This window comes from Mercenaria mercenaria, chromosome 16 (assembly GCF_021730395.1).
Source record: "Mercenaria mercenaria strain notata chromosome 16, MADL_Memer_1, whole genome shotgun sequence".
Lineage (NCBI taxonomy): Eukaryota > Metazoa > Mollusca > Bivalvia > Venerida > Veneridae > Mercenaria > Mercenaria mercenaria.
Genome location: NC_069376.1, coordinates 4,685,320 through 4,829,498, shown reverse-complemented (window position 1 = coordinate 4,829,498; position 144,179 = coordinate 4,685,320). Strand labels below are relative to the sequence as shown.

Sequence of the window (144,179 nt, the reverse complement as noted above, 5' to 3'; positions counted from 1 at the left end):
TATGTTAGACATTCACCAGGCAATGCTACATTACAAATAGACAAGAAGATCTTTCTTTTTTTTCTTTCATAAACATGTATATGTCAATGTTAACACTTGGTACCCGCAGGCAGGGCATATTTTCACCCTAGGGGGACATTAACTTGAATAAATCTTGTTAGAGAAACACTAGGAAAGCAACATACTTCATACTAAAAGCTAGCCTTTTTTAGGCAAGGACGATTTTTTAAAGTTATTTTCCTATCTTAGTCTATGTAAAACCTGGAAACCCGACGGTCGATCAGTTGAATAATACTGCCTTTTTACTTACACAAGGTTTGTTCTTGATTTGACTAGTCGACACCTAGTTTTTGGACAATAAAATGACCCATTTCAAACTTAGCCTAGATTTCACCAGGGTTAACATTCTGACCAAAAATATCATGAAGATCAATTGTAAAAATACATTCTTTTTCTCATAACAAGTTTTTCTTTGACTTGAGCTAGTGACCTAGATTTCTACCCTAGATGGGCCCATTTTCGAACCTGGGCCTGGATTTTAAATGGCCAGAGCTCCAGATTAAGGGCGTTTTTTTTGTAATTACGAATTTGTAGGGGTCGGATACGAATTTATTTTAAAATGTGCGTATCAATACGAATTTATTTTAAAATCGTGGTCTGTATCAGTACGGCTTGTAAACAGTATTACAATTTTCAAAGGAAGATCGAGCCGAATTGCATGTCTGCACCAAGTTGTGCTAATCAACTCTATCCCGACTGTTGACAATTTGCACGGTGTCAAATGAGTGTGGAATACATGAAACCAGTAGCATAATGTAAGATCCGCCTAATTCAGGTACTTGCGAGATTTTTCCGAGAAGTGTGAAGCGAATCAAATTATCCGATACACTGCAGTCAATTGTGTTCAGCCAACTGGCGCCGCGGTTACGTATCTGACACTTTGTTTAGTTGTCAGCATGTCCTAGAACAAAAAAAACAAACAATGTTTTATAACCGTGCGATTAATTAGAATATTGTACACAGTTTTTGTCATATATGGTAAAAGAACGACATGTAATGTATTATTATGTTAACTCCGACTTCTATCAATGAATTGATTTGAATATATGTAATTTTAGTTTACACAGTTTTACTTTCAGTTTTTATTCGAGTAGATACTTTTCACCAATGATATGACTTATTCTTATTTTTGTCTGTTATCTGGAACTACCATTACTAATTTCCCAAAATATCAGGTAGTACCGTTACTACTTAGAAAAAATATCAGGTAGTACCGTTACGAATTTCACAGAAAGTCTGGTAGTACCGTTACTAATTGCACAAAACCTTATCTGGAGCTCTGACAAGGTATTTATTCTGACAAAATGTCATGAAGATCAGTTGAAAAATACTGCCTCTATTGCATTCACAAGCTAAATGTTGACAGACAGACTGACAACGGATGCTGGACATTGAGCGATCACAAAAACTCACCTGAGCAACAGGTGAGTTAAAAAAATTATACAGTCAAACCTGTCTATAAAGACCATCCTTGGGAGAGCCAAAATGTGGTCTTTATTGGGAGGTGGTCTTTATTCACAGGTTAAAATACACTGTAAATGTTAAACTGGGAATCAATACATGCGGTCTTTAGAGCCAGGTGGTCTCTGTTCAGAGGTGGTGTTTAACACAGGTTTGACTGTACATCCATATAAGGTTTATGTGTAATTTTATTATTGTTTTATATGAACTAATATACCTGTCACCAATCAGCTTATCCCCTTTGCACAACGGGTACATTTTTCTATCAGAAGGTTACCGCATCGAATCCTGGGGAAGATGTTTGGCTATCTGTAAGGCAAAACATCAAGGTTAAGTTTACTCTCTAGAGCATGTAAAGAAATTATCAGTTACCTGTAGAAAACAACAAAAATTTGTAGCAGAGGTCCCTGGCTAAGGGACATTTTTCACAAAACATATTGCATGCAATCACAATGTATTCTTCTATACTATAGATGTACATAAATCAGAAAATTCACACAGACGTTATGTAGTTTGAAAATGTCTGGATGCTCATATATGCATTGTAATGGTTTACTGTATTTTTATCTTTAAATAAGAAAAGAAATTAATTAAAATAAAATGAAATATTTTGTCGTATTAAAGGGAGATAATTAATAAACAAGTGAAATACATGATGTTTATATAGTACTAAACAGTCTCTCAATACAAATTATCATTTTTAAATTACTGGGAAAACTGCTAGAAATACATATGTATTGTACTTTATCATAAAAAGGGAAGTAATTTCATGTACAAACAGAAAAAAGAAATTAACTGGGGTGCCTGTGACCTCAAATTTGTATATGACACCATGTCTTGTAATGGTGAATATTTATACCAACACCACTGCATCAAAAAGTTACAGAGCAGACAAAAATTACCAAAAATCCCAATAGGTGACATTGACCTTGCATTAGATGTCTGAGTCTCCATGCAACAAAATAATTTGTTTTTGTGACTGTTTAAGTCAAGTTAACATCTAACTGTGACCTTGACCGTTGAAACAGGGGCCTGGTCTTGCACATGACACATTGCCTCTTAATGAGGTATATTTGTGCTAAGTGATTTTAAAATTCCTTGACAAATGGCAGAGCAATGGATAGGACAAGAAGCAAGACCATGTTAACCTTTGACCTCTATGTGTGAACTTGACCTTTGAGCTAGAAGTCTGGATCTTGCATATGATATATCAACGACATGATAGGGAAAATTTGTACCAAATAACTTTAAAATCCCTTTATAAATGGCAGAGCTATAGACTGGACAAGAAAAGGACCAAGTTAACCTTTGACCTCTATCTGTGACATTGACCTTTGAGCTAGGGATGTTGGTCTACAGAGTGACACATCAACTTATTAAATGGAACATTTGTGCCAGGTAATTTGAAAATCCCTAATGGATGACTGGACTAGAAACATGCAATGAGAACACTGAACCTCTAAGTGTGACCTTGTCCTTGGTGCTTGAGGTCTGAGTCTTGCACATGACTCACTGCCCCATTACGGTTAAAAAAAGGTTTGCCAATCAATTTAAAAATCCCTAGAAGAATGGCAGTTATGGATCGGACATGAATCAGACACTATTTACCTCTTCTTAATCTTAAAAGCTACATGTACATGTAGATGTTTGGTTATCCATATAATTCATAAACAGGAACAATCACACGGCACTTCAAAGCATTATTCATGCGAAAAAAAATTATCAAAACTTCAACCCGAAAATTTATTTAATTGAGGGCATGACTGAGGAAAGACTGGTACGAAATTTATGGTCTTAGTTTCATATGATGCAAGTGTTATAAGGAATTAAGCCATCAAGTAATAATACAGACGAAGTAGAAGTTCAGGAAACTTTTAGCATTAAACTGAAGACATGAAAGCCGGTGCCAGAGAGACAAGAATAACTATTTTCAGTAAATAAAGCCATCAAGTAATAATACAGACGAAGCAGAAGTTCAGGAAACTTATAGCATTTAAACTGAAGACATGAAAGCCGGTGCCAGAGAGACAAGAATAACTATTTTCAGTGAATAAAGCCATCAAGTAAAAATACAGACGAAGTAGAAGTTCAGGAAACTTTTAGCATTTAAACTGAAGACGGGAAAGCCGGTGCCAGAGAGACAAGAATAATTCTCCATATACTTTGTACAGTCAAACCTATAATATTAATTCGTTTACATATCTTTTTTTCAGCAGGAACATACCATATCCTTACATTCTGTACACCTTTCCTATAACAATTCCTTCAACTCTGTGCAACAAATGTAAACTTCTTGTGTTTATGGAAAACTGCAGAGCCCTACCTCATATATTTCTCTACAAAAGAAGAATATTTCCTCACATGATGTACATACAAGATAATTATATTTTTAATGCAAAGAATATATTAAGACATATCTCAGTGTTATATCAGAACTGTGCATTGTAGCAACTAGTTCCATTGTGTGATGTGATGTTGTGTTAAAACATTTAATGTTCAAAAAGTTGCTTTCCCAGTTTTCAATTTTGTTCTGTCTGTGACTGATAGCAGAGCTGGACTAAGTGAAACAAGTGATGTCAAAGACTTAGTGATCTGCAATAAATAAATCCCTGCTGTTAAGGTGAAATTACACAAAACCAGACAGCCATAATGTCCATTCACAATGAACAAAATCTTCAATTGTGTATCACAGCTGAGCTTTCTGGCAAAAAAAACCCCAACAGCTCTGATCTATATGTCGAGGGCTGAGCGCGAAACTATTGTATCTTGTTCTTTATTTATATACAGTTACAATAGTTTCTCGCTCAGCCCTGATCTATATCAAGAATGGTTTTAATGTACATCACTGCCTGCTGAATTTTCCAAACTGGCTAAATTTCTGCAAATACTTTAATAAATTTCAACCTGAGAATCTACAACTGGTTCTCCAAATTTTTCCGGTGACTACTATCAATTGTGTGATTGGAAAGCCTGCAGCCGAACCACATTTGAAATATGAATCAAGCTAGTCATAATATCTCAAATTGAAAACTTATTCAGTTTAAATGATTGCATGTATGTGCAAAATATATTTCAAAACAATATGACTGCAAAGAAAGTGTGAAATGTAGAAAAGTGTCCCTCTAAGCAACTTTTCTATGAAAATTTACATCACAATCTCCTTTCCCCATACTGAAACTGTCAAAATGTATAAAACCTAAAAATCAAGTCTTACATATGTAAAATGTGTCATAACAAACACTTTGAATAACGAATGTATCAATCACAATGTCTGTTCAAATTGCTTTACTGACTTCCAGATCTGAAGCAACGTTAACTGTTTTCAGGTAAAATTTAGTACAGTAAGCTGTATTCCAAGTGAGAATTATTAGGTCAGATTGTAGCTAAACATTGCTGCAATCTGACCTAATAATTCTCACCTGGAATGCAGCTTACTGTACCAATTATTATGAACAAAGTCCTGTCCAATTTCAAAGTAACAGATTACTAATGTAATCTCACTAACACACATGCTTCAGAATGTAGTCATTATGGTAAAACTGGCTGAAATAATGTTATTCCACTATAATTCTAATTTCTACCTGTCTTTCAATTGTCGTTGCAATTTAAACGAAGTCTATTAAATTTTACAGTATCATGGAAAAGTACCTGATTCTTATCAAAAATATTTACAAAGGAATTATTTACCTATTCACAACACCAAACAATTGTCTTCAGTCAAATCTGAGAAGTTGTAGACTTATATACACAAAGGCGGTCAATCCCCGTCTATGCGACAAACTTCACATTGTCCAAGCGCTCTCATTTCAGGGTTTTGGGTACTGAAAATATAAGAAATCAAACAGAATAAGTAAACATACAATTCAGGACTGCAAATATGAAGACTTATGCTCAATTTAGCATTTAAGAAAACCAATATTCAAGTCTAGTGTGTGAAAATCTGCCTGTTTTCCTTCAAAATCAATTAAAATATGCCAATTTTAGGCCTGATCTGTTCAATTTCAAGTCCTTTCACTGATTATAATTACACATATTTCTCTATTCAGACTGTGTGAACTGTGTAAATTCAAGTATCCAAAAGAGCAATTTAATGTAGGAAGAATAGAAATATATATATAATATCTGACTCTAGGTCAGATTTCCTCGGCTGCAGCTCCAATTTCTAAAAATCTATGGTGGCATCTGTAATACACCATTTTGTTTTCCGCAAACGGTTTCAAACATAGAACTTATACAAATGCATTTTATGCATGAAAACCTGCAAAATTAGTAAAATTTCCAGAAATATGTAAACTGAAAGTAGGATTTTCAAGTGCATGTATAGTTTTATTCAAACTGAAGCATTTTCAGCAATTGTAATAATTAATTCAAGTAATTTCCAGATTTCTATGCCTACGAGCCATTCAGCATCAAAATTTCAGCCATGCAGATTGCAAAATAACAAATATATTGGCAATTTACTTTCTGAATTTTTCCATTATATCAGGCCTAAGACCACAGTTATTTTTACTATATGTTCTATATAGGCAATGGACACTAATGCATTTTGCATGCATTCCAACCCACCAAAATACCTGAACTCAACAAAACTATTCAAGAGAAAAAAATCCAGCCACAATAAACATGGGGTTTGAATGGCACTTTTTACAACCATTTTGAACCAAATCACATCCATCCAAAAACAAAATATGCCGAAAAACTTTAACCACCTCCTAGCAGTCATGAGCTTTAATGAAAAAAATTATCTGAAGGAATTAGGTGAATGGCCATACAAGGAACATTGCTTTGAAATTATTTTCAAATCAAGCCAGATGTTTCAAAGCTGAAGATTTTCAAAGTTTTCTATACATCAATACTGGGAAAACTAACCTACCCCCTTCCCCACTCTACATTTTTTAATGCAAAACTGCTGTGTAATTACTTTAAAACTGGACAAGCAATTTCAGAAAAGATCTTCCAAAGTTTTCCATATAACTACACTAAGAACATTAGCCTGGACCAACTTTTTTTTTTTTTTTTAGGTCACCCAAGGAACATTTCTGGGATAGTATTTCAAAATGTCTTCTGGGAAGAATATTATAATGTTTCTCCTTTTAGTTGCCATCACAAGAAGAATTCGGAGTACTAATTTTCGTGCTATTCACGGGATCGGGCATGCGCTAGTTCATGTCTAGTGCTGATATTAGACTGAAATGATAGGCTTTCCTTAAAAAAGCGATATTTGTAGTACTGAAATACTGTAATTACAATGAAACAGAGAACAGTGGAATATCTATTTATTGTGTAAATATGACAATAACTGCATTCCTAACTAATATTCTGAAGAAAGCTTTGAATAGAATAATTTAACCTGTTTGAATGTTAGTATAAAAATAACCCCTTTTGTAAATTAAGTTGCTTTTTTTTCTTCTTGCCGGTAAACATTGTATATAACACCTTCGGAATAGTTACAGTGAGTATGTTGGGTTTTATGGCGAATCGACACAGAATGGTCATATATCGCCGTGGGAATAGTTACAAGTGTCAGCATAACATTTTACTGCTTTGAAAACCAGGTGTAAATTTGAAAACAAACAATTATTGCAATTCTGCACTGTATACATGTACAAATTCACAGTATACAGATTAACACTGATCTAAACGAATGTAGATTTTATGCCATACTGTAGACCTATGCATGTTTATTTGCGTGCCTGGTCGTTTTTATTACGAATAGCATTCAGCAGTCAGGGGTGTAACTGTTTTAGGTTATGTAACCTATTTCAGTTACTTTTTCAAGAATTTTATAACCTGTATTAGTTATAAAATAAGGATAACCCAGGTAAGTTATTCAAAAAAAGCCTTTTTACTGTTCTCACAAAGTGAGCTTTAAAATGCAATTAGTAGCAAACTGTGGTTAATCAAATTCTCTTTTAGTCTGATAATGACCTGATGAGCATAATGGGATGTTAAGAGTTTTATAGCTTAAAAACCATTTGCGTAAGACTTTATCAGCCTTGTGTAAAAAAATTTACTGCACAGCTGGAAAGATAAAAGGCCAAGGATTCAGGAAATGATTGCATTAGTCACATTCAAAATGAGGAATTGACACAGGAGGGCTTTGTAATATTTTATCATAACTGAAACAAGTTATGAAAGTAAACGCAGTAACTCAAATGGGTTATAAAATGTGATAACTTGAAACAGTTACACCCCTGACTGTTCAGCCACCAATTGGCTATATTAGCACCGGTGATACTGCGCTAATACAAGTATGCGTTAAAAAGTCAAACTACTGAATTTAAGGCATTTGCACTAAAATTTAGCCGTGCTAATATAAAATACACTTACAGTAGTTTACTGGATTTAAGTGCGTAATCCAATCTTTTCGTAAATCAAGCACATTATTTTTGTAATCGAGTACAACAAACATAAATGCCGTCTCGTAAGGTGTCGGCCCAGTACAATTTCTTCTTCTTTGCGGTATAGTAAAACACGCACCTTCTGAAATGGATTGTGACTTTCACAACAAAATTGCAGCATTGACAGCTCTGTATTTGTAAAGAACAACCCTGTTCCAGTCAATATAGCTTAGAAAATCACTATCATCAACGATGAACTTTTTTGCTACACATCAAAGTTTTAAGTCCATGTTCATATTTCCAATAAACATAATTCATGTCTACCAGTCTGGAGTAGTTTTTTTAATCCATCCGCACAGGAATATAGTCCTGAAAAACACAGACAAAACAACTGTTAAAGACATCAGAAATGGCACAAAATGTACACAGTGTCAGTAAATACATTTAGAATTTAACATGTCAAAGTAGTGATGGTTTTAAACTAAGAACTTCAAAATTTCAAAGAACTACTTCCTAGGATACAACGACCCGGAAGTACTTCAATACTGGGGTGACACTTGAATCTAACCAAATTTTTTACGCATTCTGGTAAATTAGGCAAACTAAATTCTGTACAAACATGGAGCTTACTTTGCAGACAAATTGGCTAGGAAACCGGTATTTCAAGTGAAAATATACAAATTAGGAAAATTGTCATATCTTGAAAAAAATTTGATGGATTTTTATGAAATAAAGTTTGGTGTCACCGGCTGGTCTCGTAAAATCTTTTATATAACAGTATGCCTTATTTTTTCTGTAAACTGGTATATCAAATAAGAAATTACAAAAAAAAGAAAGATATTTTTATTAAAAAAATACAGTTTGCTATCTGAAATAAAAATAAATTGATATTTTAAAGATTTAAAGGACAAAATTCCATGACAAAGACCAATAGGGTTACTGCAACTAATATCTGAAAGTAAAACACACCCGTACACCACACTATTTACTAACAAGAGCTCGTCGAACACGAAATGCCCCCCATGATGCATTCAGTAATTGCACAAGGAACAGAAATTATATGCTCACTGTAAACAAAAGTTCTACATTTCTGGTTTAATCTGACCTTGACCTTTAACCTATTAACCTAACAAGAGATTACAGAGAGATCTTGGCGCCATCCACTGAGCCATTTTTGAATGTTCCAAATTTCAAGACTAGCTCAAGGTCAAAATCAATGTCAAATTTCATTTCGGTACAAAACAATGTGTATGTGGTCCAAATTTGAAAGCTGTGGCTTGAGAAATGTGAAAGCCGGTCACTAGATCAATTTCAAGGTCAAAGTTCATTTCGGTAGAAAGAACTATGCACGTGCTTCAAATTTGAAGGCTGTAGCTTGAGAAATGTGAAACTAGGTCAAAATCAAGGTCAAATTTTATTTCGGAACACAAAAATATGCATGCGGTCCAAATTTGAAGCCTGTACCTTCAGAAATGTGAAAGTAGGTCACTAGGTCAATCTCAAGGTCAAGATTCATTTCGGTACACAAAACTATGCATGTGGTCCAAATTTGAAGGCTGTAGCTTGAGAAATGTGAAAGTAGGTCACTAGGTCAAAATCAAGGTCAAATTTTATTTTGGAACAAAAACTATGCATGTGGTCCAAATTTTGAAGCCTGTACCTTCAGAAATGTGAAAGTAGGTCACTAGGTCAATAACAAAGTCAAAGTTTTTTTCGGTACACAAACCTATGCATGTGGTCCAAATTTGAAGGCTGTAGCTACAGAAATGTGAAAGTAGGTCACTAGGTCAAGATCAAGGTCAACTCATGTCAAGGTTCATATTGCCACTCAAAACTATACATGTGGTCCAAATTTGAATGATGTAAGTTATGGACATGAAGGTTCTAAGTTTTTCCCTATTTAAGTCTATATGAACCATATGACCCTTGGGGCGGGGCCATATTTGACCCTAGAGGGATAATTTGAACAAACTTGTAGAGAACCACTAAATGATGCTACATTACAAAATATCAAAGCCTTAGTCTTTGTGGTTTGGATAGGGTTGGATACCGGTTCCCGGTATCGGTACAATACCTAATAATCACTTCGAAAAGTACCGGTATATACCGTTTCGTAAAAGAACCGGTTCCTATTTCGGTATTTCCATAAAAGTAAAAACAAAATTCTTACAAAATCTGCGGCAAAATAAAGCAGAAATTTAAGCAAATAGCGTAATAACACGATCGACATTGTTTACTGTGATACCGCTCCGAGTAACCTCCCTTGACATAGAGAGTTAACCGTGCGAATAGTTTCGTATGCTAAATATTACCTGAAATACTTCTTTTCCCGTCGTTTCAAACAACGTAAACCAATACTTCATTTCAAAATATATGACACTATTTTTCTTTATAGTATTCTTTTAAAACTAATGAAAAAAATTATGTAAATAAAAAGTTACGAGACTAAGCTGTAACCTACGTAAACAAATAATCGGTTTTCGCGAACCATTAGAAATAATGTTATTGTTGGAATGTTGGTTGTTTCAAGTGTTATGAAGGTTATTGTTCAATTTAAAATGTGTTGCAAAGTGTTTCACATTAAAAACATTACTAGTCAACCTAGTCGAAGATTATCATGAGTGAAAATGAGTCTGACTTGTTACAGGGGTAATTTGAAAGCTAATAAGTGTTCAGTTTAACAGTTCTAGAAAGCACTGAGCTTTAAAAGCATTACTACAGTGAGTGTATTCATAGATTTAAATTGCATAGTGAGCGAGGTATCTACTCTAGATTTTTATTTTGGAAAACTAGTCTGTAAGATATGTTTATATTTTACTCTTTCATAACCTAATAATACAACATTCCATTAACAGACTTAAAATGTTTATTTATCACAGCAAATTTTCATGTATATCTACTTACATAGGTGTATATAATACTAAGCAAATCACTGCTTATGTGATGTACTGCAAAGCATGGTATCGGTATCGTTGAAAATACCGTATCGTTTCGTTGGTATCGGTATCAGACCGCTTCGTCCTTAACGATATCCAACCCTAGGTTTGGACAAGATTTTCAAAGTTTTTCCCTATATAAGTCTATGTAAACCATGTGATCCCCAGGGCGGAGCCATATTTGACCCTAGGGGAATAATTTGAATAATCTTAGTAGAGGACCACTAGATGATGTCATATACAAAATATCAAAGCCCTAGGCCCTGTGGTTTTGGACAAGAGGTTTTTCAAAGTTTTTTTCCTATATAAGTCTATATAAACCATGTGACCCCCGGGGTGGGGCCATATTTGACCCCAAGGAAATAATCTGAACAATCTTGGTAGAGGACCACTAGATTTTGCTACATACCAAATATCAAAGCCCTAGGCCCTATGGTTTTGGACAAGAAGATCAGAAACCGTTTTAACTGTTCCTGGCCAATGTGACCTTGACCTTTGACCTAATGACCTCAAAATCAATAGGGGTCATCTGCTGGTCATGGCCAACCTAACTATCAATTTTCCTGACACTAGGCCCAAGCGTTCTACAGTTATTGCCTGGAAACCATTTTACTGTTCCTGGTCACTGTGACCTTGACCTTTGACATACTGACCTCAAAATCGATAGGGGTCATCTGCTGGTCATGAACAACCTCCCTATCAACTTTCGTGACCCTAGGCCTAAGCGTTCTTGAGTTATCATCCAGAAACCGTTTTACTGTTCAGGGTCACTGTGACCTTGACCTTTAACATACTGACCTCAAAATCAATAGGGGTCATCTGCTGGTCATTACCTACCTCCCTATCAACTTTCATAATCCTAGGCCCAAGTGTTCTTGAGTTATCATCCGGAAACCGTTTTACTATTCAGGGTCACTGTGACCTTGACCTTTGACATACAGACCTCAAAATCAATAGGGGTCATCTGCTGGTGATGACCAACCTCCCTATCAACTTTCATGATCCTAGGCCCAAGAGTTCTTGAGTTATCATCCGGAAACGGATTGGTCGACATTCCGACCGACCGTCCGACCGACCTACCGACCAACATCTGCAAAACAATATACCCCTCCTTCTTAGAAGGGGGGCATAAAAAGAGAAAGAGCACCATCACATTCATCGCAGAATGTCTGATGATGGCCTGATGCCGGCCCAAACGGAAAGAGCTCTTGAACATATACTGAAACTAAAAGAATACATAAACAACAACAACAACAACCAAAACAACAGGCATAACTTATATCCATCTTATATTCATTGTCATACAGACATTTCCCTGTAAATTAAAGAAAAAATAACAGAAAAATAAAACTATGGTAAATGTGTTGATAAATGCACTAGACAGTCTGCTAAGCGGTGCCCTGCCACATCAAAATGCCCATAACACCTAGAATGAGAAAAACAATTTTTCCTTAAATTATTTGTACTGTTTCCCTCAAAAACAAGGTGTTCAACATTTATGCACAGTTTATTATTGCAAAAATGTGATGCCTGTTGACTGGCTGAAATATCAAAATCTCTATAATGAACCATTAATGCAACACAGTGACTGGTTCGTGTTCTATAACCGGCAGACAGTGGGTCTCTTGGATCTCTGTAACGAAACTGGCCGTAGCCAAATTTGTTAATACAACCGGTCCAAAATATACATTCTCCATTTTCATGCAAGACACTGTTGATCTGCAGTTTGTTGCGGCAATGTTCCAGAACGTCATCCATCCTAAAAAAAACTGTTCGAAAAAGCAATACACAAAAATAGTGTTTTTTTTAAATAAACAAATTAATTTTCTTTTTTTTTTTTTAAATTATTAAAAATCTGTACGATTTTCTCTTATATATCCCAGTTAATAGTCTTTTTCTTGTTCAGTCTTTGCGCTATTGCAGACGACTGAATAATCAAGGGGAGATGACTGTTACTTAATTTAAATGAAAAATTAACTATTCAATTTTTAAAAATTCAATAAAATTAAAATTTCACGAACCTTGATAAAATCCTTTTAGCCACTGGTTTCTATTGTTATTAGCTACTAGTGTGTTAAGTTCCATTGCTGTAAACCCTTTGGTTGCTGAGATATTCAAAATTAACTATTTCCCATATAGGTGTCGGCCCAGTACAATTTCTTCGTCTTTGCTGTATAGTAAAACAAGCACCTTCTGAAATGGATTGTGACTTTCACAACAAAATTGCAGCATTGACAGCTCTGTATTTCTTAAAAATAACCCTGTTCCAGTCAATATAGCTTAGAAAATCACTATCATCAACAATGAATTTTTTTGCTACACATCAAAGTTTTAAGTCCATGTTCATATTTCCAATAAATATCTGTCATGTCTACCAGTCTGGAGTAGTTTTTTTAATCCATCCCCACAGGAATATAGTCCTGAAAAACACAGACAAAACAACTGTTAAAGACATCAGAAATGGCACAAAATGTACACAGTGTCAGTAAATGCATTTAGAAATTAACATGTCGAAGTAGGGATGGCTTTAAACTAAGAACTTCAAAATTTCAAAGAACTACTTCCTAGAATACAATGACCCGGAAGTACTTCAATACCGGGGTGACCCCATAAAGTAACTGAAATTAAGATGTAGTATAAGATGTAATGTATGCAGTTAACAAAATGTTAAAACTATTTGAATGAAGGCTCAAGAATATTCAGGAAAACAGCATTGGTTGACAAAGGCACATCAGCGGAGCACATGAATTTCAGAAAATGATACAAACAGTTATTATTATTACCCTGTAATGATTTCAAGTACTTAAAAATCATTTAGAAAATCTAAAATACGCTTTTGAAAAAATATCTAGGAATAAAATACCCTTTTGAAAAAAAAAAACTAGGGGATAAAATACCCTTTAACCTTAAATCTTATCTGGAGCTCTGAGAGCATCAAAACTTTAAATCTGAAATTCTAAATAAAAAGGGGGATAACTCATGAAACATTGTGGCAAGTGTTATGGCCCTTGTGTAACATGATATAAGTGATGATGTTGAATAACTATTTTAAGTCTGAATCAAATCCATTTAGTAATACCTGAGATAGAGTAAAAGTGCACCAAAACGTTCTAAGTAAAAGGGGGCATAATTCAGGAAATATTGGTACCAGAGTTATGGACCTTGTGTCATATGATATGGTTGATTAGGTAGAATAATATTTTAAATTTGAATCAAATCTATTTAGTAATATCTGAGAAAGAGTGAAAGCGCATCAAAACGTTCTAAGTAAAAGGGGGATTATTCATGAAATATTGGTGTGAGAGTTAGAGTTATGGCCCTTGTGATTTGAGTGGTGATGAGCAATAACCATTTAAAAATTGAAATAAATCCATCAAGTAATTATAGTGATAAAGAGAAAGTGCATCAAAACTTTAACCAAAGTGCATACACAGAAGGACACCGATGCCGGGTCGAGCAGGACAGCTCTCTACACTTTGTATAGTCGACTAAAACTTACCAAAAATCTTTTGCAATCTGTCTTAGTAACTGTGAAAACTCTGCCAAATTATTTGAGAATCTACGCATCTATTGCGAATTTGTCGACTGGACAGACAGGTAAAAGTCTGACAGACTGGTACACACATCACTTTCCTACAGACCTGTAGAAATAATATTATACGGTATGGTAGTGGTTAATTGGTATGAAAATATAATGCTGCATTTACTGTAATTATGGAAGCATCCATCAATTCTTAAAATACCAGTGTAGTCATACTCAATCCAAAACTAGAAACCTGATAAGATTCTGTAAGTGAAAATTTCTATGAAAGCAAGGGCATTTCAATATGTATTTTTTTAATTAAGTTAGCTCCCTTCAATTGTAAAATCTGTTTTATAGAAGATTGGACATTTGTTGCTGCTTTTTAAAGTATTGGTATCTGTTCAGCTCTTATGTAACTCTAAATGCAGTTTTTAAGTGGTAAATTATTCTTAACAAAAATTATCTGGTTACTTATTAGATATTTCTATGACTGCCATGAAATCCAAATTTCCACCATGGTTCCCTCATACACCATATAGAACAAAGACCTGCATCTCTTCTTCAATTCTGAACTGATTGTCTGTAGCCATTCTGCTTTACTGTTACTTCACACTACAAAACAAGAGACATTTTCAGAGTGTTTAGAAAAAAATATATTATGAGAAGCAATTTTACAATTTAATGATAATCATCTAAAACTCCTAACTTGTAACTTGAAACTATAAAAAGTTTCCTTTTATGAAATTTCATGCAATGATATTCGTAAGTGAATCTATGTCAAGGGGCCTCCGTGGCTGAGTGGTTAAGGTTGCTGACTTTAAATCACTTGCCCCTCATCGATGTGGGTTCGAGCCTCACTCGGGGCATTGAATTCTTCATAACAGGAAGCCATCCAGCTGGCTTACGGAAGGTCGGTGGTTCTACCCAGGTGCCTGCTCGTGATGACATAATGCATGAAGGGGCACTTGGGATCTTCCTCCACCATCAAAGCTAGAAAGTCTCCATATGACCTAAACTTGTGTTGGTGCGACGTTGAACCCAACCAAAAAAAAACAAAAACAAACAAATAAAAAGAATTTGTCAGTAAGTAAAAGGTTTAGACTAAACAAGAAAACAATACCCAAAATAACTGCCGTTCAAAATTTTTGTCACTTTAGATTTTCCTTGAAATTAATTTCCCCTGTTATTTTGCATATCTGAATAATTACAAAATCAATGCATGTAATGCAAATTTGTTGAACAGAAAGGAAAAAGGAATATATTTACGGATACTCTTAAATTATTTTTACCCTGCTAAATTTTTATCATGCACTTGTCTATCTTTCAATTTGGACAGTACCATTAACTGTCAAAAGGGGTGTTTACTAAACAGATACTGGCTGAATGGCGAACAGAGCAGATCTTGATCAAACTGCAAGGACGGCTTATGCTGATCATGATTTACAATGGTCACAAAGGCAGAATCAATTGTGTCCAGCATTGTAAGGGTTAAGGGACCAATGATAGAACGAGGAAGAACAGAACAGAAAATATCTGGTATGAATCAAATCTCGGCCATCAAATATTTTTACCAGGCTGCTGGTGTAGCATGTCATTATACCTGAACAGAAACCTAAAACCTTGATTTGTTTCTTAACTGTTTTAGTAAAAATTTCTGTGAAAACAAACCCTGTAATTTACCAAAATAGAATTAAGCAAGGGCATTTGTGTGTATGTGTTTTTTTTCAAATTTGAGTTACCTCCCTTCAACTGTAAAGTTAAAAAAAAATCTGGCTTCAGAAGTGCAGTTGGATTTACAGGAAAATAATTCTAAATACAAATTTATGGTGTGTTTACTTACCAAATCATTTCATGTCTGTGACCCACAATGTTTCCCATATACACCACGCTGAACAGAGGTCTGTGACCCACAATGTTTCCCATATACACCATGCTGAACAGAGGTCTGTAACCCACAATGTTTCCCATATACACCATGCTGAACAGAGACATGCATCTCTTCATTTCTAAATTTCATGGTCTGTAGCTATTCTGCTTTTCTGCAACTGCACACCTACATGTACAAAAGAAGTGGAATTTCTTGAAAACATTTTGTAAATCCATCAAAGTTCTAAAGATGCACATTCAAACAGCACAAATTTAATGAAAATCATCTACACTTCAGTTAGACAGACTGACAGACATTCCATCAGCAAACATGTGTGTAAAAGATTATTAAGCACTAAATCTGACATTACAGACATAAATTTTAAAAGTACCTTCAATAAATGTAAGGTTATATTACAACTATAAAATCATTCAAGTAGATTTAAACAGTTTTTTGCATCTGAGCACACAATAGATTTTAGTATGTGAAAAGGTGTCAGGAAAAAAAAACTAACTGTATATCAAGAGAGGCTGCAAAAGTTAGTGTCCTTAGTCAATGTTGCTCTTATGGTTACATGGAAAACATGTATCAATGATCTACCTTATCAATTCAAAACTGCACCATGGTTCCATCAATCACCATATAGAACAATAGACTGCATCTCTTCAGTTCTTAAGTTAATGGTCTCCAGCCATTCTGTGTTACTGTTACTTCACACTGCAAAAAGAAATATAAAGTGCACAGACATATTAGATGCACAAATACCACAATAAAATCAAGCTGGACAATTTTAGCTATATACATGTAGCTGTAATTTGGTAAAAAGGTGCCAAATAAATAGATCCTATTTTTTTCCATTTTTGGCACAACTGAATATAACAGAGAACCAAATGGACATTATTTTACTTTTCATAAAATAAGACACTTCACCTTTATATTTGCATGTTTTCACGCTAGTAAGTATGCTATTTATTCTGTAGACTGCTATCTGGAATGGTGCAATAAGATGGTCCCTGACTTCAGATGACTTGCACTCACTGCATACCATTCAACACCACCTTTTCTTTTCATTTTCTTAAAGCAAATGTATGAATATGAATATGTTGTGATAAATAGATCTCCGACGGCATGAATATCTAGAAACTGTATCAAAATTGATCTGAAGTAGCTCAATTTTATATGAAACAAGGATTGTAATGTAATACCTAGGTTTATAATCGGATAATTAAGATTTTAACTGTACATTTCAGAAGTCAGACAAAACTTGTCAACTCTACAGTAGCTTCAGGGAGTAAAACATCTGTGAATTAATTACTAAGTTTAAAAAAACATGTCTGCAATGTTTTCCTGTATTATCCTATATATATACTCAATATATTCTGTGGTCGAGGGGAGCTGCCAAGGTGATGGGCAAAGGACATGGTCGTCCCACTCCCGCTAAAACTCAATTATCATTGTTAAAAGCTAGGCTGAAGTACATTTATAATAAGAAATGTTGTCAATAGTGTAGTATACAGAACTGTTTCAAAAGGCTAATTGAACATTGATTATATCTGTGAAATTAGATCGAACATTTTTAACTTACTGTGCATTGCTCTTTGTAGTATATAAAAATGTTAGAACTGTCATAATCATGTTGTGTTTTAAGATAAACTTCAGGTGCACAAGTGTTACGTTACTGAATCAACTTCTTTTATTGGTATATAACCTTTTAGTGTTCTTTTTCTGAAACTGAGTTACCTCCCTTTCACTGTAAAATTTGTTTTATTTTTAGAAGAAAATTCAGCTTTTCTATAACTCAGAGTGCAGCTGGATTAGAGGAAAATGGCTCTAAATGTAAATGATCCTCTTACTTGTCACATGCTTTCTGTCCACTATGTTTCCCACACACACCATGTTGAACAATTTAGCGCTGTATCTCTTGATTTCTCTTCAAGGTCTGTAGGTATTCTGCATTACTGTCACTTCTAACATTGCACTGCAAAAGATTTGTTTGTTTTTTGTTTTAGGTTTAATGCTATTTTTCAACAATATTTCAGTTGTGTTCCGGCCAGCTGGTTCCGGCAGACATTTAACCTTTCCTGTGAGTGTTTCTGGATTCTGTACCAGTACAAACTTGTTCTCTGCAACTGGCAATTCCGCATATGAAACAGATTTTGAATACAAATAATGTCACAGAGAACAACATGCGCCTCACGTCACACGTGGCCCTAACTCACGGATGTGCAGGCTGATCTTGGTCTGCACTGTACACTATGCTATCAATAAATTTTCAGTGAACACCCCTTTGAATTATAAATGTTACTGCCCAGATTGAATGACAGACCAGTCCATTTTAGAAATTTAGGAGGGTAAAGGTTTATTGTTGACAAAGTCTAGAAAATATCTTACAGTCAATATTGACTTCAAGTTAACTGATTAGTAGTATTCATTTACCAACAGACATTATGGACTGGTTGCAAAGGCAGAATCACTTGCCGACACTGGCAACAGCAGACTAAAGGTTAAATAACAACAGTTTAGGGCATTTTGGGCCTGATTAAGGTGAATTCAGGCATTATTAATTATGATTACTTAGACAATTACATGTGAAACTATCGCAACAAGGTAACATTTAAAATGTATATAGCAACAACCACCACTTTTGGTTAGTTTTATTTATTTATTTATTTGGGTTTAACGCCGTTTTCAACTGTATTTCAGTCATGTAATGGCGGGCAGTTAACCTTAGACCAGTGTTCCTGGATCTGTACCAGTACAAACCTGTTCTCCGCAAGTAACTGCCAACTTCCCCACATGAATCAGAGGTAGATGACTAATGATTTCAGACACAATGTCGTTTATCAAATAGTCACGGAGAACATACGCCCCGCCCGAGGATCGAACTCGCGACCCCGAGAACCGTAGACCAATCATGTCCAATGCTCTTACCTACTGAGCTAAGCGGGCGGGCTTTTGTTAGTTTTAATTACAGGAATGAAATTATGTTTTTTGACTCTAATATGTGTGTATAAATGACAAATCAATTGTGTAATTGAGAATAAATATTACTGATAAAGTTTTATGAGGTGCTAAAGGGTTGTATGTGTTGGAGGGCAAATGTCCGGATCCTGTGTTAAAGTCTTGTCCTAGCTTTGACAGGTAACAACTTTTTCAGGCTTTTTGTACAAAAGTGACCACAGTTAATTGCATATTTTCTGCTACATGTATTTGATTTATTTCAGTATGACTAGTCACTTATTCATCCATTATATTTATTTCAATATGACTAGTCACTTATTCATCCATTATATTTATTTCAGTATGACTAGTCACTTATTCATCCATTATATTTATTTCAGTATGACTAGTCACTTATTCATCCATTATATTTATTTCAGTATAAGTGACTAGGTATCCATTATATTTATTTCAGTATGACTAGTCACTTTTTCATCCATTATATTTATTTCAGTATGACTAGTCACTTATCCATCCATTATAAAGGAAAATTTCTCTAGTTTCTTTAGGGAGACTACAAAGCCATCGAATGATTCAATAAAAACAAGAGCTGTCACTAATGGTGACAAATGCCCCCGCAGCACCTTGACCTTTGACTTGGTGACCTTGACCTTTGACCTGGTGACCTAAAAGTCAGTAGGGGTTGTGTACTCAATAAGTACTATCAGCATGTGAAGTTTGAAGGTCCTGGGTGCAGTGGTTCGCAAGTAAAGTGCCTTCATGCAAAAAGTTATTACGTTGTGACTAACGAACTAACTAACTAACGAACGGACGGACAGTTGAAAACTAATATGCCTCCCTTCGGGGGCATAAAAATATATGTGCAGACAACAGAAGGATAAAAATTTGTGCTGTGAAAAAAAAAATATTTGCCTTGGACGTCTAGTACGCAGGCTAGGTGTCCGGTTGCCGGACGGCTAGACACTTCCTGTTTATTATAATGTGCTGACCTAGTCAAAATAATTTGATGTTCAGATTGTTTTATATTTGTGACAGGCAATCTAAACATCAAAACTTTGAAGGAACACAGTATACAGTCAGGTAAATGTATTGGTTTTATCGCTTGCGCACCAGAAAATTTGTAATTTTGGATATTATTTGATAATTTCTACATAAATCAAAGTGGAACTGAAACCCTTTTGATATATGTAAGTTTTATTTAAATTTACAGCCAATTCGTAAAATAATCAGCATTTTGAAGCATGTAAAGTGTTGACAGCTATGAAAATTTCATCGGAAATTACTTCAACTATTTTGGTGTTTTGAATACTTGACGCTAGTGGAGACAATGAAAAAAAAATTATAATGTCAATCAAGGGCTGACCGGGAAACTATTTTATTCTGTCACTTGCAGTATTTTCGACCCGATATCAGGGTGCCGTATATCTTTCTTGATATACGGTCAGTTGATCATGTGATCAGTGATATACGGTCAGTTGATCATGTGACCTTATGATTGATATTGTTGTCATAAGAAATTTTGCAACGAAACCATCATCATTGTGTTGGAAATGTCCAAACTAAGAAAATGAGTGGTCAAATAATGAGTTTTTATTCAAAAACGAAGAAGTTATTGCGATTTTGCCGGTAATCACGTCATCATATAAGTGACGTCATTACGAATATGACGTCATTAAAGCGGTTGTCGCGCATTTATTTTTGCAAAATAAATTGCCAAATATCCGAAAATGAAGTAATGACAAGATAAATAGAATAATAGGTTAGTGCCTAAGATGGAGAAAGTTTATCTGGCTCGGCTCCGGACGTTATCAGGTTCGCCTTCGGCTCACCCGATAACCTCCTCCACCTCGCCAGATAAACTTTCTCATCTACAGCACTATTCTATTATTCTCTATGTATCTGCATTTTTGTAAATTTTACAGGAGAAAGAAAAAACTGAATATTTCTTAAAAAACACAGCTTAGTATTACCATTCTTAGTAAATCATTATCAAGTGAAATAAGAAATAATATGTTGGCTTTTAAAATGCACTCAAATAATTTATTTTTAAGATTTAGCAAAAAGTGTCACATACAATAGTTTCACGTTTAAAATGACGCTATTGAATTTAAAAAATTATTGTGAAACTATTGTATCTGCGTTATTCATTAAATATTATTTATAAAATTCATATTGCTTTAAGCATAGAATTATTGTTTTACTTATAAATAACATAAATTACAAATATACAATGAAAATAGTGTTAGATACAGTATTTTCTTTCTGATGACCGGGAAACTACTGTATCTGCACTTGAATTATTATTTCATTTTTTATTATTATCTCATTGAATTATCGCTTATCTGTATTTATATTTTTGAATTTCCATTGATAAATGGTAAATGAATTAAACTAAACAATACCTTAAAGACAGTAACTGATTTGAAGGTTACTATCTTCACAAACATTTTACTTTTATGCTGTTAACTTACTCATATTTATGAAGGGATACAATAGAAATATGATATTTGATGTCTGTGAGGTTCATTTCTTAAGTAATGACATAAAACATACATTGTGAGGTGAACTTATAGATATGCAACTAGAGTAACGGATTATCCGATTATATCCGATTAATCAAATCGATTGGCTTGTCCGATTATACCGATTAATCGGTTGGCAAATCGAACCAATTTGCCCATCACTACGCAGCATACTGTCCACCATATTAGAATGATAAAATAAACTAGTACGAAAGAATGTGGAAACAGGCAGCATTGGAGCAATCCGAAATAAACTTGAAATGTAAAATTAAAAGGTATAAAACAATAAAAGAAACAGTTAAAACAAATTAACTAGTATTGATCACATTATCTTTGAACTTGAATTAAAGTGTTACAAACTGATCAAAGAATCCACATGAAGTTTTAATCATTAATAATGGCAATTAAATTACCCATGCAGAAATAAATCCTGGAGGCCAGGATATCCCAGGTAAATCCTGAGATATCCTGGGATATCCTATGTGGTATTTTAAGAGCTCAGCTTAAGACAGGAAAAGCCAGGACCAGAATAAAAGAAGACAGGATACGGCAAGACAATCCAGGACTTATATAAATTGATTGAGGAACAGGCAGGACAAGCCAGGACTTCTTCAAATAAGATTCAATAAGCTGTAACAAATGTAAATCATAATTTTCTTTATGCAGGAAATCCCAGGATATCCTGAGAAATCCTGCATCAAGAAAGGAACCAATGAAAATGAAGGCTTCTGACGCTGTTATACATGTGCCAAAAAAATATTCCCCCTTTTTCTGTTTGTTTTTCTGTGATTATTGCAAATTCTGTTGGCTAAAGAATGGTCAAATTCACTCTTGTACTGTATATATTTATATCAATAACATTCTAGATATTCCCTTCAGTAACTATATTGTACTCAAGAAAATTGCTCATGAATACCAAAAATTTGAATGTAAACAGGAAGTGCTTTGTTCATGTTGTTGCTGGCACATGGAATGGAGCAAAATATTTTAACTGGAATCTCTAAAAATGCTTAAGTTTAGGAAGGATATCAGGTAAGAACATTAAACTTTTTAATTTTAAATGTAATTCAAACCTGTAATGTCACAGGACCAGAAAAAAATTATAGACTAAAATACCATCTTTATTCCCCTCAGTGGCTTAATTAAACTTTTACCTGGTCACAGGTATTTTTTGTTCAGGTGTATGTGAAGGATAGATAATTATGCTTCTGTAACAAGAGTTTATCTAATACTTGTATATATTTTAGGTGATTGTTAGATAAATAAATTTGAACCACTGACTTAATTACATGGGTGCCTAAATATAATGAGGGACAGGCTGAAGCTGGTCAGGCAAAGGCTAATTACATTCAGCAGTTGATGAAATGAAATGGAGAATGAAAAGAGATGTTGAATTATGTTAATTTGAAAAAAAAAAACAAAAAAAAAAACAATAGATTCTACAACCTGTCAAATATGATCATATTTAAGTATAAAAATAACATTTAACATTTGACATTTTTTATTACATTAATTTTTGTTTATACAGTTGTCAGTGTTTGTGAGATACCTATTATATGAATTCCCCCAAAAAGGAAGAAAAGCTTACAACTTGTGTTTGTCTTTAGGGTCTCATTTCAGTCTAATAATAATCTTAAAGCTACAAAAAGTTAATTCTTTCCAAATGAGACACAATGATTGATTATTTCTAACAATTATTTTAAGGTAAAGTCCTGCACCCAGGATAACCTTGGATGTCCTGGCCCCAGGATTCATTCTACTTGCCAAGAAATCCCAGGATATCCTGACCCCAGGACACTACCATCCTGGCTTCCTGGTACTCCATCTACATCCCAGGAAATTCCAGGATATCCTGGCCCCAGGACACTTTTTTCAATCTTGGCTTCCCAGGATATCCTGGGATTTCCTGGACCTCAAAATGTTATTTTCTACACCCTGGCATTTCCTGCTTATACAGGATTGTCCAGGAATGTGCAGGAATAAATCCTGTTCCAATTACCGGCGTGAAAAATCTTGAGATATCCCAGGATATCCCAGGAAAATGGCAGGAATTTCTCCTGAGATAACCTGAGATATCCCAGGATAATCCCAGGATTTCCTGGCCTGTTTTCGCACGGGTAGTTTGTACATCTATAAACATGTAATGATACAAATAAAAATCAGTATTATTTTATATCTAAATAATTTCAACATAGTACATGTTGAACATGTTGAAAGCAAATAACATTTAACAAGAGGGCCATGATGACCCTATATCGCTCACCTGTTATCATTGCACTTGAGGACAAGAAGGTCCTCAGAAAAAGTATTTAAGTCCAAAGGACTGGAACAACAAAAGGAAGAAATTTAACGGTAACCAAAAAGAAAAAAATATCTTACAAGGTATAGATATGTTAAAATACACCTAAAAATTGGAGGTACCATCCATGTTGTACCACAGAAAACTTGTCTCGTGTTTTCTCAATGGCCAATAATAAAAAAGTTACTAAAAATAAGCTATTTATAGTAACATAAAAGGGAAGTAATGAAAAAAATAAATACTGTAAGTTGACAAAAGAAGGATCTGCCAAATAAATCTGTTGACATAAATGAAATTTCAGATCAGTATCTTCATTAGTTATGGAGATATAACAATTTTAATTTGAAATTAAGGGAGGTAATTTGACATAAAATCAGTCCATAGTTATATACCCTGATTGTCTCAGTCCAACTAATAACAATAATGAAATTTCAACTAAGTACTTATTAAGTACTTACTGATATAAATCCATTTTGATTACAATCAGGGGAGGTAATCAGATATAAAATAACTCTGGAACCTATGATTGGATCTGATTTGTCATGGAATCCAAGATTTATTGTTGTTCAAGATATTTTGGAAGTTTGTATCAAATAAAACCATAAATGAAGTCTTTATATGGCTGCAAAAGCCAAAATAGCCAATTTTGGACTTTTAAGGGGCCATACCTCTGGAACCAATAACGGAATCTGGCCAGTTGAAGAAAGGAAGCAAGATCTTGTGGTGATACAAGTTGTGTGCAAGTTTGGTTAAAATAAAATCATAAATGAAGCTGCTATTGTGCAGACAAGGTCAAAATAGCTAATTCTGGCCCTTTCAGGGGCCATAACTCTGGAACCTATAAAGGAATCTGGCCAGTTCAAGAAAGGAATCAAGATCTTATGGTGATACAAGTTGTGTTCCAGTTTGGTAAAAATCAAATCACAAATAAAGCTGCTTTTGTGCAGACAAGGTCAAAATAACTAATTTTGGCCCTTTCAGGGGCCATTACTCTGGAACCCATAATGGGATCTGGCCAGTTCAAGAAAGGAACCATGATCTTATGGTGATACAAGTTGTGTGCAAGTTTGGTTAAAATATAATCATAAATGAAACCAATATCGTGCAGACAAGAATTTGTTGATGGACGGACGAAGGGTGATCACAAAAGCTCACCTTGTCTCTATGTGACAGGTGAGCTAAAAATGGGAAAGTGAGTTTTCAAGTGTTTATTCTAGGACTGTAACAGGTATCCTAGTACTCAGATATCCACAAGTTTGACCAAAAGTTTGAGTACGGATATTCGTCATTGTCAAGATCATTGGATCGCGATCTTTTTCATTAATACATGCAATATGTAAAATTCTGTCAATAAAACTAAATTAAAGCCACATTAAACGTCTTCAATGAATTTTCTTGCACATCTAAGACGATTACGCGTTGTCAGATTCTAAACCGGATGTAAACAAATGTCTTAGGTAGAGTTAGCATTGGTCTTATATTCAAACTAAAATTAATATGAAATCTGTCACATTTATCATTAAAATATAAACTCTTAACATTCCATTATGCTCATCAGGTCATTATCAGACTAAAAGAGAATTTGATTAACCACAGTTTGCTACTAATTACACTTTAAAGGTCACTTTGTGAGAACAGTAAAATGGCTTTTTTTGAATAACTTACCTGGGTTATCCCTTTTTTGTAACTAATACAGGTTATAAAATGCTTGAAAAAGTAACTGGAATAGGTTACATAACTTAAAACAGTTACACCCCTGACTGGTAAACGCAGATAAATGCAAGGGCACGGTAAAATTAATTAAGAGAACAATATGCATGACATTTACCAAAAAAACAAAAGTGGATTTTGGCAGCATTATGCATAGAAATAAAATTCTGTTTATTTGGTTATAGAAGCGGTTCCGGACGAATACATACGCTCTCTAGGGAATCTGCCAAACCATAAAAAAAGGGCTGCTCTATCACTAAAATTATCTATATAGCCTGTTATGCTGTAGTTTCGATCCCCTTAACACTTCATTCTGCGCATGCGCATTAACAAAGACATGTGCGAGGGTCAAAATTAGGTCAAAGTATATTTTGGGCATTCCTCCAAAGATATAAACTGCTTAAAACACAAAGAAATATAAAATATATAAATTATGCATACATAAAACCAACCATGTCATCGGTCTGAATCACTAAAAAGCTTTCTTGTTAATTTGCACCCTCTGAATGGGGTCACACATTAAACCGGAATCCACGTAAAAACCGGAATACACTTTCTATAACCGGAATACACCTGTATTTTTTTAATTAAAGGTGTTTTTGAAGGTTTTTTGATATAATTCAATCATATATATCATAAATAATCAACATACCAAAGGTTTATGACTGAATTCAAAAATATATATCATAAATAATTAATTTTCAAAATGAAATTAAAATACTTTTGCGCATTACGTTTTGTACATGATTGAAAATCGGCGAAGGCACTGGAAATTTGCGTATTCGTAAATGAATTTCCATGCCCTAAAATTCTCTAATGTACACCCGTATTTCTTAAATAAATGTATTTTTAGGGTTTATGATAGAAATCAATTAATTTACAAAAATATACATGTACAAAGATGCATTTAAATCCGCAATGACATCGTATTGCTTTATTTAAAACCACATTTCTATTTACGTTCACGAGTTCACAAGTTCACGTACACCAACAGAAATCTGTTTGCCAAAAAGCGTTTTACTCCATTTACTCCATTTATTAAATTGCTGCCGCTTTTTCATTATTTAAGATTTTTTTATTCTGTTCTTTGTACTTTCTGGTCAAAAGTCTGAATTTTATGGCCATTATGCAGTATGTATCCTTTATTTACTTTTAGAAAGAAATAAGTAATTAAGATCGCACTGTTTGAAGTTTTACAAATAATTATGTGAAAATTCGACCGTTTTTATAGAATTTTCCCTACATAACTGTCGATATCTTATTAAAATCGTTATAGAATTCAAACTGTATTACTTCTTAAGCGGTGTTGAAAACTTGAAGCGATAATATTAAAAAATGAATACACTACGCGCGTTTTTTTGTACGTGTTGATTAACAAAAGTAACGTCAAGCGATGTAAATTAGATATTACGATAGGTCGCACGTGCTCGTGGAATGGAAAATTACCGGCATGATTTTTTGTATCTTTACGATTCCCAGGTAAATTCCAGTCAATCCAAATAATAAGTTTGTTGACGTTTTTCACGATGTAATTTCTGAATTTTGGTAAAGTTACGACGTAAAAACACTTTTCCAAAATTTCCGAGTGGACTGGAATTAATAAAACTGATTTTAACAAAATAAGAAATTCTGTAAATGAAACACTGAAAAAGTATTTAAAGGAAGACTATGTTGATACAGGAAAACGACTACGATACCCGAGAAATTATGATCGAGATTTAGTACATCCTGGAGAGAAGGAAGGAGGAATGAAAATGTTTAAATCTACAATACATCGGTGTTTTAGCAAAACATTGAATTAGTATTGATAAGTTAAAGTACATGAAAAATGAAAAAAATATACTGAGTGTACCTGTTTTTCTTAAATTTTTCAATTTGCAATTATAACGACAAGTATGAAATTAAACAAAAGCTTATCATATTTAACTGCACTTACCTTGTTTTCCGGTTTAATGTGTGACCGTCTGAATGCATATGTGTAGAAAGTCTTGTTTAATGTGAAAAATTAGTATTTAACGCACAGTTCACTTTGTTCATTCCACCCTAAAGCCACTTGTATGTAGAATTGTAAAATAACAATGTACAAACTGGAAAGTGTAACTTTTTAAAAACACATGTCAATTGGATGATTAGTTTCTGGATGAAGAAATTAGTTTTAGGCACTGCAGCCTTATTTCGTTTGACCCTCTATAAGACACCAATTAGTTTGTTGAAAAATAAAAAATACTGGCATTATATGCAACAAACATTACAAAATGTATTATTAAATAAGATTCAAAGCAAAATCAAGAAATTTAGAGTCAAAAGAGCAGGTACGCGGACAATTGCATGGCCCAACAACCCGCGAAATCGTCAGCCGCTCGCCTCATTTTGCATTAAAAATGGCGGACCAGTAAGTATGAATTAAACGGTAAAATACAGGGTTTTTGAAAGGGGAGCAACTACTGGCTGAAAAATCAATACACACCTGCAAGAGTCCGGTTGTATGGAAGAAAGTTTAGCGAAAATTAAATGAAAACTACAACAATTAAATGGCAAATAATCGGGAATTTAGATGAAATTAAGGTCGAATATATACTGTGGCAACCATTTGTTTGATGATTTATCTGCTTTTTGCGCATGTTGAGCGATAAATTTGCGTTTTACGCTTAGGTGAATCTTCGACGTATGGAACGTAACTGGTACTTGGCTGATGTCAGATGCATCTTGTGAGTTATTTGGAAAATGCTAAGGGATCGAAACCACAGGAAGGGTCAAATTGACAAGAAGTAGGCATACTGATGAACAACGTCTACGTCACCGAAAGGGGTTCGGCGGTTACAGAAAATAGATGATACTGTTGCATGGTGGTAAAGTGTCTGACTTCAATTCACGTGTTACAATCATATTGTGGTATCCAGACATTTGTTGAAATTGTTCCTTGTAGTAATTTTTTATCTTGCCTGACACTGGGTACGAAAGTTCTATGTACGAACATCGAAGGCTGATTGCTTCATAAATAACTTCATTAAAGTTCTATTATTACGTTAAATCGATAGCACTTATCCGTAAATAGTTTTACAATTCATTATTAGTTGCTGTCATACCCTTATTTACATGTAAATATGCTTAAAAGTTGACTTAGAGCAGCAGCCAGCGAATGTCAGACATTTTGAAATTATGACGTCATATTTGGGTTAGTATAAATACTGGGCGTTCCGTATCGCTGTAGTCACACAGTCTCACTCCCGATAAGCATCAACACAGTTGTGTTGAAAACAGAAAAGCTAAATCTCTCTTATCCGATAATAGAATATGGATCGTAATAATACTTGTTACATTTGCCTGTTCTCTCATTCCAGTGTAGATCAGCTGATTGTTAACTTTGTTATAACCAAAGATTTTGCCAAATCTGGTACACTACCAAATCTGGTAGATCTATCCGCTAGATCTGTTACCGTCGTCTGCTAAGTCAACTCTAGATAGGTCTTTTCCTTATTATACCGTAGAAGTGGGTGGATATATCTTTGAGCTAGAGATTCAATCCGTAAAAGTGCGCAGATGCTTTAGAAATACAACCGTAGGCCTAAATGTGGGCAGACTAATAACAGTACCAGAAACAAATTTAAGGAATCTGCCCATATAGGCCCTATCAGTGTCAACGTTTTCTTTGTTTGAATACTGAAATTACTACAGTGTATGTATAAAAATTTTACCCGTGCATTGACCTTACTAACTATTGAATCTACTATTTTCTCCCCATTTAAAAACATGTCGATACGTAAACCAAGATATTTGAAAATACTTTGAGAAGGTATTACATGACCGTTACACACAACTTTAAATAAAGAAATTTTCTTGAGCTTCCTAAGAGAACCAAACAACATAGACTCCGTTTTACCACGATGTAGGGACAATCTATTATCATAATGGAGCAATTAACCATGTAGAACAATTTTCCATAACTCTGCTTATTTTTTCTGAAATAATGTGGGGATCTTTATAGGCAAACAATATTGTACTTTCATCGGCATATAAGATTGTAGTCTGAATCTATACACATTGGCATGTCATTTAGGTAACAAGAAAGAGTAAAGGCCCAAGGATACTTCCTTGGGGGACTCCACAAGTGACATCGGCAGATTCGGATGAAACTTTGTTAATATTAACCTTCTGAGTTCGTTCAGTAAGATAAGATTTAAACCAATTTATTGACTGAACACCCATAGCCGTAAGCTTGTTACAAAGGATAGTATGATCGACGGTATCAAACGCATTTTGAAGATCAAGTAAAATCATGCCAGTATATTGACCTTCAGAATTATTCTGTTTAATATAGTCTAACAGATGTATAAGGCAGGTATCGGTAGAGTATTTAGATCTGAAACCTGAATGAAACTGGTATAAAAGGGAATTCTTATGTAAATATTCAGAAAACTGATTATATACAGAACGCTCCAGAATTTTAGAAACAACACTGAAAATATTTACAGGTCTATAGTTACCTACTTCAAAAGGGGAAGACTTTTATTAATAGGTCAAACCCTAGCTGTTTTCATGCCGTCAGGAACAATTCCGGAATAAATAGACACATTTACAATGAAAGTAATAGGAATCCTAAGGAATCTGCCCTATTTTTAATAATCTTATAGACGGAATACCATTTTAACCAGTGCTCTTCAAGGCATTAAGCTTAGTTATTATGGACAAATTTTTCTGAGACATGGTTTATTCTAAAACAAGTAGATTCATCTGTATTTCCATAAAATGATCTAAAAATTTTCGAATTACTTTGCTTAGAAGACCTATGACATGTTCCAACAACAGTTGGTTTTGTTTTCGGTAAAAACAGTTCTATGAATAAAAATTCATCAGACTGTTCACATAGGCCTACATCGTTTCGAACATTAAATGCATAATCATTTCGGATATACATGCATACCCCGCCTCCACTGCGGTTCCTGTCATTCCGAACAATGCAGTAACCGTCTATAGCAACCTCTCCATCAGAAATAATAATAATAATAATAATAATAATAATATCTTTATTTTACGAAGGTAAACTCATTATGCAATCACATAAGCAGATACAAATGAAATCATATATTTACAATGAGGCCTTCAACAAAGTACAAAGTATTTTTTTTTAAAAATGCATATTAAAACAATACAATATAAAAAGAAAGTAAAAACACATTTGATCTGAGCACCTGCAGCATTATGATTATGCAGTGCAGACTTCATCAAATAAAAATTTTTTGTAACTGTATTTGAAAGAGTTCACATTCACTGCATTTCAGATAATAACTGGTATAGAATTCCACACTTTCATTGATAAAAATTTGAAAGATTGTTTCATATAATCTGAATTGAGTCTGAAATGAGTAATTAAACCTTTGGAATTAGATCTTAGGTTGTATAATTAATAATTTTGTTGTCGGAAACAGTTATCAACTGAGTAATATATTCCGGGGTTGAACCATATAGAGCTTTAAACGTCATTACAGCTATATTTTATGTCTGTTTTCAACAGAAAGCCATTTCAGTTCTTTGAACATAGCAACAGAAGAAGATAATAAAGGTTTTGCTAATATCCGTCTAGCAATACTTTTCTGAAACACCGATACTCTTGAAAAGAATGTTTTGGGAGCATTACACCAAATTATCGCACCGTAGTCAATAACCGGAATGGTGTAGCCATTATAAAACATTTGTTTGATTTCTAGTTTAAAATTTTCGCAGAAGTGTAAATTTGTTAGATAATTTGTTGCAGACATTTTCTATGTGAACATCCCTCTTTAAATGCTGATCGATATGTACACCTAAAACTTTTTTATTTGTGACAAAATTTATACGACAGTTATTCACTGTTAGATTCAGAGAGGCAGAATGTCTTATTTTATACTGGAAACCTATCAGCATCGAAGTAGTTTTTACAGGATTAAGTACCATATTGTTTGCAGCGCACCATTTATCTATAATATGTAAGTCAGACTGTAATTTTGTCTCAATAAAAGAAACATGCCAGCTCACTGATAGATATATTAATCCTTTGGAAAACATATTGATTTAACATTTGGTCTTTACCAATGTCAAACAAGTAGATTATAAAAATGAACAGAGAGTTTTTTTTCTTACCCCCAATGTCATATTGCAATACTTTAAAGCAAGCAATAACAATTCGTATTTTATTGTTTGTAAAACATTGTTGAATAGAAGTTACAGTAATGTATAAAGCGGGAATTTAAATGACTTCATGATCTTTACATGTTGGTTTGTATGTAAGTTTATTTATATTCACCGGCGGTACCGGTAACCCATATTGGCGACTTTTCCAAGGCGTTGTCAGCAATTTAAGAGAGGAAGTTGTGCACGATACAGAAAAGGTTCCAGTTCCAGACAAAAACTCTGAAGCGCATCTCTCCCTAGTATAACCCCATTGTTAATCATTCTAGGGTCTGAGTCAGATAGTGTTATATTACTATATTGCCTATATTGCTATATTTCGATCTTCTCAGATCGTTCAGCACGACTTTTATATCGTGTTATTGGTATGTTTAGTTTCTCAACATGACCATTTCGGCCTGGGTGGTTCCAATACTCGCACTTTCAAAGCCTTGGGTATTGTATAATCACCCCTTGGATATAGTGACTGCTTTTTAATTTTGTTTTTTTGTCAGTTCCTGTGATACCCAGGCTCCATAACCTCAGATCCCCTTCCTGAATTCCAGTTTGTTTAGTTCTGCCCATTGTTTTCTCATTTAGGGCAAACCCTTTACTTTATCTGAGGACCAAACGCCGCTCTTCATGGAATTACACGCTTAAACACGTGTATCATTGTAGGTTCCATGTTCACCGCCGTTTGAATACATCTTTGGATGTCTCTAAATTGCTTTTTGTACTTTTAGCATGTGTAATTTTTGAGTTCTTCTCAACCCGGGGCCAGAGGGCGTAAACGGTAGTATGCATTTCCACTACCGTCCATGAACAGGCTCAATCAAACCGAGCCTGCAACATTTTTATTTTTGTCGTGTTGAGCGACCTGTGAAGTTTCCACTTTTCTCTATTTTACCATGCGATCCTTACTTGAAATCCCAAGTTGAGTTTTTGCAACAGTCATTTTTAATGTGACAAAGTCATTGCCCTTTATTTGTTTGATTCTTCATTGTTGCCTTATATTTTCACATGATCATTCTATGTTGTTTAAGAAATAATATATCTCATCCAGTGATTTGTCGTTGAACAAATCATTGTTTGGAGTTCAGATGCGAAGGAATCATATCACGAGGGCGCAGCCCGAATGATATAATAATACGCATCTAAACGACAAACAATGATTTATTCAAAAGCAAATCACTAAAAGATATATATTATTTCGATTCTATGGTGGCATATTTCTGCACACGATAACCAGATAAGTTTCGCGAAAATGTATTGAGATTTCACGAAAAACAGAAAATTTTCGCGAAAACATAAAAGCTTTTCACGAAAAGAACTGCAAATATTAAATGGAAAAAGATTGCGTTAGTGCCCACTGTTGCATAGGGAAACCAGATACGTTTCGCGAAAATGGACTAAACTTTCATGAAAAAGGTTTTCGTGAAAATAAAATGTTTTTGCGAAAATAATATTTAATTTTCACGAAAATTTTACCGTTTTTCATGAAAATTTGGTCCATTTTCGCGAAACTTGTCTGATTTTCTTATGCAGAAGTGGGCACTAACACAAATTTATCCGCTTTATATTTGCAGTTCCTTTTGAGAAAAGCTTTAAGTTTTCGCGGAAAGCTTATATGTTTTCGCGAAATTTGTCATGTTTTTCTTGAAACTTCAATATATTTTCGCGAAACTTATCTGGTTATCGTATGCAGTAATATGCCACGATAAGTTTCGCGAAAATGTATTGAGATTTCACGAAAAACAGAAAAAAATTCGCGAAAACATAAAAGCTTTTCACGAAAAGAACTGCAAACATTGAATGGAAAAAAGATTGCGTTAGTGCCCACTACTGCATAGGGAAACCATATAGGTTTCGCGAAAATGGACTAAACTTTCAGGAAAAACGGTAAAGTTTTCGTGAAAATAAAATGTTTTCGCGAATATAATATTTTATTTTCACGAAAACTTTACCGTTTTTCATGAAAATTTGGTTCATTTTCGCGAAACTAATCTGGTTTTCTTATGCAGAAGTGGGCACTAGCACAGATTTATCCACTTAATATTTGCATTTCCTTTCGAGAAAAGCTTTTATGTTTTCGAGGAAAGCTTATATGTTTTCGCGAATTTTTTAATGTTTTTTTTTGAACATTTGATACATTTTCGCGAAACTTATCTGGTTATCATATGCAGAAATATGCCACCATATGCCACCATACGATTCTAACACGTTACCAAGGAATATTGAGTACATTCTTGATGACATTCATGAAATATTTGCCCGTTTTCAATCGGTTTATTTCCAGTGCGCCGCTATGACGTTTGGCGCTTTGACGAAAAAACTGTGACGTCAGAACAGTGATTTGTTGTATAATAATTCACCGTTTTCTGCAGTCTTTGTTTAACAGGGAAATATATCGGATCCTGTTAGATTTTTGTGTTAATAGAATCATTTTTACATCCATGCAAACACCGAGTTATGCTTTCATTTTAATTGAACATGGATATTACTTGGATCTATGTCCTATGTTTTCTTATATCTATATAGGCCTATTATATTTAGAATATGTTCTTTCTAATATTGTAAACAACTTCATTAACACGTTTTGCTCTTGCATATTCTGAAATACGTTACAAATATTGTAAAATGTAAGGAAAATGGGACAATAGGGAAGTCCCGTTCTAATGATGCGCCCGCTCATACAGCAATTTACGTTTAAATGTATTGTTTCAATTAGTAATGGTAATCTAAGTTAAACTGAAACTATTATGTCTTTTTCCATACTGACATTCGTATGTCAGAGCTATAGATATAATCACACCTCCCTTCTCAAACACGTCCCCGTCCGTTTGTCCTTACTTAAAGAATACACACACGGTTAATGTATAAAAATAATAGTTAATGTATGTGGTTTAAGGACGTTTGTGAAGGAAATCAGCTGTTGATTATCAGTTTATAAATTCGTGTATAGTACATTAAATGTGTGAAAAGGTATGTTGCTGCTTTTGGGTAGACCATGTTAGGAATATTGCCTTAATTTTCAAACAAATTCTAGCGGTCATTAATGTTGAGGATAAACCAGCAGGAGCGGTCATCAATGTTGAAGAAAAATCTGCAGGTGCGGTCATCAATGTTGAGGAAAAACCTACAGGAGCTAAGGTAATCAGTATGCAATTGTTTCAAATCGAGTTACGAATGTACCTGTATGCATATGTCAGTCAATATTATGTAATATCATTGTTTAAACTAGTATGTGTAATCTTACCGCGACAAAATATGGTACCAAAATTGATCAAGGAAGACGTTTACTTATGATGATTGTTTTCTAAATACAAGGAACACATTCCATTTACTCTAACAAAATTAGGATGTGACGAAATGCTCTTTAAAATAAAGGAATAGTATTTTAAAAAAATGTGGCAGCATTATGATATAGGCCACATCAAAGTGGTTACTTGGATAACGGATTTCCCGCTCCATTTTTTTCCCGAATGAATAAAAAAGATTATTGTTTATTTTTAAAAATCAGCTTTCGCTCGCTTCAGTTTTTGCTGACTAATTTCAAAATTTCAAAGCGGACCCTTTTCACTGTTTCTGTGCCCCTTTTCATTCCATTCTTCACTCACGGATGCAGTAAAAGTTACCAAAATGTATTAAACGCCGGTAAGTTGTCAGCCACTCGAATTGTATATCTACCAGCTACTATAACATATATTATACCCCTAACAGATAATGCTTAAGGTTTATATAGAAATCATTTTGTCCTTCCGTGGGTACGTCTGTCATTCCTTAAACAAGGATGAAATTTCTCTAGGTAGCTGTACAATGTCAAAACAACTCTGGTTCTTGACGACACACATCGTGTTAAGTCTTAAGAAATAAAATGAAATTTCCATAATGAAATATTTCAAACAGCAGAAAGTTTTTGTCGTGTTGACCTGTGAAGTTTCTACTTTTTTCTATTTTATTATCACAGCAGCGTTGTTTGTGCCGTGTGGCGGCCGTAAAAAGTCTCCACGTACATTCAATCAGGGCTGTTATATTTGGATCTTCTCAGATTGTTCAGCACGACTTTTATGTCGTGTTATTAGTACTGTTTAGTTTCTCAACATGACCATTTCGGCCTGGGTGGTTCCAATACTCGCACTTTCATAACCTTATGTATTGTATAATCACGCCTTGGATATGGTGCCTGCTTTTTAATTTTGTCTTTTAACAATTCCTGTGATACGCAAGCTCCATAACCTCAGATCCCCTTCCTGAATTCCAGTTTGTTTAGTTCTGCCCATTGTTTTCTCGTTTAGGGCAAACCCATTATTTTATCTGGGGACCAAACGCCGCTCTTCATGGAATTACACGCCTCAACGCGTGTATTATTGAAGGTTCCATGTTCACCGCCGTTTGAATACATCTGCGGATGTCTCTAAATAGCTTTTTGTACTTTTAGCATGTGTAATTTTTGAGTTCTGCTCAACCCGGGGCTAGAGGGCGTGGACGGTAGCATGCATTTCCACTACCGTCCATGAACAGGCTCAATCAAACCGAGCCTGCAACATTTTCGTTTTTGTCGTGTTGAGCGACCTGTGAAGTTTCTACTTTTTTCTATTTTACTATAAAAGTGTCTTATTATCTGATTCATGTATTTCATTTAACCTTATTTTGCTCTATCTCCTTAAATGCACTTTAAGAGTAATTCTTTTCTTGCAAAATAATTGGCCTTTATGCTCTGTCTCTAACTGATTTTTGTTAATTTCTTAACATCGCTTTTCAAAGGGCAAAGTGAAGACCATTTGTACAATTTTATCACCCATCTTTACCAGCGTTTAAAATTTCGTTTTAGACTATATGGAAAAAATTATGATCAGCTTAATCTTTAAACTCAATTTTTACGGAAACAACAAATTGATGGACTATTTAAGAGTAAGGCGACGTACTGATTTGACAGACACGATGTCGTCCATCAAATAGTCACGGAGAACATACGCCCTGCCCGAGGATCGAACTCACGACCCCGCGATTCGTAGATCAACGACGTAACGTCAAAAGTTGCGACCCATTCTAAAATTCTTTGAAGTGATATATATAAATGTAAAGTTTTTAATGACTATTCATCCTATTTTCTTGAAAAAAAAGTATCAAAATATACTGCAATAATTAGGGTGTAGTAAAGTATTAAAACAGTTATTGTTTAATCACAGTTATATGGAAAAACAACAACAATTGTGTGAAACAACTGACGAAAAAGTGTATGTAATTTGTAACATTTTTTTTAAAACAAACAGTGCCTTTAGGGAAATTATTCTTTTTTTACGTGACTGAAATTGCGGGAAATTTTGCATGCTTTGTCACTGAACGTGATAACGTTTGTGAAGTAATTTTGACGGTTGTAAATACGTTAAAAAACAAGATGGATGTGTTTTCCGCGGCCGTTGAGCTAAAAATTGTAATGTTCAATTAAAATAATACAAAATTAAGACATGTTGAGCTATAAAATGCTGAGAAAAATTCATTATCTGATAAAATGTAACTATTTTCAGATTATTTTACTTCGCTGTTTTCACAGTATCTGTATAAGCAACGCTAAGCTAAAAATTAGCATTTTCTTTATTTGCAGTTACAGGAATACAAGTTCTTAAAATTGTCACGTTTTCAATTATTAAACATATAAAAAATAACCATGTTTTGTAAACTGCGATAACAAAAAATACTGTTTTCTTTTTTTGTATTTTAACAAGTTTGATCAATTTCGCTTACTTTTCTCTGTAAAATGATAGTCTAATTTTGAAAATGCTTTTAAAGATGATATTTTTATCTACAGATATGAATAAGTTCAAAAAATTGTCACACTTTGAAAACACTAACGTCAAAAGAAAATAACGTCAATATACGTTTTATTCTGTCTTCTTTTTTATTCAGTAACGGCAAAATACAATGAATATACCTACAATGATAGATAGATCTGCCATTTGTTTAAAAAAGTGGATTTTCAAAGAGAACCATAAAATTGATATGTATATTTCAGATTGTTGCCGCGGTCTTTACTATCCAAAACAGGATCTCTGTCATACAAGATGATAATGAAAAAAAAGCGCACTAATTCAAGTTTGATAATGTGTGTTGTTAAAGAAATTGATTGCAAACACTTTATTTCGTTACCGGTTTATTTACACGAAATAACAATACTTGACATTGTTGGTGAAATCTCACAGTTATGAAGAAACACAAAAACTTACGAGACAGAAAAATGTTCTTTAATATTCAGATGTTATAGAATGTATAAATTGTACTGTTAAAATGTTTTTATTACATTTAAATGTACATTTTAATATAAATATGCATTGTTTTTTATAATATAACATAAAACAAATATATGCCTGAAATAAAATAATAGCATTTAGACGTCCCGTTTTTATTATGTGTAAACTAATGATTTTTCTTGATTTTGACGTCGTTTTTATGTTACACTAATGGGTTGCAACTTTTGACGTTACGTCAACGTTGCTCTACCTACTGAGCTAACCGGGCGGGCATCTTTCATTGCAAATGAAAACACAATCCTAAAAGGAAAATATGTTGCATGAAATGATCTGATTGTGTCTGCAGTCTACACGACAACCAAAATTACATGAAATGGCACAGAAACAAAGCCTGGTAAAATAAATTACTATGTCGGCAAAACATCAAATCGAGATATATAACGCACAACAAAAAGGCATACCGATCTGCTTCTTCTGTCATAAGGTACTAATATGGTATATTAGTATTCTTAATTGATAAAGCACAGAGATCACAATAATGCTTACACCATCGGAGCTCATTACATCCTCCATTCCTGTATATGAAATAAATTGTAACATTTGTCCTGCCTTACTCTGAATTAGAATACAGTGGCTGGTAAGTGACTTTGTCCACGAATCGACAAATGATAACTCCTGGACGGTTGCAATATGAATTATCTTTACTCAGTTTTCAGTCTGAAATGTTTACCATTGTTTGATAAGATGTTATTGAATGTACAATGTCAGTTCAAACTGACTAATAACGAATACGTAACAACATATTTATATTGAAAACACAAATGTTCTGCTTCTTAAACCTCCCCTTGCAAATATATACGGGTACAAGCATTATATACACAATATTTATGTTGTTTGATTGTTCTACCGAGATGTCTTTTGGAAGTCTACAAAGCATGACACCTGGTAGTAAGAACTTTTAAAAGTGTTGTATATTAAATATAAGTCAGGTATGGCAATTAACGATAGTGAAGGCAGCACCATTGATTCTTTATGCTTTAACACATTCTTACTAGTTTCGATTTTTTTCTCTTCGTCAGAAATAACAACATTAAATCTAGCAAACATTCTAACAAAGTTGCATTTAGATTAAGTCACAACTGTTGCCTTTAGAGTGTTCACAAACTTTTCATTTGATTTGACCATGTGACCTAGTTTTTGACCCCAAATGACCCAGATTAAAGCTGGACTTAGAGATCATTAAGACAAACATTCTGACCAAGTTTGACACTTGAAAGTTTGTCATTTTTAACATTTCCGCAGCACTATTTTCTTTTCTTTTAAAAAAACCCATAAGATTGAGACAAATTGCTCAAGCCACTGAACTTTTTTTATAAAATCAATACGCCTTAAGTATATATAAATAGAATTGATTTACCGTGTTTTTAAACATTGGCGTGCTTAAATCGAGAGCCAAAAAGCGTTCTTTTCGACGCTAGAAATATTCAACAGATATTAAATTTACGAATTAAAATTATGAACACTAAAATTGTGTTTGTAATTGTCATTATTTTTCTCATATGATTTAAATACTGGTGTTGAAAGTAAATGAACTTCTACAATGTGCGTTAAAACGAGGAAAATTTTGTTGTGAATACGTGAAAATCTGAAAACAGTAACTGAACAAATCGACAATGGATTTGGACATTTCGAGGCAAATTCAAAGGAATAGAGAAATACAACTTACTAGGTAATTATTGTTGAAATTAATTAATTAGTTAAGTATTTCATTCCAAGTGTATACTATGGCTAACCCCATTAGTTAGGTTTCAGTGTGATTGTGTGACTGAACTGTCTATGTGCCTATGCACATAGCTCAGTAGGGAGAGCGTTGGTCTACAGATCGCGGGGTCGCGAGTTCGATCCCCGGGCGGGGCGTATGTTCTCCGTGTCGATTTGATAAAAGACATTGTGTCTCAAAATATTCGTCCTCCACCTCCGATAATTCATGTGGAGAAGTTGGCAGTTGCTTGTGGAGAACAGGTTTGTTCTGGTACAGAATCTAGTCACACTGATTAAGTTAACTGCCCACAGTTACATAACTGAAATATAGTTGGAAAACGGCATTAAACCCCAAAAAGTAAATGTACTGTCTATTTCCTTTTTGTTGATTAAGGATCATTTTAACTGTAAATAGGTTCGCCTTATTTACACAATTATTGTAAATTGAATGCTAGTATTAAAATATGTAAAATGAATTGCGCAATATATAATTTCTATAGACGTATCCTGTAGCGACAGGCTTGATAAACAACTAAATACACTGTACGTGTAAATTATGTCTAGTTTATATTCTGTTTCTAATCGTATAAATGCATATTCAGAGCTTAAGTATTACCCATTTATAGCTATCAAAGTAGACAGTATGCAAATGTAACTGTGTTTACATGTGATATGTTTGCAGAAAGAATAAGGTAAACATAAGCTCCAACTAGAAGATATGGTTAAAAGTTATTTCGCGACACTTTTTTTGAGGAAAATTGACGCAGTGGCATGACTGTCTGAAAATGCCATGAAACATCGAACAACTATTTTATCAAGCTGGAACTTGGTATTTTCCATGTTAACATATTGAATGAAACTTCCATTATTACAAAAAGCCACTTTTTCTGATCATGCCTTCAACTGACCATCATACACGTACCTAAATGATTTATTGAAATATGTTTCCTTCAGATACGAAATTAAAATATTTTAATTGCATTGGAATTCATGTGTTTGATTTTTAACTGATGGGGCTGCTTAGTTGATGTTATAGAAATGCTACAAGTGCCTGACAGGAATACTGTTTTACTTGCGTAATGAATCATGGCTTTTTAACGAAATTTATTACAATACAAAACATTTTTTGTCACAGGCGATCATTCCATGTTCGAGTTCTAAAGCTTTGATATATAGCACACTGATAAAAACTTACGGTAACACATAAGCCAGATTTTGAAGAAAAAAATATTTAAAATAATATTCCCTGTTATGTCAAATATCTTAAAATAAATTTCATTTCCTTATGTCAACGAAAACATTTTTTTAATACCCGTAAAGGTATAACATTATTATCATTTTTTACATGATTTCCTGTCTGAAACGTGATTAAGACTCAAGCGTGTAAAGGGGTAGTGTTATTAAAATGTGCGTTGGTGAATTTGTTGTCATACATGTACTGATCAAACTTATACAGTTAGTGAAATTACGCAGTGATACAAGATTTAATACCAGTTTGATTTAGTACAACACTGATATTATCTATATGGAAAAAACACCAGTTTTAGTGAAAAGAGCTAATTATTGATACAGTACACAATTTTTAAAATCGTTCTATGTCACGGATAACAGTTTTTGTATGCTATTTTTGTAATTTCATATTCATAAGATAATATCAGTACTTTAGTCTCCATTCATGAAAAAAAAAAACAATATGATATAAAATGTAGCTTTTAAAAATGCATTCAAATAAAGACTTAAAGATATTGGCAAAACAGCAAAACATCTGTTTTTATGTACTAAATCTGTCAATATCGATTCATGTTTTGATCATTGCAAACATTATATTAATATATAACTTTTTTTGTACCGTTAAAACCGATAAATGAATTCATTATTTTTTGAAATGTAGACATTTTAGTAATAGCAAACCAAAGCATTGAACAATACAACAGATATTTAATTACTACAGAAGATCGTTCCTCACGAGTTATCAAAACTGTTTATTATAGTTAAACAATAGAAATTCACACACGTCGCGCCGCGTGGTCTCAAATGTCGGTGATTTTGATCATTATATCAGAAATTGATAACCTCCAAATAACAATTGTAAGAAATAACTGACCCTAGCGTAATTACACCTGATTTGTCTCCTGGGAAGGTATTCATTTTTTTACAATCGACGTATTTGCCATGTGCAATCATAATTTTAAAAAGAAAAAAAAAGAAAAAAAAGAAAAAAACAGCTGTGAACATTGTCTTCAGTAATTGTTCTTTAATAGCTTGTTAAGGCTAGAGCTTGCAAATAGTTTGTTAATTTTACCTATGGCAGATATTCATATATGGGTGAAAGGTATTATTGATTCTATAACTAAAGGTGAGCATGATCAATGATTCGTCGAAACTAATTACTTCAAATTCTGCAGTTAAAATAGTACTTATAGACATGAAAGAATGAATATTAGACCACATTATTGCGGGTGTAGACTCTGATATCGTCATTTAAATCAGTAACAGTGAGATATTTCGTCATATTCTCAAACATTGAATCTATAAAATAGAACAATACAATGAATATCAAGATGACATTCTACACTGACTTCGTCAGATTAAACAAGAAGGACTCATGAGAATTGTTTGAAGTACACCTGATATCTGAGAGTTACAAAATACACGAAAATTGAAACTGAATATTAATCAAACCACTGGAGAGTACATTTTTTTTTGCAATTGCATTAACATGATAGTCTCTATTTCTACGTAAGATGATATATTAAGCAGTATGAACAGTTTGTTGCCTTTTAAAGTCATGATGCGAAGGTGGTCTTGCTTTAGTTTCTAACTGCACTATCCAATACTGAGGATAATTGAAAAGTCGAGTTCACATAGAATTTGAAACATTTTAAAATACTTTATTCATATTTATTTTGCTGATTTCTTATTCAATCTTAATGTCAAAAGTTATTGCAATATTTCGAATATTGGTCACGGGTTCTACATGCAAGATCACGGAAATCAAGGTTCCAAAGGTCTCTGGGATTTGACTCAGTCGACTCTTACTCGTACTAACTTTATCTTGTGCCTAAAATGGCAATTTCTTTGTCAATATGGCATTCACGTCATCATATATGATGACTTTTTTGAAGATTAAAACCAATCTCTGTCAACTGCGTCAGGGGGTCGACTCTTTCGCTTAGTGGTTAGAGCATTGATCTTCCACCCGAGCGGCCGGGGTGTGAATTCCCTCCTCAGGCATATGGGATTTTTCATGATGAAATTCTTTCCTCTTTATTTTCTGCTACGCTCTTACGTAGGAAGAATGGTTTCAAAAAGGTGTAAAAATAATGTTTGTTTCCGGTATTTCGACCTACCCTAAATTTTTTGTCCCACCTTAAATGTTTTTATGGCCTTGGAAAATATCTTTTTTTTTTCAACATTTGAACAAAAAGTTGCAAGACTGCAATTTTTATGCCGTAAACTTGATCAGTGATGTTAGAAATCAACTTACTAATGCATTAAAGGCACAACCCCCTTATTTGTATTCATTTTTTTAACAAAATAATATCCGAAAAGTCTTATTTAAATCTAAAGTCTTTATCAACATTTCTAGCCTTTCCCACCTGCGAGACTACTCTAGTCTTGGAGGTCTGAATTTAGGCAATCAAAAGATACCAAAAATATTGGGTTGAATATAATGCAGTGAAACCATGGTCACGTGACTGAGATACATGATGAAAAGGCTAATATTGCGTAGGTAAGAAATCAGGAAATACCTACTTTCACTTTCATTTTACAAGACAGCTTCGTTTTAACTTTTAGCTTAAAATCATCCGTAGACATTCCTCTTTGCAATGAAGCACCAATAAAGCTTACATCTGACATGAAAATGGCCTTTAGTATGCGCAGAGTTGGCCTTGGGGTCCAAGACAAATTCAATTCGTTGTTGACTCGGCTTGATGTCTTATATCATCCACCATAAATAAAATGTCAATACCTTCAAAATATCTATAGTATGAAGACTAAAGCGTAAAGGAAAAATATCAGTGTCAATAATAACCAATACGCTCCTTATACGTATGTCATCAGTTTTCTGATCCGAATAGCGATATCATGGAAATTTATTTGAGTCTTCAGGCTTTGTCGTAAATGTCATTTAAATCTTTATATAATGTAATGAAATACCGTGTTAAATTGCAATATACTAACAAACATAATGATCTTATAACGCCATGGTTGTATCTGTATAAAGTTTAACGTTATACATTTCTTTGTCAACGCGACAATTAGTAGTAATATATTATGCTTATTATCTAACATAATTGTAAATGTTGAGGTAAGCAGATCCTTTACAGCATAAGCACGAGTTTCGTACCTAGATAGAAAATATATGACCAGACTGATACATTCCTGTATACATTGAAATGTGTTCAAAATAAAACCAATGTACTAAAATATGAGCCCGATTCATGTGATATGTATAATCGTTTGAATGCCGGAATCCATAGATTCGAGCCTGCAAGTAAATGTCCTTCCTAGGCAGTTGAAAAATAAATCTTTCAGAAAATTACACAAACTGTTCATCACTATTTCATCTCTGATTTAGTTAGAAAAGACCGATTCCAAGTCTCTAGCCCTTCCTGCTAATGAAATGGCTATCAGGAAACGAGTGCCTTTCTGCTGCAAGTCCAGGCTGATAAAATATTGAAACGGTACGAAAACATCGACTAAATATGGTAAGCTCGTCCGCTTAGGTCAGTAGGGAGATCGTTGGAGAGCGTTGGATCGTGAGCTCGATCCACGTGCGGGGCGAATGTTCTCCGGGACTATTTGGTTAAAGATATTGTGTCTGAAATCATTCATCTTGATCAACCTCTGATTTATGTGAGGAAGTTGGCAGTCACTTGCAGAGAACTCTTTCGATTAACTGGCTGCCGTTACATAACAGAAATCCAAAACAAACAAACAAAAATATGGTTGTCAGCCGAACACGGTTCAAATTTATCTAATAAGAATTGTTACAACTAAACCAATTTTGAATATCAATTTAAAGCGTTACCGGATGAGAAAATATACAGTCATTCAGAACTCTATTGCCTAGCGGTGAGCAAATCAGTTGCTTTGACAGTATTTCGTAAAGGGAAAAGAATATCGTAACAAATACATCCAAATCTCGAATTCAAGGTTTAAGAACTTTTTGCTAACGCCTTATGACCGTCTAAGCAAAAACTGAAATTTGATTCTTGATTCAAAAGAATGGCAGGAATTTATACTAATAAAATAAATTACACAAATTCATTCAAGTTTCACCACCCATTTACACTTATCACTAGACTTTCGAATTATGACGTTACTTGATATGCATTCTTTGATAAAAAGTTATTTCATATTTTGCAGTAAAATGTACTAATATACAGTTGAATATCGTTACCTCGATATCGGTTAGCTCGAAACTCCGGTTAGCACGATGTGTTTGAGTCGGTCCCGATTTTTCCCTATTTATCTTAATGTAATTATTTATCATTACCTCGATATGATTAGCTCGATATTTCGTTTAGCTCGATGAGATTTTTCTGTCCCATCAACTTACCTGTACTGTTTTTACACCTGGTTTCGTCGATATAACAGCTTGTAAAAAATATCCATGTTATTTGTAAGGTGTGAAAATCAACCTATTGTTGCCCGTTGATGTATTAATCATATTCCAGTTAGTTAGTGTGTTTGTTTTGTTTGTTGTTTAATCTTTAATCCAATTTAAATGTCAGGAAATTTGCATTTAATTCCCAATAATTAGTGTTATAAAACATCGTGCAAGCAGGAAAGCTGTTTTCAAATATAACAACTAATTTTGATGCAATATTTTCAGTTTGACGGAGTAAAAATCTGCCATTTAGGATTGAGTAAAAATGTGTGTATTTAACTGGCAAATTTTCGTTATTTAAGCACAGTCAAAATGACACGTTTAGGGAAGGAATAAAAATGCTAATGCTTAAATGTAAATTTTTAAAAATTATAAAGTTGTATCTATGTATTTAATTAAGATGTTTTATTTGTAAAATTTGTGAATAAATTTTCAAAATCGTATTTACTTTTTATATTATTTCTTTCCCCTTTCAAACCCTCTGAAAAAAAGCATTGGATATAATCACAATATAGACGTCCACACAAGTATAAACAAGTCAAAGATAGTCGATATCGTTACGTCGAACTTCGGATACGTCGATGCAATTTTTACAGTCCCTTGAATATCGAGGTAACGGTATTCGACTGTATATCCAAAATATTCTAAGAATGTAGTACCCTTGTGCATCAGAGTCGGAATCTAACGTTCTGGTGGGCAATATATATTTGACATGCTCCCGCTGAGCTACCGTAGAGTTTTTAAATTTGGTAAATATGGATAAGTGTAGAGTCTTAAAGAAATGTTTAGACAATAAAAAAACAACAGATTTTCTAATCGGTGTGGAAATTCGAAATCGGAGGTGTTGTTAGATAAAGTAAAAGTCTCATATACATGTAAGGTTTGCCTGTAACGAAATTGTCTGACAGCCTGATACAAAAAACGGATACAAGAAATAAAATGAAGAGCACCCTTAACTACCTTCACGGTATAATATAATTCAGCTCATGGTTGTTTTCTATAAAAAGGTGCATATAAAAATTTCAGTATTATTGATTGAGCAAGAGATGTAGAAAATACTGATAAAATGAGAGAATCAAAAGTTTCGATAAACGTTTAAATGAATATAATAGTTATCACACAATTTTATCCAGCACTTGTAGCAATAACTGCTTAAATGTTTCAGGAGGAATGTACGCTGTAAGTTCGAAATTTTATTTGGATTTAACGTCGCACCGGCACAATTCAGGTCATATGGCGACCTTCCAGCTTTGATGGCGGAGGAAGACCTCAGGTGCCCCTCCGTGCATTATTTCATCACGAGCGGGCATCTGGGTAGAACCACCGAACATCCGTAAGCCAGCTGGACAGCTATAAGTTCAAGAAGTGTGATGAATTCATACGTGTCTGAATTATTACCTGAAATGTTTTCCTTATGTGTAACGTTAACACTATAAAAGAAAACGAAAAATAAAGCATACATGTAAAATATTGTGTGTCTGAACATTTCAGATAAAGAAGTCAGTTCCAAATTGATAATCAGTTGCCTAAGTTTACCTGTTTCTTTCTGTTGTCTAAACGACGACCAAAATTACATGTAATGGCACGGAAACAAAGCCTGATATCAAACCGGCCAAAAAAATATACAAACCAAAATATATAACGATACAAAACACAGGCATACCGATCTGATTCTTTTGTCATAACGTACTTGTATGGTGTATATGTATTTCTAATTGATAAAGCACAGAGATCACAATAATTCTTACACCTCCGGAGTTCATTACTTCCTCCATCTCTATATACAAAATAAATTGCAATCGACAAACGATAACTTCTAGACGGTAGTCATATGAATTATCTTTACTCAGATTTCAGTCTGAAGTGTTTATCTTTGTTTGGGAAAACTTATTTTACACAGAGACTAATCCTTTAAAGGAAAGTGGCAATGTTATTGGCGGAGAATGATCAGCTGTATCTGTTTAAAAGTGAATATTAGATAACTAAAACTATTGTCATGCAATTCTAAAGCGACCTTGGACATAGCCAATAACAAGATAAAGACTTGGAAGCAACCTACCCGCCTGCATATCTTTCTACTACAATTTCTATTTTTGGCGGACTTATTTTGCGATGTACGGATTTGGCTGTATTTTGTCCGAGGAAATCTACTTTTAACTTTGACATTTTATCGCTTAAGTGTGCTCTTGACATTCCATTTCATTGAGTCGAAACAATAAATATTACAAAAGGTTTGAGATGGACTGGCTCCAGGGTGACCTGTCATCACTGAATCTGACCTTGCCCTTGGACAACGGTCTATTGTTACGAGCGACACTTCGTGTCATTTAGGGTGACATTGCTGCTAAAAACTCATTGCTCCGTTCATGTTAAAGTTACGGCCAGGACAAGCTTAAGAATGACATTATACCCATAACCTGGACATTAGCTTAAATGGGACAGAGGAATATGGGATATATGCGCGACAGCCAATCAAATTGAGGCAATTGTTTCAGCTAAATAATGAATTGCGCTATGGATATCACAGTTACGACCGGCACGAACATCAATATATCATTAGACTTGAACGTATGACCTTGATTTGCGCTTGCCACCCTTAAAGAAAAATACATCTGGAGAATATATAATTCATTGCTCATTAATGGTCAAAATTATTATACGACAAAACGTACACAGTAACGTACATAAGAAAGGCGTGTATATATTAAACATAAATTTCCTTGACTTTGTTGAATTCAACTTGAGCGATCTAAATAAAGTATTGGGGATGAGCAGTTAATACCAAAGATGCGTTAAATCAGATGATTTTAAAAAGTAAACAAATAACGCAATTTTAACTGCAGCTAAATTTTTTTCTTGCCTAAAAACAGCAAATAATAAAATACGGCCACCCCAAAATATTATCAGTTAAACGGTAAAATTACAGTTATTGAACCACGCAGCATTTGTATTCATCCCGCCAAGTAAGATATGTAGGCCCAAATATCAAACATTTAGATCTGATAAAAAAATAGATAGAAGAGTAGTTAAAAAAAAGAGTAAATTTACATTTTCAAGCATTTGATTAGGACATTTAACTTCATAGACGTAATATTATGCTATTTTCGGATATCTTATTGTTAGTGCAAGGTTGTAGAAAAATAAACCCGACCAATCTGACTAAAGTACATCTCCTATTACGCTACGCATAGGATCTGAAAACGACCTATTCATTGCCTCGTTCTGACGGCACTTTCACTAGCCAATCAGAGCCTAGCTTACAACATCTTGCAAATCTACCTCTAGCATTGACTTTTGATATTTACAATTCTTATGTCGTAATGTATCAGATAGCCGGTTAGCTCAGTCGGTAGGCCACTTGCCTTGTAAGCGAGAGGTCCCGGGTTCGAGTCCTCGAATAATTGCATATTTTTCTTACTCTTTGACAATCGAACAAGTCGTCTGATTGGATAACATAAAAATGGCAATAATGGAAATCCAAAATATACAGAAGACGAATGTGAATGGGTCGTTCTCAGATCTTCGTTTAGAAGATCAAGTACTTTAGTCAGATTGTAAATCCGACATAAATCAAATGATTACGACAATTTGAAATCAAATCTTTAATGTGCCTTTTGTACTTGAAAACCAATTTACTGAGAGATAATTATGTTCTTTATAATTTTTCCACGGCATCACAGGTACCTCAATACTCAATATTGTATTTCAGAAGGCTTTACAGATCATCAGTGAAGATTTTAGAGATAAGTTAGTTTGGTTTAAAATGCCAATACGATATATCAACAATTACGCTCTTTACTTTTTTAATTTGTTTTATGGTTCAAAATAAGGGATAATATTGTAAAACCTTTGTATAAAAATACTGAAAATGATATTTTGAGTGTTGCTATGACCTGTGTGAAAGTTTAACAATTATTTCTGTTTGCAAAAACTCCAAAACTGGACATGTCCTAAGTATATGCATAAGTGCACTTCACAGTAGGTAATGAAGAACGGACACCTTGAAAGTATCAGTACATACACACTGCCTTTTGGAACTGCCTGTATGTAAATCTCTTTATATTATTAATTAGATTTAGAACAACTACTTATTAAAAAGGATATCTGATGGATATCTAAAGGGAGAGTTTATATAATAAGTAATAGCTGTGTAACTTGTTTCAAAAGGTTTTCATATGACATTGTGTTGAGTTGAGGCTGAAATCCAACGGATGTGATAGTCCCCTGCCTTGTTTATGTATGGAGCAGGGTTTCGTATCAGGTGTCCACGGCAATGGCCTCGTGCTGCTGGAAAATGTTGATAGCCAGGAATCGTGCGTATGCTTGACCTTCAGAATGTTATCCTTGTTTACACGTTGATAGCTAAAAATTAGGATCGTGCGTGTGCGTGCCTTTCAATACATGTATGTTATCCATGTTGACACGTTGATAGCTAGGAATTAGGATCGTGCGTATGCGTGTCTTTCAGTATGTTGTCGTATTTTATATGTTGATAGCCAGAGATTTTGATCGTGCGTATGCGTGCCTTTTAGTATGTTATCTTTGTTTACACGTTGATAGTCAAGGATTAGGATCATGCATATGCGTGCCTTTCAGTATGTTATCTTTGTTTACACGTTGATGATTAGGGATTAGAATCGTGCGTGTGCTTGACCTTTAGCATGCTTTCCTTGTTCACACGGAAAATGTTGATAGCTAGGAATTAGGATCGTGCGTATGCGTGCCTTTTAATATGTTATCTTTGTTTACACGTTGATGGTCAGGGATTAGAATCGTGCGTATGCTTGCCTTTAGCATGCTTTCCTTGTTAACACGGAAAATGCTGATAGCCAGGGATTAGGATCGTGCGTATGCGTGGCCTTCAGTATGTTATCCTTGTTTACACGCGTTTGTTTTCGATAATGCCGATGTTGGGTTATGATTTTGTGTGCGTTTCAGTGTGTGGTTGTTACAATTTCAAAACAGTTGTCCCGGTGCTTCGTATATGTGTGGGTGCATTTGGGGGCTTACTTATGACTTTCATTTCTATTTACATGTATATATGCTATAAGTAAGGCAATTTATATAGATTTTAAAGTATATGTGTTAATTAATCTCATGTAACTCACGTACTTGTGCTCATATGGAGTATTATGAATGCTTTGATACATTGTATGTTATAAATGGCTGTAATGTTGATAGGAATATTTTTTTTCATATCAGATGTGCCTCGTCACTAAACACCATATCAATAAATTTTGTAATAGATAACGACCTAAGCAGAGGTAAGCATCTCCATACTAACCTGAAGTTGTTTAAATCGTAAATATGAGCATTTACCTTAACGCGGGCTGAGGTGAGTATGGCGATGCAAACCGACACTGAAATATTTGATACACAACCTTCGCACGTGCGCTTTTCAGGTTGAAACGTTCAAAAATAACTCCGTGAAAACAAAGGAGTCATACGGTAAGTGGCATCAAAGTACATTTATACCGATGACTTTCAACTTTTTTGAAAGCATAGGCACCCATTTGTGAGAACATTGCAGAGCTTATACCTATTTCTAATACAAATTTATGATATAGTATCTGATGTTTAAATAAAAGCATAATTATATGCCTTGATGAGTGTAATGTTTTTTCCTGCAGGTGACATTACTAGTCACATGTCGACCAGCACCAAGTTTCACTAATGCGGGATTTAATTTTATCTAATTGAATCCGTCACGGTTCAAAGAATTTACGCATACTTGTTATCTTTGTTGTGCGTAACTGTTGACACATTTACTGATAACGCAATGGCGTAGATGCAAGTTCTCTGTATTGCGATGCTTCGAATTCATCCATTTCTTGTTAAAGTCAATGTAATGTTATTGTAACGGTATTGCTTTTCATCTCATAATATTTTAATTTGTAACAATTTTTACGTTTGTTTTTACTTCATATATTGTAATATACATTTCATTGTTATTCTTTCAACTACTGTCAACTTGAACTGGATTTCCTGTTATTATCTGGAAACGCTGGTGACAAACAAGTAATTTGTCTTTCTGGCTAAGATGTTTTAAAGATTTTAGTTGACATTTTCCAAACTGTTTTAATGACATGTAGATATAATATTGATAGTTACTAGTGCAGTACTTTAAATGTAGAACCAGAAAATTCAATCAATGACGCATTTCGTCCGCCTCGAGCCCACAGCCTCAGAGAGGCAACGTTTTGTCTTCTTAGATATCTGCATATCGGACAAAATGTCAATAGGAAATGCATATTTTTAGTTATATCGCTATTTAGGTTCGGACATCGAAATTTAACTTACGGAAGTATTCGGAATATTCATGAAGTCAAGACTTAGATAACCATTAAACAATGTCGCCAGTTTCATTCGATCGTGTCAAAATTTGGTAGAGATGAAATAAAAGGTTAGAATAGTGGTTGACTATATTTTACAGAAATTTTGAACAAAGATATTACTTTCTCCTTGCGTGCAAAGTTGACGGCATAATAATTTGTACCGATTTTTGAACAAACAGACCTTTAACGACAAAAATTTACTTTCAAAGAAGACTGTTTTGTTTAAATAAGATATCTCTATAATATGGTTATCAAGCTATTATTCTATTCAACAAAACGGGTGGTGTTTCAATGACATTGTTATGTAAAGACCGGTCTCTCGTTAGTCTGTATTTTGTTCTTAAGTGTGTAGTAGTTTACTTTTACGTTATGTTTGCAAAACTTGCAGTTACTTGACATTTACAGGTGTTACAACATTTTTACAGCTCAATAATATGTGGAATAATTTTTACTATAATAAATTCTAAAATGAAGTTTGAATTAATCCAGTGATATGAATATTTGAAAGCCGAATTATAAATACATGGTTACTATGATATTATGTTTATTCCTAAACAAAATTTACGTTCACCATGTATTTGTAGAGAAAAGAAATTAATTACATTTTCGTATAAACAAGATTAGGGCACTAATATTTTAGGTGTCCCCAGGTGATCAGCGTTATTTACATAAAATGGCGTCATTCGAAATAAATCTTTCAAAACAACAAATTTTTCAGCATAACATTTCAATCAAGTTTTGCATAGAATGTGTATATGACACTAAAACTGAGAGAGTGAGTAAAATTCAAGTCAAATATTGGTAGAAATGAATTAAGAATGTAAATTTCCTGCATTATTTCAAAAGCGTTGCAACAGTTTACTACCCTCTGCACAACATTTTTGATTACTTTTAACAATATCTTGCAAAAATCTTAAGTCATTTAATTTGGACCACTAGTAATTTTTGGAGTACTCACTTTAAATGAAATATGTGGGTTAGTTCCTTTAAAACTTAATCTCGAATACGACGCAGCTATTTATTTTACGGTCAGGAACTATTTTTGTTATCGTAAGGCGAATAATAACAAAACTGCCTTTTATTTTCTATCTAATGCGGCAAGTGGCCGTAACTTCATGGCTACGGATGTTCCGTTTTAGCTAGATTTCATTTTGTATGATATATATGGTGGTGTTTAAAGTATATTCAAACTGTAGACCTACACTATCACTTTTAATACAACCTGGCACTTTATGTCTATATAGAAAATATTTTGTCATGAGTTATATATCATAAATAAAAGGGTCATATATTAATATTTTATTATTTTTTTTATGTTTTTGTATAAAATTGTTGGGAAATACTAGTATCTAGAGACAAAGTGACACTGATATATATTAGGCTAAAAATATATGTAATAAACTGAAAATACTTCAGGCCTGACCGGAAATCGAACCCGGGATCTCTCACACCTAAGGCACTATACAACATCGCTATAAAACCTAGCTCAATAGGAAGGAAGTATAAGTGCTACCTTATACTTTACCCTACTACACCCCTCTCCCCCATCCCCCACCCTCCATTTTAGAATTCGTCCTCGAATACCAGAGTTTTGACCTCTGTGGGACGTTCCAAATTGTCCATTCGTATCTACTTGTGAGCTGTTTACATCGGGTGCCAAATGTAACAGTCTGAAAATACTTCAAGCTTGGCGGGGAATCGAACCCATGACCTTTTCCACCTAAGGCGGACAGTCTATCATGTTGTTATAAAAGCTAGCTCAATAGCAAGGAAGTTTAAGTGCACCTTTATACTCTACCTTACTAAATGTGTTTTAATGCCTAAATATCGGAATAAACGTAACAGTATGCAATTTGCATGAGAATTTAAGTTTATATCACATGTTCTTTGTAAAGTTGTTAAACTTTACTGAAAGAAATTGAATTATTATCGTCCTTTGCTCACATGAATAGATTCAGTCAAATTGACACTACTATCATTCAATGTGCAGTTTAAATAGATTTAATTGAATATGACACATCGCTCAAAAGATCCTTATTTATGTATGCATAGGCCTTTTCCATTGTAATCAAATACGGAATTGCGATACTTGGCCTGGATGATTTTGTATAGTCTTTTGTCCTCTGTGTGTGCATTCAAAACTTGGGGTGATGACACACCATAAAATATTGTCGTGAAAATAAATGTAATATTTACTTTAAACGAAATAAATTCCCCTAAACAAACCGTTTTTAAATCTATCTTATTATTAAGATTTAATAAAACGTTATTATCGACTTTTATTCTACAACTTAAAATCATTTGAATAGAAATCCTAAATATTAAGTGTTTTCAATGGCAAACACATTTAACGTTTGAAGTTTTAAATTATACATAATCAATACTCAACCATAATCAATTTATTAAAGTTTTCAAACTGACACGGCTCCATTATAAAGCGTTGGTCGCCAGCTAGATAGCTTGACCCTGAATGCCACCTAGCATATAAGAAGTACATATTTGAGTATGGTTGCTAACAACGGGTGTGGCAACTACTAGCAACCCAAATGTCTATTTGACAAATTACACGGATGGACAAAGAAAACATGTTCCGTTCTGTATAAAGGCTTCTTGTTGAGTCTCTTTGAAATTGACAAAAAAATCTACCATAACAATTTGTATATATTTGCATCATCACAGAGCTAGATAGTAATGAATTTTTTGCTTTGTCTTTGATGTGACAATGCATAACACTTTCTTGGCAAAAACCCGAATTTAGCTAGATTTTTCTGGCCCTTTTTAGCCCTTTACAACTACGTGTCTAAGTTGTTAACAGTCGGGTAGTTACCGTAACAATCAGATTTTTTATTTTTCAAATGTTGCTTGAGATGGCAAGGGAAGTCTTCTAGGAGAGGAAGGTAGGTATCGTATTCTAACCCGCTGTTTTTCTGAAGAGGCAATGCGGCGAATGTGTTAATAACTTTTAAATTAAACTTGGGTGTTCTTTTTTGTTAACGTAGCTTCGAAACATCTTATTTCTAACGTAAGTAATATTTTCGTGTTATTTCCATTTATTTAAACACATCTTAAACAATTTACAGCTGCAGTACCCTTCGTCTGACATTTTTATTGAAACAATCGTTCTGCATGCTGCTATTATTCTCATGAATATGGTTGAAATGCAAATATAAGGCCGAAGCTGTGTTCCTAATACCACAGTCACACATACGGCGCGGATAGCTACGTTTAGCTACGGATAGAAACGTAGTTATCCGTATCGATCTGTACTTGAGCCGTACGAACTGGTACGGATTGATACGGGTTACTACTTTAAGGTACGGCTCAGGTACGGATCGATACGGCTTACTACGTTTCTATCCGTGGCTAGACGTAGCTATCCGCGCCGTATGTGTGACTGGGGTATTAAATAGATTAGTGTCATCGTGTTTGAATTCTATGTTAAGATATACAGGTCATGGACTTCGTTTCCATGGTAACATCTTTCTAATTCAAGAAATCATAATTTCAATTTTAAACATTGGGTCTAGATTTAAGTAGTAAATTATCAACGGAAACTTGAAAATAGATATTACAAAACAAACTGTCCAATTTTTATTTGAAAATGGCCATAACAAGCAACGTTTCACACAGCTATATTCCCTATAACATCAGTTACCATCATCCATTTTCTTACATTCCGCATAATATTTTAATATACCAACATATAAGAAGCTACATTTTCATCATTATTCAGTGCGAAAGACTCTTTCAAGGTAGACTATTTATTTAATGACACACATAGCAAACAAACTATTTTACATATATGGTATTCAAGCATACCTTTAGTATTCTATGAAACGGGTGTTTCGTAGACCTTTAAAAAATAATTTCGCAGGAGTCTATTTTTTTCAAGCATTTTGTAGTATTTAAAGTTCAACGTTTAAGTTCTGTTTGCAAAGTATGCACTTATTTGATGTTAGGAGCTAGTCTAATTTGATGTCAACATGTCACTTTTTCCCGGCTTGCAATACCTTGAAAGATAAGTGAATTATACATTTATATCAAAACTTAAAAAATACAGATGTTTTAGACATTCTCGCTCGGAATAAATCTATGACAACTGAGCACAAAATACACAGAAATAAATTAAATATGACGTGTGCAATAATATTATTTACAACAAATTGTGTCATTCAAATGAAATCAATTAAAAGCGACAACTAAACTTTAAAAGAAACATTCCATTCCATACAAACTTAAGCTCAATTTCGAAACGTGTATGCATTTTCTTTCATATACTAAATGAAAATGTGTGGTATTGGCGTAAATCATATTGAAAGTAAATTTGTGACTTTCTATGCTTTTAAAAGTAATACTATATTTAAGTGAGAAACAAATCATGCTCAAGCCATGTGCTTTTTACATAAAACCGATACGCTAAATAGAGTATATACGCTGTAACGTTCTGTTAACATTTAAACCTGGCCTGGTTTAAAATGTTTTAACAAAGCTAATGATTAGTTATAAATTAATACATGTTTGAAAATTATTTTGTGAAAGTATAAGAAATTCGTACTCATAAATATCCATGGTTTAAACAATGATTTTAAAATTAAACATGTTCATACAAAGTGAAAGTTTTTTAGTGTTGCGAATACGTGAATATCTGAAGAAATTTATAAAACAACTCAACAATGGATTAGAACGTTTAGAATCTCAATCAATGGAAATAGACTAATATAGCTCATGTTACATTCGTAGCACTTCTATCGATCTGTTTTGGATGATATTCAATTAAGAAACTGTTTTGTTGCTACGGCATATATCAATTAACCCTATTACATATGTTTCAAGCCCGAATTATATAGAACTTTCATCTAATTTATTATCCCTAACCAAAAATAAAACTTCCAACAGACACAGTTAACAAAACTGCATTTACGAAAGTCAGTTCTTCAACAGATCTTTAATCGCCCTACGTTTTCCGATCCTGCCTCCCTGACCAGCAACAAAGCCACCACGGGCTGCCTTCTTTGCTTAATAGAAAAACAGATATGTAACAGATATATAAAAAAAAAACCTGAAATTCAATGTAATGTTTAATGTGTCGATATTGCATTTCGTCTGACACAAGATTTTAATATATAACATGTCTACACTTGTTTTTATTTGAGATATTGTAGTATTCATGATTATTTTTTTCATCTACATTAGTCTTGAACTGCCTGATTTAATGAGGACTCACTTCTTTAGGCATGGACTTTCCTGATATATTTGGAAACGGTGTAATTTGCAAGTAATTTGTCTTTTGAGCTAAGATGTTTTGAAAATTTTGGTTGAAATTTTCCAGAATGGTTTTTTGACATGTAAATAGAATCTTGATTGATACATATATATTACTTTAAAATGTTGAACCATAACAGTCAAGCAGTGTATCATTTTCACCGCTGCCTCGAGCCCACAAGCGCAAGATAGGCAGATGACCATTTTGTCCTCATAGCTATCTGAATAGCGTACAGAATGTCAGTTAAGAATGCATATTTTTGTTGTTATATCGCCATTTGGGTTCGGACATCAACACTTAATTTACCAAAATGTACGGAATATACATCAGGTCCAGGTCAAATAGCAGTGTGTCCAGTTTCATTCAAATTTGTCAAAGAATTGTGAGATAAAAATGTAGCTGTGCAATGTCTGTTCAGTATATTTTATAAATATTCAACTTAATTGTTTTCTTCTCCAAGTATCAGTCGAAGCTAGATTCATGTTTTATATCGTTTTCTGTATAAATAGAGATCTCTGACTTTTAACAAGTACATTTGGACCTTGCGTGTATAATTTGTGGTATATTTACTTTGTACTGATTGTTTAATCAACTTGATAGACCTTGAATGACAATATCATCTTTCAAGATAGAAGCTAACTATACGACACTCGGATCAAATAAATATCTCTTATAAATAACAAAAACGGGTGCTTCAATGAACTTGAAATGAAAAATCAATCTCTGGTAGGTGTTGTAGTTTGACAGATCAATGTTTATGTTATGTTTGAAGAACGTGTTTGCAATTATTTGATGCGTACCTGTCTTATAACTCTTTGAAATTTTACTCCTTAAAAAATGCAGGAACACATTCAATCGGGGAGTGCTTAATTCGTCCATCTGTCATAGTATAGCTGTATTATACCAACAATATAAAAGATTTTGTGCGGGATGAAAAGTCGGTTGCTAAGGTTTGATGTGTCTGATATCACGTCGTTGTTTGTGGCGAAAGAGTTTTAACACCATTCAATACTTCGATGAAAAGGCTCAATTCAACGCAAGTAGTGTTATAAATGTATTTGCCTGCTTCTAATATATCGTCTGTAGATATCATTGAAATATTACATTAATTTTATTAAGCCTTGTTAATCCACGCACTAGTAACTGATTTACTCAATTAAGGTGGAATGCGCCCCAAATTTTTTTGCCGAATATTGTCATGAAATTTATACTGTACAAAATTCAAGATATATGCGATTGAGCTCCGGTTTTACTTTTACGCCATATTGTTCGTGATTTTTGCTATTGTGTCACAAACATGGCCCCTGACGTCACTTTTCGTGCAACGTCCAGTTCCGAGTGTTTTCGGCATTTTTCCTGTCCCGCGCTCTGAATGTCATATAAATGAAAAATACAAAATAATTGTCATTTTGCAAACAGAAAATGCTACTCAGTGGTATAAAATTCAGTGAAATAAAATTGACGCTTAGGACGTCAGTGACGATTTTGTGACGTCAGAACGGAAAAATTCTAATCGGCTCGATAAAGAAACGTGTAATTTTGGTATGTTGTTTCGCAATGTGTGTACATGTACGTCTAGTAGACACATAAATACTTAGGGGTCACCGACTTTAAGTTTTCGCAATATAACATAACTTTACCCTCACCCCCACATGGTTTGTGGCTATATGACGTTAGAGTAAAAAAGAATGTGTTTCAATTTACACAGCTCACGTTCGTGTTAAAAACGAGATGTCTTTATTATAAGAAATTTTCACGATATATTCGATCTCAACTTCAGATGCCATGTACTAGTGAAAGGAAACACCTTTGACAAAATGTATATCTTGTACAATTGTCCGTAAGTATTTGGCCTGACACTCATCAATCTTCGCTAATATGTTCGGACGTTTTCGTTACTTTACGCAATATTGTATCCTGAAAAGATCTATAACTACACAAATATTCTTTATAGTTAACCGTCTCACTTCCACGCACGTTACAACGGGTACTGAATTACCGCAGACCATTTTTTAAATTCAATATAATGAAGTGTTACCGTATTTGCTTTTATTCTTACAATGTCTTTTGCAACGATTTTCACGAATTCTAATTGTTTTCTCTTCGGGAGTAATTTGTCTTTTTTATCTACGATATATTCGACACTTAATACAAAATATCTTGAATACAAGTATATTTCTTTAAGTAAATGAACCATAAAAAATGAATAGGTAAGTGTATTAATTTTCCGTCCTGTAAATTTTGGACATAAAATTTGAAAAAAAGATGTTAGACTGAGGCTCCGAGATTGATGGCTAATCGTTTTGTCCCCGCAGCTACTTGCACATGCGACATTTATTAAATCATAAAGAATACTTACGCAGTAGTTATTTCTCTACTGAGGGTCAGGTCAATCAAGATATCCACTGTTTACTATCCATTTGTTATTCCTACTGATGGTTTCAAAATGCAAATTCGAAGCTTTAAGAATAGATGTCTCTTCTATTACTAATCTTCTCAGTCTAATGCAAAATGCTAACTTAGCTTTCTAAAAAAAGCTAGTATGCGGTCAGTTGATGATTTGATTTCGTGAAAATAAGTACTAAAACATGTTTTAAACATTTAGAAATTTCGTTCATATGTAATTATATGATCGAGGGTTTGCCTGATTTTACCAGAAATATTTATCGACGCATGTCGGACTGTTGTTCCATTTCACATGTATAATCAGCACGAAAACAATATTATATATTTATATAATACCACATTCTATATCTGATATGAAATTAATATTGAATCATGAAACAAATTCTACCAATTTAGACATCAATCTCCACATCTCATTCGTGCGAGATTACGTGTTGAGTGAAGAATCTGTTCTACACGCATAATGCTGAGCAGTTGGTATTATTTTTTATATCCTTGGTAAACGACTAGCGATCAAAGTCCCGACCTTCCGCACGAGCGAGACAAAGAGACAAAGACAGTGAGGTCATAGTAAGGCAGAGTAGCTAGTCCAGCGAACAGACTTTATTCTTTAAAAAAAGATCTTCAGATGACTATTATTGCAGCTGGTCAGACGCAGAGAATTTATTCTTGAGACAGTGTCTTTTTATTACAATCAAGCACAACTGCTGGTCAGATGCAAATAATTTATTTCTTAGCGGGAACCTTCTGGTCAAGTGCAGTTACAAGCTCTTAATAATGAATACTAGAAAATATTTCATAAAACCCTCAATAGTTGCAGCGTTCAGATTTAAGAAGTACGGAAAAAGTAAAAGACATATCCTTTCCGCAGCCTTAACGTACTAAAACGTATTAGCGTCTGATGGCCCTTTCACGCTTCCGTAGAAACAACATTTATTACACGAAACTTATTTTGAAAATATTTCTGAAATGTCTAGGTCTGCAGCTCTCAAATACGGTTATATCTTACATCTGAGGCATATACTGACACTCTCAGACAACATCAAAAATGACATTTTGAGCGATTTGATGAAGTTCCAAAATTATCGATGTACCCTTGGTCCGTTACGGACCCCTGTGGGATTTCTGTTTATCCAGAGCTCAAATATGTTTTCATAGATTAAAAGCTGACATGCTGTACTAAATCCCAGGTAATTTCAATTCGTAATAAAGTGCTGAAAATTGGCTCCCCAATAGCAAAAAAAAAAAAGACGGGGTAACCCCTGCGCGTGACCCCTGACTATCTACGAATCAAAATGCGGCTTTCGTTTTCAAGTTTAGCATTTCTACTTTAATTTTATTTACTTCCGGAAATAGCTGAAGGTCGAGTGACGTCATTTTCTGTGTTGTCAAAAACATACATGTGCCTGGCGAGATTGCATAAATATGTGCTGGCCGTCCTAAGGATATCTGTTTCTCCGGATGCTCTGGATATAGATATAGAAATGTAGTTTCGTGTTCAAAATCTAAACACTTAAATTTGAATAATTATAAGTCATATCAAGGAATCAACACACATAATGCATGTTGATTAACCAATTATCAAAAGTATTTTCGATAATGCGAAATGTCGTTTACATAATTTACACCCTTTATCAAATAGCTCATTAAGATATTTCATATCTACAATTCTTCTTTTCGGAACAGGTCCGTGATCACCTGAATGTTATTACATGTTTTAAAAATTTCGACTTTTTCTTTAACACTTTCTTAGCAAATCTCACCAAATGTCTCTAAATACTTTCATGTCGATTCATTTCATCAATTCATTCCGAAATAACCGTTAATATATGCAGCTTTGCATATTCTTTAGATTATTTTGTTAAAAAAATTACGATTAAACGTGTCATTTCTTCATGGGGTAGGGGTAAAATATCGTCAAATATTGAAAAATTGATGTCGGTGATCTCTAAGTATTTATGTGTCTACTTAACGTACACACACTGTGAAACAACATACCAAAATTTTACGTTTTTTTATTGAGTCGATTTTTTATAAACTGGATTTTAAGGCAAAATTTGTAACAAAACTTGATGTGAGTTTTTCGTTCTGACGTCACAAAATCGTCTCTGATGTCCTATGCGTAAATCCTAATTCGTTGAATTTTATACCATTAAGTAGTATTTTCTGAATGCAAAGTGACAATTATTTTGTATTTTTCATTGATATGACATTCAGAGCGCAGGAAAGGAAAAATGCCGAAAGCTCCCGGAACTGGGCGTTGCACAAAAAGTGACGTCAGGGGCCATGTTTGTGACACAATAGCAAAAATCACGAACAATATGGCGATAAAGTAAAACCGGAGCTCAATCGCATATATCTTGAATTTTATACAGTATAAATTTCAGGACGAAATTCGGCAAAAAAATTTGGGGCGCATTCCACCTTAACAATATGAATTCTCAATATATCATTTGATCAAGTAGGGTTGCAAAACATACCATAGTGTACACTAACAATGAAATTGAGCTATCCGTTGGTTAAACGGAATGTTTCCTTTAATTGAATCATTCGCTTATTTATACACAAGGACATTTTTGTTATCATCCATGCGTTTAAAAAAGATCGTCTAACCGCGTATTGTCACATCGTGTAATAATTTAATTTTGCATATTTACAAAAGGTCGTTTAAAGTTAATACATGATATATCTGGCAAATCGTTATACTTTTCTGACTAAAAAATACTGTGTGACAGAAAATGACTGCTAATACAGAAACACTTGGTTTCTTAAATGACTTCATATAAATATCCATATTTTCAGCTCACGTCATTCTTATTTTTTGCATTATACTGATACGTGTATGAAGTATATAAGAAGATACACACAATTCGATATTATTTTTGTATCTTTAGTTATGTAGCAGTGTGTATATAATGCATATAGTTAGTCTATGATATCAATTGTCCGGTTAGCTCAGTTGGTAGAGCATCTGACTTGCATAACATAACACATAACAAACATTTTATTAACTCTAGTAACATGTAACATAACATAAGAGTATACATATACAATGTTCACATGTAAGCAGAAGGTCGCAGGTTCGAGTCCTGTATCGGGCTGCACATTTTTCTGCTCCTATTACATTGGTGCCGTGAGTGTGGTGACTAGCCTTGGAATCCTAGAGCTAGGGTGAAGCAATGGCTGGGTTAGTCAAAAAATCTGAGTTTGTCTTTGAAAAAAGGAGAGAGAAATGTAGCAGTGCGTAAATAATGTATATATTATTAATTAGTCTATGATATCAATTGTCCGATTAGCTCAGTTGGTAGAGCATCTGACTCGCAAGCAGATGGTCGCAGGTTCGAGTTCTGTATCGGACTGCACATTTTTCCGCTCCTATTATAGTTATAAAATAAAAATAGTGATCGGTAGATCAAAGTTGGCAGCAAGCCAAACATACTAAAATATTATTAATGAATCATTTTCCCCTTTCTAAAATAAGTATACAGCATCTTAGAATTTATTTTCCGAAACAACTTGAAGACGTATTACATGGTACCTATCTGCTACCAGTAAATTATGGCTATTAAATGGAAATCAACGAAAACAACTTCAATAGCGTTTTTTTATTTCTCAAAAATTACCAACAGTCTCTCCAAACAAGGCTTGAGTTGTGCGATGTGAACTGTTTTCCAAACATTCATGCCATAGTCCAGCTGATTCTTTGTTTGCCTGTTAGATTCAATTCGTTTGAACGACGGTTTAGTGCCCATAGACGACTAAAAAATTGGACAAGGTCAATAATTGTCTTAACGGTTTGGCCAAAATGATCGTTCACAAAAATGTACCAATTGATGATTTTATAAGTTCTTCGGCGTGGATTCTCACTGATAAAGAATAATTGCTCCTGGCTTTCGTTGTACAAAATAAAACAAAATTACACTTCATAAGCCTTTAAAACAACCTCTGAAAACCCTCACGTACCCCAATTTCTTTCAGGGGGAGGAGATACCCTGAATGTTCTATACTGCCTCGGTTTAAATGTGTGTCTGGATACAGAGTCCCTGCGATTTAAGTTATAAATCACAGACACTTGGGGTTCGGACCTCCACACACACCATTCTCCTACGCCCCTGGTTAAGTTTAGCCAATATATTTTAGCATTTTACCATCTATTGAGCAAAAACGCATTTTGTAACATTTAAGCGTGTTTTTAAAAAATGCATTTTTACCATCAATGCTCTCAATATTACAAGATATGAAACATCTCACGAACACTAGGGAAACAATAGCCAGTTAAACGTTTAAATGAACCCCTACCAATAAATCACTGGTATCAATCGTCAGATCTGTTACCATTCTGTCAAATGACACCGGTCCCGACAACTGTCATTTGTATTCCGACGAGAAATCAATAAATAATATAAATCAATCTATCTAAATTCTATGAAACACTTCCTTGCGAATAGATCCCTGCTTTGAACTGCGCATATCGTTGCCGGGTACCAAAATTGATACTGTTTCGCCTGCATTATACCGGATTATCGCTTCACTACGTGTTACACGAGGTTTGTTTACATAAAGAAGTGATGATCTGGTTTAACATAGCCGTAAGAGTAACAATTTTGGTTCCCGGTTTATGACATGCGCTACACAAAGCGAGGGTACAGCGCAAGCAAGTGTTCCCATTGTTCGTGCAATGTTGCATATCTTCTAGTATTGAGAGCATTGATGGTAAAAATACATGTTTTAAAAGCACGCTGAAATGTTACAAAATGCGTTTTATGATCGTCACATATGCTTTATACATGGTCAAATGCTAAAATATATTGGCTAAACTTAACCAGGGGCGGAGGAGAATGGGGTGTGTGGAGGTCCGAGCCCCAAGTGTCTGTGCGTGTAACACCAAACACGTAAAAATGATACTATTGACTTCCTCATTCGGCGCTCAGCATTAAGAGATATTACTAGCACTAGTCCGCCCTTTATCAGTATATTGTGACTGGGTGGGAGTATCGTGTCGCTTGCCTTCGGTGTGATATTTAAGTGAGGCAGCACTATAACGTCAGGCATTGCGCTCACTGCTACTAACAGACACCTTTTATTGACGGACAAATGGTTGAAAAAGACTTTAAACCGTAACACACTCCCCTACACACACAAACATTCTTTCAGTTCGACATTCAATGTAGTAAAATATTGCGTGGATGTTTAATGAAAGACACTGACTCCAATATGTAATAACTAATAATTTGTACTCCTTTGGCTATCATAAATGTAATATGTAAATTGAGGTATGCTTTCCGTTGTAATTCAAACTTTAAATCTTTTATAAAATCAATATTCCAATAGAGTAATATTATAATAGCTACAGTTTGTTGTCGCAACCATTGCCATGCTTATATCGAAGTGGAAATACCGTATTACCTCTGCTAAAATTATTCTACGGATTTAAATATGAAATCTATATATTTTTTGTATATGATTTTAGGAAACTTTAAGATAAATATTCGTTATCATATTACATACACGAGCTAAATATTTTTGTTCAAATAAAAATATTTCTGCAAAGTGCGAAAACACGAGGAAAGTTTTAAGTATTGTGATTATATGAATACATGAAGACATTAATTGAACAAATTGACAATGGATTGGGATCCTTCAAGGCACAAACAACGGGAATAAACACACGTAGCTTAGGTAACTTTGTACGTATTTAAATTTGCTTTATATAATTAAGTGATTCTTTGCGAACGTTCACCTTTATTAATCCCAATAAGTTGCGTTTTATATTATTATTTTGTCTGTCTACCTTTGGTCGGTGTGAATTTGAGGTGAGATGTTGCTATCACTGTCTATGTGCAAGTATGTTAGACTTCTTACATAATTATTGCATGTTGTTCATATATTACATGTGAAACGCAAGGCACATGCATCATTTTCTTCCATTTATTGGCAAATATCTACCTCTTCAAACTCATTTCTACGTCGATCAATGGACCTTACCTAAATGACTTATTTGGTATTCTTTAATCAGATGAACAAAAATTGCTAATAGCCATAGAACTGAGTTAATTGATTTCTGAAGTAATCAGCTGGTCAAGTGGTGTTTTCTTCGATATTAAAAAAATGACATACCTCAAGTTTATTATTGTCTTTTATTGGGTACCCGTGTCCATTTTTTTTTGGTTTGATAGTAACGAAAACGAAATTGCATTAAAAGTATTATAATATTATTGGTAAATTCATCACAAAAAGTGGCTGTCTGTAAGCAGCGGAAAACCTTTTCATCATAAATTCTTAAGTTTGGTTATATATTTTTTACATCGGCAGTCAGCCTGAAGTCATCAGTCTTTATAACAATCAGTAAGAATTATTTTCTGTGATATTGTTAAATCATTAACCTATAGCGTAAAACGTATGTTTTAAATTAATAGTTGTACAGATAAATTTTACTGGACGATATTAAAACATGTATACACTGTTCCATTAAGGACATATAACAAAGGAAGTACGATAGTACGATGTTTGATCATCGAAACAACGATGTACGTTCGTCTGACATATATTCGTTCAAAACTTATCATTGTCTTTCAGGTTGAATGTTAACAATGACACTGAAAACCAATCTTTGTAGGTAAAAAGGACATTTTCTTAATGATTTGTTCATTTTTGTTTCTTTATTTGTTATGACAATATTGAAATACTTTTAAATCGGTTTGCTAGTGTATTTGTCTTAATTTTCAACCATTTCACCTATGATATAAAGGAAGTCTTGCCTTTTTGTCTTAACTTTCAACCATTTCACCTATGATATAAAGAATGTCCTGCCTTTCGTTTACAACTTATGCAGATGATATGGTCCCCAGACAGAACTATAAGAATACTCCGTCTGTCCGGCCTCAAATCTGGATCCTGCAATTACTCAAAAAGTATACAAGCTAGGTTCAGAAAACGTGAAAAGCAGGCAAAACGTAGATCATGCATATGGATGACTTTTGCCTAAAGGTCATAGGTCATAGTCACTATTGAACGTCAAGTAAAAAACTCTTTAATCCCCATAACTTTTATATGTATTGTTGGATCATTTTAGTTCTACGCAGAAACGTTCCCCTTTATCAGACAACGTGTCAACCCATTGTCTATACTTGTTGGTTTAAGGTAATGTTCATTGTTTAGGTCTATGTTTCACTCCATAACAATCATTTGCATTGGAGGATTTTTCTGTTTTACTACACAGAACTGTTCTAAATAATTACAATATGCGTCGCACACATAACCCATAGTTCTTGGTCAAAGGCCGAAGTCACTATTGAAGGTCAGTTAAAATTGTTTCCTCTCCATAACATTCATGTGCAGCGTTGTTTGTGCAGTGTGGCGGTCGTAAAAATCTCCCCATACATTCAATAAGGGCTGTTATATTTCGATTTTCTCAGATTGTTCAGCACGGATTTTATGTCGTGTTATTGGTACGGTTTGGTTTCTCAGCATGACCGTTTCGGCCTGGATGGTTCCAATATTCCCGCTTTCATAGCCTTCGGTATTGTATAATCACCCCTTGGATATGGTGCCTGCTTTTTAATTTTGTCTTTGGCAGTTCCTGTGATATGCAGGCTCCATAACCTCAGACCCCGCTTCTAAATTCCAGTTTGTTTACTTCTGCCTATTGTTTTCTCGTTTGGGACAAACCCATTAATTTATCTGGGGACCATACGCCGTTTTTCATGGAATTACACGCCTAAACACGTGCATCATTGATGGTTCCATGTGTACCGCCGTATGAATACATCTGCGGATGTCTCTAAATTGCTTTTTGTACTTTTAGCATGTGTAAGTGTTGAGCTCTGCTCAACCCGGGGCTAGAGGGCGTGGACGGAAGCATGCATTTCCACTACCGTTCATGAACAGGCTCAATCAAACCGAGCCTCAACATTTTCGTTTATGTCGTGTTGAACTACCTGTGGAGTTTCCACTTTTTCTTTTTTTGATGGAATGTCTTGGTACTGTACACAAATGTTCCCCATAATGAGACAATTTGTTGCGTACATGACCTATGCTTTTAGCTATAGGTCAAAGTAACTATTGACAAGTAAAGATTGATTTTCTTGTTTCCTGAATGCCTTGGAACATTGTCAATCCTAACACTGTTGCCAACATATGCAAGGGACGAACTCTAATACAGTCTAAGTTTTCCACCCGTATGGGACTTCTGTATTGCCGCTACTATACTCGGTCACTTGTTATAGTTTATTTCCAAATCTTATTTTAACAAATATGTATATTCATCGAAAGTACAAATGTATCAGGAGGAATGTTAAACTGATCTATCTTTGCAAAAGTAATGTTTTTACTCAGTAACTAGCAAAATATATTTAATCTGTAACAGATCATGTCAGACAAGAAAAGCGGAAAACCCCGGTCTGATTGAGTCTGTTAATAAAGGTAAACAACTCAGGTCTGATTGTGTCTGTTAATAAAGGTAAACAACCCTGGCCTGATTGAGTCTAGTTAATAAAAGTAAACAATTCCGGTCTGATTGAGTCTGTTAATAAAGGTAAACAACCCAGGTCTGATTGAGTCTGTTAATAAAGGTAAACAACCCAGATCTGATTGAGTCTGTTAATAAAGGTAAACAACCCCGGTCTGTAAATAAAGGTAAACAACCCCGGTCTGATTGAGTCTGTTTATAAAGGTAAACAACCCCGGCCTGATCGAATCTGTCAATAAAGGTGAACAACCCCGGTCTGATTGAGAAGGTAAACAACCCAGGTCTGATTGAGTCTGTTAATAAAGGTAAACAACCCCGGTCTGATTAAGGTTAACAACCCCGTTCTGATTGAGTCTGTTAATAAAGGTAAACAACCCTGGTCTGATTGAGTCTGTTTATAAAGGTAAACAACCCCGGTCTGACGGAGTCTGTTTATAAAGTTAAACAACCCCGGCCTGATTGAGTCTGTTAATAAAGGTAAACAACCCGGGTCTGATTGAGTCTGTTAATAAAAGTAAACAACCCTGGTCTGATTGAGTCTGTTAATAAAAGTTAACAACCCGGGTCTGATTGAATCTGTTAATAAAGGCAAACAACCCCGGCCTGATTGAGTCTGTTAATTAAGGTAAACAACCCGGTCTGATTGAGTCTGTTAATAAAGGTGAACAAGCCCGGTCTGATTGAGTCTGATAATAAAGGTGAAGAACCCCGTTCTGATTAAGGTTAACAACCCCGTTCTGATTGAGTATGTTAATAAAGATAACAACCCCGGTCTGATTGAGTTGGTTGATAAAGGTAAACAACCCCGGTCTGATTGAGTCTGTTAATAAAAGTAAACAACCCTGTTCTGATTGAGTCTGTTAATAAAGGTAAACAACCCGGGTCTGATTGAATCTGTTAGTAAAGGCAAACAACCCCGGCCTGATTGAGTCTGTTAATAAAGGTAAACAACCCGGTCTGATTGAGTCTGTTAATAAAGGTGAACAACCCCGGTCTGATTGAGTCTGTTAATAAAGGTAAACAACCCGGTCTGATTGAGTCTGTTAATAAAGGTAAACAACCCGGGTCTGATTGAATCTGTTAATAAAAGCAAACAACCCCGGCCTGATTGAGTCTGTTAATGAAGGTAAACAACCCGGTCTGAATGAGTCTGTTAATAGAGGTGAACAACCCCGGTCTGATTGAGTCTGTTAATAAATGGTAAGGAAATGTGTTACAACCGTCATGTCCGCACGTATCGGCTTCAGTCTATGAAATAGATATATTCAATTTATTTTAGACAAAATAAGTCCTTCCTTCCTCCTTAACATACACAAAAACACATTTTATTGAACCAGTTACAATAACTTTGAGCTGCATCAGGAGAAAACCAACATGGTGCATTTGCGACCAGCATGGATCCAGACTAGCCTACGCATCCGTGTGTTTTGATCAGGATCCATGCTGTTCGCTTTCAAAGCCTGTTGCAATTAGAGAAACCGTATGCGAACAGCATTGATCAGGCTGGTCTGGGTCCATGCTGGTCGCAAATACACTAGTTTGGTTTCCTCACGGTACAGCTAGAATTTTGTACTTTAGGTAAATTAAATGATAACGCTATTGGCAAAACAGCAAAATATTTATTTATACATGGTTTATATCAGCCGCTGTTTACTCACTAACAATTCTATATTTGCAAACTGTTTGTTTTCCTTTTACAGTTAAAACCGACACATTGTCATATATGAATTATTGAATTATTGAAATGTTTGTAATTATGAACAAAAGCACAAAACAATAGAGAGAGATAAGCTGGTAATGATGTATACAATGGCGTGACAATGTATAATTATCATAAAGAAACATTTAAATTCACCGCGATAGCCGTTCTCAATGAGTTTTCAAATAATAAGTAATCTGAACCCTGTAGATTTTATACCATTTGTTGTCTTTCAGACATACATATTATAATAAATTATTTGGATCATTGTATCACATATGGATGACATTGATCAAATTACAATCTGAAATAAATAGGTAAGCACGCCGACCTTAAGAAAACTTAATAATACGAGGGGTGTTCCAAAAATAATGTCATTTGTGTTTTATTTCGCGGAAATCGTGTCATGTGTACACAAAACCACCTCGTGTCGATAGAATGATCACTGAATCGTAACATAGGTAAATATCTCGCTCACACCTTCACTGACCTTGGTACAGTGTACATTGCTTTATAGCGTATTCATTACACTTTACACAAAATGACTGGGAAAAGAGCTGAAAATGTGCTTGAAATTAGGGCCTACATAAAAGGTAGGTCGCTACTCGGCATGAAGCTTGTAGATATTCACGTTGAGGTGTGCGACATTTATGGGGAGGGTCAAATGTTTCATAGGACTATTTGTAGGTGGGCAGCTAAACTTAGGACCGGACAGCAGCAACTCAAAGATGCTGCTCGCACAGATCGTCCTGCAACAACTACGCCGAAAGGTAACATCGAAAATATCTTCAATTTGCTAAAAAAGGATGCCCGATTCACCGTAAGACAATTGGCCAAAATGACAAACTTGTCGTTAGCACGAGTTCATGGAATTATGAAGAAACACCTAAAACTTAGAAAAATAAATGCAAGATGGATACCCCATTGGTTAACAGATGAACAAAGGAGGACCCGTGTAACAATTGCAAAAAAAACTTAAGAACATGTACCCAAATTTCAGCAAAAAGGTTTTTGATAATATAGTTACTGGTGATGAAACCTGAGTTTATTATTTTGAACCAAAGCGGAAGTATTCCAACCGAACTTGGGTCACCAAAATTGCGAGACGCCCAAGTATTGCCAAACGAATACGAACGGTGAAGAAGGTTTTGTATGTATTTTTTCACACATAAGGGTCCAATCATTCAAATTCTGGTACCAAAAGGCAGCACGGTCACAGGAAAATTCTATAAAAAAGTTGTTCTAAGAAAATTGATGAACTACTACAAAAGTCGCCGCCCCAAAACGGGACTTAAGTACCTCCGACTTTTGCATGATAATGCACCCGCTCACAAGGCACGCATTGTGACCGAGTTTTTGGAGTCAGAGAAGGTTACCGTCCTTCCACACCCTCCGTTTTCGCCAGACCTGGCCCCCTGCAACTATTTTCTGTTTCCCAAACTTAAATATCATCTGTCTGTAAAGAGATACAAATCGAGAAATGCTCCTGGATCTGCTGTTTATCAGTATCTGATGGGTGTTCCCATAGAAGAGTAAGAACAATGCTTCCAAAAGAGGATCGATCGGCTCAAAAGGTGTATTCAGGCTGACGGAGAGTATTTTGAAGGGCAGAGCAAGTTAAAATGATCAGAACATTTGCAGTATAGGAGAACCGATGCAAATGACATTACTTTTGGAACACCCCCGTACCTGTCTTTATCTCAAGGGAAGGTATTTATTCTTATTTAATTGACCGTTACGTATATGTTTGCACGGGCAATATAAAAACATTTTTATGATAGTTTCGTGTAATGATTTAAAGAATGTCCTTTTATAGCTGGTCCAGTGCAGATGTTGCATATATTTGGTTTATTCTTCATGTATGCTAAATATAAAAGCTATTTGTAAAGCATTGATTTTAACCGGAAATGAATCGCCAGAATCTGTTAAAGTATTAAGATTGATTGCATTCTCGAATTGATGGATTTTGACCGGAAGACAATACAATACAAGGGATAAGTAAAATGACTGGTGGCACTTTTAACAATTTATCGTACAAACTACCAGCATTAACTTAATTTAAGAACAAAGATGTAAAAAAACTGACCGAATTACACACTCGAGTATTAATTCCATTAAAGTGACTGGCCTCCAAATCGTTCGACAACAAGACATTCTGTTAGATATCTCGAACCAAATGCTACATTTCTTAAGAAGGTTTTAAAACTTACTGACAAACTACATGTATATGTTACGGAAACACATGAGAATTTGCTGTTTTTACTACGTTCAACGATGAAAATCGACAACAGTTTAGTTTGGCTCCTTCGTTGTCCAAAAGTGTATTTTCGGGTGAATTTAAAATTTAAGTTATTTACGTTCTGGCGTCTCCATAGCCATCTTATGTTTTCTTGTTCTAAAAGTTTTATTTCGACTCCTACATTGCCAATGTGTATGTACAGAACAAAACATATACTATATTTATTTAAGTATGGCAATTGTAGAATATTTTTCTTTGTTCCGTTAAAACCGATACGTTGTAATTCATTATTTGTTGAAATGTAGACATTTTTGTAGTTATGAACAAAAGCATTAAACAATATAACATATATTAAATTACTACAGACGACCGTCAAAACTAATTACAGTAGTTAAGCTATAGAAACTCATACTATACGCCGCGCCGCGTTGTCTCAGATAATGGTGATTTGGATCATTTTATCAGAAACAGATAACCCTCAAATAAAACTTGTAAGAAATAGATGACCCTAGCGTAATTACACCTTACTTTGTCTCCTAGGAGGGTATTCATTTTTTTGCAATCGACGTAGTTGTCAAGTACAACCATAATTTTAAAAAGAAAAAAAGAAAAAAAAACAAGAAAAAAAAAACAGCTTTGAACATTGTCTTCAATAATTGTTCTTTATTAGCTGGTTAAGGTCAGAGCTTGCAAATAGTTTGTTAATTTTACGCATGGTATATGTAATATTCCAGATATTTATATTATGGTTGAAAGGTATTATCGGTTTTAAAATGTAAGCATGTTCCTGGAAGCTAATTACTTCAATTTCTGCAGTTAAAATAGTACTTATAGACATCTAAAAGAAAATGTCAAAAAAATAGAGAAAAGTGGAAACAAGTTGACAGAATGAATATTAGACCCAATTCTTATTGCGGGTGTAGACTCTGTTATCGTCATTTAACTCGGTAACTGAGATATTTCGTCATTTTCTCAAACAATGAATTTATAAAATAGAACAATACAATGAATATCAAGATGATATTATACACTGACTTCATCAGATTAAACAGAAAGAACTCATACGAATTGTTTGAAGTACACTGGGTATCTGAGAAAGTTACAAAATACACGAAAATTGAAACTGAATATTAATCAAACCACTGGAGAGTACATTTTTCTTTGCATTAACATGATAGTCTCTATTTCTACGTTAAATGATGTCTTGAACAATATGAATAATAGTTTGTTGTCTTTAAATTCATAATGCGAAAGTGGTCTTGTTTTAGTTTTAACTGTACTATCCAAAACAGAGGATAATTCAAAATTATTACAAATACTAGACTAGTTTTAAAGATAAGTTTCCTTGAATTCACCTATTTATCTTAAAAGTCGAGTTCACATAGAATTTGAAATATTTTGATATACTATATTCATATCTAGATTGCTGATTTCTTCTTCAATCGTATTGTCAAAAGTGTATATTGGAATATTTTGAACACTGGTCACTGACTCTACATGCAAGATCACGGAAATCAGGTTTTCAAAGGTTTCTGAGATTTGACTCAGTCGACTCTTTGGCTGAGTGGTTAGGGTATTGAATTTTCACCCGTGCGATCCGGGTTCAAATCCCACCTCAGGCACATGGAATTTTATATAATAAAATTCTATCCTCTTCAATTTCTGTTATGCCTTAAAGGCGTAAGATGGGGTTCGTCTGAGAAACAGACATTATCTAGTGCCTAAAATGACACTTTCTTTGCCAATATGGCATTCACGTCGTCATATATGATGACTTTTATGAAGATTAAACCCAATCTCTGTCAACTGTGTCAGGGGTCGACTCTTTCGCTTAGTGATTAGAACACTGATCTTCCTCCTGAGCGGCCGGGGTTTGAATCCCGCCTCAGGCAAATAGGATTTTCCATGATAAAATTCTATCCTCTTTATTTTCTGTTACGCTCTTACGTAGGAAGAATGTATATTGAGCTAGTTTCTAAAACAAGTGTAAAAAATGTTTGTTTCCGGTTTGATCTATCGCTGTAGTGGGCAATTTCCTTTTGACATGTTCCCGCTGGCATACCGTAGAGTTTTCAAAGTTGGTATACATGGATAAAGAGTAGGGCCTTAAAGAAACTAATATTTTTTCTAATCGGTGTGGAAATTTGACATCCGAGGTATCGTTAGATTAAGTAAAAGTCTCATACAGGGTTTGCCTGTAACGAAATTGTGTGACAACCTGATACAAAAATGAAAACAAGAAATAAAATGAAGAGAACCTTATAACTACCGTATAAATAATTAAGCCCTTGGTTGTTCTCTATAAAAACGTGCATATAAAAATCCAAGTATAATTGATTGAGCTAGTGATGCAGAAAATACTAATAAAATGAGAAAATCAAGAAGACTGATAAACGTTTCAATGAATGTGATAGTTATAACAAAATAATTGAAATAACTCTTATCCAGTACAGGTAGCAATAAATGCTTTAATGTTTAAGGAGTGTACGCTATAAGTTTCGGAAGTGTGATGACTTCATATGTGTCTGAATAATAACCGGAAATGTTTTCCTTATGCGTGACGTTAACACTGTACAAGAAAACAAAACATAAAACCTACATGAAAAACTCATAGTGTGTCTGCACATATCAGATGAAAAAAGTTCTAAATTGATAATCTATTGCTTAAGATGACCTGTTTCTGTCTGCTGTCTAAACGACGACCAAAATTACCTGCACGGAAACAAAGTATGATAATAGTTTCAATCTGATATCAGCAATGTATTTTGTAGTGTCAATTCATCAGAATTTGGCACATATTTTAACTAAGCTTCAGATATGAGTTAGAAGAAAAATATGTTTAATATAGACTGAGTGTCTTATATACATAATGTATTTGTTGTTAAAAAGTATTACTTACAATGCAAAATAATTTATATATAATTAATTGATTTAACGAGCATTGAAATTCACCAATTGTCTTTGTAGTATTGTTAAATTACATTTTTGCCAATTATTTTAGCATCCTACTTTTTGGTCGCTTATTTTGTAATATTCATGGACATGCGAAATATCAAAACAATATGATGTCTAATTATGCTGACTGTACAAACAGGCAAAAGTCTACATTACATTTATAATACTTTTCACAAATTGATAGAAGAGTAGTTGAGAAAATCAGTAAAATTACAATTTCAAGCCTAAAAGCTTTGAATAGGACATTGAACACTATAGACGTAATATTATGCTATTTTAAGATATCAAAGAAATATCGTATTGTTAGTGCAAGGTTATAGAAAATTAAATCCAACATAAAGCAAATAATTACACCAATTTGAAACCAAAACCTTAGTTCCTTAGTGTAATACAGGTACAAAATCATACGATATATAAATACCTTTTGTACTTGAAAACCAATTCACAAAGAGTTATTTGTTTTTTTTTAATTGGTGATTGCATATTTTTCACGAGTACCTAAATTACATGTATCGTATTTCAGAAGACTTTAAAGATTATCAATCAAGATTTCAGACATTAATGAATTTGGGTTTAAAAGCCATTTCGATATGACAAACACTCTGTCTTTTTTTTTTAAAATTTGTTTTATGGGTCAAAATAAGGGATGATATTGTAAAATCACTGTTTGAGATATTTTATTTCGATTCTAACAGGTTTTCAAGGATTGTTATATACGTCCTTGACGGTATCGATAATATATTTGCCTGAGCGCGCCAATATGCCGTCTAACGCTATGACATAATAATTTTGACGTCATAAAAGTGAATTGTTGAATAATAACTCACAGTTTTCAGCCTTCTTTATTTAATAAGAAAAATTAATTAAAGTGTATTATAGCAACATTATAAAAGATTATGTGCGGGGGGAAAGTCTGTTGCTAAGTTTTGATGTGTCTGATAGTCGTTGTTTGTGGCGAGACAGTTGTATCACCTTTCATTACTTTGATGAAAAAACTTAAATCAAAGCAAGTAGTATTTGCCTGCGTCTAATAGATCTTCCGTTGACATGATTAAAATACCATATTCATTAAGCCTTGTTTAAATAGAAAAAGTGGAAACCCATGCGCTAATATTTGATTAAATCAATTGAAAATGTAAATTTACAGTCTATCTTTTGATCAAGTAGGGTTGTAAAACATACCATAATGTGCTCTAACGATGAAACTGAGCTATCTGTTTGTTAAGCTAAATGTTATCTATCGCTGAATCATTCACTTTATTCATACACAATGATATTGTTGTTAATTTCAATGCGTTTAAAAATGATCGTCCAACTTCGTATTTGTCACAGCATGTTAACTTAATTGAATATTTGTAAAAGGTCGTTTAAAGTTAATTCATGAGATGTCTGGAAAATCGTTATATTTTTCTGATTCTGCGTAAAAGAAAATTGTTGTTTATACAGAAATAATTTGTTTCTTAAATGACTTCATGTAAATATCCATCTTTTTTGTTCACGCCATTAGTATGTTTTTTTTTTGTTTTTTTTTTGTTTTTTTTTTGCATTACACTTGATACGTGTATGAAGCTCACAAGAAGATACACAAAATCCGTTATCATTTTTAGTTATAATATAAAAGAAGTGATCAAAGTTTGCAGCAAGCCAAACATGCTAAAATGCTATTACCATGTGTAAAGACTAAGTCTGAAGAAACGTCGAAGGATTTAAAATTAATAAACTATTTCTATTGCAATCATGTTTAAAATTATGGCATCTGTTATATCTCATCTCATACGCAACTGCAGCACTATAGTAGATGTGAAAGTATAATGGCTGGTTCAACTGTTAACTATCTATCGTACAAAAAAAAAATGTAATCTTACTATAGGAAATTTTTGGTATTTTCATATCCGGGATAGTACCTTGTACTAATTATATGTATATAATTATATGTATTTGCATTTTGATATTTTGATTAACGTTTTCCCGCCATTTGACGTTACGTTATCAGTTTTACGTCACGTCCGTTGTTTATATTTGTATGTGTATTATCCTGATGAAGGCGTTAGCCGAAACGTTGATGAGATAAAAAAAAAACTATACATAATACGTGTTGTTGTTGAAATACCTATCGCACTATCTATCGTACAAAATACCAGCATTAAATCAATTAAAGAGCAAAGACGTCAACAATCAAGCCGAATTACACATTCTAAAAATAATTGAATAAAAAAAACAAAGGCGGAATTACACATTCCAGCATTAATTTTATGAATGAGCAAAGACGGCAAAAAGCCGGGCGAATTACATAATACAGTATCAGTTCAATACAAGAGCAAAAATGTAAACATACTGCTGAATTACACAATCAAGAATTAATTCAACTTAAGTATAAAACAGGTCACGGAAATACACATTCAATCATTAATTCAGTTAAAGAGCAAAAGCATGATAATATATCTTTACAATGTTTATTTTAATTACATACAATTGGTACGAAGTGTAAATTATTTTGTTGTGTTAGTTTTAAGCAGACTGGGTGAGAATATACTTTTTATAACGTGTTAGAAAATTTATTTTGTAATTTCTCATTCGTATTTAAATTGAAATTCATATGTAACGTAATAAGTAAGTCGTTATTATATAAAACGTATCATAAAATCTATCGATTTGAAATTGTTTGAAAATGTTTTAGATAGACCTGTCAAAAAGTTTCACAAATAGATATTTTTCAAAAAAAAAAACCCAGTTAATTCACAATAATTTATCACATCAAGGTGAATCGTGCCTGCTTTTTAATTTTGTCTTTGTCAGGTCCTATGATATGCAGGCTCCATAACCTCAGTCCCCCTTTCTAAATTCCAGTTTGTTTAGTTCTGCCCAGTGTTTTCTCGTTTAGGGCAAACCGATTATTTTAATTGGGGACCATATGCCGCTGTTCATGGAATTACACGCTAGTGTATCATTGAAGGTTCCATGTGAACCGCCGTATGAACACATCTGCGGATGTCTCTAGAATTTCTGTTTTGTACTTTTAGCATGTGTAAATGCTGAGTTCCGCTCAACCCGGGGCTAGAGGGCATGGACGGTAGCATGCATTTCCACTTCCGTCCATGAAAACAGGCACAATCAAACCGAGGCTGCAACATTTTCCTTTTTGTCGTGTTGAGCGAAAAGTGGAGTTTCCAGTTTTTCTATTTTAGTTTCCGAGACAACTGGAAGACGCATTACATGGTACCTATCTGCTACCAGGAACTTATGGCTGTTAAATGGGAATCAATGAAAACAACTTCAATAGCGTTGTCTATTTCGCATAACTTACCAACATGAAGTAAATTAATAGTTAAGTTCAAACACATAAATGATAAAATTTAAAGTTCCAAGTCTCTCTAAACAGGGCTTGAGCTGTATGATGTGAATTATTTTGCAAACTTTTATGCCATAGTCAAGCTGATTCTATGTTTACCTGTTGGATTTAATTCGTTTGAACGACGCTTTACTGTTTCAGCAAGGTCAATAATAAAGAACAACTGTCTAAATGGTTTGGCCAAAATTATCGTTCACAAAAATGTACCAATTGATGATTTGGAAGTTCTTCAGTGTGGGACTCTCACAAACAAAGGATTATTGTCCTTGGCTTTAGATGTACAAAATAAAACAAAATTACACTTCATAAATCTTTAAAACAACCTTTGAATAACAAGAAAACGCGTGAAATCGCTCACATATCCCAATTTCTTTCTTGAGGAGGAGATACCCGGAAGATTTTATACTGCCTCGGTTAAAATTTGTGTCTGGATACAGTACTGAGACCATGTGTATTTAAGTTATAAATGTTAAGTTTTTGTTAAGATTACTCTTCGTTGCTAAACGTGTATTTTAATTATCAATATTTACATTTCGACTCCTTCGTTACCAAACGTGTTTTTTAGTTATTAGTTTTCACATTTCGACTCCTCCGTTACCAAACGTGTATTTCAGTTATCAATATCTACATTTCGACTCCTCCGTTAACAACTTATTTCCAGCCGAAGCCAAAGGTAGCTGTCAAATTTACCTCCCCAGAATCGAGTCTAGGCCTATGCTGCTGGAAACAGTACCAATTTAGGTTAATCACCTAGCGCTGAACACTAGTCGTAATATCTGCCCCGACCGGGAATCAAACCCGGACCGCAGTCGTTAAAGTCCAATCTGCCAACCACTGCGCCACTGACTCAAATAATTATACTAACTTAAAGAAAAATAAGTTCTGGCTCCTCCTTTGCCACCCTGTTTATTTCTATTTTCAATATATACATTCTGGTTCCTCCACTGCCTTCCGGTGAATTTAAATTTGCAGTATTTATATTCTGGCTCCTCCGTAGCTATCCTATGTATTTTTATCCTAATAGCTTTATTTTTCCTCCTATGTTGCCATCGTGCATGAAGTAATTTTCACTACTCCCATATTCTCTCCTCCGCTGTCATCCTGTATATTTTATTTTTAGTGTTTACATAATAACTCCTGTCTTTCTACACAGTATTTCCGCGCATGCTTTATCCATTGGAACCTTTCTAATATTCACTGTTAACTTTGCTACTCTGGTCTTGTTTATTATTATTTCTATTAACATAAGATTCTTAAAAAAAAAACATTGTGGTAGCCTAGCGGCACCTGGCCGTGTCACACCAAGGACGTAAAAATTGTACTATTAGCTTCCTCACCCGGCGCTCAGCATTAATAGGAGGATATTGTTAGCACTTGTCAGCCCTTTGTCAGTATATTGTGACTGGGCGTGAGTATCGTGCCTCTTGACTACGGTATGATATTTTAGTGAGGCAGCACTATGAAGTTAGGCATAGCGCTCACTGCTACTAATAGAAACCTTCGTTTATTGACGGACAAATTGATGAAAAGGACTTTAAAGGCCTAGACTTTGGCAGTGGGCCAAGGGATTTCTGTCTTCACCAGCACAGTTGGGGGCTAATGACCATCACAGTATGGTTCCAATAAACAAGGGTCATTGTTTATTGGAGAGTCAGTCTACCTTACCAGTGTATCTATTAGTGAGAAGGAGAAACAATGGTATTTATTTTAAATTAATGCTTAATAGATAACTTTTAAAGTTATACTAGTTTTTTTTGAGTGTGGGGGGGAGGGGGGGGGGGCATTTCTATGTAAAGAAAAATATTTGTTGATCAAACACAATAATAAAATAATCAGAAACTTATTTTCACAAAAATGAAATAATGAGAAACTTACTTAAATATGCAAGTTTTTATTTTTTCAAATTCTGTCTGGAGAATTGTGATATTTAAAAAAAATGTGACTTTCACTCATTTAAAACTTGCAGTATACTGTAAATAACATTTGTCTAAAATGGAAAACAGAATGTGCATTTCAAAGTTACAAAGCAAAGCATGAAAAAAAGTCCCTTTTGGCAACATACTGAAAATGAAAATTGAGTATAGATGGAACACAATAATTGATTACATGAATACAAGAAAATAAATTTCCAGTTCGAAAAATATTGTTTGTCAGCACAAAGAACTCATGAAGTTTTCACCATACTTGTGTTTTATTATCATTATTATTTTCAATATCATTACTGCATCTTTTATCATCCTATATGTAATATAATAATAATTATTATTATTATAATAATAAAAATAATAATAATCATAATCATTATTATTATAATAATAATGATGATTATTATTATCATTATTATAACATTAAAGTAATAGTTATTATCATCTGTATAATATCAAAATAATAATAATTATTATTATCATTCCACATTCACTGAAGAAAAATTAATTTCTTTCAGCTCCACTGCACACATCTTCATGGTCTACTTGGGGTCCCTGCTGTGCTAATTACCCTCTAATCAGTTGCTATTACATAATCGCTGATAAGCAGCAGATAAGATGGGAGTTGTATATTGGATTGGGGGGGGGGGGCACTTATATAGTAATGAATCTAGGCCTTTAAACCGTAATACACTCACATACACACACAAGCATTCTATAAGTTCGACATTTAATGTAGTATTATATTCCTTGGATCATGATGTTTTATAAAAAAACACTTACTCCAATATGTAATATCTATTAATAATTTGTACTCGTTTTGGCTATCAATATGTAAATAGAGGTATGCTTTCCGTTGTAATACAATCTTTAGATATTTTATAAAATCAATATTCCAATAGAGTAATATTATAATAGCTAATGTTTGTTGTCGCCACCATTGCCATGCTTATATCGAAGGGGGAATAACGATTAAACTCTGCTAGAAATTAATTTACGCATTTAAATATAAAGTGCATATATTTGTATATGATTGTAGGAAAGATAGATATTCGTTCTCATTTTATATACACGAGTTAAATACTTTTGTTCAAATAAAAATATTTCTGCAAAGTGCGAAAACACGAGGAAAGCTTTAGGTGTGAATATCTAAACACATTAATTGACCAAACTGACAATGGACTGGATTCTTTCAAGGCTCAAACAACGGGAATAAACGCACGTAGCTTAGGTAACTTTGCAGGAATTTCAATCTGCTTTAATTAATTGCAACGGTTTACCTTTATTAATCCAAATAAGTTCATTTTACAGTATCAAACTGTCTTTTTCTCTTTGGTTGATGTGAATTCGAGATGACATGTTGCTATCATTGTATATGTGCACGTATGTTTCTATTTTATTATCACAGCAGCGTTGTTTGTGCCGTGTGGCGGCCGTAAAAAGTCTCCCCGTACATTCAATCAGGGCTGTTATATTTTAATACTCTCAGATCGTTCAGCACGACTTTTATGTCGTGTTATTAGTACTGTTTAGTTTCTCAACATGACCATTTCGGCCTGGGTGGTTCCAATACTCCCGCTTTCATAGCCTTGGGTATTGTATAATCACCCCTTGGATATGGTGCCTGCTTTTTAATTTTGTCTTTTGACAGTTCCTATGATACGCAGGCTCCATCCCCTTCCATCAGATCCCCTTTCTAAATTCCAGTTTGTTTAGTTCTGCCCATTGTTTTCTCGTTTGGGGCAAACACTTTACTTTATCTGGGGACCAAACGCCGCTCTTCATGGAATTACACGCCTCAACACGTGTATCATTGAAGGTTCCATGTTCACCGCGGTTTAAATACATCTGCGGATGTCTCTAAACTGCTTTTTGTACTTTTAACATGTGTAAATGTTGAGTTCTGCTCAACCCAGGGCTAGAGGGCGTTGACGGTAGCATGCATTTCCACTACTGTCCATGAACAGGCTCAATCAAACCGAGCCTGCAACATTTTCGTTTTTGTCGTGTTGGGCGACCTGTGAAGTTTACACTTTTTTCTATTTTCTTACATAATTAGTGCATTTTGAATCCTACTTTACATGTTAAACGCACGTTTATTATTTTCTTACATTTATTGGCAATTATATTACCTCTTAAAACCCATTACTATGTCGATCAATGGACCTTACCTAAATGACTCACTTGATATCGTTGGATCATAGGAACAAGAATTATTAATTACCATTGAATTCAAAGGCATTTAAACCCATAATAACAGAACATGTGAGAAGAAACAGAATGTACTGACCCTACTTGTCTTATGCACATTGTGAATTTTGGTTAAGATATCTGTGTTCTGGTGTACTAATTTGTACTTCTAAATGAGCGGATATTTATCAGATTGTAATCACTGTAGAGTTAATTATTCATTTTGAATTCTATATTCTGTATATAACGCAGAAATCTATTATCATATTGTCATAATAAATAAGCACTAGCAACATCTTTAATAGATTTTTTTCGTTTGTAGTGATAATAGGATCTGTAAAATTCCGAATGATAAAACATTACCTAATAATATACCAACAAAATGATAAACATCCTCCTCAACATGACCATTATGACAATAACAATCTACCGTCAGTTTATTATTGCCTTTTTCTGGGTACCTGTGTCCGTTTTCTACGGTCCGATATTAGCAAAAATTAAATCATTAATAAAAACACCATGCCAAACGAGGCGATCCGTAAACAGCGGAAACCTTTCCATAAATTCTTTAGTTTGCTTAATATTTTTACTGCGGCATTCAGCTTTAAGTCATCAGTCTTAATATTAAAATAGAATAGTTTTCGGTGAGGTGATATTGTTTACTCATTTATCTGTCGGTGAAGTGATATTGTTTACTAATTTATCTGTCGGTGAGGAGATATTGTTAACACATTTTTCTGCTGTATTACGTAAATCATATGTTTAATAGTTGTGTAGTTAAATTTTACTTGTCAATGTTAAAACATTTATATGCTGTTCCATTAGGGACATTGCCTTTTTAAAACACATGTAAAAAAAGGAAGTACGATTGTACGATTTTTGATTGTAAAAAAAGACGTGTGCTAATGCACATGCCTACCGGATGTTATTTACATATGTTCGTCTGACATGTATTCGTGCAAACAATACTATTGTCCTTCAGTTTGAAATGTTAACAATGACACTGAAAACCGATCTTCGAAGGTAAAAGGAACATTTTCACATGTTTTTTTGTTGTTGTAGATTTGTACTGACAAGATTAAATTACATTTAAATCGGTTTGCTATTGTCTGCACTTTAAACAATATCACCTGTCATATTAACTGAAGAAGCTTTCGTGTGTACGGACCCTCCATAAGGATTTTAATTTACCCAACATACAAAACATTTTCACGTATATAAAAATAAAGTCGGCAACAAATGGAGGTTTTAAATGAGGTCGTAGAAATTTAGCGGTGTGCCGTAACCATGGAAACGGCTTCTGAAGCTGGTAATCGCTGAAACTAAAAATCTTTCTTTTGTCATATTTAAAAAAGTAATGGTATTAGAAACTTGAATTTTTCATATTTTCAATAAGTTATGAATACCTATTATTTGCAGCGATTATGTTCTAAATATCTTATAAAATTTATTGATTGTCCTCAGCACGTGCAGTTTTAGTAATTAGCACGAGCATTCAGTTGTAAACCAACAAGGTGCCTTGTTTAATCAGAAAATATTTTTTGGACATAATTACAACTATGGCTGAATTTCGGCTTGAACATATTGTATAATACGCATGCAATTAAATTTCTTAAAATTTTATACGTCGGTTTAACACCATTCCATATATTAATGCAGCGGATTACATGCCATATACGTTATTCCTTCGTTTCTTTTTTCTTTTATCATATTGTCATAATAAATAAGCACTAGCAACATTTTTAATAGATTTTTTTCGTTTGTAGTGATAATGGGATCTGTAATATTAATGCAGCGGATTACATGCCATATACGTTATTCCTTCGTTTCTTTTTTCTTTTATCATATACGTTATTCCTTCGTTTCTTTTTTCTTTGATATGTATTGAAGGCCGGTCCGAATATAGCCAAATGTTAAATGACAAATATTTAATGGTAAATGCAAATAACTTAATGCTAAACGCCAAATACTTAATGCTAAATGCAAATTATTTAATGCAAAATGCCAAATACTTCACATAAAATGCAACATACCAAATGATGTATGCCTAAGGAAGGCCAATGCGCAATGGTAACTGCAAAGTGTTAATGCAAAATGAAAAATGCTATTTATGAACTGTTTATTTCAAATATTGTCTTTCGAACGGTACTTGTCATTGATAATTTTTTTTTTGTTAAAACAATAAATGTCAAAATGCTCATTGCTAAGTTTTCATTGAAATAAAGAGCTGAATATATCAGTTATATAATCATTGCTCTTTTTCACATAATTTTGTCTCTGTTACATATCTTAGTCTTTTATATAATAAACATTTTACAACAAAATGTTTTGGTTCCATGTCCCCGTAACAACTACAACGTTATTGCTTTATATTAGGAAGGCAGAACTTTTTTTTCAAATGAGTAAAAGTTACATCCATTAGTTGAAGAGATAAAGATCATAAAGATTGATAATTTGAGATTTACCATTTATCATTTGACAAAAAGAATTTGTTTTTATCTTCTTCTTCTCGTTCGCAACCTACCTGTCAGACCAGTAGCCTCGATAAAACTTGTGGTTTGCCGCAGATCCTCAATGCCTATATATAGTTTCTAGTGCATTGAGGTATCTATCGGCCAGTCGCAGCTACTTATGTTCATGCCTTTTACATCTCTGAAGTATATGCTACGCAGTCTGATCTTCCTCACCACATGAACAAGTTGGCGATGGTACCAGTCTGTATTGCTTGTACATGTGAGCATTGAGCTTGCTGTGCCCTGAGCGAAGCCTGACCAGCATCACTTGTTCAGACCGATCAAGGAGTTGAAAAGCATCTTCCTCTATCCTTGGTCTCGTAAGTGCCTTGATGATGGCGGCTTTCTCCTTGTAACTCACAGGTTTTGTTGGTTGTTCTGACTGAGCTTCTAGCTTAGCCAGTTTGTCTGCCTCTTCATTGCCTGCAAGTCCACAATGGGATGGAATCCACTGAAGTGCTACTTTGCAGGTTATACTCAGGCTCTGTATTCTCCTGGCTAGCTGCGGAGCTTTATTGTTGATCAGAACTTCCATAACAGACAGTGCATCTTTGAGAGAGGCGACTGAGGAGCGTTCTTCTGCCGAGTCTTCAACCATTGAGACGGCTTTTATGAGTGTTTCAGTCTCTGCTTTGTAATTGCTGCAGTGTTTTCCTGTGGCTGCATTTAGAGTTTTAATGACATTTAGCATTTTGTATACGGCATATAGTATTTTGTATGTAGCATTTAGCATTAAGTATGTGAAATTAACATTAAGCTATTGACATTTAGCATTAACAACTTCTTATTTAGCATTTGGCAGTTAGCATAGCGCATCGGTCCCCACTAACTGCGCAGGGACAATGAGCCCAAGTGTTACGAAAAGTGAAGTTCGCCAAGCATTTAAGATGATGTTTGATGATCTGTTTTTGCAATTCAAAATGTAGTTCCATCTTGTATATGAGTCAGATAAGGATGTGACAGTTATAGGTTTGGCTTAGCTGTATTGCTTAATGTATTGAGAAAAGATCTAGATCTCTTTCACTGTGAATTTCCATATCTACATATATACGGGTTATCGCTTAATGACAAATTTCATGGGAGTATTTTCAGATGGTGATGTTTTTCAGACAGATAGTGTTTCTTGAATATATGTAATCTAACATCTCAATATATTTTTTATTTCATTTTTGGTGAGAAGACATGTTATATTTAATGTTTATATCATCGAAATGCTGTAAAGCACTGAAAATGAGGTCTCAAGATTTAATTGTTTATATGAAACAAAGGAAGAATGTAACTTCGTACCATTTCGGTATTTTCACTCAAAGTAAATTGATTCTAATATAGTGTGCATATCGAAAAGTATCGAAACAGTCGTACAAAGTTGCAATAAAGAATTATCCCTAGAAATGAGACGTCTAGGATTTATTCAAGTTGCTCAAATTGAGTAAGGGGTAGTGCGTGGGGTGGGGGGAATCCGGGGTTTGGCTATCCGGAGTTATTCATCAACACTTGAAATTCGTCTTTACACATTACCCCCTACTAACGTTCTGTTTGCTTCTTAAAACGAGATTATGGTATTTGTATGTTTTACAATGTTTAGAATGTAAGTCATCATAGTGAAACAATCATTTGGATTTCATTTTGTTTTTCATTTGGTCAATAAACTGTAAAGTGTTTTTGTATATAAAATAACTAGAATTATGCGACTTATTGAAGTAACGGAGCCGGAATGAAAACGTTTAAAGATACCATTTACTTACCATCCTTTTGCAAACTGTCACTTTAACATATGTATTAAAAGAGGCATCTTGTTGGTTCACAACTGAATGCACGTGCTAATTACTAAAATTGCACGTGCTGCCGACAGTTAAGAAATTTAATGAGATATTTAGAATATAATCACTGCAAACTATAGGTATTCATAACTTACTGAAAATATGAAAAAATCAAGTTTCTAATACTATTACCTTTTGAAATATGACACAAGAATGTTTTGTGAGTTTCCGCGATTACCAGCTTCTGTAACCGTTTCCATGGTTACGGCACACCGCTACATTTCTACGACCGATCTTAAAAGTCAGTTCTTATTTCACTTAATTGTTTTATCATAGTAAAAAAGTTTTGTATGACGGGTAAATTAAGTGTGGCAGATATTTTGAAAGATTCCTCGTATATATACGGTGCTATCGCCTTTCATTTACCGCTTATTTAGATGATATATTCCCCGGAGTGGAATAAAGGAATACTTTATGCCCGTCTGTCCGAAATCTTGATCCTTCAATTACTCAAAAAGCATCGCAACTAAATTCATAAATGTTTTATGAATAGCAGGTGATACGTAGATTATTGTTGTACATGACTTATGTTTGTAGGTCATAGGTCAAAGTCAGTATTGACGTACCCTTCGATGAGACAATGTGTCAATACATGATTCATAATTGTCGGTAAACGGTTCTGGTCACTGTATATTAAGGTCAGTCTTTTTTTTCAACACCCAACGTTTTATTTGTATTGGGGCATTTTATTGTGTTACTACAAAGATATTCCACATGATTACAATATGTGTTGCACACATGACCCATAGTTCTTGATGAAAGTTCAAGATCTATACTGAAGGTCATATAAAATTGTTTTCGCTCCATAACGTTTAGGCGCATTGAAGGAATGTCTTTGCACACAAATGTTCATTATGACGCGTATATGATTTATGCATGTAGGTCAAGGTCACTTTTAAACTCTGAGTAAATAGTTTTTCCTTAACTCCTACATACCTTGAAGCATTGCCAGCAATACTAGAGATGGACGTTTACAAAGTTTTCCACCAGTAGGGGACATCTGTATTGCCGCTGCTGTACGTGGTCACTTGTTTTAATCTATCTAGTATGAGAAATAATGCTAAATGGATTTGTCTTTGCTAAAGTAATTTTGACTTTACTTGGTAACTAACAAAACATGTATCATCTACAACAGGTCATTTAAGACACGAAAAGTGGACAACCCCGGTCTGATCGAGTCTGTTAATGAAGGTAAACAATTCCGATCTGATCGAGTCTGTTAATAAAGGTAAACAACCCCGGTCTGATCGAGTCTGTTAATAAACGTAAACGGGGCCTCCGTGGCCGAGTGGTTAAGGTCGCTGACTTCAAATCACTTGCCCCTCATCGATGTGGGTTCGAGCCTCACTCGGGGCGTTGAATTCTTCATGTGAGAAAGCCATCCAGCTGGCTTACGGAAGGTCGGTGGTTTTACCTACCCAGGTGCCCGCTCGTGATGAAATAATGCACGGATGGGCACCTGGGGTCTTCCTCCACCATTAAAGCTGGAAAGTCGCCATATGACCTATCATGTGTCGGCGCGACGTTAAATCCAACAAAAAATAAATAAACGTAAACAACCCTGGCCTGATTGAGTCTGTTATTAAAGGTAAACAACCCCGGTCTGATTGAGTCTGTTAATAAAGGTAAACAACCCCGGTCTGATTGAGTCTGTTATTAAAGGTAAACAACCCCGGTCTGATTGAGTCTTCTATTAAAGGTAAACTACCTCGGTCTCATTGAGTCTGTTAATAAAGGTAAACAACCCCGGTCTGATTGAGTCTGTTATTAAAGGTAAACAACCCCGGTCTGATTGAGTCTGCTATTAAAGGTAAACTACCCCGGTCTGATTGAGTCTGTTAATAAAGGTAAACAACCCCGGTCTGATTGAGTCTGTTATTAAATGTAACGAAACATCGGCTTCAGTTTATGGAACAGATATATTTGATTATTTTACCCCCACCCCCAATCCCCACCCCACCCTCAAAAATAAAAAAAAAATATAAATATAAAACCTCCCTTCTAATCTTTCACTTTGCAAAATGAAAAATTATATAGATAAAATAAAAATGTAGTTACTTTAAGTACATTTTATGTTAACCATATGACAAAAAGCAAGGTACAAGAAATACTGAATTATTGACATTTTGGTAATTATGAACAAAAGCATAGACCAATATCATAGAAATAAGCTGGCGAAGTTATATTATCTCGTGACACAGTATAATTACCATAAGGAAATATTACAAATTACCGCGATAGCCTTTTTTTTACGAATTATCAAATTATAAGTTAACTGAACCAAGTACTAACACTATAGAATGTATACCATTTGTGTCTTTCAGACATATTTCATTCCCAATTATTTGTATCATTTGATCAGATATGAATGACCTCCAAGAACAATCAGTAAAATCACGCCGATATTTTGTGTAATGTCACCTGTCTATTTCTCAACGGCGGGTATTCATTATGATTTAATTGATCGCCACGTATTTGTTTTCTAGTGCAAAATAAATACATTTTCAAGACATCTTTGTATTTTATTGTCTTAAATTAACGTTCTTTGACAGCTGATTCAGTGCAAAGTTTGCAAATATTTTCTTTGTTTTACATGTATGCAAACTTACTTATATGTACAAAATATTAAAGCTACTTGTAAAACATTAACTCTACACTTGGAGTGTAAAATTGTTAACGTGAGGAATCAAAACGTTTTGCAAACTCTGCAGTTGCTCAGCCGGGAGATATATAAATAGATATTTGCCGACAGGTTGTCGCTGAAAACGGATGTAATCTCCATTATTAGAACGCGACTATAATTGTTCATCTCCATTATCAGTTTTTTTCAAATGTAGAATGTCAAAGGAGCTGATATGTTGTAATATTTGTCTTCCAGTTTAGGTTTAGGTCGATCAAGCCCAAAATTCAATCCACCAGGGTTAAATCATATTAAAATATTAATTAGGGTGTGTTTTATATTTGAGCATCAATATATCCCGTTAAATAATAAAGATTGTTTAATTTTTTAAATAAACGACCCAAAAACAGCAAAGGGATGACCTCTCTCAACTTTATTTTTTCGTTTCTAACTGACATTCTATGTTTAAATTTCTTTCTTTTAATTCTTTCATTCAGTAAAATTCTTTTGTAACCGTTAGTCTTTTAAACTAGTGTTATATTGTATTATCCGGTTGAATAGCCTGACTTGATATACTTTGAAAGAATATTTTATCATGATACTATTTATGTATACGATATAAACGCTGTTTTCAATTAGATAACATCTCTGGGTACATTTTATCCTGTTTGATTCGTTTCAATACTTATTAAAGGCCTAGATTTTGGCAGTGGGCCAATGGATTTCTGTCTTCACCAGCACAGTTGGGGGCTAATGACCATCACAGTATGGTTCCAATAAACAAGGGTCAATGTTTATTAGAGAGTCAGTTTACCTTACAAGTGTATCAATTAGTGAGAAGGGGAAACAATGTAATTTATTTTAAATTGATATATAATTGATAACTTTTAAAGTTATACTAGTTTTTTTGGGGGCATTTCTATGTAAAGAAAAATATTTGTTTATCAAACACAATAATAAGATAATCAGAAACTTATTTTCACAATAATGAAATAATGATAAACTTACTTAAAGAAATATGCAAGTTTTTACTTTTTCAAAGTCTGTCTGGAGAATTGTGATATTTCAGAAAAATGTGACTTTCACTCATCTAAAGCTAGCAACATACTGTAAATAACATTTGTCTAAAATTGAAAACAGTATGTGCATTTCAAAATTACAAAGCAAAGCATGAAAAAAGTGACTTTTGGCAACATACTGAAAATGAAAATTCATTATAGATAGAACTCAGTAATTTTAAGTTCAAATAATGTTGATTACATGAATACAAGAAACCCAGTTTCCAATTAGAAAAATATTGTTTGTCAGCACAAAGAACTCGTGAAGTTTTCACTATACTTGTGTTTTATTATCATTATTATTTTCAATATTATTACTGTATATATAATCATCCTTTATGTAATATAATAATTATAATAATAATAATTATGATTATGATGATGATGATTATTATTATAACATTAAAGTAATAGTTATTATATCATCTATATAATATCAAAATAATAATTAATATTAATATTATCATTCCACATTCACTGAAGAAAATTTTCTTTCAAGTCCACTGCACACATCTTCATGGTCTAGTTGTGGTCCCTGCTGTGCTAATTGCCCTATAATCAGTTACGGTTACATAATCGCTGATAAGCAGCAGATACGATGGGAGTTGTATATTGGATTTGGGGGTGGGGGGGGGGGGGCGGGACACTTATATAGTAGTGAATCTAGGCCTTTAATGCCTTGCATGTTATAACTTTATCTGGCATTTCTGAAATGAAGGGTGCTTGCAATTTCATATATATATATTTGGTCATTTTTGCCTCAAAATCTAGTGTCCTGAAATCGGAGTTTTACTCGTTTTTATCTCAGAAACATTGGAATCGGCCGGCTTAAAATATCATATGTTGAAGTGCTAAGTATATGCAATACATCTGCTCAAAACATCCCTGTAATTTCACAGACTGGATGTGTTATGATTTTGTTTTGCGCTGGAGACAGTACAGATTTGTGATATTTTTTAGTTTACTGTACTTTGCCCCGATATTATATGGCGGTATCTTAAAAGCACTTAGTTTGCTCGAAACATTGTAAAGCTCTAGTTCAAAGGAATTATTGCCGAGGCATTGTATCTGATTGTATCGTAAAAAAGTGTTTATTGACGCATAAACAATATTGGTGATAAAATATTAAGGTTGTTCCTTTTCTTTGAGATACCACGTGAAATTTGATTTCATTAAAACCATGAACAAAACGGCTTTTTTTACAAATGTTCTTAAAAATGGACACACAAGTTTGCCGGAATTCTAAGGCGGTGCCCGATTGTTTTTGTGTTTTTTTTCCGCCAGTAAGCCTTAAAGTTTTGTAAGCAGTAAGACAGCCGCTTTAAATACATTTAACCGAATAATCCTCAACAGCGTGTACGAAAAACGCGATAATATCATTCACTTATTAAAGTCAGATAGGCAGACGCTACTAGAAGTGGTATTAAAGTTATCTTTGATTGGCGTAAAGCTGCTTCTTCTCACGTCGGACAAAATGACCTTGATTATTACCAATAATAGCATAAACGGTAAATCTGCAAGTGTCAAAACTGACACGAAGTTGAACATGTTGATTATCTCTGTAAATCATAGTAAACGGAACATTCAAATATTGAAAAAAATCACAAGACTATAATTTTTGATATCACATCGATGTATTGTTTGTCGCCACATATTTGATTCTCTTTGTAACAAATACATTTGACAGATCCAGTTGACCGCCAAAAAGTAGTCTCCTAAAATATGGTCACTTAATAGATGTGCTTAATTAAGGAAGACAACAAATATATTGATATAAAATGCGCATCAAGGTTGAAAAAGTAATAAATAGTGTCCAAGATTTGTTTCAAGTCTCGCAGTCCATTAACCTTGGCCGCAACAGTTTTCTGCTGGACTATTAGAAAGGCAAACTGTATATATTTGCAATAAGATTGCAAATCCATTTATGTCAAGCGGCGTTGTCGATAAGCAGGATAATTTTACGAAAATGAAATGAATTTTATTCGACTGATTCATTCAATCTTTCCTGATTTTTGAAACTGTTCTCTAGTCTCCGCCATTTTAAGTGATTTAATGAAATCAACATAGTTTGGTATGATAGCGGTAATGATTTGATAGACCTTTTTACACCATGCTAATTCCTTAGCAACGGGAAACAATTTTCGCGCATGCGCACTCTACGTAGGGCAAACGACATGACTGTACAATATAAATTACGTTATACCGTATTTCAGTCTATTCGATCAATAATGAGTTTGTTTTATAGTAAATATCCACTGAAAGACAAAGGAAAATATATGTAGATCTTTGCAAACCCATAGCTAATAAAGTTTAACTAATGAGCATTATCTTTGATGATTTTGTATTAATAAACATTTTTCAGCAATGTTGTTCTCGACAAATTCAGGTTAGAAAAAAATTTAAAAAATGGTATTTTCCATTAATTTATAAGGTTTTTGTTCTATTTCATAACATGATCTCATATAACTTACAACCTGTCGAAATTAGCTTACATGATACTTGAAATATAATTAAATGTCGCATTTGAAAATAATAAAGTTCAGCTTTTGATTTTTTTTTATCTAGTCATACAGATTACTTCATTCCAAATTCGAAGAAAAAAATAAAATGAATAAATAAAAAGTTTAAATATAATAATAATCATTTTAAAACTGTTATTTGTTTATTTCTATTGATTCTTTGAATTTAAAGGTTTTATATGACACTATCGAATTGGTTCGGACGCGGTCAGATTTAATAGAGAGTGTGCGTGTAGCAGGGAGGGGTGTTCTACATTTACATTCTTTATCTGTTCTATTTTTTGCGGAATTCAAATTTATCATAATTATTCTATTCAATTGCGGATAATGACGTCTGCTCATGATATATTTTCAAAATGAAAATGATCTAGCATGTAAACATAAGAAATAAAATAATTGGAGATTTATATTAGGTGTTATGTAGTTATAGTCCTGGATTTGATTCATATCTTACGAATTTAGATTTTTTTGTAACTACGCTTTCGTAGTTTTAAATGAAAATGTCCATTAAAGTTCCAAAATATATTCTTATAGAACTTAAAATACTAGATACCTCGTAAAATGTTTATTTTTGATTCACTAAACGGCTCCGCCACGTGATATATTAATCCGAGGGCGTTCTTATATTATGGCATTGAGACCGAATGCATTAAAGTACATCACATCAAAGCCATCTTATATGCTTGAGTAAATTTTATGATCCGCTCTAATTAGGGGACACCCCTGAAAGGATCTTTATTACCACGATGTCCTATGTTTTATCATGTCATTTGCACAATAGGTACGTAACGATTTCCGGTAGATCACTTAAAACAGCAACCTCAGTGACATGGAGCCGCGACCGCCAAGTATGTAGATATCATTCAGGTCGGAGATAAATATATACAACAACTATTTTAAGTTGTGGGAAAAATAGATATAATGAAACAAATGACAGTTTTAAATGTAAGGAACAAGTTCTATATTAGTATGATGTGTGGAAATGGGCTGGAAATACTTGTTCTTTTCTGACGAAAATATTAATAAAGCAGTCTTTTCAGGTAAGATATGATTAAAAACATACATGTCTTTAATCAAAGCATACTGTGTAATAAATTCCTTGACTGAAATCAACCTTATAGTGGCAAAACAATTCGTAATAAAATGATGATTTTGTGTAGGTTTTCTTATCGTTGGGAGCTTTTTCGCCACACGTAAAGAGCACATGCGCGTTAATTTCAAAACATCTGTGTAATTTGCATAGTTACCCTAGCTTGAATAAAAAGGTCTATATGAAAGAACATAATAAGCTTATTTAGCTGCAATTTATCTATTGCAAAAATATCACTTTCGTGCTGTCCATCCTTACCTTTTCATCTTTGTTAGTTTGTGAATTTGCTGTTTTCAGGCATTGACATTGTTTTTAAATACCCTAATCTAATAACATGAACTATTTATTTAAATTACCCGTTTAAAGGATTTTATATACAAGCATTGATTTGAAGAAAATATTTTCGTACTGTCACGCATCGCGATGAAAAATGTAGTGCGTCGCTCAACTGTTCGTTACGGCGCTCATCATTCTGGTAACCGAAATTTCGCCTGGCTTACGACAACCCGACACTTTTCATGTTCTGAACCGAACCAAATTCATTAATATTGCAACGTCTTTTGTCAAATGATAAGGTTTACGCGCAGGGCCCTTGTATCGAACTCTCGAGATATTTCTTTAAATTATTTTGATTGTCTCACTGAGCTAACTGGATGGATATGCTGTTTAAGCGATCGAGGTTGCATTGTCTTTTATATGATTGTAATATCTTTTTGTGATCTTTTTGTGATCAATTTACATAGGTAATGTATGTTTGAGTTTATGTTTAGCGACGTCTTCAATGACTTTCTTTTCAGTCATATAAACAACGGTGACAGTTACATTTAACTGACACCAAGCTGACCTAGTTCTATCCTATTAATGCTGAGCACAAATTTCGGAAGCTACCTTCTGGTTCCATTTACACGTCTTTGGTATGACGAAGTCATGATTGAACCTACCACCTCTCACTAGGCTACTTAAGCGGCACAACATTGATACAACTAGCAGTTTTAACTGATGAAAATTCAGCCTGTATGTCATAATTATGTTGTTATTTATCAAACTGATTACTGTAAATGATAGTACTCAAACCTGTTTTATTTGCACATGCCATAACCACAAATGGTTCTTCATCTTGTGGTAAATGCACGGCCTCAGGTTAGTAGAGGGATGTATGCCTCCACTTCGGTTGGTATCTATTACATAACAACTGTTGTGAAATGCGGTAAAATAAATAAATAAATCATGACCGTTTTACGTCATTGGTGTATATAGTTCGGGTTTGAGGTCAGCGATGTGTTTGTACTTTTAATAATGGAATGAGCCTTTATTTTTCGATACAATAATGGTTTCTTGCATAAATACGGCAAAGTAGATCAGGCTGATTTACCTTAACACCAGACGAGTCTATAAACTGAAACTCAAACTACTCACTAGTATAATTTTATCACGTGATCTCTCTCCACAGCTAATTTACACAGGAGTGTGTACTAAATTACGTGTTTTGTGAAAAAAGTATGTTTAACGGTAAAGACTGATTACATAAAACATTTTGCACCAACTGTATGACTTGTTTAAAATGTATTCTTTTGTATTTCCATGATGGTAATTATACATGTTTTACAGAAGAAATATGAGATATATGAGATATACAAGAATTTAGTTTCAAATTGACAGTGACATATATTAGGCCAAGACAATATGTTTAATGTCTTACCATTTTATCGAATTCATGTAAACAAATTAGTGTATTTAGTTAAACTTCAATCACATTTTTACATTTTTGTTATCTAAGGCGTCTGGATTCGAGACCTTATGCGTGCAGTGCATTCAGTAAAGGTTTTCGGTATATGCCAAGTCTTAAAACGCATATTGAAGCATTATACGAAGAAAAAAGCATTTAAGTGTGAGACATGCGAAGCATTTTTGACAGTAAAACTGACCATACCATATAAGTCTGAAGTCGTAAATCCGCCAGAAGACATCCTTGATAACGTTTGACTGGGGAAGCTTAATTATTCGTATTATTCCGATTCCGCATCTGTATTTGGAATCTTCTTATTTGCATAAATGTGTCCTCATTGCTTAGTTCAAACTTCGCACGTTAGATATTAAGTTTCGTTATATTTATATGTTAGCATATGCTCTTCACACTTAAGCTTGCAATGTTTATATAACCTGGCACTGCGCTGCCATCGTCTATATTTTCTTCCCTTTAACCTTTTTACCTCGATTACTCGAAGAATAGGAACTGCTGTTGTACTCGCCCTGTCTTCGATGTCGACATCGGGGTAACCATCTGTGTATCCGTTGCGTTCAAGTGTTATTGCAAGGTTATCAATTTCACTATATCTTCTTAACCATTGCGCCTATTATCATCGAATTCAAGTAAGGGTATAGGAAAAGATTATTTATCTGGTAATTTAGAGTAACGTATCTTAAAGGTCAATGTCAATGGGGGCATCTTAATAGTGCCGGAAAATATATTTTGAAGCTTCACAATTGTATTAACATTTTTAACTGCTGCCCCAGTCATTCTCAAACTTCACGCACGATTTGGTCCTGTTAATGGAAAGAGATTCGACTGTTTATGGTCAGGTACCTCCCAGCCATGATTATTTTGGTCCAAAAATATAATAAAGCTGATTAAAGTTTAAAAGTTAGCGTTTTAATTTCACTATTTCTACGTCCCTTATGTAAATGTCAAAGTTTTTATTAAAAAATATCTCATAATTATATTCACATGTTTCAGCATCCAACATCCGCCCTCCTTATCCCGCCACACGTACACTTTTCTGCCTATATTTACATCTCTCACATTTGCTTATATCTTAGCCGGATTGTAAATATCTCTAATATCCTCTCAAAACCGCCTCGCCGATTCCCCCTTCCTTCCTTGTCAACACATTCAAACGCATGAACGCACTAACGCACGCACGCACAACCCGGTATCCTTCTTCACTTTCCTAATTTGTTTTAACATTTCTAACATTAACTTTTAACTATGTTTTTCATGGTCATTCTCTTATAATCTCCTCCCAAACCCCTGCCAACCCCAACATTTCCGAAGACCAATACAAATGCATGTATTTTTCATATGTCATACTTGCTTTGCTTATATCAAATACTATTAATATCATTCGATTAGTTGATTTAGACGCTACAATAAATCTAAATAGAGTACGTAATAATTTATTAGAAAACAGAAGTAAAATTACTCCTTTTGTCTAAATGCCTTGCTGGTTCCTGAAGCGAATGTCACGCGATAAAGTAGGAATATAAAATAGATCATTTTATATATGGAGAAATCCATTCGAAAACAGATAAAATAAATATTCATCAAGTATATAGGATTTGTTGGTCTCTAAAAACTAACTCGCGAGAAAGGTTTGATATTTCCTGATATTACGTACATTTGGGAAGCAGAAATGGATTCCTAACTGAGTCACGGGACAGAGTTAGGATCTAAAATAAATGTAATTTTATTAGCTATATTTTATATCATGATCAATATCAATTTCAACACAATGGCTTAGTATCAGACATTTTATATACATTACTATATTATCTTCCTGCCGTGTATTAGTAAGTTTTGTAGATGAGATATGAGGTTATTTTACACGTATTTTACACGTATTGATCACATTGATTAGACCTCTCAACCAAATTCTATACCATATTGTATGGATCTTTTTAAAGAAAATACATTTTAAAAAGTTTGTTGAATGTTTCTCGATCTTTAAGTGCAAAGTACGATCTAAAAGTACATTGTATTTCGTTAATACCAAGTTGAAAATTAATAATGGAATCATTTCCAGGCCCTTACTGAAAGCAACCATAATCGTATAATGTATTATGGGGAATATCCTCTTTTAGTATTGGAAGGTGGCCTTCCTTGACCATCATATATTTTCATATGCACCATTTTGTAAACAAACTAAATAGTATAACTCTGATTTAGCTTACGGTATGCAAAATGAAAATAAAGACAGTGAAGTTATTTCACCCTTTTCTTTAGAATAGAATCTGTAGGATATTGGTAAATGTTTTAACAATGTAAAGTGCTAGCTCCTATTATGATCATACACAAATTATAAATTGTTTACTTTGAATGTTCATAATGAGTCATATGTAATTCAACATTGATTTCAATTTATTTTTTTCATCTTTATTTAAGTCAGGATTTCAATGTGTACTTATAAGAGTTGAAACAGTATCCATTTCATGTACCAAACCTTGTTATTTTTGCTAAATTGATAAATTTTCTGATACCTCACCCACTCTTTTACTAATTTCAAAGTTTAAGTCACTTTTACCAATTTGAAAACAAATTGATACTCTTTATGCAGGTAATTTACTTGTTTACTATAGCCCTCAACAGACGGTAGGTTTTTGTTGTACAACACCAATTAAATTTAAGATGTACAGCCAAATATTATCATGTGTACGATGCTATTCCTTGATTTCGTAAATCTTAAGTCTTGACTTAAGCTTTACAGATTAGGACATGTTCTACTTCGTAAATTTTGCCTTACGTACAACCCACGTTAACAAGCAACAAATTGGTAAATAATTAGTTGATAAGAGGCAAGTGAATGAAATTCCAGAAATAACAGCCCAAAAAATAAACACTGATCTGAATATAAAATGGCTTGCAATGTATAATCGAAAAAGGATGACACTGAAAAGTTAAATGATTTGAACCGCGCCATGAGAAAACCAACATAATGCGTTTCCGGCCAGCATCCGCGCAGTCTTGTCCATGCTGGTCGCTAACGGTTTCTCTGATTGCAATAGACTTTGAAAGCAAAAATCATTGTTCCTGACCAGACTGAGCGGATGCACAGGCTGGTCTGGATCCATACTGGTCGCAAAGCCACTATTTTGGTTTTCTCATGGCGTGGCTCATTTGTGTCATGCGTAATCAAATTCATGTGACATAAAAAGGTGAATATTATTTTTTATTATTAATGGTTACATTCTTTTCAGTACCTGATGCACTATGTTTACTAGGGAGTGGAATACTGTCTGTATGTGAAAAATGTACGACTTTAAACTTGTACATCTTTGAGATAATTAGTGTTGTACAACTAGAACCTATCGTCTGTTGAGGGCTTAAGTCTGCCTATCTCACGACGGACATAACTGACCTTTACTGATTAAAACTAGTCTATACATGTAATTCAAGTTAGATAAACACGTTAATCCTTGAAGTTTACAAATTTGAACGAAATATCTATGTAAATGACAGTTTTCGTTATATAACAAAAAACACACGACAATAGTGATTAGATTAGCCACTTGACTGATAATTAAGAATTAAGCACAAACTATAAAAATGAGAGATGTCAGTTATTTTATAGATTTTTCTAGAAAACTGATTGTAATGTACTGGACTGGCTATATTCGCAATTTCAAAAATTATAAATTTGAGGCGGGAGGATTTCAACTACTGACATCACGTCGACATATTTTTTCGCGCCATACAGTCCGCGCGAGAGAGAGTGCAACAACATTAAAATCATCATTTCATGTACAAATATATAATACTTGAAATTATAATATATCAAAAGGTAATTCACGTAATTCACTCAGTATCTCTCTTGACGTCTATCCACTTCCAAGTTATTCCGCGAGGTGTGTTACCTCCAGGCGCCATGCAAGCGCCATAAAATAGTGCTTCATTATCATGTCCGCTTGTTTACATAACATACATATAAGAATCGAAATAACTTACAGCAGAACCTTAATTTGGAATTGGTTATATTCTGTACAGAATTATTCACTCGGCATTTATTTACACTTGCTTCAGAGAGAATCCTAGTTTTGATAATTGCTCGTCTGATGCTAAGACAACTCTGACAAAACTTTACCGATACTGGTTTCTGAAGCACCTGTTAACGCTTTATATATTTTACCTACTCAAAAAAACTTACATTTATTACTAAACAACACTTTTGATTCGTTTAAAATTTTGTTTTCATTGTAAACTTCTCTTTTAACAAATACAGCTGGCATTGTATAATGTGACCACCACATGGACTACCTAAAAGTGGTATCCTAATAGCATGGTCGGTTAATATCTTTGTATCTTTGGCAAATTCAGAAAGACAAGAAATATATTCATATAACGTGTGCAATAAGTTTAAAAATGTGGTATATATTGGTCAAGATTTGTTTTAAATCACCAAACACTTCTCGCAGTCTATTGACTGAGCCAATAGTTTGTTTCCTAGGCTATTAGAAAGGCTAATTGCATATATTTGCAATGGAGGTGCTGCAAAGATATTCATACACGTTTATTTAATACATAATATTGCAGGCAATTTTACCTGCTGGGTCACTGGTCGAAAAATAAAAAAGGGGTTTGATGGTGTAAATAAAACGTTGAGGGATTTTAAACGGTCGCTTAAATAGAAGTCGCTTAACCCATTAATCCAGATGGTCACGAGTACGCTGTAAGATTATAAAGGATTTTACATATCGGGGTAGGGGTGGCTCCGTGGCCGAGTGATTAAGGTCGCTGACTTAAAATCACTTGTCCCTCATCGATGTAGGTTCGAGCCTTGAATTCTTTATGTAAGGAAGTCATCCAGCTGGCTTACGGAAGGTCGATGGCTCTACCTAGGTGGCCGCTCGTGATGAAATAATGCACGGAGGGACACCTGGGGTCTTCCTCCACCATCAAAGCTGGAAAGTCGCCATATGACCTATAATTGTGTAGGTGCGACGTTAAACCCAACAAAATAAATAAATAAATTACTTATCTGGTATCGAGGTAGTTTAGGTCCTTTCTGCTACTTATAGGACATAACTAACCTGTATCGTCGTTACATTTAACAAGATTTAGCTTGCCGAAAGGTTCCTTCTAGCGCGTATTAAATATTCTTTTACGGGATCTGTTTTAGCGTTCTGTTGCAGATGGTTTTTTTTAAACAGTTAGAAAAAATGTGCTGCATTCTTATCTATTTGAGAATATTTATTTCATTCAAACATTTACTTAACTTATAACCTTTACATGAGCGATTCTGTTGCACTATTTAATTGACATTTCAAAACATGTTTCTGCCTTTTATGTTAATCTAACACACGCGTGAACAGAATGTAATGAAAGCCGGAACATGTTTTTGACAGGTCAATTAAACTGTACAATACCTAAATATTATCAGCGGACAATAGATAATGAATTATATCAACATTTCGGGAACCACTGTCGAAACTTTCACTGGCACAGATCAAAATTTGATTTGTAAATTTACTTTCATATAGCAATATGTAGCAATACATGTCAGACAGAAAAGTGAATGATCAAGAAGTGTAGACGGAAGAAAAAAGGCTTATATATAAGTTGGCACCGACAAACTAGTGAGTTTCAAAAAAATGCGTACATACAGTTCCCAGCTTGAATTTTATGAAACAAGTTATCAAAAAGAATGAAATTACAAAGTTCGAAATATTTTATATCTTAATATAGTGAAAACTTCTGGATAAAAACAAGGGAAGTAATTGAAATGTTGTAATATGGTGACTTTAGCGTGAAAATAGCATTAACAGACAAGCGGAAAATCTCGGATTACTTTATAAGTACAGTATGTTTTGATAATACTTTTAAAACATCAAGATGACAGTTGGTATGACACAAAATCTGTAAAAGGATCATTTGGAAGCATATAATGCAATTATGCAACCAAGAAGAAAAATAGCATGCGATATTTTTGGCGGGATTCTATTTTTAGATGATGAATATTCATTTCGTTAATCTCGATTCTACGTTGTAGCCTATTGGGTTTAGGAGTAAAATTATCTAAACTGTACTAGTGTTTCTTGTAGGTCTGTTAATATTACGTAGTTGTATTCACTAAATATAAAAATACTTAAAGATGCATAAAGCACAATGGGAAAGAGGCTATTTGTGATGAATATGCATGAGTCCAATATGGCGGCGCCCTCTGGGAATTCGGAACCCTTTGATGATACCCTTGTATCCATTACATGCTCAGTCAAGTGTGACATGTTAACCATCATTGTTCCTTCCCTTGAGAAGGAACAATAAGAGCCTTGACAGTTTTCCTTAAATGTTTACGTTTACAATTACTCTTCTGAAAATATCAAGACTGCATTTATTTTTCAAGTTTTTATTCTTTTTAAAAGTAAAACATTTCATATTAGTTTAAAGTTGCTTTACATACCTTCATTTCCCCACCACGTACATATTTTATCCCTCTCACCAGTACTTTAGTTTCAAGTACTTTTATTTCTGTTTTTGCCTCTGGTTTAAAACGCATTTTAACTCTTGTTCTACTAGCGGGTTAGATATCTAATAGAAGATGTTCTTATTTTTTTGCAGACCGCTGACCATAATAGCCAAAATTGCCTTTAACGTGGGTGATTTCTGTAAGGATTTCCAACCGTCGTAAATATATTTATCAATTCTAAACAAGGCGAGGATAGGCTAAGATTACCGCTTATACAGGTCATATACCAAAGTAAGCTTTACAGGCATGAAAAACACTAAGAATTGAAATGAGATGTAGCTGTGCAATGCTGATATCCTGGACTGATCATGGCTACCCAACTGCTTTGTCCAACTCTATCACGATCAAAAATTAAAAACTGGATTAAGTCTGGATTATGCGTTTTATTTACGAAAAAAGGTATTGAGCCTTTTGTTTATGATGAAATACAACAGTTCCAACAGAAATGTTTGAACGACATTTGCAACAACAATGGACTTGCTGCTGGTACCACATGTTCTAGTTGTTGTACAGAAAACGTTGTTGTTTGTCCTACGAATAGGATTTGTAATGCAAGACGCGGGAAATGCAGCTTCCATAGAAATTCTGCAACGCAATATCTCCCATCTGGTTGTCCTAGCAAGATATGTCATAATTTCAAAAGCGAAATCCAGAATGCTCATAGATTCCACGGCCCATCCTATAAAAACACTGATGCCACTGAGTGGTGCACCAATCCGTGGGAAGTTGCTAAATGTTTCATGCCGCCAGATAGTTACAAGGATGTGACAAGTGCAGCAGAAACGGATTTCAATGGTATCAGCAGTGTTATCATCAACCATAAAGCGTTCCATTCAAAAGTTCACGACGACCTTGGCAAGGAGAACAATATCTTTCACAAGGTATATCTAAATGAATCTCAATATAAATATTAGACGTTCATATACATGTAGTCCTTTACTGGTTGACTTTGTTTGAACTTTAGGTGTTTGCCTTGTCCGTCCGCCACCGCCATCTGTCAAGGAATTTTGATGTTTCTATAAATAAACATCTCGAATACTAGTAAAGAACACAGCAAGTGTCGCAAACAGGACCATTAGCTTGCCTGAAAGGTTAAGGTCAAACTATGGGGACAAATGTCAACATGATATATTTCGTGTCCGGTCCTAAACTACGCCGTCCGTAGATACATTTTAATTATAAATTGTTGCGCAGTAGATACATATCTTTAGCTGAAATCTAGTTTTATATCTGCCCAGTTTTTGTCTCTACTAGATGCAATAGAAAATACACATGTTACAATTATTGTAGGTTGGCATTAAAGGATTCTAAATTGATTTTAGATTATCGTCTTTTGCATAAAGGACAGTATAAATTATGACAAGAGGGATGAATTAAGTTTTGGTATTGTAAATTCTCTCATGTGGATTTATCACATGCAACATCTTATCGGCTTATTTTAATAGATTTGGTTTGCCTGAGCATGTAGTCATTTTAAGAATGTTCTATATGTTAAAAATTAGCGTCGTCATGAAGGCTACTGTCATAAAAATAAGTTACGTAAACACTTTACTAGATTTTACTATCATTGTTTAGATTTTAATTGGTTTAGGCAATGTTGTTATAAATTTATGTGAAAGGCAAATCTTAAGAATCCTAAACACATGTACTAAAGGCTTTTGTATAAGGTTTACTTTACAAGTATGATTGTTAGCAAGACTTTTTGTAATGAATCTTATTTCTCATGCATAATGTCAAAATAACCAAGACATACTAACGTTAATGATTTTACTATTTGTTTGCAGGCTAGGGAGGCTGGCAAAGCTGTTCGACAATCCTCATATTTTGGGGTGGAAGACGGAGACCTTCAATATTATTTTAGCACCTTTCAGAGACTGCTGTCAGATTCTGGATATTTGGCAACAAATTCATCATCACAGAATGCTAGAGAGAATTTATCACAGGTACTTTTATTGTATTTGTTTCATTAAGGCCTCAACAGACGGTAGGATTTAGTTGTACAACACCAATTAAATGTAAGATTCACAGCCAAATATTTTGTTGTGTACGACGCAGTTCCTTGATTTCATCAATCTTAAGTATTGACTAACATATTAGGACATGTTCTATTCCGTAAGTTTTGCCTTACACGTTGAAAAGCGAGATTGATTAAATTATTAGTTGATAATGAGGCAAATGAATGAAAATCCAGAAATAATTGCCCCCCCCCCCCACTCACCCCCCACCCAAAAAAAAGCTAAAAACAAAATAGATTCCAGTGCATAATGGGAGCAGGGTGATCTTGAAAAGTTAAATGATTTGTATAATATGCAGTCCGATTCATAGGACAAAGTATATTCGAATTATTCTAAGAAAGACTATAGATTTCTCGGGAGTTTATAAGTATTGAAGGAAAGGTTTGAAATTTGAGATCTTCATACATGTTAGATAGTCAAATTTGATATCTGTACCGTGGCTACCCAACCAAGACAGCGTTTTTGTAGCGTAAATATAAATTTAATAAACATACTTTGCCGATGTAGTGATATCAATATAAGAAAAAAGTGGTACATGTTTCAAAGATTAGCAGAATATATACTTAGATTTGCCTTTTCCGTCTGATTTTGTGTTACCTTTCTCAAAAAGTGTTGCCCAACATTCCTTAAACCTTTTTAAATTGTCCTTCAGCATATGAATTCATGCACGTGCGTTTAATTGTGATTTCAAACAGCCATACCGGATTAATGGCCATTGACCTAGTCAAAATAAGTATAAAGAATACCTTAAAGTTTGTGTTGCATGTATCTCAAAGATATTTGACCTGGACAAAGCAATACGAATATTATTAAGCATGTGAAATTGTGCACCTTGTTATCTGTTTGATATTCCAATAATGGCCTTTAACTTAGTAGAAAATATGCGTTAAAGAGCATATTATTTTGTCGCATGTATCTTAAACATACTGGATCTAAGATCATGAAACGTAAATGAAATAATTTTCAGCATACGAAGTTGTGATTCTGAGTTTTGCTTTGGATTTTCATCAGTCAGACCTTTTAAATTAGTTTGAAACATTCCGAATTTCAAACAAGTTTTGTATTGAAGGTATCCCAAAATGAATTTGACCTAGAGTCATAAAACATTTGAGCATTGTTATAATAACAATAGAAGTATTGCAATTGGTGTTTTGAGCGGCATTTTACTCAACTAGACCAGTGTTATGGTCCACGGTTTAGTGTAAAATACACATCAAGAGCTTAAAAATTGTGTTGAATATATCTTATAATATCTTTTAAACACTGTGAGAAGGGCTGCTTATAATGTTGGTATATTGAAAAAGAAAAGGGAAACTGGCCTTTTCTCTCATACCACTTGGCGATAGATTCTATCAGGAATGAGGTTTCGAAAGTGATTAATGTAAGTTGTAAAACTTTCTTCACAATCGACCTTAAAGAGGCACCACAGAATAACTGTATTCTTTTATGTTTCCATGATGGTAATTGTACATGATTTTTATGAAAAAAGTGAGAAATACAAGTATCTACTTACAAATTGACAGTGACATTTATTAGGCCAAGACAATATGTGTAATATCTTAATAGTTCATTGAATTAATTTAGTAATATGAATAAAAATCAGTCTATTTAGTAAAATTTCAATCACATTTTGTTTCTACAGTGTAAGATAGTTATTCATCTATGTTCTTAAAACTGTACTGAAAAGAAAAGGGGAATATTAGTCAGTTACTTCCCTTGATTATGTCCAAGAAGTAGATTGGTCCTTCCTCTGTTTTTATCGTTGACTTCTTTGTAATTTTCAAAATCAATATCTATACTAAATTTCATCGGATTGGAAAATGATTAAAGACAGGTTTTCTTTTAGTGGCCCTCTGCTAAATTTAGGTTTTATTAATCATTTTTATTTAGAAACCTACACATAAAAAGCATATTTATTTTGACCAATCGCAACATCTTGGATAAAGGTTATAACGAAAAAGTCAGAGGAATCCAACTGAAAGGGACCAATGTAATATTTGGTTATCCTTGCGCTTTATCATTCAACTTTTCAAGGGAAGTAATAAGCTAATGTTCCTCATTGACTGAATAAGTTTACAGGTAAGTTGTGAAAACACATTTATTCAGATAGGGCCTAAATTGTCCACCTGAAAACTTGTAGTATAGCTGTTTATTACCTGTATTATAAGATTGATTTTCATGAACTTTTAGCGGGCATAAAAAGTAGGTCAATAGGTCGTGATTGGTCTTAAATTAATGAATTATGTATAAACTAAACAACTTTTATGATTTTTTAACTCAGTCAAGGACAATAAAACTAGGTAAACTGAGTGAAATCACAAAGAGAACACCTTGTGCTATAAAGAAAATTCTAATGTTTTACACCTTTATGTTTAAAGCCCTGCTCCAGTTCTACCTTTTAACCTTGAATTGTCACTGAAAAAGCATACAAATTCTGACCATGAACAGTCACGCCTGTCTTAATAGAGTCTTTTTTATATACAATTTTATATGAAAATCCTGTGGTTTTGCATGCTAACGTTTGGCATGTGGCCGTTAACTGTTACTTATTGTAATAGGTTGCATACACACAATATAATTTGAATAGCAGGGCTTTAAAGAAAATGAGAAATAACAAGTATCTAGTTGCAAACTGTGTGTGACATATTATTAGGCCAAGACAATGTGTATATTTTAATGTAGCAATATGTTTAGAAATCAGTGTATTTAGCTAAATTTTAATCACATTTTGTTTCAACAGTGTACATGTAAAGATGGTTATTTATCTATATTTGTGAAACTAGCATGCTGAAAAGAGATTGACAGAATAAATTAGCAGACGAAGTTGTAAAAACACATTTATTCAGGAAGGGCCTAAATTGTCCACCTAAAAACTTGCAGTATGGCTGTAAGTTACCTGTATTATAATAATGATTTTCATGAAGTTATTTGGGTGAAAAATGTAGGTCACTAGGTCATGGAGGGTCTTTTGTAACTAGATACTATTTTTCAATTTCTTCATGCAAAGCATGTATAATTACGATCATGGAAATACAAAAGAATACAGTTATTTTGTGGTGCCTCTTTTATACTTGTTGAGATACACTTTACACACACTTTTTTGTCCGTAATTCATCCATTTGATTAACTCAATGGTCTCTGGTCTTGTAGATTAAAATCCAAAAACACTCAGGTACCCAAATTCAAGATGCTGAGTAATATTCCGACACGTTTCATGTTTCTACGTCAAAAGTATTTTAGTTTAGTTTAATTATATTTTATCGCATATCTTAATTACATACATAATATACACATATCTAATCCAAATGCATGAAAATAGCAAAGGGGTTGGACTTTAAGTTATTTTTCAATGCTGAGCGCCAAACAAGGGAGCTACTGGTACCATTTTTCACGTTTTTGGTATGACGCGGCCAAGGATCGAACCCACGACCTCCCGCAATCGAAGCGAACGCTATACCAAAAAGCTATCAATGCGGTGATAGGTGTTTAAACGATTATATTGCATACATTTTAAGACAGTTGGTCTAAAACCATAGACCTATGTATAGCGACAGGAAATAAGGGCATCTAGTTAAGATACTGTAATATTGAAGAAGAGTGGGCGGGGAATGACAAATTTCCATTACAAAATAAGTCTCACCTATCTATTAGGGATATAGCTCTATTTAAAAACCTGCTCCATTTCTACCTTATAACCTATAATTGTCACAGAAAAAGCATGAAAATTCTGACTATGAACAGTGGAGCCTGTCAAAATAGAGTCTATTTTATATAACATTCTATATTAAATATCTGTTGTTTTGCGTGCTATTTTAAAGTGTGGCGCGTGACTTTTGTGAATAGCCGCTGAGCAGGGCTTTAATGGGTCATTTGTTCCTTAAATACATGCTTTTATGATCCAACGAAAGTTTCATGTACCACGTCCCGTAACTTGGACTGGCTTAAAAAATATCAGTGTCATAATTAGAGTGATTTTTTATTGTAGACAATTATGTAACTAAAATAAATTTTTTAACGAAAGATATGCTATAAAAAAATATCTTGAATAAAATGAAACCAAATTATTATCTAATGAGTCATGACAATTATAGAGAAAATTACATTCTAGCTTCAGAGTGATACCTTGGTCTTACGTATAGAAGATATCCGAAAAGTGCTGGATGACTTTGGCAAGGTGGGTGAAAACGAACTAAACACTGAAAATCATGAACACGCCAAGGATTCTGTAAAAAAGTTAGAACTTATCAAAATTATTAAAAGCTGTGTCAGTGCTTTTGAAACACAGGGTAAATTATCTATGTCTGACCTAGATAAAGCTATAGACTCTGCAATTGATGAAATAGAAATAAAAACAAATAAATCTATTATAAAGATGCAATCGGGTGCAGTGAGTGAGTTGGGATTTACGGCGAATCGACACGAAATGGTCATATATAGCCGAGTCAATCGGGTACAGGAAATGAAGGAACTGAAGATCATGACAGAAGAAGATATTAACAGGAAGGGCAAGGAAGATGTTCAAAAAATGGAAAAAGAAGTCGATAATGGAGAAAAAAGAATTTCACTAGAAACTGATAACACTAAGAGAAAGATAAAAGAAGAAACTGGACTAGAAGTTAAAAGGTTGAAAACAGACGTAAGAGCTGGAGCGCAACCGTTTGAAACTGACTCTGATGTGACAAAAGTTGCATCAAAGTCTAAACATGCTGTAAAGCAGATAGAAGAAATCAGGGACGAAGGAGCTAAAGACTATAGAACGGAAACAAAGTCTAGAATGGAAAACTTCGTACAAGTGACCAAAGATATTGCGAAACAAACAGAGGTAGCTGACGTTGAAATAGCCGATGTCGAGGTAGAAACGATTTCATCGAAATCTGCTGAAGTATTTTCGAAAAAACAGGAGACATTGACAGTGGCAAATGAAGATGAAAAAAATCGAACAGGTAAATGTTTTTTCTTTGATAATCTGCTTCTGATTAACACATAACACAGGTAGTCCATTGGTCAAGTTATCACACGCTTGACTGTTCATCCTGAGGTCCGAGTTTCGAATCCCGGTCCAGTCACTGGAAAATTCTTAAATGCTCTTAATTTGGCGCCCCGAGTGGCTGCCATTTTGCAATGTAACACGACTTTAAAAAGTGTTTGCATTGCTTTATGAAATTGGTACTATATAAATCCCTTATAATAAAACTAACACTTTTTTGATGCCCTGTCATTTAACAGTTCAGACCTACGTGTTTTTCTTTAATTGTTTCTTAGAACACAATTGGAGAATCTGTGAAACTCTGTTCTCAGACAAATTGGGACTGACCAGATTCGTGCTATTATGTTGCTTGGTTTCCTCATCGAAATAGTAATACAAAAGGACTTTATTATAAAAACAAGATAAAACTTCGAAGGTTTCCAAAAAGAGGAAGCTCATTACGCCCAATTCTTTCCTTTTATATTGAATATGACAACGGCGATAAAACACAACAATATGACTATGAAAAACAAAAGGAGACTGGCTACTTATGGTCGCCACACGGCACTTAAAGACTGCATGATTGTGATGGTTAATATAATCTATACGAAGATCCTTTGAAAAAAACAAAAATAACAAACAAACGCAGACTCGAATTGACTAAGTCTATTCATGACTGGTAATGCAAATTGCAACACCCTCACGTCCCCTTTGCAAAATTGAAATGAGCACGCTCAAAGGTTTCGTCTATCGTTGCTATATTAAGAAAATGTTGTTGTTCTTCCAGATTTACCATCCGATTCGGATCTAGCTAAGATTGTGAAGGCAATAGGAATTAACTGGGAGCTACTAGGACCACACCTTGATCTACGTACAGCGGAGATTGACCATATAAAAATGGACAATGATACTACGGAGAAACAGATACATAAAATGCTACACGTCTGGCGGCAAGATCAAGGACTGAATGGCACTAAACAGAAGCTTTTCTCTGCCTTTAGTAATGAACTGTCTACATATATTGACTGGGAAGCACTTGGTATGATTTAACCGTTATTAAAATATTCATGATATATTATATCTTAAACAGTATATGATTAAAATACGTTTCAATACTACAAATACTGTAATTCATACACATTTGTTCACACAATAAAACTATTACAATATGCATTTAAGTATTTAAGTTAATGGTCGTATTTTAGACTTTTATGAAAAGAAATAAGTAAAAAATCAACCTGCTTCTAATAGAGCCAGTTTATTTACTAGTTGTGACGTTATGGTCAATACGGGTAACTAATTGATAATTATCAATTTCAGAGCAATCTTTCCCTGACGCTTCAAAATACAAGCCAAAAGAAAAAAGTATGTATATATTATCTGGAACCAGTAACTATTTACGTGAAAAGAGTACCAGTAATGTTTCATTTAGTAAGACATTTAAACGACAATGTTGTTACTTATGAGATAGCAAGTGTTGCAAGCATATTTGCGATTTACGAACCTAATGATATTCGTTAAATATCAATAACAGAAATTTAAAAAATCATCAAAATATGTTTCTGTCTTTGAGTCGATAGACTCAATTAAGAGTTTTCTATAAAAGAAAAACGTTTTCAAATAAAATTGTTATGATAAAGTAGACTAATAGAAAAGAAATTGTTTTACCTGTCTGACAAATTTCCATTTTTTAATCAGTCTCTTTTTTACCTAAACAGAACCGCTAGCAGTTTATGCGATAGAAACAATATGTTATTCCTCTCTGCAAAAAAAAAAAAATAAATAAATAAATAAATAAATGGTTATGTTTTCCTTATATGTAAAAGAATTGCAACATGCAAACTTAAAACTTTTGAAATATCAAGGTGTTGTCTGCTGACTTAATTTAATATTCAAACTTGAAAATTCAAATTTTTGAACTACATAAATACAACTTTGCCATAATTACTTAAGTTTAGTCTAAAAAAACTCATGCATGTTCAATTATTACTACAGCAAACACTTGCACTTCGAAAAAGGACAGCCTTAATTCATGATATTGTTGTGCAGTGAAAAATCAGAAAAATCGTTAAAAACCAGATAGCACAAAAATGTATATCTTTTAACATAGAAACTACAATAAGGATAAATTATTCAATATGTTTATGTTGCTAAAGTTTTAAATAACGAATATTCTTTTTATGTTTTCATGACACTTGTCAAAACTTTATTGTTGTCTCAACTTTGACACATTTATGCACTTTAATCTTTGATAGTCCAGAATGTGCTAAAAGGCTTCTAAATCTATTTGTGATAGGGTCATTGTGACTGACTTGATAATTTAAATGTTAAGACTTCCTGACTGATAAGGTGTTGATTGCTGTCAAAACTTCTTAATATTTCAAATACCTGTAATTTTATTACCCTGTATGCTTTCTTGAATTTGATTGGTTTATACTGTTAATTGCACTTACAATAAGGATCATTTCAATTGGTCAGTTATTATATACTGAGAAAAAATATATTTTAAAGACAGTAAGTTTAAGAAGATAGATTTGGATTTCCAAGTGATAACATTGTGGTTCTCCACTGGAAAATAAATTGATACTCTTTTTAAATATATGTACTTTAGTTGTTAACGTCAGGATAACCTTTGACAAACTTGTTATTCTTTAAACTGTGTGGTTTTCCCCGGACGAATAATAAAGAAGAAAATCTGGAACTGTATTTTATCATTTGAACATAACAAGTAGTGCCAGTAACATCATAATACCTTTAACATCCATCATAATTTTTCGGCATTACACGTGGCGGTGAACAGTGGTCTTTCCCAACCTCTCAATTAGCAAGCGAGATACGAAAAAATCCCCAGAGAAAATGACAATAAAAATGTGCGGTGGATTACCACTAAGAAATTCATGTCAACAGTGTGGACTTAAACACGACCAAAAGTGTTATGCTGAGACAGCAACATGCAACAGATGCAACAAAATTGGACATTACGCGAGAGTTTGTAAATCTAAAGATTACAAAATCACATTATTGCACATTCACTTATTACAAACATAAAACTTGCATTTCCATCATAAATCTTGTACATCAAATTATCGAAACCTTTCACTCGCGCGCCTTCAATTACTACAACTTCAAATCCTTGCACCAAAACTCATCACAAAGTTCTCCAGTTATCACAACCATTGCACCCCAATTTACCACAGCTTTAAACTAGGCATTTCAAATGATCAAAACTTTAAACTCCTAAATTTATATGATAACAAACTTAAACACTTTCACTTCGAATTAACAACACATTAAACTATTCGGAGCCAAAAGCCACAATCGAATACGCCTACACCATCACCTGTCAGAAACATTCAATTTTTTGTTCCTCTGACTGTTACAAATTTTAACTATTGTGTCAAACTATCACTATATTCAGTTCTTGCATCTTCACTTAACACAAACTAGAACCTCTGCTCCTTCAATTATCACAAACAGTATACATCTGCAGTTATCATAACCTTAAATTATTGCACCTCTTATTATCGCAACCTGAAATTAACTATTGCAGCTCCAATTGTCACAACCTTGAACTCTTGCGTATCCAATTGTAACAATCATTAACCTTTGCACTTCCAATTACAGCACCAATTACAACAATCTTCAACAACATTTATCAACGTTAAACTCTTTCACCTCCACTTCTCACGGCCAGTTGCACATTCATATTGTCACAAATTTAAACAGTTCCGCCTCCTAATGTCAAAATTTAAAAAATGTAAAACGTAATGTCTGAACTTTATGAGTTATCGGCAATTCTTGCAGAGTTTACATGGCATCAAATATGATAGCATTTGTACGGATCCTTGAATAAAATTGAATTCTAATTTATCAAGTAACCTGTTGCAACTTGAATTATTATTACCTTAAATTCTTGTTACTCCAATTGTCACCACCTTAAACACGTGCGCCTCCAGCTATAATATCATCAATCCTTGCACATCAAGTTATAACATTGAACTCTTCCTCTTTAAAATATCACTTACAACTCCAAATACAAAAACAATAAACACTAGCACTTAAACTTCGTTAACTGCTCCTTCAACAATCATAACCTTAACCCTTTCATAACCATTTATCACAACTGTGACTTATTCACCTCTGCTTAAATTACCCTGAAACACTTGCATTACCAATGTTAACAAGCTTAAATACTTGATTTCCCCATTTGTAACGGGTTTTAACTATCTCAATCAGTATCACACCGTAAACTCCTTTGCCACCAAATGTTTCACAATTTAACGCTTGCATCATTATTAATTACAACCATAAACCTTTTCATCTCTATTTTTGATGAAGAAATTCCAGTACTCAGAGCAAACATTTACCTAGTGTAATTTTTGTAAATGTTTGCTCTGAGTACTGGAATTTCTTCATCAAAATGTTAAATCCAGAGCATGGGAACAACATAATCATTTGCATCTCTAGTTATCGTAATCTTCAACAAAAGTAATCACAAACCTGACCTCTTGTTCCTAGCATTATCACTAGATTTAACTTTTGTATCTCCAATAATACAACTTTTAAATTCTTGCACCTACAATTATCACAACCCTCCAATAATCACGTTTTAACCATGCCTATCCAAATGTCACAACATAACGCTCCCATTATCACTACCATAAACTCTTGCAGCTTCAATTAGCACAGCCTAAAACTCATGCATCTGCCATCAGTACACCCGTACTTGCTACTACATCCCACACCATGCTCACGCCTAGCTCTTGTACCTCCGATTGTCACAACCTTATATATCTTGCTCCTCCTAATGTCACCAACAGCTGTAAAACCCTAAATTCCTTGCATCTCCAACCATCTTAGCCTTATCGTACATGTAACATTCACAACGTTACATTCCAGTTACTATTACACGTCAAATTATCGTAGCTTTGAAACTGGTATCGTTTGATGTTGCCTACACGACTAACGATGTGAATATCGAAATTATTTCAAACTGTTTGAAATGGAGTTGAAAACAGAATGTGAAACAAATATTTAACTGTCAGAAGTCATCGGCAATTCTTGCATCATCCATGGTCTTTATAGTGAAAGCCTTCAATTAATCGTGTACACATTGCTGGTTCACTGTGTGTTTGATACATGTCAGATTTTTACTAGATGTATTTCTAACATTTGGTTTACCTATCATGGTTTCTCAACAAAGATACATTTATTATAGCATGAGTACAGTTTTGACAAACATACTATGCCTAAAGAATGTAACGAACAAAAATTATTTATTATATTTGCCAAAGATCATTATATATTTAGCCAAAGTCACTATGAAATGCAAGTTTGAAAAGTATTATTATCTCCCATTTGTCAAGGTGCTCATCCTAGATGAGTGACGTTTCAACCTCAAACTCTTGCAGCTCTATCATAATCCCGTACCTTCCTTTTTTGTCCCGTCCGTCCATTCTATCCTTTACCGTCCTCTATACAGATCCAATACATATACATCATGTTGACTCTTACAGTTAAAGTGAAGGTTTATTAGACAAGTTCACATTTCAGGTTCCATAAGTCTGACTAATACATGTAGGTTGACAAAATTATTTGTCCTTTTCCTGTGGTAAATTGCCAAAAAAGACTTTTTCTTCAATATCTCTTAGGCAATTGATTAAAATTGCTCACAGTCAATGCATTGCATGGAAACTTTGGTAAAACCTTTAAGATTATATTGTTAGTTATGAAGATATAGCTTTGAACTTTAAATTAGATTTGTAATGGTATTACCGCATTTCTCATGTACTAGGTTCAAAATTTCTGACTTTCATATTGACAAAAATACGACCCGTCTTGTTTTTTGAGAAAATCTTTAAAGTTCTATTTCCGTTAGTGGGGTTTTAATTGAGGCATGTTATTAGAATTTTGAAGAAGCTTGTTGGCTTATAAGGAAGTTTGGATGAGAAGTCACATAGCGCTGACTGCTTATCAATACAACATTGTTTCCATATGTAATTGTATTTAGTTTTCACATTTTGATGTTTAAGAAAAATGTCATTAAATGTACAGAAGGGACTTTGACATAGAATTGTGAAGAGGTACTAGATGCACACTAACCATAACTCTGCTATGAATAATATTAACGTCATTTTCCTTTTTAAATCTTTTGAAAAATGATTTCGCCTCACAGAATGGAAGTTATTTAACAGGAGGAGACATCACAAAAGCTCAGCGACCTAGAAAGTCCCATATTTTGGTTTTGTACAACGTTATATCTCTTTCAAATTGGATTCAATTGGTCAGATATTCAGTATTTAAGAGAATGGCTTTAATTCCTATGTATAAATTTTGATGTAACTTGATATAGTGATACGTGTCATTTAAAGGAATTGAAAGACAAATTAACCATGCCCCGGGTAGTGATAAGCTATCTGTCCATTCGTACTTTTTTCCATAATATTAAAATAATAAACTAAAATGCACGAGAACTGTAATTCTTCGATTATAGATTTAATTATATCCAAAATTGAACATAAACGTGCTATGAGTAATATTAAAAAGACTTAGTGATAATTATGTATTATTACATACTCGTTTCTATTCCCAAGTTACACTAGTACCGGAAACATTTCCATACACTGACGCCTGAATTTCATATCGGGTGCTGGACGTCATTCTGTGTGTGTTGTTGCATTTATGTCATATCAATTATACTATTCATGTATGAAACGTTTCTACAAACTTCATTAGATCTTGTCCGAAAGCAAAGTGACAATGCTGGATATGACGAGTGAGTGAAAGTTTTAAACCTTGTTTTACTTCTTTACATTGTCCAGAAAGGTTTAAAAGCTGCTGAACTATTCATCCATTTTTAAGGAAACATGAAATTAATTAATTGATTTCCAATATTGATGAAAGGTTGACTAAGTTAAAACACAAGCTCCGATTCAGCAATGGTAAAATACAATATTAAAGAATTAGATAGAAGAATGCCACGGGTAATATAAACAATATGATTATGGTATGAACAAAGGTTACATATAAACATGGTCTATCAAACTGCTGTTTTATTGTTTTAATGACTGTGTCCTGTACTTTTGACCATGTCGATGTCAAGAGAGCCAGTAATAGATATAAACTTCCCAGCAATGTCTTGTTCGTTCCAAGGCGAGGCCCCAATGTGTTTCATTGCTTACTTTGTCTTTGTCATCTTTTTGTAAACTCCTGTGTTTATTGGTGTTTTACACATTCATACATACATACAATGATAAAGAGTTTCGTTTCGGTGACGAAGTGTTGCTATTCCTTTAGGATTTATTTTTTATGAATAAAGCATGACATTTGAATGTAGCCATAGCATTTAAAGAAAGTAAATGCTGACACCTCCTCTTAAAATAACTGGCATGTTTCAAAATTATACTGAAATAAAAATAAACAAACTGAACTATCCAAGAATGTTAGCACCATTGGTTGACTTTGGTTAACCGTGTTTAAGGAACGTAGCGCTCCCTTTTGAATATTTATTCGTGTTCAACTTCCCCTTCCCCCCTCCCTTTCTACCTCTACACTTCTACCTCTACACACTCCTCCCCCCAACTTTGTTCTATATTTTGCATACAGTTTAAATGTACTTAATAGACTTTTGAAGCAACCGGTCAATAATATTTTTCCCTTATGGCTACTGTTTGTTATGGGCCTACTTTGAAAATATATGGGTGTTTTGGGTGCTCGGTGCTTCCAGGAAAACTACCCTTGCCTTTTATCTTTTGTACTATTTACATTGTAGAAAATATATCAGAAACCATTTGTTTGGCTTAATTATTTATAATATACAGTGGCAATTTAAATGAACTTTTCCCACGACTCCGAATTATTAGATTGGTATTTATGTTATCGAAATGAGTGCTAATGTTAAAAAAGAAACCCACAACTCTCTCTCTCTCTCTCTCTCTCTCATCTAAAATTATCTAAATTCATATCTTTGCTATAAAACGTAAACTATATATATTTTAACATAACATATGAAAAGTTTGATACAGGTTAGTATTGTTATATCTTTGTGTGTGTTTTAGTAATTGTATACAGTTAAGCTCCTAGTTTGCCTATGATGTATAACATTCTAACAGACATGATGAATTTAGTTATATGTACGAGTCTGTCTCTTTTTTCAGATATTGATTGCAGACGACTGCTTTATTTTTTTCTTTATTCTTTTTTCCAGATAAACACACAAGGTCACAGGCAGAGCAAGACTATGAGGAACGAAAAACTCGTAAGTAACAAATTGAATATTGATATGTTCACTGCAATATTTCTTCTTGCGTCATAAATGTTTGTATTGAATAGCATAGAATTATATGAGGACATACGAAACTGATTCATTAATATTAACTAGTGTTTAATTTATCATTAAACCGCTAATTTTTACATGCAACTTCTTTACTTGAAAACACTTTTTAGAGAGATCTCAGTAGCAAAGGAGATGATTTTTCAGTCACAAACACTGTAAGTTGTAATCAGCTTATCACCATTACTGATGGGATATCTACACTTTTACAAAGTTTGCTATTCAATGCATGTTAAGTATATTAGAAAATATCTTTGTTGTATCATTTTCCCCAAAACTATCAATTACAAACAGGTCATATAGCAATTATTAGTGAAATGAGTCACTATGCTTTCACATGAACTTGTCAACCAATCAAGCATTCAAAAATATATTTCACTTACCGAAGATACGACGGTATTCTCATGTAAATATGAATATTTATTGCAAACAAACTGTTAATGTTTATATTTAGTATAAGATATATGGATTGGAAATGATTAAAATTTCGATAAGAAAAATACTTAGCATCACATATCCCTAAATAAAAGCTGTGGTATTGATTTTTGTATTCTGTGAAAATATTTAAAGGCCGGATATTACTAGAGCATCTTAGTATACATATGAATGAAGGAGTTTGGTTTTACGGCAAATCCACACAAAAAGGTTGCCGAGTAGCATTACATATGAAGAAATACGTGGGGGTTTATAAATTTTTTTTTTAATTAATTTTTGCCTTGTTTGAATTGTGAAATAGAAAAATGAGGTAGCATTTCCCAGCTAGACAAAGGAATGAATACAATGGCTACATTGATGTTTTGTACGATCTATTTTGAATGAAAAGGTAAGGAATGCTTTACAGGAAAAAGTCTGTCCTGGATGAAAAAGGATATCTTTTATTGTAACTATAACCATCTTTTTTTGTAAAACGATGTAGGTAAATGGAAGTAATTGTGTAATATGAAGGACATCACATTATATCCATGAATTTTATGTTTTTAAAGATTAGTTGCAAATGTATATTTGTTGCTGATTGTGGCAACGTTAAATGTCGCAACGCCGCTAAATGTCGCAACCACCGTTAAATGTCGCAAGGTTGACGTTAAATATCGCAACCACCGCTAAATGTCGCAAAATCGTCTGCCGCTAAATGTGGCACCTTTAACGTTAAATGTCGCAAAAATCTGACACCGTTATATGTCGCAACACCAACGCTAAATGTCGCATAGCAAAATAAAGAAAGTTAAACAGTCTTTACAACTTAGAGATAAGGGTAGTGCATGCTTGATTTGGGAAGGGCTGAATTGACTTTCACTCTATTCTGCACGTTTGCTTTTCAGTGGTTCCGCACCATACATACATTATATATTTCGTATCTAAAGGTTTGAGTACTAACGTGGTACTCGTTACAGTACTAGAATAATTTCAGATCTGAACTATGTAGTTCTATGGAGTCCTGTTTAGCTCATGAGACATTAAGCTCGCGCTCCGTATTGTCGCACGTTGTATCGCATGTCTTTAGTCGACCTGAATTTCGTTACACAAGAGGCCGGGGGCCAGAAATTGTTGATTGAGGAGGAGAGGGGGGAGGGGGCACCAGTTTAAAACAAAAGCATCACCGGCGACGTGCGGTAGGTACGGGGTTCCTCTGTCCGTATTTGTGGGAAGGTTTTTTATATACAGGTATGAAATGTTGGCCTGTGGTGCATTTTTGTCTATTTTTTTTAGGTACGTATTAGAGGGGCACTCCCCTTATTTTAGGTGGTAAGGGTCTTTTCCCATTGACAATTTTGAAATGAAAGTATGGAATACTGGACTTTTATTGCATTTTTTTTTGTTCAAAATTTCGGTGTATGGGAGGGGTTATCTCTGTCATTTTCGAGGGCTCAGGGTCTCTCCCCGGAAAAGTTTGAGAAACAGGTATAAAATGGTTGCCTCTGGTGCATTTTTTCTCATAATTTTAAGGTACGCGAGGGGTACTTCCCCCCTCCACCCTCCCCCCCCCCCCATTTTAAGGGGTGAAGGGTTCTTCCCCCTAGGGAATTTTAAAATATAAGTATAAAATGTTCGCCTCTGGGGCGTTTTGGGTCTACATTTTTAGAAAATATTACCAAAATAGTTGGTTGCAACTTTGATGAGTATAAGTCACTAGTAAACCAACAAGGATGGGGTTTGGGGTGGGGGGAATCGGCTCGGGCAACAATCCAGGCATGTTACACAACAGGATGTTCAACTACGCGACACGAAGACCGTGTTTTGTACCAGCTGTAGAAAACGAAGTTTTTCTATTAATCAGCCATGGGTTCTATTTCTTTGTTTGGAGGTTTACATTTAAAGTCATAAGGTAACTATCAAGCTTCAATGACAGAGAAAGATCCTATTTGGCCCTCTGTACATTCTTTCAGGTAAAGCGGGAATTTTGATATTATTTTACTTTTAGTCTCTTAAAATTGTTTGGTTTAGTCTCATTCCCCTCATTATCCTACTTTTCCGCTTACCCACACATAACCCCCAGCCCACCCCCTCTCTTCAAAAATGTAAATATCTATATTTTCTATTAAATGCCTTAGTGCTGTATGTTTGTGTCTTAGATTTCTGTGTCGTTATTCACCCAATTCCCCACCCATACCCAACCCCCGCGAACATACAACACTATTACCAAATCGTATTTAGTTAGAAGAAACCTCAGAACATTTCTGTTTTAAAACACTGGCCCTATTACAAAATAATTTCACAAATATTTTTCTTGCGTGACTGTTCAAGCAAGGTGTGGAACTCAGGTGAGCGATCTAGGACCAACAAGGTCCTCTTGTTGCTATACGTAACAGCACTTATCATTAAGATAATTATTTGTATTACATAAACCTATTAATTTTTCTTCCCTCAAATAGTAAATATACACAAGGAATTGATAGTCATAGTGTCAAATAGGAAGTGCGACATTTAGCGTTGGTGTTGCGACATATAACGGTGGGCAAATTTTTGCGACATTTAACGTTAAAGGTGCGACATTTAGCGGCAGATGATTTTGCGACATTTAGTGGTGGTTGCGACATCTAACGTCAACCTTGCGACATTTAACGGTGGTTGCGACATTTAGCGGCGTTGCGACATTTAACGTTGCCACAGATGGATATTTCTATTCGATTCGTAAACACATGACTGATTTTTTTCATATCCTAGACAAATATTAAGCGTTTTATTCTGACATATTATTTTTGCATACCGTATTTTACCATTGATAGAAATTAAAAGCAAATATAAAGACTTTATTTGCAGTACTCTTTCTTATAGTAGGGTATGTACGCATAGCGCGAGAAATTGCGTCCATAAGCTGAAGTGACGTCATGACATTTCAGTGGGGCACAATAACAAAGTTCCATTTTTAATTAGTATTTATCGTTTTTAGCGTAATGGTATGTTTTTTCCGTAAAATAACGTTGTTGTCTTTTTGGACCGATAAATATACTTCATGTAAAAGGGATGGAGAGAATCTCTCAAGATACCTGGTATTTCGTAGTTCACATAAATAATACCATATATAATCAATGCATAAAACGCTAGTTGCCATTAACAGAACGAGAGCAATCTGGCACGGGGTGTCAGATGGGTTTTGTAGTATTTATTGTAGTATTTCTGCTGTAAAAGCGTGCTTATTTCTCGATATAAATCTAATAATAAATCTAATACAAATGTAACCTACAATTACATCCTCACTTAATGTTGCTTCGTTGCGAATGTGCTTCTAAAAGATCTGTTTGCAGCTTTAATTATGATAAAGGTGTGCGCATGCGGTAGTATTTTAAGTCAACTCTCTGCCACCGCCTACATTTTGCTTTCATTTGAACTAATATATCTTTGGGGAAACCGTTAAATGAAAACCGGATAGAAAATACTACACACTTTGAACTATTAAGTCACATTTAGACTTGCTGGTATATTTTACCCGAATTGAAGTAATGTGTTTAGCCGCGCGACTTCGGTGAGTGTCGGTAACTCTTGTATATGTCGCGTTTAGAATTAGTAACATCATCGGTTAGAATGAGGAACATGATATTAAATAAATACTGCCTGTTTATGATAAAGCAGTTGCAAAAATATATTTCTAAGATTAAAACTGACATTGCCTTCAATCGACCATTGACTGTCTGTAAGTTTTGTTTTTGAAAACATGTAGTATATTTTTTATTCTGGAAAATAGCAAAACACTTCTATTATCTCAAGTAACAGACGACTGTTTTTAAAATCTAAATGTTTTAATCAATTTATTCAATGACTATTAAAACCTGAATACATGTTCATGCAAAGACACAAGAAAATATAATCAAAGAAATTATTATAAATGAAAATTATATATGCCGCGTGATATTGAGCGATACCGTAACCAGACATCGTGGAGATATGTCACATGATATCGTTGAGACATGACTTACGTTGGAACGTAGTTCTCCCGGAGTGGTAATAGTGCCGGAAATCCGATGCACGAACGGTATCCGATGTCCAGACAAGGGACCCTTCTTGTAGGTGACGAATGTAAAGTTACTTACTTGCAAATTAGACCCGTGACGATATTCCATAATAGATTTCGGCGTTCTCAGACTGTTTGTTCGTATAAACTTCATTAGCAGCCGAATAATAACGAAATAGCATTCGGAGAATACAGAATCGAACGAAAATTGCCGAGTGTCATCACGTGTCTATTACCTTAATCACGCAGGTGGCGCTACTGTCCTAATAAGACACTGCTCCAAGATGCACTAATTTTGTCATCTTAATTATTATAAATACAGTAACTGTTTAATGTCATACTTAACTTATATTGTGTGTTCAGTTTGCGTTGTTATAAAATTATACATGTGTATCAATATTTGAACCAGTCAACTACAGCTGGGTTGGACAGCAACAATTAAAGCAAATGCTTATTAAAGTTATTCTTTTCAGTCAGGTTTCAATATAGAAATAACATACGTCTTCTTTTTTTCCTTTTTTTTTTTTCGTGTTATAACATCTGCACAATCCCGACGGATTGGTTGGTGCACAAGCCCGTAAATTTTTCAAACAGAAAAATAACTTATAACTGATGCTTCGAAAAGACTTCTGCAAGAGAAAATACTTTATATTCGAAAATATGTTATATGAAATAGTAATATCGATAAAATTGCATTACATAATTTTTTTTTAGAAATGTTCTAAAATGATAACGAACCCGTGGTAATGTGTGCTGAAGTCAGAAAACTTTCTACTTTGCACCGTGTCGTTGGCTAATGATAAAATTTAGATTTGTAAAAAATATTTTTCATAATACAAAAAATGCATAAACTAAGAAAACGCCCGAAAATATTGGCGAAAATTTTTGTGCTAAGTCAAAACATACGGACAATATAAATATATATCTATGTAACAAAATGCCTGACTGTTCATAATTTTTTCATCAATTATTTCTTGACATTTGTATGGCATAAAAATATGTTCACATTAGGCAGGCACTAAGACGATTTATTTGCATGTTGTAGATGTGTAAGATGACTCTCGTACTGTTAAAATTGAACAAATGCGTAAATTCTAAGCTACTGTGATAAAATAGTGCTTTAAACCTAAGTAAGTCGTTTTATTTTATTCTACTATTGAAGGATATGGTATGCGAGAAATAAATTGTATCACTGCTCGAATAGCTATTTTGTGGAAACAATGAACATTCTTTAAATATTTTCCATTATTGAAAAACTTCCTTCCATAATATGAATTTGTCAGGATACGGAAGTAAGTTTATCAGGTTTTTACCATTTCTGAAAATGTAACAAGTTTATTCTTCATTTTTCTTAGTTTGCTGCTTTGTATAAGATAAAGTTAATGATTCTTTTTTACATGTACAAAGACATTAGCAATATCATATTTATATAACTCATTCTGACATAGTCAGCAATAGTCACAGGACATCATGATGTCTTCTTATTCGAGATGATTCGCACTTAAAATCATTATTGATATGTAAATGAGACAGATTTGATTGACAGTCCCAGAACCAATTTTGATGAGTTTACAGCAATTTAACTGTTCGTAGAGGTCGCTGATTGGTTCAATTTTCCTTTGCGTGCTCTCCAGTTTTTTTTTCGTTGAAATATATCTTTAGTGGTTCGTATACCAAATATAAGCAGACGTTGTACATATTGGGGATAGTTTAAAGTGTGCAGCATTCATTTAATCAATATAGTACTTAGTGTATTAATTGTGGATTTAATCACAGACGCTTGGGGTTAGGTGAGCGGCTCTGGCCCGCAATAATCTCTTGCTTTTCCATTTCATTTTTTGCAAATTATCATACCATAAGTACTGCAAACAACTATCAAAACGATTAAAATAGTGTTTGACGGCGTTTTAAAAATGCCATCAAATACCATCAAAGCCGTTGAAGTCGTTGAATCATGAGCCCTGATTGGCTCGAATAGTAGTCTGGTAGTCAGTCACATCGGTATTTCTTCACGGTATAATTTTCACTCAGGTAGTACTCCACTAAATTAAATTAACGTTAGGCGGTATTGTTTCATGAGAAAGCACTAAATACTACAAGATGACAAACCATTCGCCATTGTTTACATGTAAAACCGAAATTCTTACCTGGTTTATGATCCCAATATGAAAAACATACGTATAATTCTGGTGTTTATAGATTTAGAAGAGTGTAATCTTTCTATTTCAATGCATGCCGTAACCCCATTTTATTCACAACCTTCACATTTCTTCGAAAATTAACACCCGTACCAGTACTGACAGCCCCAAAGCATCAACTTTCGACTCTACAAACCGTGCCGCAGTCTAAGCAGTCCTGCTTAGAATTTTAACCGCAAAATATCAATGAACTGTGGTAAAAAATTTGACCATTTGCGATTATCTGCGGCCTGGAGTCATATCGGTAGCAACAAGTAGTGTAGCACATGGGAACTGTGTGATTTCACGTGGCTTTCTACCAATATCGCTTATCGCATTTATGGAACGCCGTTTTTGCAATTTAGCTGGCACTCAGAAATGTTTGAGACCTGAATTCCTCATTCAGTATTTCATATAATTTATTCAGCAATGAGGGGCCTCTGTGGCCGAGTGGTTAAGGTCGCTGACTTCAAATCACTTGTCCCTTATCGATGTGGGTTCTAGCCTCACCTGGGGCGTTGAATCCTTCATGTGAGGAAGTTATCCGGCTGGCTTACGGAATGTCGGTGGTTCTACCCAGGTGTCCACTCGTGATGAAATAATGCACGGAGGGGCACCTGGGGTCTTCCTCCACCATCAAAAGCTGGAAAGTCGCCATATGACATAATTTTGTCAGTGCGACGTTAAACCCAACAAAATATTATTCAGCAATGATCAATATAGGTATAGAGTTGTGCATTTTTAATTGCTCTTTAATTATCTGGATTATGGTCCTGTATTTTCTTGCTCTATATGACAACGAAGTCCAGGTGAAGGCATGAAAAACAGTTCTAGTTAAGTATTTCAATAGTCAATGAATGAGATGTGACAAGTTGAGCTAACTTTATGTTATACATGTAAGGGAAATATAGTTATATATACTCAAAACAATAACTGTCAGAATTAAGAAATATATATTTCATAGATCTACTTGAAAACCTTGTAGATTGGGGTAATATTTCCAGCATTAAAGCGTAATGGTATAATGAAAACAAGCACTTTATTCACCGATAAGTTACTTTTTAGTCTGAGTGGTCACACATACATCCATAGCAATTTCTAGTCTGTATACCATACTTGGTTTATCACGGTCCAGAGGATGATAATTTGTTGCAAAATAACATTTTTATGCATGCGAGTGGGCAAAAAATGGCAGATGGTCTTCACACCAAAATATGCAAGGTTCTAACTATTGGAAATGATCAAAGAACGTATTTTTTCATGTAAAATAGTCAGAGTATAGTTACGAAAATCCAGCGGTCCCAACAGAGAACCTTGGAGTAAATTAGCAAAATTAAATTTAGGTCTGATCATGAAAACCTTCACACATATCTCATGATATGTACTCTAAAGTACAAGTATGAAGCACTCATACGGCACATCTTATCTAGAGTCTGCTTCTCGAGTCTGGTCCCAAAGATTAAACAAGTATATTAGCATTGAAAATGTACTACACTGGGCAACAGGAATGGTGAAATCATTAGTAGGAAAAACTTGCAGCGAAAGACAAAGCATCTTGGGTTACCTACACTACAGTTCAAAAGGGTGAGAGCCGATATGATAGAATTGTACAAAAAATTTAATGCAATAGAGCATGAAGAAAATAATGAAATGTTTATTCGAGTCTTCTCCAGAAATACTAGAGGTCATAACAAGAAATTATGCAAATAGAGGTCCGTACAGAAACTCGGTAAAAATGTTTCAGTCTCAGGGTGGTTGATATATGGAACAACTCCCGGATCAAGTCGTAAATGCACTGACTTTTTATTTTCTTTTTAAATATAAACTTAACAAATTTTGGGTTGTGGCAAATAAATCTTCGCCTAATTAGCTTGAGGAGGTTAAATTGGGTACTAAAAGCCTCAGCATAAGACTGTGTGGAACGGTGTACATAGTTCAAATTAAACAAGTGTGAACAGTGTTTATAAAACACAAAAGGCAATATGAAGCAGTCTACATAGTTTTAAGCTATTGAGAATCGTGTTGTTATAATTATTATAATATAAATTATACAGATAACAAAACAGTATGAGATAATCTACATGTTATTGAAACTATTATATAAATGGAAAATAACAAAATATTAGTTGTTTACTGCAAGTACAGTCTACATAAACAAAATCCGCAGGATACCAATATAACGTGCGCGTTCAATTTCATTCAGCTCGATTAAAATTGTCAGCAATATTACAGACTGGTTTACAATCTGCACTAAAAAAAACTGGGTATTCCCCACATTGAGTCGAAAGTTGATGCTTTTGGGCTGTCAGTACTGGTACGGGTGTTAATGTTCGAAGAAATGTGAAAGTTGTGGATAAAATGGGGTTACGGCATGCATTGAAATAGAAAGATTACACTCTTCTGAATCTATCAACACCAGAATTATACGTATGTTTTTCATATTGGGATCATAAACCAGGTAAGAATTTCGGTTTTACATGTAAACAATGGCGAATGGTTTGTCATCTTGTAGTATTTAGTGCTTTGATGGTATTTGGTGGCATTTTTAAAACGCCGTCAAACACTATTTTAATCGTTTTGATAGTTGTTTGCAGTACTTATGGTATGATAATTTGCAAAAAATGAAATGGAAAAGCAAGAGATTATTGCGGGCCAGAGCCGCTCACCTAACCCCAAGCGTCTGTGGATTTAATTAGACTCGGACTGAGTTAACCACGCTCTTGTGAGTATTTCTTATCATTTATATCCATTCTAGCATAGCTAAATTTTCGTGACCAGAGTATTTTTGAAAATTTGAATAAAAAAGCAATTTCCTTTTATAGAAGTATGATCATGGCTTTTTAGAACGCGTTATTGTACTATTTAATTGACCTGTCAAAACATGTTCCCGGCTTTCATGTTAATCTTATATAGGCTCGAACAGAATATAATGAAAGCCGGGTCCATTTTTTGACAGGTCAAATAAATTGGACAATACTTATATAGAGAATTTGAATTAGGTAAGAGCAGCCAGGTATAAACATATTACTTTAATACACACATTGTAGGAGATGTACCTAAATATGATTTCGTCACGTAAGCAATAATGATTGACGAAGAAATATACTTCAGATATTTTCTCTTGATTTTACAGAGTAGTTGTTTGTAATGAACAGATCAGCCTCTATCTGTAGTAAGATATAAATGTAATGAATATGGTTTTGTGGTTTGGTTTGCGAAAAGAAGAGCAAACCAAGTAAGCACAAACAGATGAAAATAGCTATTGCCATGCGTGTATCGTTCCTGTGTCAATTATTATGTTAAAGATATTGAGCTATTGTCATTAAAATCTGCAAAATACCTTTTATAATAAATGCATTCTGATATGGATCTTATAAAATGCGGTTGCATTCCAAAGTACTATTTTACAGTCTCTGTTTACAAGTTAAGCAACAGGGGCAAACGGTAAAAAATGTTAACCACCAAAAGAACAGTGTTTTATCTTTGTATCACGCATATCTTTGTATCATGCATATAGTGATGGAGGTATCATGCATATCTTTGTTCCATGCATATAGTGATCGAGGTATCATGCATAACTTTGTATCTGTCAGGATACTGGTTATATGACCCAGGGAAGTGCCTACGCCTTTAGTATCTTGAACAATGGTTTGGGTCCAATCGCTAAGGTGACTATGTCTTGGACTAGCTGACAAACGATGTAGAATGTCCTTTGTTTAAAACGTAGAGCTGGTGAGACCAAATATCTCATATATAGAATTTTCCTCTGGCTACCTTGCCTAAATGATTCGTGTACCAATGATTCGTAAATGATTTCTTATTATGAGCTAGACAATTTCAGGGATCAGGCAAATCACTAAATGTTTCAAACTAACAATCTTTAATTAAAAATGATTAGCTCAAACTCCTATAGGCTGGAGACTCTATACTTGACTAGTCTTTTTGTTGAAGTTCCCGTCAGACAATGTCTTTGAATCAACAACATACGAGTCCTATCGCATAGATGCTCGGCCTCTGTCTTCTCAAACTCTATATAATTGCCCTGACTCCTGGATGCTCAGCGCCTATATGCTATCATATGTAGCATTCAACTACCATATAGGTATTATCCCCGATGCCTTGGCTGTACTTCGCCAATAATGCTGAACCGTCTATAAGCTGGAACTCTCCTACTATCTCAGTAGATTACCAAACTCTGGGTCTCTGTCTCAGCTTCCCGATGCTCAGCCTATATATGCTATCGTCTATAGCATTCAATTACCTTTAAGGTAAAACTCCTATGCGCTGGCCCTATAGCTCGAAACCTTATCGAAATTCTGCTACTCTTCTTTAGTCTAAGAACTTTCAAAGTCTTCCTTTTAATAATTTATCCGCCCTGACAGGGTGACTGCAATAGTCTCCTTCTCAAGGTACTGGGATAAATTATTAGTTGAATCCTCGATGTGTGTTCTTCAACCGCTGGATACCGAATGTCCTCTCTGTCATCCATCCATCTATTTATACCCCAATAGACGTGCTATTTTTAGACTTGCTATTTTTAGAACTTATTTCTGATTGGTCCAAATTTAAACACAACGTCTTACAACGAGTACCTGCTCTATTAACTATCTGGTTCCCTTTTAACTTTTGTATATGACATAATGTGCGAAGCAGGGACCCAGCCATCCATATAATAAACCCAAATCAGCCATAAATGACCCAAATTCTATTATTAACAGCAACTCAACAATAATTATAGCAAAGATAGCATGAAAAGGGAGTCGAGCACTATCTGTGCTTATGTGTTACGTTAGCAATACATTAATTATATAAATTATTCTGACAGTATCATACATATAGTGATGGAGGTATCATGCATAACTTTGTATCATGCATATAGTGATGGAGGTATCATGCATATCTTTGTTCCATGCATAGAGTGATGGAGGTATCATGCATATCATTGTTCCATTCATATAGTGATGGACGTATCATGCATAACTTTGTATCATGCATATAGTGATGGAGGTATCATGCATAACTTTGTATAGAAAAAAATTTGTTTAGACAATGGGCGGGGGCGTAGTGAAATTCTATATTTTTTAAAACTACTGAATTTTTTTTGCAACCGTAAAAATCGTTATGGCGTTGATTTTTTTTTCAAAAGCGATGTATCAACTATTGGGTGCAAATTATTTCTTTTTTTTATTTTTTAAAACCTTTTGTTCAAATTACTAACATACAGTTAACAATGAAAACCAACTTTTTTTATTAAAGTTTTCTATGATCAAAGGGGCCCGCAAAACTTAAGTCGATCTCCAAAAATAACCACTAAAAAAACGTTTTTTATTTGCCAATCTCCCGAAAAAATGTCTTTAACTCGCAGGTAAGGGAACATATTTTTTTTTTGTCAACTTAAAATTAAAATTTGAAAAATTTTAAACCATATTGCAACTTTTTTTTTTATTTGGAGACTAAATTTCAAAATTACTTACGAATATGAACATACAGAAATGCAAAATGACTGGCGTAATAGATTAAATTTTTACACAAAACTTTTCTAGTATTCCCTTAATAAGCTCTTGTCATTAAATTGAGGGTTGTCACATAAAAGATACCACTGTTGCCTTAATAAAACGGTAATAAAAATTTTTGTGCCACGTGTGGGTTTTCGATCAACCTGACAAAAATTTTTTAATACCGCACCTTTTATGGGGCCCTAAAAAAATCTTTGTTTCTGGAAACAGCTAATAAAATTAGAGTATTAGGTGGGTTTTTTTTTTTTTGGTTTTTTTTTTTTTATTAAGGAACTCGCTTTTAGAGCATCAGTAATTTTGTTTTTTTAACCACGAGCTGTTTCAGCAAAAAAAGTGCAGTTTTGTAATTTTTTGAAAAAAAAGTTAAAAAAAAAATCGTCGGAACCGGAAACAAAAAATTTTGTTTGTAACACAACCCATTTAACTGGACAACTTTATGTGATTTTAATCCTTTGGGGAAATGGCAAAAAATTAAAAATATTTATCCTTTTGGGTATGAAATATATCAGGGATACAATTTTTTTTACTTAATAGGAATTTGGATAAAACAAGGAAGATATCATTTAAAATTTTTTGTTTTCTCTTTCAATCGTAAGGACTATATATTGTTTCTGCAAGACACACAGACGAACTTTTTAAAACCATTGCACAAAAAACACCGTGTTCCCGATAGTTAACATTGTAGCATTCTTTCGATTGTTTCCCAAACTTAATAAAGCATGTCCCTATTCAGAATGTCATTGTAAACAGATTGCTTACAACAAAAAAAAATTTAAGTCATAAAACAAATGAAAAGTTTGGTCAATCTTTCAAAGATTGTCGATTTCTGCCGAGTACTTTTTTTCTATCTTTAGAGATAAAATATTTGGCCCCGATTCAAAAAACATTTTCGTTCAGCTAAGTTTGATTTTGATAAAATTCAAAGCAAAAAACGTAAAGGGTTTATTTCCATCGAGACAGACCAAAATCTGTTTTGCCACTTGAAAAAATTTTTTGAGTAAAAATTAATTTTCAGACATACATTTTGATTAAATGACGAATTTTTTCATTATAAACACAACGAGGTGAAAACTTTTGTAACAGGGGTCAGATTAAGGGTGATATAATTTATAAGGTTTTCCATAAGTAAAAAACAAAAAAGAAATTTTAAGCTTGATATGATACGGATCTTACAAACTTAAAAATATTTTATTCCAATAATATATTTTCTAAAAAATTTTGCAAAAGATTCCAACTTTGACCGTGAAATGAAATGTTTATTAATAAAAAAAATAATTAATCAACCTGGACTAGGGCATACGTAGGGGGGTTTTGCCTCAAACCAATACTGAAAAATAATAATATAAAAAAGAGGGAAATTCGTGTAAAAAACAAAAAATCGTATCCGGGGTACGTTTTAAAAATCTAATCTGCCACTTTTGAAAACAGATGCAATTCAACGGCTGTACGGGTTTTTAAATGGCCAAAACCTTGTACCAAAATATAATGTCGAATTTTTATTTTTTGCTCATAACGAAAATATAATCTTCGTTCCTCGACTCGAAAGATCTTTTTTCTTTAAAGGGCCCCGCCCAAAACTCTTGAAACAAACTTCTCATACAAAGCCACACATTTAGGGAATTTCTTCCATCAAACTAAAAACTAAAGATAACTTTTAACTTTTAAAACAAAAAAATTAAGGATTATTTTTTTAAAAGGACAACGTTACTAATACTGAGAGTTTTTTTTTTCTTTTTTTTTTTTATTTATTTTTCAATTTTTCCCTCAAATTTTCCCTAAATTATCATATTTTTCATTCGAAAGGGGTACTTTTAAATTTTATGAATTGAGGATGAATGTATCAATTTTGCTATCAATAAAAAAACCCGCATAAATGTCCATGTCACCTGAAATAAATAAGAAATTATAATACAAACCCTGGAATTTTAGAATTTCTTAAATTGGTATAAAACAGTATAACTTAATATCAACTTTAATTTGAACCTTTTATTTTTTTAAGGGACGAAAATAATTTTCATTGATACAATATTTTTGGGATATTAGAAAGTAAGAAAAACGTGATGTTGTTTTTAACAGAATCTTTTGTACTACTTTTGAAGAAAATTCTTTCGGGTTTACTATTTTTTATGTGAACTTATTTTGTCAGTTTAAAGTTCAATTTTTTGCTTTTACATGGCTAATAAAATATTTAAGAATCTTTTGTAAGCAAAAAACAAACCAATTAATATATTAACAGATTTTAGTTTAGCAGTCTGTTCAAAAAATGTAACAAATGACAAAACCCTATAGGCCTTTAGCACCATTTAAAGGGGAACATAAAATAAATCGAAAAAAATTTATTAACATTTGTAAGACCCCTTTAAATACGGGGGTCTTTTGCGGGTTTATGTTACCCAAAGGCTTTGTTTAAATGAGTTTTGATCAAAAAATTCATAAAATTCGATTCGTTTTAATGCAGAAAGCATCCCAAAAGATTTTCAATTATTGCCAAACCATTTTGATTAAACAATTTAAATCCTTATTAATTTTTAAGCGTAAATTGAACGTTTAGATGTAAAAAAAAATAAGTAGTTATAACAAAACATACATCTATTTTTTAAATGAAACTCAAATTTTTTAAAATTTCCATATTTTTCGAAACACCAGAAAGCCACATAAAATTGATTTCTCTGTCATTGTTTTTTTTTCAAAAAAAAAATTGGGAGCGGGAAACGAAAGAAAATGAAAAATTTTTCTTTAGATTTACTTTTTTTTGAGGGGGCGAGGACGATTTGAGAAAAATAAATAAAAAGTTTTGTAACAACACAAAAACCACTGCCAAAACATAAAAAAAGGCTCAAAAAAAAACAGAAAGAACTAAAGATCTGTTAAATTTTAAAGGGTTTAAATCAAACTGTCCCAAAATACAGGGCACCATTCAACACTAACTCCTAAAATATTTTTATCTACCGGGGACCCCGCGCTGTATTGTAATAGTTACAGACTTGAAAAAAGGGGGCAACAGGCGGTACAAAAAAAAAGCTGGAAATTTAACCAATTTTAGTGTTAGAACTAATGTGTTACTAAGTTGTGTCCTAGGCAAACCAATCCCCTTTCTACAAAAAATTTAAAAAAAGGGGTTCCCTTTGACTCATGTCACTATGACACATAGGAGAAAAAGTTTTACTCTCATGTCATGTATTACCAAAATCATTATAGAAGGGGAAAGGGGCCTCCGTGGTCAGGGGGTTAAGGCGCGACTTAAAATCACTTCCCCCTCATCGAGGGGGTTTTTCGAGCCCACCGAAGCGTTAATTCTTCATGGAGGAACCACCCCACGGCTTAGGAAAGGCGGGGGTTTCTACCCAGGGCCCGCTCGTGAGAAAAAAATCACGGGGGGGCCCCGGGGGCCCTTCCCCCCCATCAAAGCTGGAAGTCGCCATATGCCTGTCATGTGCCGGGCGACGTTAAATCCAACCAAAAAAAAAAAAAAAAGATTGGAAAACACTGAAAACACCGCAACTGTACATTAGGACCCAGATCATATATTATAGTATCTAACAATTTTGGGGGCAATTTCAATTGCAATTGCCTTTTTATTTGTGTTTTTTATAAAAATTTTGAATTTCGTTTTTACATTTAACTTTGCAGTTAAAAAAAAGACTACTTCTGAGCTACAATCCACAATAATGCATTTTACTTCAGTTTCTTTTGAGAAATGGTCTGATAATACCCATTAAACAAATCAGAAAGAAATCTCTAAAAGCAACAAAAAATTTTCTTGTTTTCTATTTGAAGAAAAAACGGTACACCTTAATGCATTTTTTTCAGATTGAGATTTTAAAAGCCTTTGGAATTCTTTGCCCTATTTAAGTTTAATATGCTACCCCCTCTCCCCCTAAAAAAAAAAGTTTTAAATTTTACAAGCTGATAAAAGCAATTACTACCCTTTAAAACAACAATATTTTATTCTTACAATTAGGCTAACCAGCAAGACAAATAAACATTTTTCAAAGTTTGCTCTACATCCCATAGAATAGGAAGTGTTCGAATTTCAAAAGCTTAAACGCTGAAAAAATTTTACAACTAGGTTAATTAAACACATTTTTTGTAGTTCCATTTCCTTACTATATTTTCAAAAATCAAAAACAGACATACTAAACTTTTTAAAATTTTACCCTCTATTCCCCAAAGGAAAGCACGCACATCACATCAGGGTTTACGGACTGGGAAAAGATGAGATAAAAAGTCTCCCATGGACAAAAAAGAATTTAAAATTTGCCGAAATCGGACTAACACGAAATCAATACATTATAAGTTTGTTTGGGCCCTTTTAAAAAAGACAATGATGTAACACTGGATGATTTGCCCCAAATTGAATTGTACACCTGTTCAAATTTAACTGTTCCCCTTATTGCTTATAAGGATAATTTTGGGGATTGCACAACCCCCTTTTTCTTATCACCAATGTTATAGAGTAACGCCCGATGCCCTTTCCAAGTTTTATTTACAAAATCTAATTTCAATGGGCTGTCAATTTTGCAAACTGTCGCAATACAAGCTTGAAACATGTTCTCATGGTTTTTTAAGGGGGCACTTAATAAAAGTATCAATTTATAAATTCATGTCGTTTAAAAGAGTAAAAAGGGGGGCACAGAAACCGGAAAAAGGCCCGTTTAAATTTTTTAAATTTTAGTCAGAAAAAACTGAAGGGGAGCGGAACTGTTTTCCAAAAAAAAGTCTTTTTACTCATTCGGGAAAAAAAATGGAGCGGGCAACCCGTTATCCAAGAACCATTTTGATGTGGCTTATATCAAATGTTTCCACATTTTTTTTTAAAAATACTTTTCCTTTTTTTTAAAGAGCTTTTTCGCACTCCTTTTTTTTGTTAGAGAAAATGGAAGTTCATGTATTAAAAACAACCCTCATATTTAAGAAAACTTCTTCCTGATCTTTTGGGTCCCATTTTTTGTCGGGGTAAGTTTTAAAACAGCTATTTAAACAATAAAAATTTTCATAATATTCCAACTGCAAAAGCAAACATGTACTTTTAACTCGTTTTGAAACAATTTTGCAAACTGATTACCTTAGCTATATGACCGCTCCTGTTGTTTACCTCAACTTTGAGACCGCTAGAATTTGTTTGAAAATTAAGGCAATATCCTAAAGGGTCTGAAAAACAGAAGCAACATACTTTTTCACAAATTTAATGTACATACAAAATTTAAAATTGATAATCAACAGCTAATTCCTTCAAAATTTTACGTCCTTAAAACCATATACTTAACTGTTGTTTTTATACTTTAAACCGGTCGTATTTTTTAAGAAGGACAAACGGACGGGGCGTGTTTGAAAAGGGAGGGGGATTTTTTCATGGCGCTGACATATGACTGTCGTATGAAAAAAGACATAATTTTTTCAGTTTACCTTAGATACCATAATTACTAACTAAACAAACATTAAACAAAAATTTTGCTGTGAGGGCGGGCGCTTCATTAGAACGGACTTCCATATTGTCCCATTTTCCTTACATTTTACAATATTTGTAACGATTTCAGATATCAAAGAAAAAACGTAGGGGCTGTTTTCTGCTTTTCGAGTTTTCCCCCCGCGACCCCGCCGACGAAAACACGAAAATTAAGAATTTAAAAAAGGGGGGGGGCGCGGGGCGAAAACTCGCTTTTTAGGGGGGCGGAGCGAAAACACATAATTAGGGGGTCGGGGGCGAAGTTATAACGGGTAGTCGGGGCGAAAACCAAATTAGCGCTGCAAAACGCCGAGTTTCGCCCCGCGCCCCCGACATTCCAGTTCCTAAAGCTCCCCCCGCCCCCGCGATTACGTTTTTGTTTCGCCCCCCCGCTAAATAGCGAGTTTTCGCCCCGACCCCGCCGAGCGAAAACAAAAAAATTAAAACAAGAAAAAAATGGGGGAGCCCAGGCGAAAACCGCATTTAGGGGGGGTCAAAGCAAAAAACACGATAATTAGGGGGGGGCGCGGGGCGAGATTTAGTAACGGGAAAAAGGGGGGCGCGGTGCGAAAACTCGACGTTTAACAGCCAAATTTTATCGTTTTTCGTCTCGCGCCCCCACATAGCATTACTAAATCTCGCCCCGCCCCCCCAAAAAAAGCACTTTTCGCTCCGCGCCCACGCAAATGCGAGTTTTTTTGCCCCGCGCCTCCCATTAAACTTGTTTATTCTCGGTTTTTTGCTCGGGGGGTTTCGGGGGGAAAACGCGAAATGGCAGAAAACAGCACCATATAAACTATTAAGACGTTTTTACAATATTAGAAAAAACATTCTAAATATAAAAAAAGATATAAGAAAACAAGGGCTAGATCCAAGTAATATCCATGTTCAATTAAAATGAAAGCCAACTCTTTGCATGGGGGGGGAAAAAGGTTCTATAAAAAACAAAATTCAACAGGGTCCGATTTTTTTTTCTATTAAAAAAGAAGCAGAAAAAGGGAATTTATACAACAAATCACTGTTCTGACGTCACAATCATTTCGTCAAAGCGCCCAAAAGTCATAGCGGCACACTGGGAAAAAAACCGATTGAAAAAGGAAATTTTCATGAAAAACATCAAGGATGACTTAAATTCCTTGGGAACTGTTAGAAAACGAAATAAAATCCATTAGTGATTTGCTTTTTGAATAAATCCTTTTTGTCGTTCAATGCTATTATTACATCATTTGGGGTGCGCCCCGTGATTATCCTTCGCATCTCAATTTTTCCCAAAAAAGATTTATTCAACGACAAAACACTGGGTGGAAATTATTTTTTTAAACAACAAAAAATGATGATTGAAAATATAAGGCAACATGCGGACAACAAATAAAGGGGATGAGTTGTCGCATTTTAAAATGATTGTTTTAAAAACCAAATTGAATTTTAAGTAAGGATCGCAGGGAAAATAGAGAAAAAGGAAGCTTCACAGGGCGCCCAAAACGACAAAAACGAAAATGTTTCAGGGTCGGTTTGATTGAGCTTGTTTATGGGCGGAGTGGAAATGCAGCTACCGTCCCCCCCCCTAGCCCCGGGGTTTAGCAGAACTCAACATTTACAAAAGTCATGCTAAAAATACAAAAAACAATTTAGAGACTCCGCAGATGTATTTTAAAAGGGGAAAATGGAACCTTCAATGATACACTGTTAAGGCGGTAATTCCATGAAGACGGCTTTGGGCCCCAATAAAGTAAAGGGGGTTTTCCCTAAACAAAAAAAAATGGGCAAACTAAACAAACTGGGAAACAGAAGGGATATGAGGGTTTTGGGGCCGCATCACTGGGACTGTCAAAAGAAATAGAATGTCTTTGTTAAAAAGAAGCGGGAGACCAAAACCTCTTAACAGAATTTTTCCCCTGGCTACCTTCAAGTTTGGCTAAATTATTAATAACCAAGATTCTTAAATAATCAATTAGAGCTATTATGACAATTTTAGGATCAGGGAAATCATAAATGTTTTAAACTAACAAATTTTTTATTTCTCAACTCCCCTAGGCTGGGGACTCTATCTTGACTGGTCTTTTTTTTTTAAGTTCCCATCAACAAATGTCTTTGAATCAACAACATATGAGTCCTATCGCAAGATGCTCGGGCCCCTTTTACTCTATATCATTGTCCTGACTCCTGGGTGCTTAGCGCCTAATGCTATCATTTACATTTAACTCCATATAGGTATAAAACTCCGATGCCCGGGGTGTACTTCACCATAAACTAACCGCTAAAGCTGGAAATCTCTTTCATCTCATAAAAAAAAACTTGGGTCTCGCTTAGCTTTTCCCAGCTCACCAAATTTCATCGCAAGCATCAATTTCCTTTAAGGGAAAACTTCTACACGGCCCTATAGCCGAAACCTTTTGAAATTCTGCAACTCTTTCTTTTGTCTATAAATTCAAACGTCCTTTTTTTTAATGATTTACCGCCCTGACAGGGAACTGCAAAGTCTCCTTATCAAAGGGACTGCGGAAATTGTTTTTGAATCCTCGATTGGGCTTCTTCATCGCGTATTACTAATACCCCCTCTGTCATCCACTACTACCTGTTTATACCCAGCAACTGCTATTTTAAAAGGTTTCTGATTGGGCCAAATTTTTAAAAATACGTTTTTCAAGGGGCACTTCCTAACAAAAACTGGGTTCCCTTGAACGTTGTATATGACTAGGGGCGCGTTTCCCTACTACTCGAGCAACCCAGCACCCGGTATTTCTCGAGTGTATCGTGTAACCCGGGCGATAGTAGTTGTGTCACCCAATTCTACCCACACAGAAAAAAGGGGGGGATCGTACCAAAGCATTTACACTTTAAAAATGGCGTCACTGGCAGACTTTAAAACTTTTAGTGCAATTCAAACAAACTTTACTCAATGTATTTAATTTGAAACTTTTAAACAAATTTTCAAATCACAGACCTACCAAAATAACAAAAAATACGCTTTACGAACTAATGTAAATTATTGGCTCATTTATAACTATTGCTTTGAAACCTATTTTACTTTGAAGACATTAAATAAACACAGATGACAAGTCCCCTTACTCTTTTATGTATTTTGACAAAATTTTCCCCCTTTTGGGCTTAGAAAAACATTTTTAAATTTTCAGCAAGAAATACCAAACTAATGCAGATGTTTAGTTAAAACTTTACCATTTTTTTCCGTCGAGAATAGGTCATATCAACACATTACAAGCCTCATAACTCTTACTTTAGTCAGACCCCTTTTTGGGTTAAAGTTTTTGCATGCAAGTTTTTTTTAAACAATGCAGAACTGGGGTTTAAACATTCTTTCCCTTTTTTAAGGGACATGGGATCAACTTTCCCTAACTCTTTCTTTGGCCAAGTTTTTGCCCCCCCGTTTAAGGTTAGAAAAAAACTGTTAAAGTTTTCATGCAAGTTACTAAAAACAATGAGATATTTGGGCTGAATCTTTCCCTACTCCTCTAGGAGTAAAGAAAGGTCAAAGCACAATTTCCCTAGCCCTTAAATTTTGGGCAAGTTTAGAATTATTATTAGATATAGAAATTTTTGTGTTTTCATCAATTCTAACCCCAAAAATAATGGGGCATTGGGTTTTTAAAATTCTCACTGTCTTCAGGCTGTAAAGCATGTAAAAATACAAATTCCATAACACTTACTTTAATTTTGGGAAAGTTATGTCCCTTTTTTGTAGTAAGAAAAAACGGTTTAAATTTTACCTTCAAAGCTCTTGTCTAAACAAGGGGGGTACTAGGTTTAAAACTTCTTAAAACATTTTGGGTTTTTTAAAACGAGTCACAAAATCAAGACAAACAACATTTAATCATTATTTCAGTTCTAGAACCGAAAGTCATTCTATTGACAATTGCCTTCGAATATGGGCGTGCTGTCTTGTTACTTAAAACTTTTCTTTCTTCAAAGCAGAGTAACTTTTAATGCTCTTTTGGGATTCATGCCCCCACTGTAATCGCTGAATAGGACAGAGGTTTAGAAAACTGCTTCTTACAGCAACATCCCTGTCAAGCATATTTCGAGTATTATTGATCTGATTCTTAAAACTTTTTTAAATTTTCTTTCTAGGTTCACAAAAAACAACTTTTAGAAAAAAATGTAGCTTTAAAAACACAAATTAGTGATAAGAAAAAATAACCAGAAAATAACCACACATTGATGTTGAAGTTATAATAAAAAAATCAACATCCCTATTGCCGCAAATCTTCTTTCATATCATAGGTACTGTTCTATAGTTTTCTCAGTACTGACACTGTAGCCATCCAAAAGGGGCACGGGGTTTTATCCCGGTTTGCGAAAAATTCGTTTCCCTGGCCATTTGCAATCACCTCAGTTTATACGAAGTATAAAAATTAGTTCCTTTTGAAAGCAAAAAGTAAGCCATAGGTTCTAAGCTGCCAGGAGAGTAACTTTTATTACCATTATGATCCATCATATTGGCAATACGATTGTTGGGAAAGTGATGAACCCAATTAACAACACAGAACCCGGTACTCGGTCTTTTAAAAGCAAAAAACATTTAGCACATTTTATTACTACTACTACAAAGTTTGAAAAAAAGCATACGTTTGTTATGTGCTATTTGAAGTTAAAAGAATTCATTATGTCTTTTTAAAAAAAGACTTTTTCATTTAAAAAAAAAAAGAAAAAAATGCATTAACATGGGGGATAGAGACAAAAGTTTATTACCCTAACATATTTCTTCAAGGGCATGCCTAAGTGATATCAACGCCTTGGGGTAAACATACTTGTGGATTCGATCACCTGTCAATATATACAAAAAAGTTAAAATGGTAAATGATCAGCAACTTCCCGCATTCAGCTCAAATGTGGAAAATTGATTCTCTCAACCTCGTGGGGAAAGGTTACCGTCCCGATTGATTTTTTTCCGAAGTCCTATAAATGGGTTTTGGGGAAATTGAAAACCGCAAAACAATCATTGGCAGGGTCTCCACTGTTTTCCCTTTAAAAAATTCAGTCACAAAAGAAAAAGTAAAGAAATAATTTTACCAAACACCCTTTTAATTTGAAATGGTTTGGGGGAGTAAGTCTTGTAGACAAAAGAGGATTAATAAAGTTGCAATACTCTTGCTTCGGAAATAGTTAAAGATAAAATTTAAAATGAAATAAAATTTCTAGTCATTAAAAATTATGGATGAACATTTTTCCAAGTTTACTTGATCCAGAATCTGAAAGTCGATTGATAATAATCCAAACTATTTTTTTACTCTGACAGAAGTCGTACCCGTTATCTCTAAAAACGATCCGACTGTCTGTCCTCATTATGGGGTTTAAAAAAGCAACCATTCTTTTTTTATGTACAGCTCGGAATTTTTTTTCTGTTAGCATATAGGTAACGTTTCCCCTCATTTTCATTACCCCATAAAGCGTTTGGACTACAATTGTTACCTTCACTCAGGGGAACTCGGGGATCTGGTCAAAATTTCCGGATTGTTGCCGAAAAACGCCCATGTGGAAAGGTTAAAGGCAGTAATTCAAAACCTTCTTTTTTTCATAAAAAAACGACCACCTTTAGGGCGTCTTTTCGTATCTTTGAGAACACACTTTTTCCTACACCATTTTTTATGGAAGTTCTATCACAAAATTTAAAGAAAAAAAGAAAAGAAAAAGGGGGAGAGTTCCCATGAAATCCAGTCAGTTGTGGGCTCTACCCTAAAAAGGGCTAGCCCGCCGAATCATACCCCGGTTTTTATCTGCAAAACTTGGGGGGCCTGGGGGGGGGGGGAAAAAATGAAAACCTCCATTTTAGCAAATGTATTTTAGAGTGAAAAAGTGATTAAAGCACCCTTCTAAGAATTTGGAAAAAATGGGAAAAATTTGGGTCATTTTAATTATGACCCGATTAAACGGAAGCCATTTTGACCGAATTACGACCTTATTCCCATAAAATGTTTCTTTTCAAAAACACACAATTTCATTCCCATTTTCAAGAAAGATGTAATACCAAACATATTTCCAATTCTTGCGAAATTTCAAGTTTTTAAAAAATAAAAGACATTTTAAAAGAAGCCCACCCCCTACCAATTTACTGGGGTAAATTTTTGGCCTATGGCCTTTTTTTGTAAATTTTGGTAAAATTTATCGTTTGCATTATTTTTCACTTGGATTCTGAAATACATTTATTCCGTCATGAATAAGACCCAGAAGGGTCATTTTTTTTGCATTTTCCCGACTTCTGGAGACAAAATATGGGTTATTAAATCCCCGAAATCGCTGCTGAATAGGGCCCTCTACTCAAAATATGGTCAAAATTCAAAATTTTTCAAATTTCACTATTATTTTGCATTGGAAACACCCTTTTATATCATATACAACCGATCTATGACTATTAAGACTAATTGCGATGTGTTTCGAGAAAGTCTTATTTCAGCTCTTATAGGTTAAAGGTCAGTAATTCAAATCCTTCTTTGTTTCATATAAAAAACGACAACTTCAGGTCGTCTTTACGTATCTTTAGAGAACATCACTTTTTCCTACACCTATTTTTCATGGAAGTTCTATCACAAATTAACGAAAAAATGAAAAGAAAATAGGGGGTTATGTAGTTCCTAGTGAAATGCCAGTCAGTTGTGGTCTGCTACCCTAAAAATGGCGCATATTTGCTCTCGTCCGCGCAATAAACACCTACTTCCGGTTTCGATCTGCAAAACTTGCCATGTGGGGTGTATCAACATGAAAACCGTCTCATTTCATGCAGAATGTATTCTAGTAGTGAAAAATGGTGATTAAAGCACTCGTTCTACACGAATTTGCGCAAAAAATGGGAAAATTAGGATCTATTTATTATGGACTTCTTTCGACTACACCACGGAAGCACATTTTCGACCGAATTACTGACCTTATTCCTGATGCTGAGATCCAGCTATCAACATAATGAACCCAAATTAGCCAGAAATGACCCAAAGTCTATTATTAACAGCAATTCAACAATAATTATAACAAAGGTAGCATGAAAAGGGAGTCGAGCACTATCTGTGCTTATGTGTTACGTTAGCAATACATCAAATATACAAATTATTCTGACAGGAAATAGGATCGGATGATTTTTTAAGTATTTTTCTTCTATAACTCACATAAAAAGTAAGTGACCCCAGGGCTGGGCCTTTTTTTAACTCCAGGGGCACAAATTTAACAATTTTGGTAGAAGACTTCTAAACAAAGCATCATACTAAATATCAAAAGCCTAGGTCGTATAGTTCCAGACAAGAAGATTTTTAAAGCTTTTTCCTCTAAAGTCTATATAAAACTTGGGACCCCCAGGGCAGGGCCTCTTTTCACCCAAGGGGTTCAATTTGAACAATTCTGGTTGAGAACCATAACCTAACACAATGCTACAAACCAAATATGAAAGGTCTAAGTAATGTGGTTTCAGACAAGAAGATTTTTAAACTTTTTTTCCTATATAGGTCTATGTAAAACCTGGGACACCCGGGGCGGTGCCATATTTGACCCCTGGGGGGATAATTTGAACGATCTTGGTAGAGGACCACTAGAAGATGCTACATAACAAATATCAAAGTCCTAGGCCATCTAGTTTTGTACAAGAAGATTTTCAAAATTTTCCCTATATAAGTATTTATAAAAGATGTAACCCCATGGGCGGGCCATATTTGACCCTAGGGGGATAATTTGAACTATTTTGATAGTGGACCTCTAGATGATGCTACAAACCAGATATCAAAGCCCTTGGCCCTGTGGTTTTGGACAAGAAGATTTTTAAAGTTTTTTCCTTTCAGTTGCCATGACAACCAGACTTCTGCATGGAATTCAATTTTTTGAACAATTTTGAAAGGGAGCCATCCAAGGATCATTCCTGTGAAGTTTGGTGTAATTCTGCCCAGTGGTTTTTAAGAAGAAGATTTTTTAGCAATTGTTGTCGCAATTTACACTACTCCCCATTTTTTAGGAGTTAGTATGTTTGTCTGATATTTTCTACCACCAGACTAGAAAGAAAATGTCTCTGTACATGTATAATAAATAAAACCCAATGTAGATAGCACAGTCACGTGTCAGCGGTACGATTGTATCAGGGAACAGATGAGTACCACGAGAGTATTAAATAAACCAAAACATACATCACATATTGCAAACGGCTTGTCATAATCCTTCCAACATACTTGACGTACAGTAACGGAATTAAATGAACACGGGGCAGTATATACAAACTTTCAATGAATTAAGTGAAATCAGTCCCAATTTTAACTGAAGGTAGTAACCAGTAATAATAATCTGCAATTTCCGTATAAATACGTCATTCTCCGTGTGTTTACGTCATTCTCATTTTTTACGTCCTTCTCCGTGTGTTTACGTAATTCTCCGTGTGGATACGTAATTCTCTGTGTGTGATTTCGGAATTCTTCTGTTATGATAGGACATTCTTTTTCATAAGAACCGGAGGACGCTGCAAAGGATCCTTATTATTAATATTATTTACCAGATTTGTAAAGCGCTCTTTTCATCCACAAAATAAACGTTCAAAAGAACTAAGGTTCGGAAAGTATTTAAATATGTTTTTGTCAATGTTCTCAACGTTTATTTCATTCTCTTGCAGAAGTTCAACATATTTTCTTAGGACAGTGAGTAAAAGTTGCATTTAAAGCCCAAATCTTTTACTTCATAAGTTGACTTTTACTATATCAACGAGTTTTTATCAGGAAAGTGACAAATGTGGGTATGTGCCTTTGTACGGAAAATTACTCTATAATGAGAGAGGGTGGTATTATGGATTTCATACAAATACTTCCCTTGTCTCCTAAGTCATTATGTTTGTACAGATAAGAATGGCTGCAGAAACGAATGGATACTGTTTGAAACATTATAACGTTGCCAACCTTTTGCGGCGTATATATTGCAATTTACACAAAGATATTGAATGAATGTTTAATATAAGTTAATGACTAATGTTTTCTGTTGTTTTATTTAAAAATAATTAATTGTCTCTGTGTTGTAGACTTTGTGTTATTAAAAGATGTTTATTCTGAGAACATATGAATCGTCTCATAAAACTACTTTTCTAGGTACCTTAATAGGATTTGTTCGTCTGGTCTAGCATAAGTATGTCTGACTGTTTTTATAGGTTGGCAGGCATTTACTTAGCATTATATAT

At 34.0% G+C, this 144,179-nt stretch overlaps 1 protein-coding gene, 1 long non-coding RNA gene and 1 other non-coding gene across 4 annotated transcripts; 2 read left to right on the top strand and 1 right to left on the bottom strand.

The window, feature by feature from the left end:
- Positions 1-1,749: 1,749 nt before the first annotated feature.
- On the bottom strand, positions 1,750-7,993 carry LOC123541395 (uncharacterized). The gene is made up of 4 exons (XR_006684498.2): positions 7,852-7,993; positions 5,209-5,342; positions 3,746-3,857; positions 1,750-1,830 (listed from the first exon to the last, which is right to left on the bottom strand). It is a non-coding gene; the product is annotated as an uncharacterized LOC123541395 (long non-coding RNA).
- A 31,505-nt stretch (positions 7,994-39,498) lies between these two features.
- On the top strand, positions 39,499-117,403 carry LOC123540141 (uncharacterized). Of its 2 annotated transcripts, XM_045324937.2 has the most exons (7): positions 39,499-39,801; positions 102,228-103,016; positions 103,920-104,078; positions 108,259-109,093; positions 109,904-110,155; positions 110,437-110,481; positions 117,323-117,403. In XM_045324937.2, exons 2-7 carry the CDS (start codon positions 102,444-102,446, stop codon positions 117,379-117,381), a joined length of 1,923 nt encoding a protein of 640 aa, XP_045180872.2. In that variant the 5' UTR covers positions 39,499-39,801; positions 102,228-102,443; the 3' UTR covers positions 117,382-117,403. The 2 variants fall into 2 exon arrangements, with proteins under 2 accessions (XP_045180872.2, XP_053382043.1); XM_053526068.1 differs by lacking the exon at positions 117,323-117,403 and having other exon boundaries at positions 110,437-112,566.
- Trnaa-cgc (transfer RNA alanine (anticodon CGC)) lies at positions 62,741-62,813 on the top strand. Its single transcript has one exon. It is a non-coding gene; the product is annotated as a tRNA-Ala (tRNA).
- Positions 117,404-144,179: the final 26,776 nt, after the last annotated feature.

Bases quoted from the DNA above. Each gene is read 5' to 3' on its own strand.
- LOC123540141 (XM_053526068.1), top strand. From the start codon at position 102,444: ATGGCTACCCAACTGCTTTGTCCAACTCTATCACGATCAAAAATTAAA. The intron at 103,017-103,919 runs GTATATCTAAAT...ATTTGTTTGCAG, and splicing joins AGAACAATATCTTTCACAAG to GCTAGGGAGGCTGGCAAAGC. The intron at 104,079-108,258 runs GTACTTTTATTG...ATTACATTCTAG, and splicing joins CTAGAGAGAATTTATCACAG to CTTCAGAGTGATACCTTGGT.